Consider the following 137,879-nt stretch of genomic DNA (forward strand, 5'->3'; position numbering starts at 1 on the left):
AGAGAGAGAGAGAGAGAGAGAGAGAGAGAGATGCAGACATCAGTTTTCCTCATTTGCATAATGGACCTCCACCATGCCTTTCAGCATCACAGGTCTCAAAATCTAAAGATTTGCAGTCAATTAAAGCTAAACCAGCACCATGTTCATAGAAATTACAAAGTGCAGGAAAAAGTTTTATCAGCCGTATTTGAGCTAAAAAGTATGACCCTAAGTCCATTTAATCCACTTACGCTTCACCCAGCTAGATTGAGGCATCTAAATTTAGCCAATGTGAATTCTACCCAGTGTTACCAGAAACACTATAACACTCAGGGAAGCGCGCTTCCTTGAAACCTATGTCACATGGGTGCGGGTGCGGGTACGAGTGCGACACTCGTGCGGCGCAATTTCAAAAATTTTGGACACGGGAACTTGGCTATATATATGTATATATATTTTAAAAAAAGATATATATATATATATATAACAATAATAAGACTCGATCAAAGTTGTGCTCATTAAGGGATACGGCTATATATATATATATATATATATATATATATATATATATATATATATATATATATATATATATATATATATATATTAAAAAAATATATATATATATAATCATTTTTTTTTAGTTTTTTGCCCTAAAAATTGACAAAAATAAACTCGGTCAAAGTTGACAGAGTCCAAAATGTGGACGGACTCTGCCCCGGTGCGTTGACCGAGTCTGACACTTGGTTGACCGTGTCCGCCCCGTGTCCGAAGCTGCAGTCGTGTCCGCACCCGTGTCGGGGCATGTCAACGCAGGTGCGTTGACCCCCTATCCGAGTTCGTGTGACATAGCTTGAAATGTGTTTCGAAAGCGCGAAACATGTTGCTTTCGAAATGTGCATAGAAGTGGTCATTTTAAATGGGAAGCATGCTTTCCCGATTGCTTCCTACTCGCTTTTCAATATTAGCTTCTTTTTTGGTGAGGCTTCAAGCCTTTAACCATTTTTTTTTTGCCCAATATTGAGAAAACTCGATTCATACTCGCTTCCCACTTGAATCCTAGGTTGCTTCCCTTTTTGCTTCCGGTTCACTTTTGAGACGATTCCCGGTTCGCTTATGAGTCGTCTCGTGCTTCCCGCTTCCTAAAATTTTAGAAGTGCCTCACTTCTCGCTTTTGCTTCCTGAATCGCTTCCCGCTCTCGTTTTCTCGACTGGCAACTCTGATTCCACCACTTTTTATACTCCTAGCTGATCCAACCATCACCAATTTTGCCACAGTAGGGCCCCCAACATAAACCGGACTCATGTGGCTCTTAGATGTGGTTGACAATTGCTAGGCCGGCCTAGATCTGACAACTTGAGCTTGAGCTAAATTCAAAGCTTTAGGCATAATTGGCAAACTCATTACTCAGATTCAGATTGCCTGACCATTGACTCGCAAGCCAGAGGGTCATCGACTCAATAACTCGAACGAGTTAGGACTGGATTTTCTAGTGTTAAGATATGCAAAAAAATCAAACTCCATACTATATAATCACTAAATTTAGCATATAATCAATGACTAAGTGTTCAACTATACATAATTGTTAACATTTATGATTTGAAAACATATGATTCTTTATAACAAGTATCATTTTTTATGAGAATTATGCATTAAAATCACAAAATGCATGACAAGAAACATGTAAGAGGCGTGCGGATCAATGGTCCTGAATCAATGACCCAATTGAGGTCTGATCCAAATTGACTCCGGCGATTCCCAAGTCACTCGCTAGGTTTGCCAACTATGGCTTTAGCGCTGCAAATGTGGGATATTGACAGCCAATTCACATTTTCTAAATTTATGTTTGCTTAGCAGCACATCTTTTTTTTATGCTTTTTGAGACAATTCTTTTAAAAAAGATTCCATGGAGAGCAAAAGGAGATTACTGCAAGAGGAGGTGTATAGTGAATAGTGACTTATGCGTACCTAGTTCATTCCATAGATACCTGTGTGGTGCTTTCATCTTCGGTGAGGCACCTAGTTGCCTAGATAGAGGGAGGTGCCCCAACTTGCGCCACTATCTCAGCTATCACTGCTTTGTCCACTTTAGCCTTCCTTTCCATTTTGCAACTAGCATCAAGGTGTCAAGGCATTGACACTGCCAGGCATCACTAGATGAGTGTGAGTAAACTAGGATGGTATGAACCAAATCAACTTAGACCTAATCTGGCTTGGACCATATCAGGCATGACTTGAGTGATCAATCTGAGTCAAACCACCCAAACAAGCCTTCTGTTATCCTTTTCTAAGGAGAACCAAAGGCTCAAGAAAGAGTGATAGGATATATGCGCATACAAAATTGATAGCAGCTTTCAAGAATATTGTAAACGGTTAAAGCTTACCCACAGCAAGTTAGCAAATCCTTTAAAATTTGAGGTTTACAATGCTAAAATATTTGGAACTCAATTCATGCCAATGTAGGAAAATGCATGGTTTGTGCAGCAAATTCTTCATTCCCAAAAGTCCAGAATGACAATATTTCTTAAATACCAAGAAACTGAAGAAGAAAAAGGCAAAAAATGAAAGCACATCTTCAGCACAAGAAATCACTCGGGTAGGCAGTCCTTTGGAATGTGTTCTGCCAATGTTGGTTCTGCATCAATACTATCAGATCAAGACTACATCTCAGGCCAAAAAAACCCGTAAAATACAAAAAGATGTAAGTAGAAGTAGGAAAAAGAAACTCATACCTTCATACATGGCAGCAAACAGTTGGTGAGGCCTACTTTTCAAACTTAAAACCAGTTACCAAGATGATTTTTCACAGAGCAATAGTATAGTAGTGGGAGAAAACAAAGTGAGAACCCTATATTACATAAATAAGGACAAATATCAAGGATAAAGCTTAAACATCTTGAAATAACAGAAACAAGGAAGCAAAGCATCGTCTTAAGGAAGATGTAACGCTCCAAAATGACTGTAGTCAGTGTCTGAAGCCTTTTTTGTCAGTTTGTGTGCAAACTTCAATGGGGTTGGCCTACAGTACAAAGCTTTCTGCACGTTTAATCACATAAGGTTAAAATATTTTTGCCTTGTAACCAATTCACTCTTTCTTTTCTAAAATTTGTTTCCTATTCAGGTTGGAGTTGCAGCATCCGTATTTACTACATGTAATTTAGTTTCTACATGTTATTTGCTTCAACTACTATGAAAAATATGAAATCTGATTTTACCTCCCTCCCTCCCTCCACTTCATGTGGACTCGACTAGCGTATTTCTTTCTGTTCAAGAAATAACCAAAATGTATTTCCAGGCATGATGTTACAAAGAGAAAAAAAGGGAAAACACTCTACAGCTCTCATGAGGAACAGATTGGTTGCATCCATTGGGCCTTTCCAATCAATAACTAACATTGATGTTGTCAGGCATTGCATTTGGTTTGCATGTAAAAGCCTTCAGATAGAAGACAAAAGAAAAAGGGAAAAATCCATAATCTGCAGACCATCACCGACCCGTGATACAATTAAAACCACACTCTCAAACTTTCAACAGCCACCAGTCCATACATTAATTTCTGTCCTTCCAATAATCCAGGAGCAACATGGTAGTCAAGAAACTTAGGCTCCTTAAGTTACCAGCACCATTTCCTCATTCCTCATCTTGGCAGCCACCTCAGCTTCCAGTCTTTTCCATATGAATTCACGATGTTCTTCCAACTCCTTTGCATTGGCCTCTTTCTCCTCATACTGACGTTGGCATTCAAGGAATAGGTCATTATCCATCTCCAGGAACATCTTCCGAACATTCATGGTCAGACCATGAACTGCTTGATTCCAGTGAGACTGTATGTTCTTCTCTAGTGACTCAAAAATGATTGGGAAAATCACATTACGATTCTGAGCTATCAAACTGACAATATGATCATTGTTCCACAGGAAAAGGGCACGTTCAGATACCTGCACGGATGGTATCAACACAAGAGTATACAAGTTATGAAACATCTATATAAAAAATACAAGTTAATGTTCACAATATGACAGATGGTAAGCATCAGAAATCTTTTAATGGTCAATGTACATTTGCCTTTGTAATTAAAAGCTCCAACTGAACATATTCCCTTGAATACAAATTATAAATTTCAAGAGCATATCTATTGGATAAGCCTGGCATAGAAATTAGTATCATCTGGACAATTGTAAATGATGCTATCATGTCATAGATTCTCTACATTATCTGATGGCATTACAGTGCAACATGAAGTAATCAAAAGAGACAAGTTAAGCTAGAAAGTTGGCATAGTATCCTCTGAGAATTCCAGAAAATACAGAAAAGTTGAATGTTTGGTGTCACATTCCACTGACTTGGTAATTTCAGGTGCTTCATCATTGTCAACCTAGATATTCCAGGTGTCACTCCCACACAAGCTCATGCCACCAAAATGTGGACATGCCTACTCTAACCATCTTAATGCTGCTAATAGGAGACATGATGGAACTCATCAAGAAAGATCAGGGGTTCTTTAAATAAGGAAAATAAGAGAAAGAAGAAAGATAACCACCTGGCTTCGCATGGCATTGCCTACAAGGCAGAGCTCTCCTGTCCATCTTGGACACTGAAGTGCAAGTAGAGAAATCAAAGATAGATCAATGACCACAAAGTGTTATGACAACTGACCTACTTGCCATATGGATAGACCAATGGCCACAAAGTGTTATGGCAACTGACCTACTTGCCATATGGTTAATATCTTCCATACAAGTGAAGACAATCTTAATAAACTTTGAGATAGGGATGCACAAAAGCCGAGTTCGAGCAGAGCCTGGGCTGTTCGAACTCGGCATGGATCAATCACTTTGTCCAAGCTCGGCTTGAACTCGGAGCCGAGCTTGTAAGGCGTTGTCCGAACTCGACTCGGTTTCGAGCTCGAGCCGAGTTGAGCCTAAACAAGATTTATTAAAAAAAAAATTTGTGGAGGAGGGATTTGATCCCCCAACCTCCTTAATGTTAATAACCAAGGGACCTACCATTAAGCCAAAACATGTCTTTTGATTATTATTACTGAAAATTTTCTATACATAAAAATTCTCAGTGAAAAAAGAAGCAAAAGACGGGATTCGAACCCAACACATTCTTAATAAAGACTAACGCCCTACCCGTTACAGTAACAATGCAGTTCTGATTTTTTTTGCAAAGATATTATATATATGGGGTTTGCAATGAACCGAACCTTATTGAGCCTGACGAGCCTTATCAGGCTCGACAGGTTGTTCAAGCTCGGCTCGACAGGTTGTTCAAGCTCGGCTCAATAGCTCGTCCGAGCTTCATACACCGGTTCAAGCTTGGCTCATTCACGAAGCGGATGAGCCCGAGCCGAGCCCGTGACAGCTCGGTTCGGTGTGCATCCCTACTTTGAGACATCAAAATGCATCTTCCTAATTGGAACTCACTGTATAGTTGAACCAATCTATCTTAGATATTTAACATTTGCCAAGCAAAAATCATCACACTTCTGCTTGCAAAGAGACGCTAGAATCATGTTACCTGGGCCATATCTCAACCATCTTTACAATATTATACAAACATCTATTTTTATGATACATTAAAAATAAAAACAACTATTTTTGAAATAAAAAGAGCATCAACTTAATACAATCAATTGAAGACATGAAATTTCTCTTTTTTCTTTTGTTCTATTATGCAGTCACAGTCATCCAAATGTTACAATTCCATGAAAAAATAGGGAACAAAATACATGAAAATTATAATACGTAAATGCAGAAACAAACGCCATCAACTATAAAACCAGAATATAAATAATAGACATACCTGGAAATGTGAACTATTCAAGCAGCGGCCTATTTGTCTAAAGAGTGGGACCATACAACGTTGGAATTCTGCTGACTGTGTTGCCTCAAGAACTTCCTCCAACTCGTTCAGGAAAAGGACCTCCTTCTGACAGTTAGTAACAGGCCAATACTTTAACAGTCCTCTTATCACTACGTCTGCAAGCTTATAATCTTTCTCGACGAATTGGGTTATGCAATAAGAAAGTTGTTGATGATACACTGAAACAGATTTAGGCTTGTGAAGCGGGATAAGAGCACGAACAAGGAACAGCTTATGTTCCTCTTTCATTGGCAATGCAAACCCATTTATTATGCTTCCCAAAATCTCCAAGAGCTCACCGATGCCACTGTGTCTCTCTGTCTCGAGTATAAATCTATAAAAGATATTGTTGATTGCTTTCCTTATGAAGGGGCGGTGGACCATGAACTTTCCATATATGCGGTGAAGAATGGTTTTCAAATAGTCCCTTTCACGCAGATCCTCCGAATCAAACAAGTCAAGCAATTTCAAAACGAAAGAGTGGTCAATATACCTCTTAGCGATCTTAGTATCAGTATCTGAAGAAACAACATATCGTAAAAGAAGCTCATAAACAATCTGTAAATGTGGCCATGCTGGTTCAAGAAAGGATTCCTCATCCTCAGGATCTGCACCCTCTGACCCAGTGTTCTCATAAGAAGTAGGAGGCAAGCAGCGGAAGATGTTGACAGAAACCATCCTTATCAGCTCTTCTTGCATGGGTTCTGTGAGCTTCCCTGAACCAGATTGAATGAAATCGACGAGCTCAAGCAATGTCTGCCTTTTAGTCTCCTTCTCTCTAGCGAATTTGAGACTATCCGAGAAGTCAAAAACTATAGAACAAATCTGAAGCTTTCTAGTGAACAGGCTCTGCCGTTCAGAGACGGAAACATCTCTGAAGAGTGGAAGCAATTCGATGGCTCCTGCAGTGGAAGGCGTGGTGGCCAGAGATCTATCTGCAACCGGTTGCGGAACGCCATTGTTTCTAATCACATTGTTATTCACAGTGACATTAGATGTCGAAATACTGGTTGGATTGGAAACAGAAGCTGAATTAACAAGGCCGGACGAAGAATTCGCAGACAGATGAAACACCGCCGGCTCGTTTACATCAGATTTGGAAGACCTGCGGCTTCCCCGCTTGCCAATGATCTTGGTGAACATCCCGATCGAGCCCTAGAAAGGGCTAAAAGGTGTCAATTTTAGCTTCGATGGAAGCTGCAATGGATCGATCACGAAATTCAAATAAAACCCATCAAATCTGATTAAATCTAGGGCTCATGAATCGATCTCGGAAGGCCCGAACAATTGCTGGACGCACGTTCTTGCGAGCCCTAATATAGAAAACCAAAAAAAAAAAAAACACAAACCCACAGAAATTCTAATCAATCCGAATCCGCGAACAAGAACACAATTCATGATAAAATCAATGACAGTCGGCAGAAAAACAACGAAATGGAAACCAAATCACCCAGATTCCGAAACCCCAAAGCACAAAAGATGCCCCCGAAAGGAGGCAAGGAACCCCCAAAACAACCAGAATCGTGATTCAATGAGAACAGAATTACGAACCAAACAAAACCCACAAATTTAAGCAGATTATGAGTCCATCCGACCGCCACCCACAAGCCCTAACGGGTGCAAAATCGAGAACCAGAAAACCCTAGAGAGAGAAAAAAGGGGAAAGAGACCCTAATTTTTACGCACAAATTAGGGTAAAGACGTCAAAAGCGCCCACCAACAAGCCTGATCCTGGTGGATCTATCAGGGAAAACAGAGGAAGAGGAGAAAGAAGGACAAAATTACGGTTTTCAAATCGGCTCATGGCCGATTTGATGCAAGGCTGGAACCACCTGGCGGTAATTCCAGAAACTCGGATTTGGATATTGGCAATTATTGAGAAATCCTCACATTTGTAGGTTTGATGCGTGTAGTAAATCTTTTTACAGGAGGGAACTGTAAAAATCAAATTTCGAAAACTTTTGTGGCGTCTGTGGATTATATGTACAAAAGAGAGAGAGAGAGAGAGAGAGGGCACTGAAACCGAGAAGTGCAAGCACAGAGACACGCACTTTTTAAATGCAAATTTTTTTTGTATACCTTTTTTCATCGGAAAGTAATAAATAATAAGGTTTTTTGCAAAATAGCCCCCGCATTTTTAGATATTTTCAAATCAGTCTCCACCTTATGAGATTTTACAAATTGTTCCCATATTTTTATTAACCCTTGCAAATTAGTCCACGACGTTAACATCCGTTATTAGGGGCGGCCCCATGAGCCAAGCCGATCCGGCCCGTCTTGGGTCGGGTTTGGGCCAAGGTTTTAGGCCAAGACTCGTTAGGTACCGTACCAAAACCTGTCTCTGGGATAGGCTTGGGGTGGCCCTAGACCTACTGAGCCCGGCAAGATGGACATGAGTTATTTATTAACTTTTTAATAATATAATTTTTTTAAAAAAATAATTATTGTATAGTAACTTGATAATTATTACTGTTTAGCACTTTTATGAAAACTAAAAAGAATAATTAATTAAGTATACTTGTTAATTATTACTATTTACAAATCGATTTGGGTCAGATCTGGACAAACTCATCCCACTTCATATTGATCCGTTGAGCCAATGGGCCGAGTCATGGGCTGCTATTCAAACTCGATCCCGTTAATAATCGAACCAAAACTCGACCCGTTAGTAAACAGGTGGGTCCGATGCCCCCCTCTATCCGTTATACTATCTGACGGTAACTGTTAAAGCAGACAAATTGACTGTTCTACCCTTTTTAAAGGACTATTTTGCAAACCAGAAAGACCGAACGTGCTCGCCTCTTCTCGATCACCGTGAGCTTCGTTCTATTAAAAAAAAGTTGGCACTGTTTGGAGAGGGGCTTTGACTCTAAAACTATTATTTTAGAACATAAATAAGATGACAATCGGTTGATTTATGGGTAGCATATATATCCATGCAAAAAGTTTTTTTTTTATTTGACAGAGAAAGCTGGGTTAGGCAGACCCCTACCAGTTATGCAACTATTGAGATTCGAACTTGCAACATCCCAACTAGGGGTGTCAACGGTTTTATCCAGACCCAACCCAAACCAAAACACTATAGGTTCAGGTATGGTGATAAATAAAAAGACCTGGGTTCAGACCCAAAGGTCCGATTAATACATGGACCCGGGTATAGTTTGTAAAATTTTCTATCAAACTCGATCTTGACCCAAGTACTGATTAAGACCAATAATTTTTCAATGTAAAAATAATAAAATTATTATTTTACCTGGTATAATCCGATTCTAGTTCATGTAGTTGTTATCGTTCGAGCATGGTTTCTCTTATGGTAAGTTCGATTAGACTCGAGTTCAAACCTGATACCATACTCGAAAATCGGAGCCAAGTCTGGTTTTACCTGGGTCCTAACCAAACCAGACCTATTGACAGACACCCCTCATCCGTTCCTGACAGACAAGCTGAGCCCCCCATGTTATCCATGTAACAAGTTCATTTTTACTAACCTGTGGTCATAAATTCTCACCATGTGAACTTTTGTTGCTAAAATTCAGGAAGAAATTTCACTAATGAAGATTTGAATATGTTGTGATAGATTTCATCCATCTAGACTTGATTATCACTTATATATTCTATGCGGGCATGAAAAAATGAGAGATGGGTGTTTGCCTCTTGGCACAAAGGTGACAGCAACAGTATCAGTCAGCTTATGTATACCATAGAGCAGCTCTCTCCTGCAAACAATCCATATTTTCCATTCTCTTTTTATGATGGTATAAGAAAGGCAGAACAAGAAGAGATCAAGCCCTCTCATTTTCATTCCCTTTTTCTTCTTCGCTACTATCATTTTTTTTTTGAATTGGGAAGGGGAGAGGGAGAGGGATATGACAAATTACAGCAAAAAAGTTCTCATTACAGCAGAAAAGTTCTCACTTAATCTCCAAATTGAAGGCGTTGATCATAACTAAGCTCTTTAGAGGCCATGAAAAAAATCCAACGGTTTACTGGGTTGAGTGCATAATAGACATTTAACCACGGTACACGTTTAATCTTGTTAGTTTTGACACGACCATTTTGCACTAAAAATGGAAAAGGCTGAACCAATTTACAAATGGCTGAAAAAGGCAGGGATTATTTTGCAAAAACCCTAAATAGTATATAGAGATAATTTAGGAATGCAAACTGTTTATCTAGTGGTGTCAATGGGCCTGTCCCGTTTGGTTCGGACCCAGGTGAGACCAAACTCAGATCTGACTTGAAATGCTGATACCGGGTTTGGAGCTGAGTTCAATCGAATCTATGATAAGAGAAACCATACCTGAATCCTATAAAGATTACATGAACTAGACTCGAACCATAGTCAGTAAAATAGTAATTTTTATCCTTTTTTACATTGAAAATTTATGAATCTTAGTCAGAACTCGAGTCGAGCCTAGGTCTGGTATGAAATTTCACAAACCATACCTGGCTTCGTTTATTAATTGGACCCTTTCGGTTTAACCCGGATTCTAATCAGACCTCTTTGTTAATTATCACCAAACCCTGATCCTATAGGGTTTGGTACGGGTCTAGCCGATCTGAGTCAAACCCAACCCATTGATACCCCTAACCATATCTGACTACTTGGACGTTGGCTAAAAGGATTCAAATTCAGATTCAGATGGTAAAAAAACTCACACCCCTCAGCTTTTAAATGGATCAAGATATCTGTCAAATTTGAATACTTGTCAGATTTGATAATAAAAAATCAAGTCCATATCCGCATCCAATCATAATTGGATATGGTTTTGGCTTATGCATCTAAAAGAAATCGAATCCGGCTGGATATCGGATAAAATCCAATTCATTGACACTGCCCTCTCTCCCGTTTTCTTCAAAGTTTAGGGTGCTCTTTGAGTGGTTTAGATTAGTTTAGTGAGAGGGTTGGTTTTTGGGGTTTAAGTTTTATATTATGCTTGCTAGGTTGGCCAATGTGGATCTTAAACCCTTCTGTAGCATTCCTTGGTTAACTCATTACCTTGATTCACCTTGTTAAACGTATTCTCTTATTAAAAGGTATATATTTAATACAGCTGATTGTAGATACAGTCTAGTTGGAATCTCACCAAGCAAGTTATTTTGTCTGAATATAACCTCATAGATGTGTTCAACGTGATCAATTTAATGAGAATCGACCCCTGAATCATGTTTTTGGGACGAAATAACATGATTTTTTTAGTAAAAAAAATAGTGCATTTACAACTATAGATTTTTGGCATTGCCAGAAAAATCTGTACACAGGTTGGAATCCCACAACTCAAAAACTGGTTCCTACTAAAAACAGCATTTAGATCACATCTACGGGGTCGATTGGACAAAAGAGACAAAAATAAAAGAAATGCATTATCTTCATCATGTCCAATGTGCTTTTTTATAGATTCCAAACATAATTAACAGCGGCCTTCTAATTGTGCTTAAACGGGAAGCTTTTATAGAATACAAAGGGGAAGTTGGTAGGAAGCTACATGGAAGCAGGTAGAAAAGTAATATAAGATAGTAAATAAAACATACACTTTTACTTCAAAGCTTTTTTTATTTTCTTACTAAAATACCTATTATATACAAAGAAATTATAATAAACACGTTTTTTAAAAGAAATGTAGGTTTCATTCAAGGATATTTAACTTCATACTGAGAAAAATAAAATTTCCACTCCAAAGACAAATTTTCCACAATGTTGGACACATAAGTGAAGTGTGTGGCTTTACACTTCTAAAGGATGCTTCTCGAGAAGAAAGTTATGTGATTTTCAAAAGCTTTTTTAATAATTATATCTAGATCACAACAAATGATAGATTCATGGAAGGTGGTGTCGTGTTATCAAGTTATGATAGCCATAGTTTTATATTCTCTCAAAGAAAAAAAATAGCTATATTTTTATAATGCATTTTTTTTATTGAACAGTCTTCATAAAAGCAATATCTAGCCCAAGAGCTTAACTAGATTTCTTGAAACTTACACACTTAATCATAGCCAGTAGGCTGCAAGATCCATCTCCTGTGGGCCATGCTGCAATATAATCTATGGTTTGATGTTCTAATGTGGTATTGTAGTTCAGAACCACAATAGATTTATATGTATGCATGCATGTATACTATTGTGTACCGAACTACCAAAACTTATGGTGGACACGCTTGATTCACACATGTAGATCTAATCTCCAAAATTTAAAAACTATCTTTGGATAATGCTTAGCATGATCTGTTTGCCATTATCATGCACATTAAAGTTGACTTCAAAGTGATGTTTTAGACCGTTTTCAAACCATCCTCACCTTTATAAATTGTGACATGCATTGATTTTTCACTGTCTTGAAAATTGAATTTTAAATGCATTTATAGAATAAGATTCAACATTTGGTGGCTAGATCTATGAAAGTTGGGACCGTATACACTTGATTTACGTAGATTTATGCTCCAAATGAAAAATCTAACATTTGGATCATGCTTAACATGTTCTATTTACTATTTTTATGTATTAAAGTTGACAGAAAAATAATGTTTTTACCATTTCTAGACCATCCTTATTTTCATGAATTGGGAGCCATTGATTTCCACTGTCTCAAAATTAGGATATTGTGATGTATTAGACATGATAAAACCTTTTATGATAGTAAATAAACTATAATGAACACATTTGTATGGTTAGATCTACCGTTTCATGGCTAGATCATTGCAAACAAAAGTGTGTACCATAGTAAGGTATCATGGTGTATAAACACCACATATATATATATTAAAAATTGATAGTATGATTAATTTGACACGTTTCTAAAAATGCCCAGCAAATTTTGAAGTTCGCTTGATGTCCAATTTCACAAGTTCCTAACTTTTCTAGGACCTTATTACCCTTTGCATGTGTGAACCTCATGAATTTCGCATCTCAAATACACAAATTTTCTCGTAAATATGCAAAATAACCTCTATTCTTGGATCTATATATCAGCCATCCAACATCAAAAACCTACATTTTTATAGCCATTGAAAAGTTGAGACCGGAACTCAAACTTTCATGTTTTGAGTCTAAACCGAAAACCCTTCTAGGGTTATCATTTCTAAGATGCAAAGGCAAAATAAAAATTTGTTCTCCAAACTATTATAGCCGAATAGTCTATGTTCTAAAAATCATTTCTCTTCAACCATTCATCTTATCGATGTGATCTTGATGGCGTTGAAAAGTTAACATCTTGATCTTCCTCTATTATTTTTTTTGTTTTCCCAGATTCTTGGCGTAGGGGCTAGAAAATACCATAAAATCACTAATATAGGCACAATTGTGCCTATTCGTCTCTTATTTTAAGAATGTTCTCAAGGTTGTATCCCAGTGCTCGTTCATCATTTTTCAATAAATAAAATATTATTAAAAATTATTTTTATCTAGAATCTCTATTTTTTGTGTTTTTTCCATATTCCTTCGTTTTCTAGGTCAAAAATTAGTGGCAAGATGAAGTGTCATCAATGAAGTATCATCGATGTGTGTTTAGCCAAAAATAGTTGCCAAAAATTTTGTTAGGAGTGGAAGAGAAAGAGTTTTGCGGACCACAAGAAACTCGAGATATGTGAAAATAGTCCTGGGTTGCATATAAAAGGTTTTAAGAAACAAAATATCACATTTAGTGTTGCAATTTTTTTACTATAGTACCACAATTTTTACAAGTAGTGTTATAATTTTCATACAATAGTACCACAATTTTATCATTCGAAAAAAAAATTGCATCACCGCATGTGAAACTTCATGAATTTCGCAAACATTTCAAGAATTCTGCAACCAACATGAAACTCTTAACGAAATTCGCAAGTAGTGTCACAATTTTTGTACTATAGTACCATAGTCTTTGCATCTAAAAAGGAATTTTGCATCACCATATGCAAAACTTCATAAATTTTGCAAACCTTTCAGGAATTTTGCAAACTTTTCAAGAATTTTGCAACTAACATTGTGAAACTCTTGACAAAATTCACAAGTAGTGTCATGATTTTAGTACTATAGATGTGAAAAAAATTTTAGATGCAAAAATAATGGTACTATAGTATAAAAATCAAGACACTACCTGTGAATTTCGTCAAGAGTTTTGCGTTAGTTGCAAAATTTCTGAAAATTGTAACACTACTTGAAAAAATTATGACACTAAATGCGATGTTTTGTTTCTTAAAACCGTTTTTGCACAACCCGGGGATATTTTTGTATAACCTAGGGTTTCTTGCGATCCCCAACTAGTGGGCCTCAAACCTCTTTCTCGACAAAATTTTCAACGACTATTTTTGTTGAAACACACATCTATGACACTTTATCTTGTCAATGAGTTTTGACATAGAAAATAAAGGAATTCAAAAAAACACAAAAAAGAACAAAGATTATATATACAAATATCTTTTCAATGATATTTTGTTCACTGAAAAATAATGAGCAAGCGTTGAGGTACAACCCTAAGAACATTCCTAAAATTAGAGATGAACAAGCATTGATGCGCCTATCTCGGTGATTTTATGCTATTTTTTGGCTACCTGCACTGAGAATCTGAGTGAACAAGCATTGTTGTGCTTATCTTGTAGAAAATAATAAAGGAAGATTAAGACGTTAACTTTTCAACACCATCAAGATCACATAGATTTGATGAATGGTTCGGGAGAAATGCTTTTTGGAACATAAACTATTTGACTGCAATAGTCTATAGAACATTTGTTTGTTCTAGTTTTGGATCTTAGAAACAAGAACCCTAGAGGGGTTTTCGATTCTAACTCAAAATAGAAAAGTTTGATACTTGTGACTTATAGCTTTTCAACATCTATGAAAATATGGGTTTTTGATGTCGTATGGCTGAGATATAGATCTGAGAGCAGAAGTTGTTCTGTAGATTTATGAAAAAAACATGTATTTGGGATGCAAAATTCATGAGGTTCGTACATGCAAATGGTAAAAAGGTCTTTAAAAGGTAAAAAACCTACGAAATTAGTCATCAAACAGATTTTTGGCAAATTATGAAGTTTTTTGAGAAACACATTATTTTTGTTATACAGTGCGATCATTTTTTGTATATATATAAGCGGAATGTTTGCTACTTTTACATGTAAGGAACTCTCTACGGAAAATTTATAATAGTTTTTTTTACACATCTAGCCCTTCATATAAGATTTACATAATATGTTTAATAGAAATTGACCTTTGGATTATGTTGTTTTGTGGTATATCTTAGATTTTATGATGGTTGAAAAATCAATAGCCTACAACGCACCAAATTTTTAAACACAAAAAACATATTTTTATGTCAAAAACTACAATCCAAAGGTTGAATCTTACTATTTTGACCATGCAAAGAACATCCATGAAGTCAAATTTGGTTAAAACAACATCCTGATGTGAGTTCTAATCAAGGGGTTCCTTACCCATGGGGGGTAACAAATGTTTCTTTTTTTTTTCGAAAGGCAAGCTGGGGTTAGGCAGATCCCCACCAGTTACTATTCAACGTACCACTGGGTTTTGAACCTACAACATCCCACCACAAGGAGACTTGCACTGACAACTCCTACCAACCACGTGGAGCAAATGCTTATACACATCAAGGTCCTCGTGTCTCATAACTGATAAGTACCATTAGCTTTAACTAAGTGTAGCTCTATGCCTTCTATGTGAAAATTGAAGGTGATCTTTTATTGTAGTAATTTGAATGACAATAATCTTCATCATAGAAATTTAAATAACATCTAGCTTTTTGGGGTAGATGACAAAGCTAGATACAAGTTGTTGGACTTTATAATATATGCTTATAATTTTGGATATATGTGAAGTTATTATGGTTAATTTTGAATGTTGGTAATGCAGGATTGTTGAATGCGTGAAAGCAACAAAAGTGATAAATACTATAAATTTTGATTTAGTTCGTGCAATCGAACAGTCAATTAATGATAGCCGTTATTACGTCGATGGTGAAAAATTGGATGATATCGATTATGATAACTATATCATGTTGATGAAAGATGAGGAAGATAATAATGACATGGGACAAATGGCATTTGAGAAGTCAAACCCTTGGCATGTTGTATAGCCTATATGAACATTTATTGAACAGTGTATCTGTTTTATATTTACTATATTAATGAGACGTGGTTTGAATAGATTCTCATGTGATGGATTTTCCTAAAATAAAGATTAATTGAAAATTATTGAAATAGATACATCTTGTTTGTACGATGACTTGCATAACGAATAACTTAATGATGGAGAACAATTCTAGTGACTAACAATATGCTCAAACGATTGAGAAATTGCTAACAAGTCAGAAGTTGCATGTACACAAGACATAAGTGGGTTCATCATGGCCGATAAGCATGGGAGCATGATCCAATTTAAAAGCATTGAATATGACAATTTAACCACCATAGATGCCAGAATATGATATAAGATTTAATATTCAATGGTTATCTAATCATTAAGTCGAAAGCTTTCATAATGATATTAATTAATTGGCATGAGATATACGACAAAATAAAATCATTATAACACCATGCTCTAAAATGTTTAGTTAAAAACAACTATGTTGAGGTTGTACTATGCATGGGTAAACTAAGCATACACGTGTGTGTTGGCGACTTAAACAATCGACAACACCAAGATGTTGAATTAGGTGAGCATGTGGCTTACCCGATTATATGCCTAATCTATTAGCTGCGTAAAATATTTGGCCAATAAAACTTAAAACAACTATTTAAAAGTGAAACTAATTGAACATGCTTAAATTAAATAAAGATGAAGAAAGAAAAAAGAGAGAAGCACATGAAAAGAACCAAGTTACTTTTACCTCAAAGCCACCATCAAGATTGAATCGGGTTCAAGGTTTTGTGTTTACTCTTAGTTTAGGAACAAACCGAATGGGGTGGACCTTTGGGCTTGCCTTTTAGCTCAATTGTACTAGGCTACCTAGAATAATTTTCCTATGCTTCTCCCAAGGGTGAGACTTCTATGTATAGTGTTGGGTACTTATTCTTCCATTAAGACAGGAGTCCTAGTTGGCCTTATCTCCAACCACACTTTCCTAAACCAAGCCAAACACTCATTAATTAATTTTAATTAATAAATTAGGACTCTTCTAAAATAAGGTTGTAGAGATTTTAAGGTATTAAAATAATATCCAATGATTTTGGTTTTTACAAGCACGTCTTCAAAAACTTAATTTATTAAAACTTGTTTGGCAAATCATGATTTTAACTCAATAAACTTAATTATTATTATATATTAACATAACTCATATTGAAAGGCATATTAAAGGTTTGGCTTGCATGGTGTACTCATGCTAGATACCATAACGGGTATTGAAAAAACCCTGCTTGCCTAGTATATGGACATGTGAACCAATAATTGATACATTAATTGTCCAAGATCAAAATTTGCTTAGCCAATTCCAACTTAAAGGTCACCAACAACAAGTGTGGTTGTTAACCATCATTTCTCCAAAGGGATGCTTGCCCTTCGCATACTGAAAATATATAATTGACATAAAGAGACAACGTGGATCTCCTGTAAGCATGTGTGTTGCATGCTCCATGATTTTTTGCCAGGTCCTTAGGTGATTTTTTCATACTAGCACCGTGATTAGGTCCATCTCCTGAAGCCTCTTCCTCAAAAGACCTTACTACAGAAAAACAAAAAAAGGCACACTGTATCACTCTAACTCACTCAAGATTTACCCCTAACCTGATATGTGAGACATCAAGGCAGTGCATCTAAAAGTCCTAAGGTTGGGGTTTTCTCATATCAAATTAACATACTTTATATTTAATTTTCAGATGAGCTCATCCTGCAAATAAACTGTTAGCAACATAATATAATCTTGTGCAAGCCACAATTGCATGCAATAATACAAAATTGTTCATGAACAAAACATAAATTTATTCATTTAAATATCTATGAATTTTATTAAAAAAATTGTGTAAGGTCATTCAAAAATTCAACCGTGATATATTGTCTCCCAACCATATTTTCATGTTGCATAGGGGGTTATTGATCCAGTTGTGAAGAATACATTGAATGTTTGAATGTTTTGAAGGCATCCAAGCAGTAGTTAAAAGGGTTGTCTTTGTATCATATGTTGCTGCCATTAATGAGCCCAAGCCCCCCCAAAGAATAATTTCTAAGATAAAAGTTGATGGTCAGACATTAAGCATTGCTGGTTGATTGAGGTAACAAATATGATACACCTAAATACTCTGCATCTTCACCTACATTGATGATGTCAGATGTGATGCATTTTTTTTTGCCTCTAGACAATCTAAACAAGCTACACGTGTGTGCTCTGGAGCAAAAATCTGATAACCATTTTGCACCACTAAATTCCTACAAACGAAAACTCTTTTTTGGTCCCATTACCCAGAACCATCCAGGTATTCAGCGTATGCTCATTTGATTAATGGATCTGAATAGACTTCAGTTCTGAATTAGATTTAGATGTATGCTATCTGGATCCAAATCAGATAATTTGAATTGAATCCGGTTTGAACCTGGTTAAAGCTCTCAACCATTTTCATCCCTAATAAATATGGGCAACAAATGGTGACTGATGCATCAAAGCCATAAAGAATTTTGGGTTTAAGTACAAAAAAAATATTAGCTGAGTAAAAAGATTGCAACTTTTGACTAAATGGAGACTCATGGTTAAGCTACCTGTAGTTGATCGTTGGGTGTATTTGCTTAAGAGCAAGTTTGAAAGCAAAAAAAAAAAATCTTATAGAAAAAGAAAATTTTGCTTACGAAAAGTTTTGATATGATAATTTTTTTAAATAAAACAATTTCACTTGTTTATGTAGCATGAGAAAAATAAAATAAAATATCTTAAAAAAATGAGTGAGAGGAGGGAATGGTGGTGGAGCTTGTTGAGTTACCACCCCGAGCACTGCACCACTGCTCTCTTCCACGTGTTGTCAACCCACCCGAAAGATGCTGCTAAGGCATTCCTCTCCACACCTCCACTGCATCCTCTCCTCGCTCTTATTGTGCTCTCCCCTCCTTCCCCTCCCTCGCTTCCCTCCCCGATCGGACAAAGCCTTCTCTTCACTTCTCTGTCGATCATTCTTCAACCCTGTTGTCGACAAGAAATCGGCATCCCTGACCAAGCTCGTAATGGCTAGGATCGAATCACCAAAGAACAATGGGAACATGCAGTGGAGGAGCTTCGTCGTGAAGCTCCCAGACGTCCCCATTGAGCTCTTCAAAGATTTGGTCATCGATGCTATTGATGGTGACCTTCATGGTCTGGATCCATTGTTAAGTATGGATTTGGCGGCCGATGAGGAGAACACATTGTTCGTTGGAGGAAGGTCGTGATCCCGGTGCCCCGCTCATCAGCCTTGAATTCCACCATCACGCTGGCTGATGAGAGAGAGAGAGAGAGAGAGAGAGAGAGAGAGAGACCCAAATGCAATTTTTTTGGTAGGAAACATTTCTTCATTCAATCCATGTGGAGAAATGTTTCTTATCAAAAATTATACTTTTTAAGAAATTCTCTCAAAGAAAAAATCTCTTTCGATAAGCACTATACAAAAAATAATACATTTTTTCTTTTTACCTTCACTTTTTCAAAGGGCACGTTTGAAAGTGAAAGATGTAGGAAAAGTGATATCAGATGAAAATTTTGTACAGTTTTTTTGACCCTTCTAAACGAGAGAAACTTTTTTTCTGAGAGAGTTTTTCTAAAGGCATGCTTGAAAGTGAGAAAGATGTAAGAAAAGTGATACAAAGTGAAAAACCCATAGAGTTTTTCTGACCCTTCCAAACAAGAGAAAATTTATCTCTGAGCGAGTTTTTCTAAAAAATACACTTTTGATAAGAAGCATTCATCGAGTGAGGGATGGAGGAATGTTTACAAAAAAAATTTGTGGGTCCTCTCTCTCTCTTGGTAGAAGTGGAGGGTTTTATTCATCTCCTCTATTTGATACCCTCCCATCTAATACCTCACCATCACCATCACCACCCACCATCTCCTTCTCTGCTTGAGACCCTCTCACCTACCATCTCACCATTACCACCACCATTCATCTTTAATAATTTGGGGCACCACCAACCTCCGTTGAAATATGAAGAAGAGAAGTTATTGAGTCACCACTATTGACCCATATTCTTATAGTGAACCTTTACCACTAATTTTGCAAATAGCTTTTTTTTGCATATATTGCATGCTCTTGCATGAAGTTATTTACAAATATCCAGATATCGCAAATATTGTACTTAAATATTTGTGAAACTATAACAAATATGCAATATTTCTTCTTTTTTATAAATCTCTTTAATCATATTTGTTGGCATATACGTTATGAAATCTCGTAAAGTATATTTGCAAAAATTCTACTGATCGACAAAAATCGGATAGTTTTGCAAAATTGTTTCTCTATATATAGACAAGTCAATATGATTAATATAGAACTAAATATAGTTGATTTGCATGAAATCAAATAACTTGAAGTTTAACAATTATAAAGTTGCATTCAATACATGAGCTTCATTACAAAGTTATCGTCAAAGTTTAATTTGATTCATTCAATTACAAATGTAAGTTTAACTTGATCTATTACAAAGGTGCATAATTGTTCACAACTCAACTAGTTGGATAGACTCTTTTGAGACCTCTCTAACAGATGTCTTTGCATTTTCATTGTCTTTCGCACTCTTTAGAGTCTTTTCCTTCATGTGTTTAATGAACTTTATTATACTATTCCTTATATCAATGACATCTTGCTTAAAATAACCTTTTATTAGCAAACAACTTATTATAGTGAACATATCAAACTAGTGAACAACTGACATATAAACACATACATGTGTGAGGGTCGATCTTCAGTTTATGCCAAAGCACTGCATATACTGTATGACAAATATACCATAATCATATATGTAAAATAAAGAAATATCAAGTAAAAAACATGTACGTATACAAAATGAGTTAACAAACAAATGCAAAGTAATTACTAGTTCTCTTGTTGAGAAATATCTTTTATCATTTGCACCATCCAATCTTTGTAACAGTCGAACCCAAATTGCACTAAAAAAAGAACCTGCAACACATGCACGAAAAGGAGATAACAAACATACACAAAAAATAAGTACATTATTGAGTAAGTTATGTTATCGTAGTATTTGTTTGAGGTTTTTATTTTCTAAATATGTGTTTGGCGTGAAATTATACAACATAAAGTCCTTTTTCTTCAAGTTCATTTTCTAAAGAACCCAGTTCTCATTGCCCCAATTAAAAGAAATTAAGAGTCACGACATAAATCTAGTGTAACGTCATTGTGCACGTGAAAATTTATTTGTAAGTATGCAAAGTTGTGTAAAAAATACCTTGTCAGCATAAAAAAATAATATGATAAGTCGTTGCTCCCTAAGCAATTAGTCACCCCCATCTAGCTTCCCTTTAATTGCAACCATTTGATGTGAATATACAAGGTTTACCAATTAGTTTTTATTAATTGGCACTAAAGCAATATAAACATTTCTTTTATAGCTCACAGAGAAATATGGGATAAGATAAAAGGTCTTCGACAAGTTATCTATTTCCTTGTCTACGTTGTGAGTCACTTTCAGTCTTTCTACAAATTTTGTTAGATGCTACGTAGTAAATTCAGTGTGATAACAAAATTACAAGCAAACTAATAATATAACGTAAAAAACTAATACTTATATCATTTGCCAAGAGAGTTTCTTTGTCAAACTCATACTTTTTTAGCTCTGGAATATTCTCTTTTATAGTTTTCCTTTCTCATTAACCTGTTCTTAATAATAAAATAAATTATATATGATTAATATCAAACATACACACATGATTCAGGATATTTGCTTATACCTCATGTACAACTGATTGTTCCTTGCTCTTCGAAATTCAGGGCCCTTTGAATCTCTTTCTTTTGTAAGAACGTGTACGACTATACATCTTGAACTACCTAGATATACAGATAAAGAAGTAATTAATTAAAAAACACTTGATATACACATAAAAAAAGTAATTAATTAAAAGCTATTGGATATATACACAAATAAGCAATTCATTAAACACTGGATATATATAGATATTGTTATTCGTGGTGCCACTCGTTGTGGTCAACCTCATCAGATACATTGTACTTATATGACACAACATCCTTGTATTTTATTTTTTGTCTATTAATATTAGGTTGCTCTGCTTTGTGAATCGCTTTTGGTGGATAGACAATCATAACAGTACGTTGAGCAATATGTGAGACATTATTTGTCATAAGAAAGAATAAATTTTGATTATATGCAGCTCGATATGATTCAACTTTGAATCACTTATCACAGTAATCCTCTAGTAGGTTGCTCTTATACAAAATGTGTGTGATTGCATGTTCGTAAGGAATTCCACTAACCTGTCACTCTTCATAAGAGCACAAATGCCTCTGAAGATCAACATTATAATCGTGAGATTAGTCGCAGGCTTCATACCATTGTCAACAGCAATGCACTACTTGCACATATATTTGTTGTATCTTTTTCTCAGTTTCTCTAGCTTTTCTTTTACCTTCGTCACCATAACACCTGTCATATGCTACCTCACAATCTTTTTTTCTCAAATAGTTTCATCAGCATGAGACCTAGCTTTTCAATAACTAGAATTAGGAGCTTGTCACGTATGGTGAGAATCCATAAATGGAAGCTCTCTGCTATATTAGATGTGAAGCAGTCATATTTTTTTGCTTGAAAGTGACAGTTAACCTAATATTTTTTATCTGTGATAATATAATTGTATGTGTCTGTGCTTTGGTCCTTAACTTTGTCAAGAAAATAATTGCATTGTTGTTTTATGGTTGCTCAAGTTGCACTTTACCAAAGTGCACTGAGTGGTGAACCAAATTTCTTTGAAAAGTTTTTCGTCGAATGCTTCATATAAAATCCAACATGACATATAGGTCATGTGCAGGAGACAACATACTTTAAACCTAGATGTCTATCTAAGATAATTGCTAATATTTTTCTCTCTCTAAACTTATCGAAGTGTATGAATTCGTGCTTTAATACCTCTAAAAACCATGCCCATGAATTTTTGGACTCGTTATCAACAATTGCAAATGTTATTAGAAACATCTTACCACAAGAATCAATACTATGAGCCGACAACAATATACTCACGTATCTTTTTTTAGGAATGTGCTATCTACTATAAGAACTGGAAGGCATCCTTTTATACAACCCATTGATGCTTGGCCAGAATGACAAGAACAATGTACTTAAATCGATCTTTTCGATCAATCTTAATATACCCTAGTGATTCTCGGTTAACATTTATTAGATGATGTAAATAGGCCGAAAGCATCTTGAAGGACTGTTCGAATGAACCATATAATGCAGCCTTAGTGTATTTTCATTTACTCCATGCTTGTTTATAAGTAACCTCCACACCTTCCTTACGATTGATGTCATTCATGATTTCTCTTAGAATTATCTTTAGGTTATCGTGAATGAGTTTGTGAACAATACTTGAAATCTACTTGAAAGATACTTTCTCCACTACAAGGTTATCCAATGATTCACCATATGTATCTTCGCTATCATACCTCTTCACTTGAAAGAAACCTGCTATGAGTATCTTTATGCAATAGATCTTCTAAGGCAATCGACTGTCATATGATCATTCTTCCTTATGCATACGACAATGACTCTGTTATTGTAATTCTTTAAGAAATTTGTTTTATAGTTATTCATGATCATATGATCTTTTAAAAACTCATGGTAGTGTTGAAGATCAGTAAACATTTTGCCCAAAGCAATTTCTTGATCATTTGGGTGTATTGATCACCATTGGAATTTTTCACAATCATTAAGTCTTTCATTATTTTATTGCTCATACAGATCTGATGCCTCTGCTTTAATGATTTTCAATTGCTCTTCATTGTATAATAACCCATTAAACGAGAACCAAAGGGTTCACATTCTTCAATGCCATTGGTGCATCACTTTCATTGCTATCACCTCCCCTCATATGTCCAATGTCATCAATGTCTTCGTCATCTCCTACTTACATGGTATACTCATCATCATCGATATCATCTGATTATGCACTATCAATATGATCAAAGCTATCACTAATTGATTGTTCGATTGCACCAACTGCAACAAAATTTATTTTATATATCTCTTCATTTGCTTTCATGCATGCATCATTCTTGCATTTTCAATATTCAAGATTAACTATCAAAATATTATATTTATTATCACACCTATATATTAACCATAAATCATATCGAAATTATAATTTGTACCTAGCATTGTTGTTTGCCCGAGAAGGTTGCATGTCATTTAAAATATTATGATAAAGATCACTGACACTTTTTTCCCCACATGGTTTCATATCTTTTACAGAGATCGGTTGATCATGTATAACATCAATATTGTCCATTGTTTGAGACAGTTAGATAATCAACAAAGGACTCATATCGATAAATGCACATTATCCATGGGATTCACCTCATTCTATTGATCGACTACTCCTTATTACTTCTAAGTAAACATCAACACTAAATAACATTGATTCTAGATCATCATCCTCAACATTTATACATATTTTTTTGTTGTTTAAGTTTGAAAAATAACTATACGGAAGGCTCAATAAGTCTGCGGCATATTCAGTTTTGCAAGATATCAAAGTCGCAAATGCCTTAAAGGTAATATTTTTAGACACTACTACAGATTTCTAATTAGTGTAATCAGACCTAAGGTATTATACTTTAGCTCTTTTAGACGCCAACATTGACTTACTACAACAATCACGATAGTATACTTTAACCCTTTTAATGCTTGTGCACAGTGAACCCTAGCCCCATTTCACCAACACAAGAACAACAAATATTAACTAAAGAACAAGCAAACAATAATAAATCATCTATAACAATATATATTTCTATAAAAGAACTATAAATATAGTAAACCCTAAGCAGAAGTTGATCACAAGGATGATACCGCAATACCCTCAGAAATATGTTTAGAGATACATAGGTATATATTGTATGGAACTCACCTTTTGAACCTGTAGATAGGGGAAGTCGATCACAAGGATAATACTGCAACATCCTTGAAAATACACATGGGGATATGTAGGTATATATTGTATGAAACTCACTTTTTGAACTTGTAGATAGAGAAGTCGATTACAAGGATGATACCAAAACCTCCTCACAATGCATGAATTGTTATAAGGATTCCAAAGAGAAGTTCTTTGCAGACTAAAACGAGAAAAAGAAACCCTTAAACAAAATGAGTATATATATATATATATATATATGATTCGATAAAATCACAACTATTAAGAAAAATTGCATGTAATAAAAATTTAGCAAATATATAAGTAACATATTTGCGATTTTGTTGGTTTTCTTTAAGTAAAGTTTCACACATAAATTTATGAGATTTTCGAAAGTATATGTGAAACAATAGGATATTTGCGAGAGGTGTTTCACAAATATTTTTATGCAAATTTTTTATTATATTTAAAACAGTCAAATATTTGCGATTTTGGTCTTTTTAGTTTCACTGAAAATTCACAAATAAATTTATGTGATGTTCGCAAGGTCTAAATTCGCATAAAAAATATATGATTATGTGTTTAAAGAGTTGGACCTAGTTAATAGAACATACAATTTTAATGCAAAAAAGCCTCAATTCACAGTTGAGAAGGGTAAAAGGATCCTAACGATGTCGAATATTTATGATTTTGGACATTGAGAGAATATAAGAAATTGTATAGTTTTTAGAGAATCAGATCAAATAACCCGTGATGTACAGTAATTTTCCGTTATATTTTTATCCACTTTCTTTGTAACAATGTTTTTGAAGGTTTCAAAACATTCAAAGTATGGGATTTCTCATCAATGGAAATAACCATGAAAATCTAAAAATAATCCACAACGAGAAGTAAAAATTGAAGACGAACCTCAACAGGGGCTCAGCTTGTCTGGTAGGAACAGCTAGTGCATGTCACCTGAATTGTGTTGGATGTTGCAAGTTCAAATCCCAATGGTATCGTTGTATGACTGGCAGGGGTCTGCCTAACCCCAACTTGCCTTTAAAAAAAAAATTTGAAGACGTTTCCAACAAATCAGTATGCACGGCCTCGACTTTATGCTTTCAAAAGGTTTCCAATAGCACAAGTTGAGCAAAAATCGGGTGATTCAGCTGCTTCACCAACACATGGCATGAGTTCGAAAAAATTTTGATAGTTAGGACACGAGAACATTTTTTTTTTGTTTAAAATTAATCAAAAGTACTTTTTATATTCAAATATTATTAAAAATCATAACAAAATCAATAAATTGTTCTACGTGACATAAAGTGTCCAGTCGTGTCATTAGGGACACGCTGCCAAAATGGCATGTCTCTATGACACAGTGCTTCACAACCCACTTGGAAAAAATGATGCCTTAAGAAAGACAATAATGTGATTTACATTCTAAGGGCGCAACTTTCTCAAGTGGTTGATTTTCACAACTTGCAAATGATGCTCGAAGTCATAATTGCGAAGGTATGGTTCTATATTTCATCCTTGCAATTTTTTTTTTACCTACAAGTTTGTTGACTGATTTAGTGGTATAGCAACTGATTGGCTTTATATCAGGTCGCTTGGAGGCACGTTAGATGTGTTACTTTTAAACCGATAAGATTAGATCTTTAACGTTGTGGGATGCATGCAACATAGCTCTCATAATACAATTGAACTTTCACCTACTTGCAAAGGTGGGTCTACGCCCTTCATTGGGTGAGACCGACCAATTCGACATAGACCACTGACTCAACTGAGTTAGACTTAGACTAGGTCCAAGAGAGATGCCAACAATCAAGAATAAATAGCCTTAGTTGGTTGAAATAGCTGGGTAGAACCAAAGTTCGATTTCAGGACCTTTAGGTGGTATAAATTGCATAAAAACCATTTAAGCCGAGCGTATAAAAACAGGTGTTGAATGCAAACTATTTGGAGTCTATACGTTTCTTTTTTCCAGAACCAGACCTGTGTTTACAATAGTGTCCTAGACTTCAGACCTATGCAATCGGCACGCATCAATTAGCTTCAAGCCCAACTGGGTCTAAGGGGTTTTCAATACACTCGATTCAGTTGCACCAACGAATGTTGTCAGAATTCGTATCGGAATCGGAATCGATTTTCAAATCAATTAACGGAATCGGCCGATTCGAAACAATCTGAGTTGGGCAATTTTTACAGATGACACGTATCATTAATTTTGGATGGTGCTATTGATGACCACGTTAGCCGTTGAACTCCCCCAAGAAAAATAAGAGATGGGAAGAGCAGCAGAGCGCACAGGGGGAGAGGGCTGAAGGGCGTGTATTGTGTGTTGCTGGTGTGGATGGAGCCGGAGGAGAGTCAGAAGAAGGTGGTGTGTGTGACGGGTGCGGGTGGTTACTTGGCCCGGTGGCTCCTCAAGGCCCTTCTCTCTAAGGGATACACCGTCCACGGAACCGTCAGAGAACCAGGTTGGTAGTTGGTATCCCCCTTCTTCCCTTCCCGGGCCTCCCTCTCTTTCTTTTTCTACAGGGAAGAGAGAGAGATACATGATTTTTTAGTTATTTTGATTGCCCATATGTGTTTTTATTGTTTCTCACTCTTCAAGTAAGAGATGTTCTTTAGTTATTCTTGTAAGGTCGCGTGGCCTACTCATGTATAAGTGCAGAAGAGAAATTTGTATTCTCTGAGTTTACAGAGAATTACTGCACAGAGTTTACGAGGGGTTGGAAGGACTAACTGTCCCTGCCGAATTCACACTTTCATCCTCTGTATATATATTGTTTTTCAGGAAACAAATTTGTGAAAAAGGGTTTTTCAGGGAATAAACAGCGATCAGAATAGTTGTTTGTGAAAACCGAAAAAAAATCTTTTACGGTATATATTATATATATACAGAGAGAAAAAAAAAGAGGAAACACTCTTTTGAGAAAAAGGGGAACAATGAGGAAGAAGGCCGGGGGCCCATCTCGCTGTCTCAGGGAAGGGAAGTTTGGCGACAACAACCGACGACAGTCCGGCCTAAATCGTCCAATATTACCCTCCTCTTCGTGAAACAAAACAAAAGGAAACATACCAGGCAAGAAATTGCCTTTAGGAGAAGAAGGGAAAAGAGAAACAGAGGGTTTTTTCAGTTCTCTGTTCTTGCTCACCTCACCTGCCATCCGTGGTCGCTACTGGTGACGTCGGTGGTAGTTGTTGGTGATGTCGGGGTGGCCGGTTTCACACATCTAGTCTTGCTTTATACATTGCCGTTGCACTATAACGTATGTGTTATCTAATATATATATATATATATATATATATATATATATATATATATATATATATATATATATATATATATATATATATATATATATAACCTCACAAGGTACGCTGCTCTTTTTAAAAAACTCGTGCATGTCTACCAAAACTTTAAAGAAAATGGATTTCATGCGAGAATCCAGTTTTCAATTATGCATGGCTTTGAAAAGCACATTCAAACACTTGAAGGATGCCTAATTGCTACTAAGTTTTTCCCAAACCGGCACAATAGAAAGAAATGTTTACAAACTTTTGTAGGATATCCGATATGACTCGGATATCCTCAATTGGGAGCATGGGAAGGTGAAAATTGCTAAGGTTGGGGTTTCTTTTGAGAAACCCATACCTCTTTTATCGTAAGCAGTATCACGAGAAATGCGCAACATGTTGATATTACGATAATTGGATGAAAGATTCGTGGTGATCTCATAACGTGCAAATTGCACAATGATATAAAAGTGATAATCACACAAATGGTAATAATCGCCTTCATATGCAAGATGCTCGAATTGGTTCAATGAACCAGAGCATGTAGAATGGGTCGTTAGTTAAAATAGAACCTGACACACTCATTCGCCTTATTGGTTCTATCAAAGGAGAGGATGAGATGGTACAAAAACTCCGATGAAAAGGTTGTTAACAACTACGCTCCTCGAGTAGTAATTGACTCGGTGTCCCTAGTCATCGAAGTTAGGGGACGAGATTATCAAATATTATCCTAGGTGATAGACCCCATGGACTTCTGCAGAAGTTGGATGCATGCTTTGCCACGAATACCTTTGGGGAATCCTCTCTCGGTCATCGACCGTCCCCTTAGGAGCAGATTCAACTAGTTACTTGAGGTATCAAAATACAAAGAATAATAAACCCCCGAGCAAATTTCAGTTGTTTATACGTTTCTCTTGTGCGTACCCTTAGGACAGCTAATATTGAAACAAAGTTATATTGTTCATTTTACTTATGTTAATTTGCATATCATGTATGAAATAAAGCATATGTTAGTTTTGTTCTAAATTGTTATACTTATGCACCTACTAGTTTTTTATAAATCTGACCCATCTCATGGGTACATGTGATGATTAGGTCTGAGCGACAGGCGATGACGCGATTGTAAGATGGCATTAAGATCCCACTATTTCTTATAGCATTCCGCATCCTGGATATACCCCTTTAGTTTAAATTTTGTATAAGGGTTTCCTCGAGAAATTCTAATTTGTATAAACTTGAAATTATCTTTTAATGCATATGGTTTTAAATGTTGTTACGAAGATGTAAATCTATTGTGAAACGGAAGGTTCGCATTAATGCACTCAAGGTTTGCTGACTTGTTATTTCAAAAATAATTTTTCGCTGATCCGCTAAATCAAATGCTCTGAAAAATAAGGATTTTCAGTCTCCTTCAAGTTCTTTTAAAATTTTACAAGTTTGAAATTTTGGGGCGCTACACTCACGGTTTTCCAAAACCGCCATCAAGGATTCTCACATTGTGAAAGTTATCTCTTTTATCTTTTTATCAAAAGGAAATCAACATGCAAAGCATAACACAAGACCTTGGCCCGTTACACAATTTAACAGTGCAATTAATTTAGAAAGTCAACAATTTCAGGGTGAATTTTGCAATGCATATAAACAACTTTTAGAGCAACACATGCTCATGACACATACGGCCTATAGTGGTTCACTTTTGATCGCTGATACATCTTATGCAAAAACCACAGTGAACATGTAACCACACAATCATTCAGCATGTCCACAAATGTGCATTCATACAAACACAATAGGAATGTACATGTAAAACAAATTACATATGCAAACATGCACATGATCATATAATTACAGAATTTACGTGTTCATATCATGCATATTTATGCCAACATAATATTAAATTTCATAAGCATATGTAAACAATCACATTCTTGCCAAATTTGGGCATGCTCAGGATACAAAACCGGACTACCGATCCCGAAGCTATGTTGCCCCACACATGGAACACCATTAAGACTATTGGCAATCAGTTGGGCTTAAACAAAACAATCACGACCCAGTTGATGACCATATGCAGTCTCAGTTATTTTCTGCACATAACAGTGATCTATGTGATAACTCTTTACAACATTAAAACATGTATTTTTGGTAACATTTTGTAACACATGAACAGTCACGTAGAAGCATGCATAATCAGTCACATAACATGTATTTTAGTAACATTTCATAAAGCATGACAATCCTGTAAAAGCATGTATACTTTGCAATGAAAATAGCGGAAGCACCAATAATCCAAAGATCTTTTTAAAAGAGTCAAACAAAAAGCCAAAAACACAAGCACGTAAAGTGCACAAATAACCCACTAAGGGGTGAAGTGCCTAAAAGGCAAAAAGTATTATTGAAGAGAGAGACAAAGTGGGCTAAAAAGCCTTACAACACAAGAGGGAGAGCCCTCTTTTTATAGAGGAAAAAAGTAGGAGAGAGAGGGACCACTTGGGGCTCTCTTCTAGTCGTTGGGAGCCCCAATGGGCATATTAATAATCGTTGGGGCCATAACGACTAGATGGTGGGGCCCCTAGTGGTCCAAATTACAAGGTTTAAAAATAAAAAGAAAAAGAAAAAAGATAAAAAATAAATAAATAAATAAACCTAAAAATAAAAAGTACAAAAATAATTACAAAAATACCCCTATTAGGTATTTGAATGTACAATAAGAAAATAAAGAGTATATATATATACACATTTTAACATGCCTCCTCAAACTTTATGGGGATAAGACCGAAAGTTTGCCAAGAAGAAACATAAAACGCGGAGTTGGAAGCGCTTTGGTGAACAAGTCAGCCAACTGATATTCTGAAGTAACATATGGTAGTGTGATGGTTTCTCTGAGAAATTCGTCTTGAACATAGTGGCAATCCATTTCAATATGCTTGATACGCTCGTGGAATGTGTGATTGCTTGTGATGTAAATCGCGCTCTTGTTATCACAACACATCTTGGTGGAAGAAGAAATGAGGATGCTCATGTCACAGAGGAGACTTCTAAGCCACACAATTTCCATAATTGTCATCGCCATGGCCCGATATTTAGCTCCAGTGGATGATAGAGAAACTTTTTGTTGCTTCTTATATCTTCACGAAATGAGGGATTCACCTAAAAAAATGCAAAAACCAGTAGTTGAGATTTGATCATTTGGATTTTTCCCCCAATCAGCATCAGTATAAGCAGTTAATTCAAGAGATAAAGAAGAGGATAAGAAAAGCCCTTTGGAGATTGTGTTCTTGATATATCGCAGAATTCGCATCACGACCGCCTTATGAACTATAGTAGGAGTATGCTGAAATTGACTTGCAGCATGAACCACAATATCCGGACGGGTGATGGATAAGTAAGTAAGGGATCCAATCAATTGCCGATAGGGGGTAGGATCTTCAAGACGAACACCATCCTCAAGTCCTAACTTTGCATTTATAACTTTAGGAGTTTCAACTTTCTTTTCATCTGAAACTCCTGATTTGGTACAGATGTTTGCTGCTAATTTCATTTAAGGTAGAATGTATCCTCGAGGAGAATACGCCACTTCAATACCTAAAAAATATCTCAAAAACCCCAAGTCAGATGTATCAAAAGTTATCTTTAACTTAACATCATTTACTCCATTTTTGTCACTTTCAGTGATGATCATATCATCAACATATAGAAGTAGAATAACAATGGAGTCATTTGTTTTCTTAACAAAAAGAGAGTGTCAGTATAAAAAGAAATAAAACCCAAATTGATTAATACATTACTAAGCTTGTCATACCAAGCTTTGGGAGCTTGCTTAAGGCCATATAATGCCTTTTTTAATTTCAAAATTTTACCATTTAAATTCATGCTAGGAGGTAGTTCCATGTAAACTTCTTCACCCAGATCTTCATTTAAAAAGCATTCTTGACATCAAGTTGAAAAAATGGGCCATTTTTCAATAGAGGCTATTGCAATAAGGGCCCGAACACTAGTCATTCGAGCAACATGGGTAAAAGTCTCATCATAATCCACCCCATATTCTTTGGCATATCCTTTGGCTACTAATCGAGCCTTAAATCTTTCTAGAGAACCATCACTTTTAGTTTTTACTTTGAAAACCCATCTACATCGAATGGGTTTCTTGCCATTAGGGGGATTAATGATTTCACAAGTTTGTGCTTTATTAAGTGCATTAAGTTTAACTTCTATTGCTTCATTCCAATGGGCATATTGTTTGACATCATTATAATGGGATGGTTCATGGAAAGAATGAAGAGCTAACAAACAAGCTCAAAAATTTGGAGAAAAGGAATCATAAGATACAAATCTATTAGGTATTTTAGAAATACGACTTGATCTCCTTTTAGTGGATTCTTCTAATGATTCATTTTGAGAGAATTTTTCAAGAGCACAAGGAAGATTATTTTCATTTTTTCTAGTATAAACTTGTGTATGACTTGTTATATTTTCATTTAGGTTTTCATGTAGATCATGTTGCTCATCATTTTGAGGTTCAATATGATCCTCAATGGCAGCTACAGGAGGTTCAAGAGTTTCAACATGATTGTCTATGTATTTTTTTTGAGGTAACAAGTCAAACAAAGAAGAATAATCAACATTTTCATTTAGGTTATGCGAAAAACCATTTTCTTCTTCTACAAAAGTGACATCTTTTGAGATATAAAGTTTGTTATTTAATAGGTCAAAATAGTGGTAACATTTTTGTTTTTTGCCATATCCTAAGAAAATACATTCAATTGCCCTTGAAGAAAGTTTATCGTTTTTGTGAGTTAGAACAAAACACTTACATCAAAAAACTCTTAGTCTTTTATAGTCGGGAGACATATTGTAAAGTTTTTCAAATAGAGAAGGATTTTTCAAAGAAGACGAGGGTGTTCTATTAATTAAATATGTTGAAGTCATAACAACTTCGGCCCAAAAGGATTTTGGAATTTTTTTTAAACTAATAGAGTTCTTGTTGTCTCTATTATGTATCTATGCTTTCTTTCCGCAAGACCATTTTGTTGCGGAGTGTTTGAACAAGAACGTTGATGAAAAATTCTATTTTCTTTCAAATATCTTTGAAAATCATTGGACATGTATTCTCCTCCCTAGTCAGATCTAAGAATGGACAAGTTTCCTAAAAAGTGATTTTTAACCATTGCATGAAATTCTTTAAAAAAAGAGAAAACCTCAGATTTATGGTTTAAGAAATAAATCGAGTAAAATCGTCAACAAAGACAACGTAATATGAGAAACCTCCTTTAGATACAACATGAGAGGGACCCCATACATCAGAATGAACAAGTTCGAATGGCCGTGTGGGAACATAATTTCTTTGAGAAAATGGAATAGCTTTAGATTTTCCAAAAATGCAATCTTTACAAGTCATGTGTTTGTCTTTACAAGTATTGTCCAAAAAAGGAAAAAGAGACATCTTTAAAAAGTTCGGATGACCAAGTCTCTTATGCCAAACTTTAATACTTTTGACATTTACAAAATTATAAAATGACTTGGATGGAAGAGTAAAAAAAATCCATAAAATAAAGATCACCCCTCCTATGGCCTTGCCCAATCAACTTTCCTGACTGGAGATCCTGCATGGTGCAATCTTTATGTGACAATGAGACTTGACAACCATGATCGGTAATTTGAGAGACCGAAAAAAGATTTAAGTTAGCTTTTGGAACAACTCTTTTGAGAAGATTTTAAGTTAAGTGTTCTAATACTTTCAATTTTTAAAGATGTTTCATCGGTCGTTGAAACATACGAAGATATAGGGTCGGAGAAAACATTCGAAAGAGAAATTTTATGAGATGTCATATGAAAAGAAGCACCAGAGTCTAGTATCCACATACCTGGAGGTGATGATAAATAGGCTATGATGGCTCCAGAAGTTGATGTTGAAGAAGTCTTGAGAAGATGTTGGAGGACTTCAGAAATTTGCCAAAGAGTTTCTTTGATATCTCCTCCATTGAAAATTTCTTCTTCCTTCTTTGGAGTGTTTTCTCCAACCGCAGTCACCTTTCCTTTAAGCTTTGGACAAACCGGCTTAATATGTCCTGGTTCATTACAATAACGATAAATCACTCCCTTTCTATACCCATTATTTTTTGAAAAATGGGGCGGTCTATATGCTTTTACATTGGTTCCCGGCCTAGTAACGGCCAAAATTTCATCATTCTTAAGGCTTATGCCAAGACGAGTTTTCTCTTGCATACTTCGGCAAGATCATCTTCAATAGGTAAGGCTTTACTTCCATGAAGAAGAGATGCCCCGACTTGTTCAAATTCGGATCTAAGCCCATGAAGAAAATAAATGAAATGCTCTTTTTCAATTTTTTCTCTTCTAAGCTTATGGAGCTACCCATTTGGGCTCAAGAAGAGCGGGTTCATCCCAAAGAGGGGTTAAAACACTAAAATAATCACAGACACTCATGTCCGCTTGTCTAGTAGATCTAATATTTTCTTGCAAAAAAAATTGTCTAGCTAAATCTTTTTTTGTATACATACCCTTAAGGAAGAACCATGCTTCTTTGGCTCTCCTAAATTTAGCAATGTTGGCACAATTTTTAATATCAACATTGTTCATGAACCATGCCAAAATTTTGGCATGGTTACTTTCCCAATCTTCTACCTTGGATGGGTGCTCATTAATGGCTTTGATAGAAAATGAAGAGCCCCAAAGATCTTTCAAGAATATTGAAAATTCAATGGCTCTGATACCATGTAATGAAAATAGCGGAAGCACCAATAATCCAAAGATCTCTTTTAAAGAGTCAAACAAAAAACCAAGAACATAAGCACCTAAAGTGCACAAATAACCCACTAAGGGGTGAAGTGCCTAAAAGGCAAAAAGTATTATTGAAGAGAAAGACAAAGTGGGCTGAAAAGCTTACAACACAAGAGGGAGAGCCCTCTTTTTGTAGAGGAAAAAAGTAGGAGAGAGAGGGACCACTTGGGGCTCCCTTCTAGTCGTTGGGAGCCCCAACGACTAGATGGTGGGGCCCCTAGTGGTCCAAATTACAAGGTTTAAAAATAAAAAAGGAAAAAAGATAAAAAGAAAAATAAAAAATAAAAAAAAACTAAAAATAAAAAAGTCTAGAATAATTACAAAAATACCCCTATCGGGTATTTGAATATACAATAAGAAAATAAAGAGTATATATGTATATATATACATATATGTATATATATATATATACTTATATATACGCATGTATATATATAAGTATATGTATATATATTTATATATACACATTTTAACATACTTAGTCACATAACATGTATTTTAGTAACATTCTATAAAGCATAACAGTCCTGTAAAAGTGTGCAGAACAATCACATAAATATGTATGTTATCGACACTCTATAAAGCATGAACTAGTCGTATATAATATGCTTCTGGTAACACTTTATAAGCATAAGCAATCATTTTTAACATACTTTTTCGGTGACACTATAAACATGAACAATTATATGCAATATGTGTTTCAGTGACACTTGATAAACATGAACAGTTATATGAATATGCATTTCAACGACACTTAATAAACATGAACAGTTATATGCAATATGCATTTCAGTTACACTTAATAAACATGAACAGTTATATACAATATGCATTTCAGTTACCCCTAATGAAGCATAACAGTCACGTATAAACAATCCTATGAACAGTTATGTAAACAGCCCGAAAACCAGTCACATAACAGTCCGATGAATGGTCATATAACGGTCCAATAAACAGTTATATGACAGTTCGGAAAACAGTCACATAACAGTCCAATAAACAGTCATATAACATAATGTATTTCGTTATATATATATATATATATATTTTGAGAAGTTGCCCAGCTGACAACAGTTGGCTGGGCTAAAGATGAGACACCGGGTCGAGACTGCATAGTCATTACACATGAGCAGGCCTAGCTAATTAGAATCAGTGCATGATAACATCAAAAACTGCATGTATAAAAATTCTGATCATGCTTATTTTAATTAAAATCAGTGAAATATAAAGCATCAAACACAACATGTGCATTAAATCTACGCATGCCTACTTGATTAGATTCGAAGCATGATGAATATCAAAACTGCATATACATCTTAGAAATGAAAATCAGAATCTCATATATATATATATATATAGTACCCTGCCCATAGACATAGCTTGGGTCAAATCTGGCCCCAACCATAGCTGCGATCTGGGCACATATATATGTATTCACATGTGTATGTGTATGCACATGAGCAGTCCATTTATAAAAAAAAAGAATTACAGCCATGAGTATGGGAAGTGGACTGTTTAAAGCAAAATTTGAAAGCAGTTTTAAAACCAGCAGATCTGGATCAGATATGCGCATACCTCTATGTCGGCAGATCTGTCCATGTATGTATCCGGACAGATGTCCATCGGTACTGCCGGATAGATCTGTCCAGATCTGTCTACATGTACTGTTGGACAGGTCTGTCCAGACTTGTCCACCTGTACATATGGCAGATCCGAACTTTAAGAACATGTATATTGTATTCTTTGTCCTCTTTCGATGCATGTGAAAAGCATAGGAGAAGCGTGGGGGAATCGAGGTTCTCATCAAGGTTCATAAGCAAGGAGTCATGCTTCTGGAGCGTGTTTCCAGGAAGCAAGGTCCCCACCTATCTAAGAAGCTTCTAGTAACTCTGGGTTAAACTGTTCGTGTAATACTCGTGAGTTTAAAAAAAAATATTTTGGATCCAATCGGGTTCGGGTTCTTACCCCCCCCCCCTCGCGTGTTCTATTTAAACCCCCCTCAGGGGGTTTTCCTTTTTAAAACATTGAGACCCCCGACGGGATCCCCTCTCTGCGTAAGGCGCAACCCGAAACCCCACAACTCTCCTATGCTCACCTAAGCCTCCCTCCCGACCCTCACCAGAGAACCCCGAACCCTGACCCTCCCTGCACCTCACCGGAGCATCACCGAAGGCATTGGTCTCTCTCTTCCCCTCATCTATCTCCCTCTTGCCTCTTTTCCCCCCGTCTCCTCCCTCTCGCTGGAGCACATAGGTCTCCCCCCCTCATGTACGCTACCTCCCATTCTCTCTCTCTCTCTCATTTTTGTTGCTGGCAGGAGGGCCTGCCCCTCTCTATCCCTTTTCTATTGTTGGCCTTCCTGCCCCCCTTTCCTCCCCCGTTTCTTCCTTTCTCTCACATTCCGGTTGCCTGTAGAAGGGCGCCGCCCTCCTACCCATCTTTCTCTCAGTGGTGGCAGCACCGCCTGGTGTTGCCGCCCTGCCTGAAGCACGCCTATGCTCTGCATTCGTTAGCTTGGGGTAACATCATAGGATTTTGATCCTATTGTGTTGGCCTTCAGGATCAGAGTAGGGGTTGGGTCGACCAGTCCACCTCTGGGTATGCACTGATTGTCTCGTCCCTTCTACCGACAATGCGTTCCTGGCCTTAACTAGCCGGGTCGTGCCTCTGGTACTGTTACTTTGAAGAAATTAGTGTGCTCAAAGCAAGTCTGCGCTACGCCCCTCTTCCTCGGATTCCCTGAAGGTAGCAGCAGCTGAACGACTGCTACTCCCTTTCTTTTCGCTCCCCTCTCAGCTGAGCTGAGCCCCTGTTAGCCCCACCTTCCTGTCGCAAGATTGGGACCAGGACGGGCTTGGCCTGTAATATCATGTATTTTTACACTAAGTTAAATTTTGGATTTTTGAAAATTTGGCTAAGTGTTATAGAAACATTGGTAAGATACTCGATATTAGGTGGTGTCAATTGAATCTGGGTTCGGCCCAGGTCTCATTGACAAGACCTAAACGAGCCAAACATGATATGATAAAAACTTCTATTTTTGACCTTTAAAATCAAGCAAAATTCGAGTTAAATTCAAGCAAAATTCAAAGAAAAATTCAAATTATGTATCATTAGATGCACCTCAAAATTTTGAATTCAATGATATTTTATTTTTCTGAATTCGGGCTACGGCTGGGCCGAAAATCATTTTTTTTTTCAAAAAAGGCCCGCCACAATGAGACCAGGTCTTGATTGCATCGGACTGGATCTGATCCGTATGGTCCAAGTTAATATGGATCTGGACTCAGTCCAAGACCTATATTAATTAGGATCTAGTTCAGTTTAAGATCCATATGGATATTGGGTCTGGATGTAGATCTTGGATCTTGATCCAGATCCAATATTAAGGTCCAACAAAATTAAAACTTTAAATTCAATATACAAGTTTAATTTAAGGAAATTTGAAGTTAAAAAGACTCCTAGAGGGGTAAGACACCCTCTGAAACTTTCTGGACATTTATTAATTATTAAATAATTAATTATTAAAAATTAATTAATTTCGAAATTCATTTGGATATGGTAGTTACCAAAAAAGTAGGATCTCTAGAAGAGCGCAATTGGTTGAGTAAAAAAAAGGGTAAGTAATTAAAAGAGGTAGGAAGTAGAAACGTCAACAAAATTTTTGAAAAGAATAGGAAAGAGGTTAGAGATATAATCCCATGTGAGGGAGGATTCTATCTCCCAACCCAAATGGGGAACCCTAGAGGGGCGTCACCCTCTAGAGGATTCCCTCTACAAAAACCTCAAATAAAAATATAGGAAAGAAAAAAAGAGGAAGGAGAAAGAGAGAGAGAGAAAGGAAATCGTGGGAGAGGAGAAAGGAAAAAAAAGAGAAGAAGAAGAAGGAAAGGACCTTCTTCCTCTCCGATCATCCGACGCATCTCCGGTTTTTCTTTTCCGTCTCTCAACAAAGGTACAGATTCTTTTAATGATTTGAATGGGAGAAACGACTTAAGTCGAACTCATGTGATGTTTTGGTGGAAAAGAAAGAGAGAAACCTGATTTTTTTATGAGTATATATTTATATACTTGTAGAAATTCATGGCTTCGAATATATATATATATATATATATATATAATGGCTTAACATATGTATATATATATATAGAGAGAGAGGTGCCGATTTGCACACATGATGGTTGATTTTTCCTATGCACTGTATATGTAGAAGTTTGGGTTTTCATATACCGATTTGATATGTGTGACAATATTTTTTTTCCTCCATGTGCTTTCTCTAAATTCATAGTCATCATTTTTAGATTTTGTTAAGAAAATGTACCGTGGTGTATGTTGTTTGCTGATGATATTGTTTTGATTGATGAGTCTAGAGCTGGGGTTAATGCTAAGTTAGAATTATGGAGACAGACATTGGAAGCTAGAGGTTTTAAGTTGAGTAAGAGTAAGACTGAATATATGAAATGTCGGTTTAGTAAGCAACGAAGTAGTGATGGGAGTGTAGTGAAGCTTGGTGAGCAAGATATACCGGTGAATGATTATTTCAAATATTTGGGATCCATCATTCAAAAGTATGGAGAAATTGATGGAGATGTAAATCATAGGATAAAGGTTGGGTGGATGAAATGGAAAAGTGCTACTGGAGTGCTGTGCGATCGTAGAATGCCATTGCGGTTGAAGGGAAAGTTTTATAGGACGACTATTAGACCCGCTTTACTATATGGTACGGAATGTTGGGCTGCCAAGAGACATCATATTCAAAAAATGAGTGTAGCTGAGATGCGGATGCTTAGATGGATGTGTGGAAATACAATAAAAGATAAGATTCGGAACGAAGAGATACGTAAGAAGGTAGGTGTTGCACCCATTGAAAATAAGATGCGAGAGAATCGTTTACGGTGGTTTGGACATATTCGGCGAAGGCCTAATGATGCTCCAGTTAGAAGGTTGGAGAAATGGGAAAATATATTAGTTAAAAGAGGTCGGGGTAGGCCTAGGAAGACTTGGATGGAGATGATAGGAAAGGATATGAATGCTTTGAACCTCACCGAGGACATGGCGTTGGATAGAAATGATTGGAGGAAAAGGATTCATGTGGAAGACCCAAAATGAATTTCTTTTTTGGTTCATATCGCTGACCCCAATTGTTTTGGGATGAAGGCGTAGTTGTTGTTTTTTTTTTGTTAAAAATTTAATTCTTACACTACAAAATCATGAAATTTAATATTGTGTTTCATTTTGATTCCCATTTAATTCTTATATATATATATATATTATTCCTCCATTCCCTCTTCTTATACATTTTAAAATGCATCGCCTCTTGCTTCCGCTTCCCGTATTGTTTCCCGCTTCCGTTTCCTAACCAAGCTGGTACAATAAAATAAATGATATTGAGCTGAGATTTTAGTCTCTCACAAGTTCAACTTGTCACTTGATCCTATTAGTAGGATATATAACATAAGTTCTATTCTAATAATTTTGCATGTAGGGAAGATTTTGTTTATTTGAGTTTGTTATTGGATCAGATTTAGTTGTTCAATATTCATATAAATCCCATTTCTGTGAGAGTTTTGTAACCGTTTTTTAATTGTATGATCTGCCTAAAACATAAGGTGTTAAGGCATCATTTGCCTTACATAAGACCTATCTTTTATATGAATTCTTTCTTATAAAGTACACCAGCTCTTGCAGATGACAAAAAAAATGAACAGTTGAAAAACTTGGACAACTCCTCTGGGAGACTGAAGCTCTTCAAGGCAGACCTACTAGACTACAATGAATTGTATTCTGCTATTGTTGGATGTGATGGAGTATTCCATGTTGCTAGTCCAGTTCCATCAGGTGTCGTGCCTGACCCCGAGGTGAGGATCTTCAAGATCTAGTTTGTATATTATATGTTACAATCTAGACTACTATGTGCTGACAGGTTCATGTTTGCATTCATCTCATCTCATAGCAAGTTTCTTTGGGTTAACAAGTGTTGGTTGCATATATGGAGTGAAATTCTTTCTGATTAAAATAGATTGTGATTGCCATGTCAAAAGTCTGAAGTGGGGAAAAGTCACTTTTTCTGTCCATAGTCACAGCTCTTGTTCTCGGGATATTTTCAAAAATTGAGTTTTTCCCGAAAAAATCTCAGAATATATATATATATATATATATATATATATATATATATATATATATATATATATAAAGAGAATGGGGATTATGCTGCCCCTTTTTCGTTTGGTTGGGACCCTCCAAAATTACTTTTAGGTGTTATATGCTAGATCTGAACCGTTAAATTTGTTTAGCAGTGCTTAGTTATTGAGAAGCAAACTTTGTTTTGATTTGATTTGATGTAAAAATGTGAATATTTTATCATCAAATTTTAGTACAATATCAACTATTGATTTTTTTTGCCTCTTTAAAACACATTTGAGCATAAAGATGCTTAATCAAAAACATGTTTTCTATTGAATAAACAATGATAAACACATATACAATTCAGATCTAGCATAAAACACTTAAAACTATGATTTTGAGGATCCTAAAGTGACCTAACGAATAAAAAGGGGGGCAGCACAATTCCCATTCATATATATATATATATATATATATATATATTGTAATGCCCCCAAAATCCTGGCTTGTAACTTTTTAGGAAAATTTTTGAAAGTTTTGCAATAATTCCTTTTTAAGAGTTTAAACTAGCATTTTAGCGAAAAATGGTGTTTGAAATAACAAGTCAACGGACCTTGGGCGCATTACAGGCGAACAATTCTTTATACAATGGATTTGTATCTCCGTATTATAATTGAAACTATATAGATTCAAAACGAGGTTTTTAATAATTTAGAGTTTATACAAAAGAGGAATTTCCAAAGAAAATCCTTATGCAAAATTACAAAACGTCCTCAGGAGCGGAACGTCAGGGAAAGAGTGGGATCTTGATATTATCACATCATCGCGTCATCGTTTGCCATGTCGACCTAATCATCACATGTACCCCATGAAATGGGTCAGACGGATAAAAATCTAGTAGGTGCATAGATATCAAAATTCAGAGCAAAACTAACATATACATTGTTACTTTCGTGATGTGCAATTCATAATAAGTAAAATGAGCATGATAACCTTGTTTCGATATTAACTGTCCTGAGGGTACACACAGGAGGAACGTAAAAACAACTGAAACTGTCCGAGGGTTTGTTATTCTATGTATTTTGATACCCTGGACAACTAGCTGAGTTTGTTTCTAATGGTACGGCTAGTGACCGAGATAGAATTTCCCAGAGGCATTCGTGACAAGGGATGCATCAAAAGTTCATGGGATCTACCACCTAGGATAATTTTTTGTAGTCTTGTCCCTTAACTCCGATGACCGGGGACATAGAGTCAATTGCTACTCGAGGTGCGTAGTTGTTAATGACCTGTCTATCAGAGTTTTTGTACCATCACATCTTCTCTCTTGACGGAACCAAAGAGACGAATGGGTATGTCAGGTTCTATTTTAACTGACGACCCATTTTACATGCTCTAGCCTTTCAAACCAATTCGAGCATCTTGCTTGTGAAGGCGATTATCACCATTTATGTGATTTTCTTTTCACCATTGTGCATTTGCACGTTACAAGGTTGCTATAAACCTCTTATCCAATCATCGTAGTACTAACTGTTAAAATGTATCTCCAAAAACCTTGTTGTAAGTATAAATATATATACTTATATACTTAGAGATACATATACATATAATATATTATATGTATATGTATCTCTACATATATAAATATATATATTTATACATATTTTATTTTCTTACCCAAAAAGGGTATTCTTGTAATTTCCTATCTTGCACATATTCCATTTGGGAATATGTTGTAATTTATTTTTGTATTTTGTATTTCTTTTATTTATTTATTTTTTTTCATAAAAGTGCATTGGGGGTCCCCCAATAGAGTCGTTGGGGGACCCCCAACGGTCACAAATGTGACCGTTGGGGGCTCCCCAACGACTCCTTTGGGAGCCCCCCCTTTGCACCTCTTTGCTTTTGTATAAATAGGGGTGTTCCCCCTTGTAATTCTTGAAGCTTGAGAGTCTCAAGCATTTGCTCCTTTTTTATGAAATACATGCATTATTGCATGTTTGCTACTTTTACGCTTTTTGCGTATTTTGTTCAAGTGTTGTGAGAGTGTCTTCGTGCAATTCTTTTATAAAGTATTTATGCTTGTATGCGTATTGTCTCTTTATAGACATTTTCACATGGTATCAGAGCTTGGTTGGTGATAGAGGATTGTGGGATTCTCTTCTTTTCAAGTGCCTCGAAAAGCGTGCCTTCGGATCTTTGGAGGTTGAAGTGGTGGATATTGCTTCTCAAATATTTTAGAAGAATCTTGCGCAAGCTAGCATTTGAAATATTGTGTTGGTATGCCATTTCTCCCTTTCTCTTTACTTCATAATGGGCGAAAAAGAGTCTCATTTTACTCTTGGCTTCAAATTAAATGGGTCCAACTATCATGTTTGGGCCAAAAACATGAAGGCTCACATAAAAGGGAAGGGGCTATGGGGTTATGTGCAAGGCACAATTCCCGAACCGGAACCCAAAATAACTGTGGTAAACGGAAGTGAAATCAAGATTCTTGAAGGAGAAGAAAGGGTTAAAGCTCTTGAAGAGTATTCTAAGAAGCACGATGAATGAGAAATGAAGAATTTCAAGATTCTTTCTTGGTTCTTTTCATCCGTTGAAACTAAGATTAATCCCAACATTATTAAGTTCAAAAAGGCATTGGAAGTTTGGCATTATCTTGAGAAAATGTATACATCGAGGGATCTATCTCATAAGTATTATCTTCAAAAGAAGACTCTCTCTCTTACTCAAGGTGAAATGACTATTAGGGAATATTTTGCCGATCTTTCCTCCATTTGGGATGAGCTTGCCATGCTTGAACCAAAATGGAGTGGAGAGGCAATTGAACTCCGTCACAAGCAACTTGAAGAAGATTGGTTCTTTATTTTTTTGAATGGGCTAAGGCCCGAATTTGAGCAAATAAGGTCTTCTCTTCTATCCTCATTTGCTCCTCCCTCTCTTGAAGATGTACTCACCAAATTAAGTGGTGAGGAGACTCGTATGAGTTTATGTAAACAAGGATCAAGTGTTCTTGTGGTTCCTTGTAATCATGAAGAAAACAATGAGGTCAATGCCGTATCAAGACCCGGGAACAATGTAAAAACCTATCGTCCCCCTCATTTTAAACCACAAAATCAAGGTGAAAATGGTGGGCAAAGAGGAAAAAGGGACTATAGCAAAATTATTTGTCATTTTTGTAAAGAACCCGGACATATGAAACCCATATGTCCCAAATGGAAAAAGCTTTTCGCAATGGCTACCACCGGTGTACCACAAAAGGAGGAGGCATCATCAAGTGGGTCACTCTCTATAAATCAAATAGTGAAAGCCCTTCAACCTCTCCTCAAGGGAGCTACCTCCGGTGCCGCCGTGTCTACTTTTCCAAGTAAAGTCTCTTGGCTTTTGGACTCCGGTGCATCTTTTCATATGTCCCCGAACATGTTTTCACTTTCCGATTACTCAAAAAATGTTTCTCCCTCTTTTGTTTCCACTGCGGATGAAACCTCTCTTGAAATTAAAGGAATAGGTAATTTTAAAATTCAAGATTTTTTTATTCAAAAAATTAGATTTATACCTAAACTAAACTTAAACCTTCTCTCCGTTTCTCAACTCTCGGACCATGGTTGCGATATTAAATTCTCTTGTGATAAATGTTTAATACAGGATCGCCGGTCCGGGAAATTGATTGGGGAAGGCTTTAGAAAAGGAGACTTATACTGTATGGAATCTCTTCTGTAATGTGGCCCAAAATAAAGATATAAATGTGTGGCACAAAAGACTTGGTCATCCTAATATCACCAAATTGTCTTATTTACATTTTGCAAAAGACCTATGTAAAAGTTCATTTTCTTGTAATGATTGTATTCTCGGAAAAATGCAAAGTTTACCTTTTGAGCAAAGAACTATGTTCTCTTCTAAAACTTTCGAAATTGTTCATTCGGATATTTGGGGACCCGCACCTGTTGCTTCAAAAGGAGGCTTTTCTTATTGTCATTTTTGTGGATGATTTTTCCAGATATTCGTGGATCTATTTTCTTAAGTTCAAACATGAATTTTTTTCGTGTTTTAAAACCTTCCATTCAATGATCAAGAATCACTTCAACAGTAATATAAAGATATTTAGAAGTGATTCTGGAGGGGAATATCTCTCTAATCAATTTAAAGTATATCTTGAGGATCATGAAATTGTCCACCAAAGGTCTTGTCCTAAAACTCCTCAACAGAATGGGTTGGCCGAAAGAAAACATAGGCACATCATTGAGACCACTAGGACCCTTCTTATTTCCCAAAACATTCCTAAAAACTTTTGGGCAGAAGCAACTCTTGCTTCTGTTTATCTGATAAATCGCTTACCATCTACGATATTAGGAAAAATATCCCCTTTTGAGATTTTATATAAGTTTGAACCTGATTATAGTAGGTTACGAGTTTTTTGGTGTAAGTGTTTTATACTTACGGATAAGAATGACAAACTCTCTCCCAAGGCTATCCCTTGCGCCTTTCTTGGATATTCCGAAACTCAAAAAGGGTTTCGTTGTTATGATCTTCGAGATGATAAGTTGTCTCTAAAAATGTAACTTTTTTAGAAAATGAAAGTGGCTTTGAAAAAAATGTTTCTCAACAAGAAAATTTTGATTATTCCTTCCTATTTGACTTATTGTCTAGTAATGATGATATATCTACTGATGATGATGTATCATCAAACCATGATGAGGAAAATGATGGTGACGTTGGTGAACATAACTCACTTAATGAACAAGAAAGTAGAATTTCAAGTGATCCAATAACCTACTCTCGTAGAAACCAAGACACCTTTAGAAGTGCTATTGACCAATATAGTGAGCTTGTTCCTACTCTCGATCACCGAAGATCTGAAAGGAATAGGAGACCTCCAACTCGTTTTGTTTTTTTTTATTCTTTCTCACCCCGATATAGGGCTTTTCTTAGTGTCATTCACTCTTATTTTGAACCAAGGAATTTTGAAGAAGCTAAAAAATGTACAGAATGGCAAGAAGTTATGCAAAATGAACTTAATGCCCTTAAAAAGGCTGAAACTTGGGATTTCCAAACTCTACCCATAGGAAAGAAAACTATAGGTTGTCGATGGGTTTTTAAGGTTAAAACTAAGAGCGACAGATCTCTGGAAAGGTATAAAGCTCGCTTAGTTGCAAAAGGGTATGTGGAAGAGTATGAAATTGATTATGAAGAAACTTTTGCTCCTGTAGCCCGAATCGTTACAGTTAGATGTCTTATTACTATTGCATCTATTAAAAATTGGAACATTTTTCAAATGGATGTGAAAAATGTTTTTTTAAATGGTGATCTTAACGAAGAAGTGTATATGGATGCTCCACCAGGCATGAAGATTCCTAAAGATAAAGTTCTTCGTCTTCGAAAGACCCTCTATGGTTTGAAACAGGCCCCCAAAGCCTGGTATGACAGGTTTACCAATGTAATGCTGGAAAATGGTTTTTCCTCATGTTATACTGACACTGCTCTATTTACTAGAAAATCTAATGCAGGGATTGTGATACTATTACTCTATGTTGATGACATGTTAATTACAAGTGATGATGTTCAAGGAGTCAAAGGGTATTAAGTCCGTCTTGACTTCAAAATTTGAGATGTCAGACTTGGGTTTTCTGACATATTTTCTTGGAATTGAGGTTGCCTATTCGCAACGTGGTTATTTTCTATCCCAGTCTAAACTTGCTTGTGAGATTATTGACAGATCAGAAATTTCTGATGACAAAGTATGCGACACTCCTGAAGTTGTGGGAGCAAAAATGAAGATTGACGACAGTGTCCCTCTAACCGATCCTACTCCTTACAGGCAGTTGGTAGGTTCTTTAATGTACCTTAGCATTACTCGACCTGATCTGTCACATGCTATACACATCGCCAGTCAGTTTCAGCACGCTCCTACAACCGTTGATATGAGTGTTGTCCTTCGCATCATCAGATATTTAAAGGGAACAATGAATAAGGGAGTATTTCTATCTTCTTCTTCTGAATTAAAATTACTTGCTTATACTGACTCAGATTGGGGAGGTGACCCTAGTAACCGTCACTCCACCACAGGCTTTTGTGTTTTCTTAGGTGAGTCTTTGATCTCATGGCGATGCAAAAAGCAACAAAAGGTCTCTCTGTCATCCACTGAAGCCGAATATAGAGCCATGACATCTTATCACCATGGAAATTGTATGGATTCGACGCCTTTTGGAAGATATGAGAGTGTTTATCAGAGAACCAACAAAGCTATGCTGTGACAATAAAAGTGCAATTTATATTGCCAAGAATCACACCTTTCACGAGCGAACAAAGCATATAGAGATGGACTGCCATTATGTCAGAGAAGAATATTTGAAGAAGGTCATTGATCTATCATACGTGACGTCTGAGTATCAACTTGCAGACTTCTTCACAAAAGCACTATGTTCGCCCAGATTTCATTTCCTTCTTGACAAACTTGCGGTTATCGCACCGTAAGTTTGAGGGGGGGTGTTAAAATGTATCTCCAAAAACCTTGTTGTAAGTATAAATATATATACTTATATACTTAGAGATACATATACATATAATATATAATATGTATATGTATCTCTACATATATAAATATATATATTTATACATATTTTATTTTCTTACCCGAAAAGGGTATTCTTGTAATTTCCTATCTTGCGCATATTCCATTTGGGAATATGTTGTAATTTATTTTTGTATTTCTTTTATTTTTTATTTTTTTGTTTTTCATAAAAGTGCATTGGGGGTCCCCCAATAGAGTCGTTGGGGGGTGCCCAACGGTCACAAATGTGACCGTTGGGGGCTCCCCAATGACTCCTTTGGGAGCCCCCCTTTGCCTACGCAATGTATGTTTGCTACTTTTACGTTTTTTGCGTATTTTGTTCAAGTGTTGTGAGAGTGTCTTCGTGCACTTCTTTTATAAAGTATTTATGCTTGTATGCGTATTGTCTCTTCATAGACATTTTCACACTAACATGCCGTGTATGTCTGATAGTACCGTTATGATTAGAGGGGTATCAAATTCTCATAAAAAAAACCAACATTATTTAGAAATCTCAGAGTCCCGTGCTTTAGGCCGGGGATATCCGAGTCATTTTGGATATCGAAACAAAAGACCTTACATATCACTTAGGGCTACGTAGTCGAAGCCCTTTCGCTAGGCAGGGTTGAGGGAAAGACTTGGTTGAGAATATGCAAACGCTAAATATTCGTTTTTGCTTTTCGAAACAACTAACATTACATGTTTTGGAATCTCGCATGTGAAATCCCTTTTCTTTAAAGACTTGGTGAGTATGTGCAAATCTGTGTCTTTAAATACAAGCGTAATGCAAAGTTAGACAGGTGTACGCAGAACTGTGTACCTTACAAAGTTATATATATATAATACATGTATATCAAAGCATAAGCACGTGCACATTGCAATGTGACGGCAATATAAATGACATAAAGCCAGACTCGATGTGCGAAACAACACATCGAGCTAAATAAATTGTGTAAGTGATACACGATATACGAAACTGTACAGCAGCTAAGTAAATTGCGTAGGCAATAGCCTGTACACATAACAACGCAACGGCAAAGTAAATGACATGAAGCCAGACTCGATGTGCGAAACTACACATTGAGCTAAATAAACTGCATAAGCGATGCACGATGTACGAAACCGTATATCAGCTAAATAAATTGTGTAAGCAATGCATGATGTACGAAACTGTACATCGGCTAAGTAAATTGCATAAGCAGTGCATGATGTACGAAACCATACATCAGCTAAGTAAATTGTGTAAGTAGTAGCATGTGCACGTAACAGCGCGGCGACAAAGTACAACAACAACAACAACAAACAACAACAACTACGCCTTCATCCCAAAACAATTGGGGTCAGCGATATGAACCAAAAAAGAAATTCATTTTGGGTCTTCCACATGAATCCTTTTCTTCCAATCATTTCTATCCAACGCCATGTCCTCGGTGAGGTTCAAAGCATTCATATCCTTTCCTATCATCTCCATCCAAGTCTTCCTAGGCCTACCCCGACCTCTTTTAACTAATATATTTTCCCATTTCTCCAACCTTCTAACTGGAGCATCATTAGGCCTTCGCTGAATATGTCCAAACCACCGTAAACGATTCTCTCGCATCTTATTTTCAATGGGTGCAACACCTACCTTCTTACGTATCTCTTCGTTCCGAATCTTATCTTTTATTGTATTTCCACACATCCATCTAAGCATCCGCATCTCAGCTACACTCATTTTTTGAATATGATGTCTCTTGGCAGCCCAACATTCCGTACCATATAGTAAAGCGGGTCTAATAGTCGTCCTATAAAACTTTCCCTTCAACCGCAATGGCATTCTACGATCGCACAGCACTCCAGTAGCACTTTTCCATTTCATCCACCCAACCTTTATCCTATGATTTACATCTCCATCAATTTCTCCGTACTTTTGAATGATGGATCCCAAATATTTGAAATAATCATTCACCGGTATATCTTGCTCACCAAGCTTCACTACACTCCCATCACTACTTCGTTGCTTACTAAACCGACATTCCATATATTCAGTCTTACTCTTACTCAACTTAAAACCTCTAGCTTCCAATGTCTGTCTCCATAATTCTAACTTAGCATTAACCCTAGCTCTAGACTCATCAATCAAAACAATATCATCAGCAAACAACATACACCACGGTACATTTTCTTGAATTGATCTCGTAAGCTCATCCATCACTATCGCAAATAGGAAAGGGCTTAAAGCAGATCCTTGATGTAACCCAACCGTTATCGGAAAATTGGTTGACACCCCTCCACAAGTGCGGACATTGGTTACTACTCCTTCATACATATCTTTAATTATACTAATGTACTTGAGAGAAACACCTTTCTTCATCATTGTCCACCAGAGAACGTCCCTAGGTACTCTATCGTATGCCTTCTCTAAATCAATAAAAACCATATGCAAATCTTTGTTCCTCTCTCTATATCTTTCAATAAGTTGTCTAAGAAGATGTATAGCTTCCATAGTTGATCTTCCAGGCATAAAACCAAATTGATTCTCCGATATCATGACAACCTTCCTCAACCTAGACTCAATCACCCTCTCCCAAAGTTTCATAGTATGACTCATGAGTTTTATACCACGGTAGTTTGTGCAATCTTGTATATCACCCTTATTCTTATATAAAGGCACCAAAGTACTCTTCCTCCACTCATTAGGCATCTTTTTTGTTCGCCAAATCAAGTTAAAAAGATTTGTCAACCATTCTAAACCTTTCTCTCCCAAGCATTTCCAAGCCTCGATAGGTATACCATCTGGGCCAACTGCCCTTCTTGATTTCATTTTCTTCAAAGCCTCTGCAATTTCTTTCTTTTGAATCTTGCGCATGAAGTCACGATTTATCTCATGAAAAGGAATGGAGAAGTCTCCAAGATCTTGAGCATGACTATCATTAAATAGCTTATCAAAATAATCTTTCCATCTCTCCTTAATCTCCTCATCTTTGACTAAAACCCTTTGCGTTTCATCTTTGATACATCTAACCATACCCAAATCCTTCGATTTCCTATCTCTCATCTTTGCAAGCCTATAAATATCCTTCTCGCCTTCTTTGGTATCCAACTTGTCATAAACCTCCTTATATACCTTAGCCCTCGCGTTTCGAACAACTTTTTTAGCTTCCTTCTTTGCTATCATATACTTCTCCAAATTCTCATTATCACGACTCTTACTTAGATTTCTATAACACTCTCTTTTAACCTTAATAGCTAATTTGACATCCTCATTCCACCATGATGTATCCTTACCTAGTGGTGCACCGCCTTTAGACTCACCCAATACCTCCTTAGCTACCTTTCTCATACCACCCGCTATCTTATTCCACATTGATTCTGAATCCTCCTCGAGACACCAATCAACTTCCTTAACTACCTGCTCTACAAACATTCCTTGTTTAGCTCCTTTCAGTGCCCACCACTTAATTCTAGGATCTATCCTATGTCTATCCCTTTTGCGGCATTGTCTAATTCTAAGATCTAAAATTAAGACTCTATGTTGTGTAGCTACACTTTCTCCTGGTATAACCTTACAATCGATGCAACAACCCCTATCTCTCTTTCTAAGTAGGAAAAAATCTATCTGACTCGTATTAACCCCACTTTTAAATGTTACTAGGTGAGACTCCCTCTTCCTAAACCAGGTGTTTGCTAAGATCATATAATAGGACAAACAAAAATCTAAAATCCTTTCTCCACTTTCATTTCTTTCTCCTATACCATAGCCTCCATGGATATTCTCAAATCCATCCCTACTAATGCCTACATGTTCATTAAGGTCACCGCCGATGAAAAGTTTTTCTCCATAAGATGTCTCTTGTACTACTCCATCTAAATCTTCCCAAAATTGATGCTTAATGGAATCATCTAAACCTACTTGAGGTGCATAAACACTAATAATATTAATAATATCCGTACCTAATACTAATTTAATAAGTAAAATTCTATCACCCTTCCTACGGACCTCAACTACATTATCTATAAACTGACGACTCATAACAATCCCTACTCCATTCCTATTCCTATTTATTCCTGTATACCAAATCTTATATCCCCAAGGTTCTATCACTTTAGCTTTCTCACCTACCCATTTGGTCTCTTGAAGACATAAAATATCAATCTTTCTCCTACACATAACATCTACTAACTCTACCAACTTACCAGTTAAAGACCCTATGTTCCAAGTGGCTAACCTAATTTTATGGTCTTGGACTAACTTCTTTACCCCCACCCGTCCAACAAAGTGAGGGAACCCTTGCCTATTTGACACCACACCCGGGCGTCGGTGTGACGCGTCGCTTCTGGGCGACGACCTAGCAACCCTTGCACATTTATCACTGCCTCCGGGCCTAGAGAGTACAACGCGTCGCTCAGTAGGGAATGCCCCAACGAAATTCTCATATTGGTTCATTTTCATAGGATATGACAAAGTTTTTATGCTGGCTGTCACAGGCCTACCGCAACCCTCCTCCTTTATCCGGGCTTGGGACCGGCAGTGTATAACTACACAGGCGGAGTTAGCGCGGCGACAAAGTAAATGACATAAATTTCAAATGGACAAGAATATGCAAAACTGTGTCGTTGAGTTAAAAGTATATATATATATATATATATATATATATACGTATAAGTTAGAAGTATTTTATCATTTGTCCTCGTATCCAACTTTTTCCTAACTCCTAGATGGTTGGACTCACTGATGATTCTGAGCATAGGTTTTCTAGGGCTTGTGCCTTGGTGCGCATGTTGCGTCCGTTGCACCAATATGGTGCGCTAGAAGATATTTTATCATGCTACGAAAGAAATGATGCAACATTTTAATTTAACGAAGAAAGCCATGTTTGTGTCGTAGGGGTCGAACCCGAACCTAGTGAGCCGACTGGACCGAGTCGGGCTCGGTTCAAGAGACGTGTAGTAAAGCCCGACTGAGTCAGGCTTAACTTGCTTAATGAGCCATCTCGGTTTAAAAGCGGAGACCGAGCTTAGCTCGGCGGGCTATGCGACCAACGGGAGGGGTGGGCTCGGTGATCAGGCCGAGCCTGGCCTGGTCCCCATGCTGCGACAGGAAAGGGGCTGACGGGACTGCATTCCCAGACAACCTGACTCGTTGATAGCGCCTCGCTCGACTGAGCATGGTGCGACCAGGGGGGGGGGTAATGGAAGGAAAGGGGAAAAGGGGGACCGAGTGTTGCCCAAGCCTGGTGCGGGAATTTTAACTTGATTCCCTTACGAGGGTCACGTGATCCACGCTATCCAACAGGCTTCCCCTATCGACTATCCCATCTGCAAGTATCGCCCTTTCGAGTTTCGCATCGGTGTGCGAAAGAGGGAGACGGGGGGTGGGGGTCTGTCTGACCCCTGCTGTCTTTCCAGAAACAGGAGGCAGGCGCAAGAGGCTTTTGCCCTTCATTTTATTCGAGGAGCAAGAGGGAGAGGCATTAAGCCCTCCGAAAAACAAAACGACAGTAGCTAGAGGTTGTTGCCGGTCTCCCTAAGAGGAGGAAAGAGAGGGTGCTCTTTACCCTCTCTCCTGGTTGGGTTGCCGACCAGAGGGAACAACAGGGGCATTACGGCTTCAACGGCCCCACTTGGTTGGTATGAAAAAGAAGAGGGGGGAGAAAAAAGAGGCGACACCCGAGTGGTGCCACTACCTCTGATAAAAGGAACAGTGGCACCCGAGTGGTGTTGATGCTTCTGACAGGGCGACAGCACTGAACGGTGCCACCACGGTGTTGCACCATTGAGAGAAAGAGGGGCAGGAGGGCGGCGCCCTCCTGCCAGCAACAGAGAGAGAGAGAGAGAGAGAGAGAGAGAGAGAGAGAGAGAGAGAGAGAGAGTCGGGTTCGCCGACATGAGGAGGGGCCCCGACGAGAGGGCAAAGAAGACTAGGAGGCTGGGGGAGAGGGATCCCGACAGGGATCGGGGTTTAACAGAGAGAAGGGAGACGGGAGATGGGAGGGTGGCCGACGAGTCGGGAGACTCAGGCGGGGGATCGGGGTCTCAGGGAAGAGTGGGGCAGGCTCGAGGGGTGGGGGTTTGCGTTAAAAAGACCCCCTCCCCGAGGTATAAATAGCATAGGGGGGGGGTAGATGTGTGGACCCAGATCTGGGTTGGATCCGGTCGGATCCAACCTGGATTCGAAAAAATATTTTTTTTTTGAAAAGTGTGAGTCTTACATCCTTTCCCTCTTAAAAGAATTTTGTCCTCGAAATATCTTTGCTTATTTCTCAAAAAATTCCTAAAAGATTTTGGGCCGAGGCAACTCTTGCATCCGTTTATCTTATAAATCGTCTTCCCTAAAAAAATTTAAATAAAAGTTCACCTTTTGAAATTATATATAAAAAAGGACCTGACTACAATAGGTTAAGAGTTTTTGGATGCAAATGTTTTGTTCTTGCCGACAAAAATGATAAACTTGCACCAAAGGCTATTTTTTGTGCATTTCTTGGATATTCCGAAACACAAAAAGGTTTTAGATGTTACGATGTTAAAAATGATAAACTATATGTTTCTAGAAATGTAACATTTTTAGAAAACATTAGTGGTTTTGAAGAATATAAACCTCATGGAGAATATGAATTATTACCTTTTGTTTGAATTGTTATCTAGAAATCTATGTCACATGGGTGCGGGTGCGGGTGCGGGTGCGAGGGTGCGGCAAAAATATAAAAAAATTATATATATATATATATATATATATATATATATATATATATATATAATGTCCAAAAGTTGGACATAAATGCCCCTGGGTGCTTTGACTGCACCCAGGGTCAGGTTGACCGCATTGGGTGCGGGTGCGGCACCTAGTTGGCGAGTCCCTGTGACATAGATAGAAATGATGATATTTCTAGTGATGATGAAATGATATATGATGCTCCTAGTAATGATGAAAATATACAAGAGTAATAATTCTCATCTTCAAATTGTTGAATAACCTATTGAAATGGGAACATCCAATGAACCTATTACCTATACTCATAGAGATAGAAACACCTTTAGATGTGCAATTGAGAAGTATAGTGAATCTAGTGAACCTACCTCCACAAATAACCTAAATTCTCATAGGACCGAAAGCGTTAGAGGAATTTCTTCTAGATTTATATCCTACGAATCTTTTTCACCTAAACATAGAGCATGCCTTACTGTCATTCACTCATGTGGAACCTAAAATTTTTGAAGAAGCCAAGAAAATTGTTGAATGGAGGGATGCAATGGATAACAAACTTAGAGCTTTTAGAAAAGCCAAAACTTGGGAATTTCTAGATCTACCTAGAGGTAAAAAGGCAATAGGATTTAGGTGGGTTTTTAAGGTCAAGATTAAGAGTGATGGGTCTCTTGAAAGATATAAAGCCTGTCTCGTTGCCAAAGGGTATAGTCAAGAATACAAAATAGATTACGATGAAACTTTCGCTCTCGTTGCGCGTATGGTCACTGTTAGGTATCTTATTACTATTGCCTTAATTAAAAAATAGAACATTTATCAAATGGACGTTAAAAATGCATTTTTAAATAGAGACCTAAATGAAAAAGTCTATATAGATGTTCCTCCAAGAATGGATGTTTCTAAAGGTAAAGTTCTTCGTCTGCGAAAAGATCTCTATGGTTTGAAACAAGCTCCCAAGGCTTGGTATGATCGGTTTAATAATTTAATGATAGAAAATGGTTTTACTTCATGTTATACTAACACTGCCTTGTTTGTCAAGAAATTTAATGCAGGAATTGTAATTTTATTGTTATATGTTGATGATATGCTAATTACAGGTGACGATACTAAAGGGATTAAGAGTATCAAGTCCACATTAAAAGAAAGAGTTGAAATGTCAGACTTAGGTTTTCTGACATATTTTTTAGGCATAGAAGTTGTGTACTCTCACAGGGGATATTTTTTGTCTCAAACTAAACTTACTTTTGAGAATTAACAGGTCATGAATTACAGATGATAAAATTTATGAAACTCCTGAAGTAGTAGGAACAAAGTTGAAAATTGATGATGGGGTTCCTCTAGAAGATCTCACTCCTTGCAGACAACTTATTGGATCTTTGATGGATCTTAGCATCACTAGACCTGATATCTCTCATGTTGTGCATGTTGCAAGTCAATTTCAGCATGCTCCTACATCAGTTCATATGAGTGTCATTCTTCGAATTATCTGATATATAAAGGGTCCATAAACAAGGGAGTATTTTTATCCTCGTCCTCTGAATTAAATTTAATTGCTTATACTGACACTGATTTAGGAGGTAATCTAAATAATCATCACTCCACTACTTGTTTTTGTGTGTTCTTAGGTAAATCATTAATTTCTTGGAGATGCAAGAAGCAACAAAATATGTCTCTGTCATCTACTGAAGCTGAATACCGAGCCATGACAACTACAACCATGGAGATTGTCTGGATTCGGCGGCTGCTAGAAGATATGGGGTTCATGTTCAAGGACCTGTGAAGTTATGTTGTGATAATAAGAATACAATATATAGTGCCAAGAATCATACTTTTCATGAGTGCACGAAACATATCGAGATGGACTGTCACTATGTTAGGGAAGAATATCTGAAGAACGTCATAGATCTACCTTATGTAACATCGAAATATCAACTGGCTGACTTTTTTATTAAGGTGCTCTATTCTCCTATATTCAATTTTTTTCTTGGCAAACTTTCGATCATTACACTGTAAGTTTGAGGGAGGATGTTAAATTGTAATTCATATATATCTATATATATAGAAATACATATACATATATATCTCTTATATATATATTACTTGTAATACCCACTAGGGGTAAAATAGTCTTTTCACTATTTCACAGATATTCATTTGTTAATATATTTTTTATTTTTTATTTTCCCTTTTTAATTTTGTCTTTTAGGCATTGAGGGGCCCACCATATAGACGTTGGGCCCCTCCAACGGTTATAAATATGACCATTGGAGGGGCTCCAACGCCTATATGGGAGCCCCTCCTTGGGTCCTCTCACTTGTATAAATATGGGGTTATCCCAGGGTTACCGGAAGCGCCTAGCTAAAAGGGGAAGCGCGCTTCCCCGAGACGCGCTTCGGAAGCGCGAAACGCGGCGCTTCCGAAATGCACAGGGAAGCGCACATAAAAAAGAAGAAGCGCGTCCCCCTTTAAAGGGAAGCGCGTCCCCCTTTAAAGGGGGACACACTTCTCTTTATAGGGGGACGCGTCCCCCTTTAAAGGGGGACGCGTCCCTCTTTAAAAAGGGACGCGTTTCCTTTTAAAGGAAAACGCGTCCCCCTTTAAAGGGAATCGCGTCCCCCTTTAAAGGAAATCGCGTCCCCCTTTAAAGGGGGACGCCTTTACGAAATACCAAATTTACCCTTTTTTAAAACGAAATTGACACGTGAAAAACAATAAAAAAAAATCTGAATAAGGGTAAAATAGACATTTTACAAAAAATCATGAAAACTTAAGGGCGAAGGCAGGGTTTTTCTTTTTCACCCGACTCCTCTCTCTCTCTCTCATTTTCGGCCACCGGCGACCGGCGACCTCCGGCGACCTCCGACGATCTGCGACCTCCAACGATCGGCGACCTCCGACGATCTGCTACCTACGCCGATCTGCTACCTCCGACGATCGGCGACCTCTGACGATCGGCGACCTCCTCCTTTGTTGACATCCGAAGACCTCGATCGAGCAATGTCTCTGTTCAGGTATGTTCCTCTCTTCCACTGACGTCCGGCGACCTCCTCCATTGCTTAGCAAGGTTGTAAATGCGCAGGCTCAACGCCTCGCTTCGCCTCTGAGGCTCACAACACGGCACCCACATGAATCCTAGCTACGCCACTGCACTGAATCAATGAGGCCAAGCACCTCGCTTCGCCTCTGAGGCGTACGCCTCAGGTAATGAGGCGCACGCCTCTCACAACACTGCCCCCGAACTTCGGGGGCAGCGTCCCCGATTTTTTTTTTGACATAAAATAAAAAATGGCTACAATTATTAATAAAAATCTATTTCATATGGACAAATCGAACTATTTGCTGCAGTCAGGGCTGGTTAGGACTGGGCTGGGCTACAAAAATGAATAAAAATATATTTCATATGGAATCAGGGTTGGGCTAGCCGGCTAGGACTGGGCTTTTAAAAAAAATAAATAAATAACTGTTACGGTAGCCTCCCGAAACATTTATTTATTTATTTATTTTTAAAAGCCCAGTCCTAGCCAAGCCCTGATTCCATATGAAATAGATTTTTATCCATTTTTGTAGCCCAGTACCCAGCTCTGACTGCAGCAAATAGTTCAATTTGTCCATATGAAATAGAATTTTATTAATAATTGTAGCCATTTTTTATTTTATGTCAAAAAAAAATTGGCTGATTCACAAATTTTGCTATATTCATTGAGTCTTGGACTCTTGGCTGATTCATGTACTGATTCGTTAAATTTGATTTGATGGGCATATTCTGATAAAAATAAATAGAACTAGTCTGCAGTTCTTTTTAGATTGGATTTATCAAGCTTCTACCTATTTGTGATTTCCTGGGTTAAATTAAATCTGTGGTGTTTCAAGTTTCAACTGTCATGTTTGTTTGAGATTTAGTTTGATTAAACTTGAATTTTAAGGCTTGATGCTTTCCTCTGTATTCATTACGGGTGTTAATGCTATTAGAAAAAGGAAATCTGATTGGTTTCATAGTTCTGAAATTTAGATTGTGACTGCGAAGCTGTGTGATACATATTGTCTGGATTATTTTAAGAAATGAGCATGATTAGTTTATGTGCGCTGACACTGAAGTTGTTTAGTAAACCCCATGGTATTTTACGGGAATTCGATTGCAAGGGGCGTTCATGGTTCACTTTGAGTCTTTTTTTTTCCTTTTGTTTTCGCATTCCACTCTCCATCTTTTGCTGTTAATAATAGTTTTTTTAAAGTGTTCTAAAATGATTCCTATACTTTTATGATGCAGGTATATTTTCCTGTTCTTTGCTTCATTAATGACCATCACAAGCTATGATCACGATAATTATGATGACGATGATGATTCTTTTTACAATTTGGAGCATGAATCGTCTAGTGGTGTTGGGAAGGATAATGCAAGAAAGGGCAAGATTCGATATGAGTTTGAGAACAGAAATGAAAATTGTTTTGATGAGGAAGATGAAGAAGAATATGACTACTATTCTGAAGATGACCAAGATGATGAACCACCTAGCATGCATAAAACAACAGTGCTATGGCGCCATGTATTGAAACAAAAGAAGAGTGGGCAAGGAAAGCAAGGTGGAACCCAAGTTTTTATGTGCAGGCACTGCAAAAATATTTATCATGGGTCATATACTCGAGTTTTTGCACATCTCATGGGATCTCCAAAGGGACAAAGTGTTGGGATTGTCTTTTGCCCTGTAGTTGCAAAAAATGCAGAATTGGCAAAAAAAATTAAGAGGCAAGTTCGTCGAGTGGAGGTTTCATCAAGTACATTTGAGTTGAGGAGATCAAGAATTGATACTCCGAAGAAGCCTATTAGTATGACTACATCATCTAGTGGAAGCCGAAAAACAGTTGATATTCGTGATACCTTTAAAAAGGTAGAAAGAGATGATGTAGATCACAAAATTATCAGATTTTTGTGTGCAAATGGCATACCTTTCAATGTGCTTCGATCACCATATTGGGAAGAGATGATATCTGCAGTTAGTAAAGTGCCTGGATATAAACCCCCATCATATGAAAAAGCGCGAACAACGTTGCTTGACAGTGAGAAAGAGTGTGTTCACAGGGAGTTAAATGAATTTCGAGAAAAGTTTGAGGAGTTTGGAGTTTCCATTGTCTCAGACGGTTGGACAAATATCAAGAACAAACACTTGATAAATATACTTGCCTCAAACTGTTTTGGCTCGATGTTCTTATATGCAAGCGATTTTTCTAATGTGCAACAGTCAGCTGCAAACATTGCCGAGTTTTTGAAGACGGGATTTAAACTTGTGGGGCCTTCTAATGTAGTGCAAGTGATTACAGACAATGCATCAAATTGCAAGTTAGCAGGTGAAGAATTAAAACAAACGTACAAATATATTTTTTGGTCACCTTGTGTTGTGCACACACTTAATTTGATCTTCAAGGATTTGGCACATGAGTTTCATTGGTTGGGAGAAACATATTTGCAGAGTAAAGAAATTGTGAAGTATATCACAAATCATTCAAAAGCACTAGCAATCTTTAGAAGTAATGAAAAATTAGAATTAATAAAGATTGCAAAAACAAGGTTTGCTTCACATTATACTACTTTGAAACGCTTGCTTGATGTGAGGGAGAGCTTAAGGCTCACAGTAATTTCAGATAGATGGAGCGATTGGAAGCAATCATGTACGAATGACACTATGAAAAAAAGGGCTGTTACAACAGAAACAACTGTTCTTGATGAAGAATATTGGGATTCTGTACGTTTAGCATTATTGATTACAAAACCCATCTATAAGATGATTAAATTTTGTGATCAGGAAGGCCCTATAATTGGTGAAGTGTATGAAGGCATGGACAACATGTTGGGAGAAATCAAAGACAATCTAAAAGGACAACCAGATTTATATGAAAAGATTCATAAGATTGTCTCAAATAGATGGGATAGAATGAATGTGCCTCTCCATAGTCTAGCCCACATGCTTACTCCAAAATATTACGAGTCGGAGTATCTCAAAGTCCCAGCAGCAGGAGGGGTCAAACGAGTTTCTCCTAGTAAAAATTTTATTCTATCAATTTAATAAAGTTTAATGATTTAATTATTTTATTATTTCATTTGCATTTTCTTGTTATAGTTACTAAACATTTTTTTTTGCAGAAAAGGATAATGATATCTTAGATGGTGCAATGCTCGCGCTTGAAGTCATATCTTCTGGAAATGAAGAGCTATCTACACTTTATAGGTCACAACTTATGACTTTTGTATCAAGAAGTGGAAGATTTAGCCGAAATGCAGCAAGAATAAATGCACTGAATCCTACAATGTCGGTGCTTAATTGGTGGCGTTTTTATGGTGGTGATACACCTGAGTTGAGAGCATTAGCCATTAAAATTTTATCTCAACCTATTAGCACATCTTCTGCAGAAAGAGTGTGGAGCACCTATAGTTACATTCACAATGTTAAAAGAAATAGACTCAATGAAGATCGTGCTGATACCTTAGTGTATATTCATTCTAATCTTCGATTGATTGACAGGTATAATTAAACTGTGTTGTACTTTTGTTTTGGTATTTTTTTTTCTCCTTTTCTATCATTGATTGTTTATTAGCATTCATATTTTATATTCTTGTTATAAAAGGTGCAACAATCGCTACAAAGAAGGGCCTAGTCAAAAATGGGATATCAATCCAGAACTTCCTATTGTAGAAGAAAATACGTTGAGATTAGAGGATATGCGATGGAGAGATTTGGATGATAGTGCACAACAATCAAGCACTATTTCCAAATCCAAACATAAAGATGCACAGCCAAGAGCTCCATTACCTCCAATAATCATACGTACAAATGAAGTTGAAGAGGATACAAATCAATCCATCAGAGCTAGTAGAACTGCAGATATACAAGAGCGACCATCAGTTCCTCATGGTCGGATTGATAATTTCTTTAGCCGGAGACCTAGGCAAGGTATGTTGATATTGTGTTTTTTATATTTTAAATTATGGTTTTTGAACATTTTAACTTTTTAACGTATTCATTATAGGAAATGAAGGAAGGAGCAAAAGACATGGTCGTGGAGGACAAGATGCACGTGATGATGCAGAAAGTTCGCGATCTATTGCTGACTTGAAGGGGAAGAGAAAGATGACAGATTAATGAACTCTTGAATTATTATTTTTTTTTTATGATGTAGTTGGAGTAGTCCAACTTAAAAACTTTTATGTTACTTTTTTGTCATGTTCTTATAATATTTTTTTGGTATACTTTTATTTTGAATCTTGCATAATGAAGTGAAGTAGTGGATTATGTTAATTTTAAGGTTAGACTTAGAGTTTAGAACTTTGTAGCTTATAATTTACAATTTAGAAATTTATAGCTTCTTAGGTCGCTTCCGGTTCGCTTCCTATGTCGCTTCCGAGACGCTTCCCGGTTCGCTCCTAAGTGGTCCCACGCTTCCCGCTTCCTAAATTTTTGAAAGTGCCTCGCTTTTCGCTTCCGCTTCCCGTATCGCTTCCCGCTCCCGCTTCCTCGACTGGCAACTCTGGGTTATCCCCCTTGTAAATTTATCCTTTTTATAAAGGCTCTCTCACTCATTCAATAAATTTGTTCTTTACTTTTCATGCCTTGTGCATTTATACTCTTTTATGAGTCTTCATTTTGTGGCTTTGTGCACATATTGCTTATTGAGAATCTAGTGCCTTTGTCCACATAGTTTTATTCTTTAAGATATTTTCAAAATTCCTAGGGCACCCTGGACAGAGGAAGTTGTGTCTTCAAGTCTCTATGCTGCCGACACCCTTTTGTCACAACCTTCTTTAAGGTGACAAGTTTCAACGGCATGCCCTAACTCTCCACAGTAATAACACTCCTCCTGGGCGTCTAGGGGGACTTCAACTTCTTGTATGCCAAATGCAACCTGATGATTGATCAATACTTGGGACAGAATCTGGCCGCCTTCCCTAAAGTGCACCACAACCTAAGTAGTGGCTAACAGTGCTTGGTAAGCGAAAGAAGCACCAATCCCCAAGCATCTGTAAAAGTGGGTGGGGGCGGTCTGTTTTCCCAGTACTCTGACCAGGTCATCGGTTGCCTGTTTCTTTCCATGACAGAACCCCTACCCCTCACTGAGTGGCCATGCGTCCTATGCGTACTACTTCCACGGCCATTTCCGGCACTAGCAGGAGGGTTCATGTCTTTAATGTAGTCTTTAAGCGAAAACTTAAAAAAGGATACCAAAATTTACCTTTAGTCTAATCCATGCAATTAAATCATAAGCAGAAAAGATTTTTACTTACAGCACGATGCAGATGCTTGATGATCAAGAATCACTGTTTCCCTAGGCTCTGATACTAAGATGTAATGCCCCAAAATTTTGAACTTGTAAAATTTTATAAGAACTTGAAAGAGACTGAAAATCCGTATTTTTCAGAGTTTTTGATTTAGCGGATCAATGAAAAATAAATTTTGAAATGACAAGTCGACAAACCTTGGGTACATTACTGTGAACCTTCCGTTTCACAACGGATTTGCATCTTTGTAACAACATTTAAAACCATATACATTAAAAGAAGGTTTTGATAATTTCAAGTTTATACAAAAGTGAAATTTCCTGAGGAAACCTTTATACAAAATTTAAACCAAAGGGGTGTATCCAAGATGCGGAATGCCAAAAGAAATAGTGGGATCTTGCAATTACGCCATCGTATGTCGCTCCGACCTAATCATCAACTGTACCCACAAGATGAGTCAGTTTCATGAAAAACTGGTAGGTGCACAAGTACAACAATTTAGAACAAAACTAACACATGCTTTATTTCATGCATGATATGCAATTTAACATAAGTAAAGTGAACAAGATAACTTTGTTTCAATATTAACTGTCTTGAGGGTACTGTAACGAAGTATGCGAAAAGATAAAGAATGCTAAAAAGCATTCACAATGTCCCACAATGGACTAATACACAAAAGGAACAATAGCCAAGTCCACTATGGGACAATACATACATAAGCTTTAAGGAAAGCACAAGCTAAAATATAAAAACTCTTTATTGAGAGAGAGAGAGAGCACTAAGGCTTGAAGGAATACAAGGGGATACACCCCTATTTATACAAATGAAATGGCATAAAAAAGGAGGCCAAAAGGGGGCTCCCAAAGAGTCGTTGGGAGCCCCCAACAGTCACATTTATGACAGTTGGGGGGCCCAACGACTCTATTATGGGCCCCTTTAAGTGGCTTGAAAAAATACAAATAAAAGGAAAAAAATAAACTAAAAGAAAGTAAAAAAAAAATAAAAAAAATTAATTGTTTACTAAAACAATTATGAAAAGACTATAATACTCCTATCGGGTATTATAGTATAATATATATATATATATATATATATTAATACATATATTTTAACACCCCCCCCCTCAAACTTTACGGGGAGATGACCGAAAGTTTGCCAAGGAAAAACATCGAGCGTGGAGCAGAAAGTGCTTTAGTGAAGAAATCCGCTAACTGATATTCTGATGTGACATATGGCAATGTAACAATTCCACGTAGATACTCATCACGAACATAGTAACTGTCCATCTCTATATGTTTGGTCTGCTCGTGGAAGGTGTGATTGCTGGCACTTTTGTTGTCACAGCAAAACTTTGAAGCCCCATAAATATCAACTCTCATATCTTTGAGAAGACTTTGAAGCCAAATAAGTTCCATTGTAGTAGTTGCCATAACCCGGTATTCAGCTTCAGTAGAGGATAGTGAAACTTTTTGTTGCTTCTTGCATCTCTGAGCAATTAAGGAATCTCATAAAAAAACACATAAACCAGTAGTTGAGATTTTATCATTAGGGTTACCTCTCCAATCTGCATCAGTATAAGCAAGTAAATTTAATGAAGAAGATGATGATAGGAATAGCCCTTTAGTTATGGTGTTTTTGATGCATCGGATGACCCGGAGTACAACACCCATATGCACAGTTGTAGGAGCATGCTGGAATTGACTAGCAGAGTGAACAACATGAGCGATGTCAGGCCTGGTGATCTTTAGATATGTGAAAGATCCAATTAGTTGTCTATAAGGTGTGAGATCTTCTAGAAGAACCCCATCCTCCAACCTTAATTTGGCATTTATTACTTCTGTAGTCTCCACCTTTTTATCATCTGAAATGCCAGATTTAATACATATATTTGCAACAAGCTTCATCTGTGATAGAATATATCCTCGGGGAGAATATGTAACTTCAATACCAAGGAAATATCTAAGAAAACGTAAATCAGACATGTCAAAGCTATCCTTTAGCATATTTTTAACATTAACAATATTATCTTGATCATTTTCTGTGATAATCATGTCATCAACATAAAGTAATAGGATAACAATCTTAGTACCTACACTTTTCACAAAAAGAGCAGTGTCAGTATAACAGGAACAAAATCCCAATTTAATCATGATATCACTAAATCGCTCATACCAAGCCTTTGGGGCTTGCTTAAGACCATATAAAGCTTTTAAAAGTTTAAGAGTTTGACCTTGTCCAATGGTAACTCTGGGTGGCGGATCCATATATACTTCTTTATTGAGATTTTTATTAAGAAATGCATTTTTCACATCGAGTTTATATATAGGCCATTTTTTATTGATGCGACAGTTATTAAGGTTCTAACACTTGTCATTCTAGCTACAGGAGCGAATGTTTCCTCGTAGTCAATCCCATATTCTTGCGAATATCCCTTAGCTACTAATCTGGCCTTATATCTTTTTAAGGATCCATCGCTTTTGGTTTTAACCTTATAGACCCATCGACATCCAATAGGTTTTTTATGTGAAGGTAGTTTGACTATTTCCCAAGTATTGGCCTTTTGTAAGGCATTTGGTTCTACTTTCATAGCTTCAACCCAATGTGATATAGTTTTGGCTTGATTATAGTGAGTGGGTTCATAATATGAATGTAGTGTTATTATACAAGCCCGATAGTTAGGTGTTAGAGACTCATACGACACAAACCTATTGGGTGGAATTTATTCTCTAGAAGATCTCCTAACAAGGGGTTCCTCTAAAGATTCAATAAGTTGAGAAAATTTCTCCAAGGCACTAATAGGCCTTTCTTGGTCTCTTCAAGTATAAACATTAATATTGTCATTACTGATATATGGTGATATATCAATATTAGATACATCACAAGTATCCTCTATATTTTTCGGATGATTCATAGAATCATCACATATATCATCTATAAGATCATTTAAAAATATGTAGTCAACTTCATTTTGTTTTCCTAGGTTTTCAAATCTATTCTCTTCTTCCAAAAAGGTTACATCTTTTGAAACATATAGTTTGTTATTTTTTGGAATCAAAACATTTATAGCCTTTTTTTATTTTCTTCATAGCCCAAAAAGACACATTCAATCGCCTCTAGAGATAGCTTATCTCTCTTATGTAAGAAGACAAAGCATTTACAACCAAAGATGCGAAGGCGATTGTAGTCGGGTGAAAAATTGGAAAGTTTTTCATATGGAGAAACATTCTTTAGTTTAGAAGAGGGCATTCTATTCATTAAATATGTTGAGGTCAAGATGGCTTCGGCCCAAAAAAAATTCGAATAATTTTAGAGACAAGCAACGTTTTAGCGGTTTCGATAATATGCCTATGTTTTCTTTCCGCTAGTCCATTTTGTTGTTTAGTTCTAGGGCAAAAGTTTTTGTGACAAATCCTATTTTATTTTAAATATTTTTGAAATTTCGTAGATAAATATTCTCCACCGGAATCAGATCTAAGAATGGATATATTACTTTGAAAATTGATTTTGTATTTTCATATGAAACTCTTTAAAGAAGGAAAGCACTTCGGATTTATGACTAAGAAAATAAATCCAAACATATCTAGTGAAGTCATCAATGAAAGTGACATAGTAAGAGTAACCACCTTTAGACATGACCGAAGATGGACCCCAAACATCCAAGTGCACCAATTCAAAAGGTCTTGTAGAAAGAAATATTCTAATTGGAAATGGAATAGACTTCATTTTCTCAAAAATGCAATCTTTGCAATTAATGTCTTTTTCCTTACAAAATTTGGTTCCAAATGAAAAAAAATACATTTTAGAATAACTTAGATGTCCAAGTCTTTTATGCCAAGTTTCAATGTTTTTATCTTGGACATAAGTACAAAAAGAGTTTGTAAGAAGGTTTAGATATTCCATATAATAGAGGTCTCCCTTCCTATGGCCTTGCCCAATCCACTTCCCGGACTGGAGATCCTGCACAAAACAACCATTAAATGAGAAAGATATTTCACATCCATGGTCGGCAATTTAGGAAAATGAAAAAAGATTCAAATTAAGCTTTGGAACAACTCTCACTTTATGAACAAAGATATTTTGAGAATTTTGAGAGTTAAGTGTTCCAATACTAGTGATTTTTAAAAAAGTCTCATCGGCCGTAGAAATACATGAACTTTTTGAATTGGTGCATACATCGGTTAAAGCATTTTTATGAGGGGTCATATAAAAGGATGCTCCGGAGTCTAGGATCCAAGAATACGTACCGGGTGATAATGTAGACGCTGTAAGAAAATGAAACCCATAACCAAAATAACTCTCAACAAATACTCACAAAGAGAGCTCAAACATAAGAACATACACAATACCCGAAAAAGGGTATACAAAAATGAATCTCATTAACTTGGGAGAAAATCCCATACAACCTAATACTCTACAAGAGGAATAGTACCCCATATTTATAGAGAAGAAAGAGGAGCCATCAAGGGAGTTGTTGGACTCCCAACAGCTCTATTTAGAGTCGTTGGGAGTCCAACGACTCTCTTGAAATTTGCTTTTTGACTTTAGTCAAAAAGCACCTTTTTGACTAGTCAAAAAGGAAATAGCTATATCAGTCAAAAAAGTAAAAACTAGACCTAATTTCTAGTTAAGTTCTAACTAAGACTAACTAAAGCTAACTAAGAAAAAAGAAAAGAAAAGATCACATGCATATGAGATTACATATGAGATATGCATATGAGATTACATATTTTAACAGACACAATGGCCGCACCCGATGTGGAGGAAGTGGCTTTGAGAATTTGTTATAGAGCCATAGATATTTGACCAAGTGTTTCTTTGAGGTCCCCACTCTTGCCTTCATCTTCTTTGTTGGTGGTAGATTCTTCAAGAGAAGCCACCTTAGGCTTGAATGTTCCATTTAGCTTTGGGCAAGTGAGTTTGATGTGACCTGGCTCATAACAATGATGACATACAATCATCTTTCTTCCTCCATTATAGTTTTCTTGTTTTCTAAAATGGGGTGGTTTATAGGTTTTGACATTGTTGCCGGGTTTGGATACGGCAAGCACTTCATCAATGTTTTTACTCATGCCAAACCTACTTTTCTCTTGTGTGATTTCGGTTATGGCATCTTTAATAGGAGGGAAAATAGATCTATGGAGAAGTGGTGACCTCACTTGCTCAAATTCGGGACGTAGTCCAAACAAAAATTGGAACAATCAGTCTTGTTCCATTTGTTTTTGTCTTAGTTCGACATCCTTCATAGCCACCCATTTTGGCTCTAAAAGAGCCAACTCATCCCATAATGGGTTTAATGCACTATAATAATTTTGTATACTTGAATCACCTTGTTTGGTGGTTCTAATTTTTTCTTGCAAAAAATATGCTCTTGCTAAGTCTTTTTGGGTATACATACCCTTCATAAAGAACCAAGCCTCATTGGCTCGACAAAATTTAGCTATATTTGCACATACCTTGAGTTCGACATTGTTCATGAACCAAGCAAGGATCTTGGCGTGATTGCTTTCCCAATCTTCAACTTTCTTTTGGTGGTCTTCAATGGCTTTGAGATGAGCATCTCCCTCAAGAGCCATTTCTTGACCACCTTTAATCTTGGTGAGCTCTAATCGAGGTTCTGGAATGAAACCCATTACATAGCCCCAAAGTTTTTTACCTTTAAGGTTGTTCTCCATTGCCGACGCCCACATCATGTAGTTCTTTTCATTGAGCTTGAAGGATAGGTCGATTTTGGATTCCATGACGCCACCAAAGTGTTATGAAGAATAAGGACAATGAATGTAAAGATGAATATCATACCTTTTTATGAACCGAATGACTCTGATACCATGTAACGAAGTATACGAAAAGATAAAGAATGCTAAAAAGCATTCACAATGTCCCACAATGGACTAATACACAAAAGGAACAATAGCCAAGTCCACTGTGGGACAATACATACATAAGCTTTAAGGAAAGCACAAGCTAAAATATAAAAACTCTTTATTGAGAGAAAGAGAGAGCACTAAGGCTTGAGGGAATACAAGGGGATACATCCCTATTTATACAAATGAAATGGCATAAAAAAGGAGGCCAAAAGGGGGCTCCCAAAGAGTCGTTGGGAGCCCCCAACGGTCACATTTGTGACCGTTGGGGGGCCCAACGACTCTATTGTGGGCCCCCTTAAGTGGCTTGAAAAAATATAAATAAAAGGAAAAAAATAAAGTAAAAAATAAATAAAAAAGAAAAACAATTGTTTACTAAAACAATTGTGAAAAGACTAGAATACCCCTATCGAGTATTATAGTATTATATATATATGTAGATAAATATATATATGTATTAATACATATATTTTAGCAGGTACACACAAGAGAAACGTAGAAACAACTGAGATTTGCCTGGGAGTTTATTATTCTTTGTATTTTGATACCACGGGTAACTAGTTGAGTCTGCTCTTAAGGGGACGGTCGGTGACCGAGAGAGGATTCCCCAAAGACATTCGTGGGAAATGATGCATCTTACTTCTGCAGAAGTCTATGGGGTCTATCACCTAGGATAATATTTGATAGTTCCATCCCCTAACTCCAATGACCGGTGTCACCGAGTTAATTGCTACTCGAGTAGCGTAGTTGTTAACAACCTATTAATCTGAGTTTTTGTACCATCCCATTCTCTCACTTGACAGAACGAAGGAGGCAATTGGGTGCGTCAGGTTCTATTTTAACTGACGACCCATTCTACATACTCTGGTTCGTTGAACCAGTTCGAGTATTTTGCTTGTGAAAGTGATTATCACCATTTGTTTGATTACCACTTTTATATCGTTGTACAATTTGCACGTTTGTGAGATCACCACGAATCTCTCATCTAATTATCGTAGTACCAACATGTTGCGCATGTCTTGTGATACTGCTTACGATAAAAAGGGGTATGGGTTTCTCAAAAGAAACCCTGACCTAAACAATTTTCACTTTCCCATGCCCTCGATCGGGGATATCCGGGTCATATCGGGTATCATACAAAGTTTGTAAATACTTCTTCCTACTGCTCCGATGTGGGAAAAGCTTAGTTGCAATGAGGCAACCTTCAAGTGCTCGATTTTGCTTTTTAAAACATGCATATTTGAATACTGGACTCTTGCAAGAAATCCCTTTTTCTTTAAAGCTTTGGTGGACATGCGTGAATTCACGTCTTTTAAAAAGAGTAAGCATGATACAGTGCAGGGAAGAGTACGCAAACTGCGTACCTTACGAGGTTGTATATATGTATGTATAATACATATATTACATAACGCAAGCATATGCACATTGTTAAAATATATGTAACTATACATATATATATATATATATATATATATATATATAATACCCGATAGGGGTATTATCATCTTTTCACATAGTTGTTTTAGCAAACAACTATTTTCTTTTCTTTTCATTTTTTATTTATTTTTTATTTTTTTCTTCTTTTATTTCTTCTCAAAATCCAACCCAATAGGGCCCCCACATAGAGTCATTGGGGCCCCCAACGGTCACATTTGTGACCGTTGGGGTCTCCCAACAACTCTATGGGAGCCCCTTTTTGGCTCTCCTTTTGAGACCCCTTTTGGGGTGTATAAATAGGGGTGAACCCCTTTGTATTCTTCATGCTTGAGAGCTCTCTCTTTCAATAAAGAGTATTCTTTTTTAGTTTGTGCCTTTCTCAAGGCTTGTTTATGTTGTCCCGTAGTGGACTTGGCTATTATCTCTCTTATGTATTAGACCATTGTTGGTCATTGTGAATGCTTTTAGCATTCTTTATTTTTCCGCATACTTCATTACATGGTATCAAAGCCATTTGGTCGTCATTTTATTGAAAAACTTGTCTTGAATAATTTCATTCCTAAGTCCAGCCTGAGTTCAGAATCAAGTGATATAAGGTGTCCTAGTTGTCATTTATGTAAGAGTCGTGTTTTGCCTTTCAATTATATTAATAAGAGAGCTTCAAGGCCCTTTGAGGTCATATGTTCTTATGTTTGGGATCCTACCCCAATTGCTTTTGTTTTTGGTAGTAGATATTATCTTATTCTCATTGATAGCTATTCACGCTATACTTGGATATTTTTCATGAAACATAAATAAGAAGTTTTTGGGTTGTTTCAAAAATTTCATGCTTTTGTCAAAAGTCATTTCTCCACCAACATTCTCAATTTCCAATGTGATGGAGGAGGAGAATTCTCTTCTAGTGACTTTGTTAATTTCCCTCAACATAATGGAATAAAGAGAAGAGTGTCTTGCCCACATACACCTCAACAAAACGGGATTGCTGAGAGGAAGCATCGACATATTGTTGAGAGTGCAATGAGCATGATGCATGGTAGTAATCTCCCTATCACCCTATGGACGGAAGATTTTCACTCAACCGTTCATGTGATAAATCAACTTCCCATGATCATTTTAGAAAACAGGTCACCATATTTCTCTTTGTTCGGTATACATCCCAATTATCATGAATTACGTGCTTTTGGATCTATTTGTTATGTTCATATTGACAACTCATTGAGACATAAGTTTTACGACAAAGCCTTGAAGTGTAGGTTTGTGGGATATGCTGAAGACTACAAGGGTTATAGGTGCTATGATCTACTGAACAAACGAGTCAAAATATCGAGGAATGTCATTTTTTATGAGATGAGCTTTGATAACCAGTCTGCTAACCCAAGTCCCAATGTTGAGGTTTACTATCCATGGTTAAATTCAGAACCCTTCTCCAATAGTAGCGATGTTTGCCCTACTGATTGCATTCAGAAAAAGACATGCGAGGAATCAACATATGCACATCAACCAGAGGAGGTTACTACTCAAAATTTGAAATCAGGGAGGTATAAGGGTGTTGTCTACACCCGGCGAGAGAAGGAACCTCCATCTTTTTCTTGCACAGACATTGGTTCTCCTACCTCTGTTCCACAGACATTGGATGTTAGAAGATCTACTCGGACCCGACATCCACTTGAAAGGTGGGTCAGTTATAAGAATTTTTCTTTGGATTTTCAACTGTTCCTAACGTTCGTAAATAAAGAGGATGAGCCTCTCACTTTTTATCAAGCTGCAAAATCTAGAAAATGGGTTGAAGCGATGAATGAGGAAATGGAAGCCTTATATGAATGTGGTATATGGGAAGTTGTGCCTAGACCACTAAATAAAAATGTGGTTGGGTCTAAGTGGGTGTACAAGATAAAATATAAACCAGATGGGAGCATCAAAAGGTATAAAGCTAGACTTGTAGCCAAAGTATTTACACAAGAACAAGGACAGGACTTTGATGAAACCTTCAGCCTTGTTGTTAAGATAGGGACTATTCATATTGTATTGAGTCTAGCCGTTGAACATGGATGGTCATTAAGCCAACTAGATGTCAAAAATGCCTTTTTGCATGGGGATCTAAAAGAAGAAGTTTATATGGAACAACCCACTGGATATGCAGAAGAAGATGTCAATCAGTATGTATGCAAGTTGAAAAGAGCACTCTATAGATTGAAGCAGGCCTCTCAGTCTTGGTTCGAGAGTTTTTCGCTGGAGATACAGAAGCATGGTTTCTCTCGATCTCTTTTAGATCACTCATTATTCATTTACAAGGAACGAGATGTCACCACTCTTCTATTGATATACGTAGATGATATCATTGTCACAGGAAACTGTACAGATCATATTGAGGAAGTAAAGAAGTCATTAAATCAGAGATTCAAAATGAAAGATTTGGGAGATTTGCGCTATTTTCTTGGAGTTAAAGTTGATAAAATGTATGATACACTTACTCTTACTCAACACAAGTACATGATGGATATTCTTAGTAAGGTAGGCATGAAGGATTGTAAGCCATTGGCAACTCCAAGCATCATCCATCAGAAACTGAGTTCTAAAGAAGGGGATTTATATGGAGATCCCACTAGGTATTGTAGCATAGTTGGCATGTTGTAATACTTGACTTTTACTAGACCTGACATAGTGTATTCAGTTAATCAGGTGTCTCAATTTATGCATCAACCTCATATATCACACATGGAGGCAGTTAAGCGGATACTACAGTATCTAAAGGGGACAATTGGTGTATAGGAAAAGCGAATCAAATCAAGGTGCACATGAAATTACTATTTATGCTGATGCTGATTGAATGGGTGATCCAAATGAGCGATGATCAGTGTCTGGTTATTGTGGTTTTATTGGATCGAACATGATCACTTGGAGTAGTAGAAAGCAAAAGGCCATTGCTAGGTCAAGTACAGAGGCTGAATACAGGTCAATGGCTGCTGCTATCGCTGAGGCTACATGGATAAGACATCTCCTAGCGGAGATGGGAGAACCAATTGCATAATCACTATTGTTGTGTGACAATCAAAGTGCTATTAACATGTCTTTTAACCCCATTTATCATAGCCAAGCAAAGCACATTGAGATAGGCCAACACTTTGTCAGGATAAAGGTTGAAGAAAAAGAGATTGAACCTGCTTTTGTGCGAACTGAAGAGCAAGTTGCGGATATATTCACCAAAGGGCTGACAAAGGACAAATTATGGATGTTGAAAGGCAAGTTGTTCATGGTTCAGGACCATGTACAACTTGAGGGAAGTTGAAAAGAAGTCGCTATTGGATCTTGGATCCAAGTCGGGTTTGGGCAGTACCAGACCTGGCTTGTATACTGGACCCGATTTTAGTAATGTTGTATTTCTCCTATTCATTAGAGGGTATTTTCGTACCCTAAAATTGTATTAGTCATGTACTTATAACCTAATGCTATGGAAAACACGCTGAGTTGTTCAGACGTGAAACTGCAACCCCTTCTCTTTCATATTACTCTTCTTCCTTGCGCAGGTGAGCGTGGAGGCCATCACGTTTTAACAGAAGCGTGATATTCATTTTCATATTCTTTGTCTTTATCCTTTACTTTTTTTGGTGACATCATGGAATCCAAAATCGACCTATCCTTCAAGCTCAACGGAAAGAACCACATGATGTGGGCATCGGCAATGGAGAACAATCTCAAATGTAAGAAACTTTGGAGTTATGTTATGGGTTCTATTCTGGAACCCCAATTGGAGCTCACTAAGATGGAAGGCGGTCATGAAAAAGCTCTTGAGGGAGATGCTCGCCTCAAAGCCATTGAAGACCACCAAAAGAAAGTTAAAGATTGGGAGAGAAACCACGCCAAAATCTTTGCTTGGTTTATGAATAATGTCGAACTCAAGGTATGTGCTAATATAGCTAAATTTTGCCGAGCCAATGAGGCTTGGTTCTTTATGAAGGGTATGTATACCCAAAAAGACCTTGTAAGAACATATTTTTTGTAAGAAAAAATTAGAACCACCAAACAAGGTGATTCAAGTATACAAGATTACTATAGTGCTTTAAATCCATTATGGGATGAGTTGGCTCTTTTAGAGCCAAAATGGGTAGCTATGGAAGATATTGAACTAAGGCAAAAACAAATGGAACAAGTTTGATTGTTCCAATTTTTGTTTGGGCTATGTCCCAAATTTGAGCAAGTAAGGTCATCACTCCTCCATAGATCTTTTTTTCCACCAATTGAAGACGCTATTGCCGAAATCACACAAGAGGAAACTAGGCTTGGCATGAGTAAGAACATTGATGAAGTGCTTGTTGTATCCAAACCCGATAATAATGTTAAAACCTATAAACCACCTCATTTTGGAAAACATGGAAACAATGGTGGAGGAAGAAAAATGATTATATGTCATTATTGTTATGAGCTGGGTCACATTAAACCCACTTACCAAAACTAAATGGAACATTCAAGTCTAAGGTGGCGTCCCTTGAAGAATCCTCTACCACCAAAGAAGATGAGGGCAAGAGTGGCGACCTCAAAGAAACACTTGGTCAAATATCTATGGCTCTACAACAAATTCTCAAAGCTACTTCCTCCACATCGGGTGCGGCCATTGCGTCTACATCATCACCCGGTACGTATTCTTGGATTTTAGACTCCGAAGCATACTTTCATATGACCCCACATGAAAATGCATTAACCGATGTGTGTACCAATTCAAAAAGTTCATGTGTTTCTACGGCCGATGGAACTTTTTTAGAAATCACAAGTATTGAAACACTTAATTCTAAAAATTCTCAAAACCTTTTTGTTCCAAAAGTGAGAGTTGTTCTAAAGTTAAATTTGAATCTCTTTTCGGTTTCTCAAATTGCCGACCATGAATGTGAAATATTTTTCTCATCTAATGGTTGCTTTGTGCAGGATCTCCAATCCGGGAAGCGGATTGGGCAAGGACATAGGAAGGGGGACCTCTATTATATGGATCATCTAAACCTTCCTACAAGCTCTTTTTGTACTTATGTCCAAGACAAAAGCATGGAAACTTGACATAAAAGACTTGGACATCCAAGTTATTCAAAAATGTATATTTTTTCATTTGAAAATAAATTTTGTAAAGAAAATGATATTAATTGCAAAGATTGCATTTTTGGAAAAATGAAGTTTATTCTATTTTCAACTAGAACATTTCTTTCCACAAGGCCTTTTGAATTGGTGCACTCGGATGTTTGGGGTCTATCTCCGGTCATGTCTAAAGGTGGTTACTTATACTATGTCACTTTTATTGATGACTTTACTCGTTATGTTTGGATTTATTTTTTCAATCATAAATCAGAAGTATTTTCTTTTTTTAAAGACTTTCATATGAAAATACAAAATCAATTTCAAAGTAATATAGACATTCTTAGATCTGATACCGGTGGAGAATATTTGTCTAACGAATTTCAAAATTATTTAAAACAAAATGGAATTTTTCATCAAAGATTATGCCCTAGAACTCGGCAACAAAATGAACTAGCAGAAAGAAAACATTGACATATTATAGAAACCGCTAGAACATTTCTTATTTCTAAAAATATTTAAAAAAAAAAATTTGCCGAAGTCGTCTTAAATTTAATATACTTAATCAATCGAATGCCTTCTTCTAAATTAAAGAATGTTTCTCCTTATGAAAAACTTTTTAAATTTCCCCCCGACTTCAATCGCCTTCGCATCTTTGGTTGTAAATGCTTTGTTCTCTCACATAAGGGAGATAAGTTGTCTCCAAAGGCAATTGAATGTGTTTTTCTAGGTTATGGGGAAAATAAAAAAGGTTATAGGTGTTTTGATTTTAAGAATAACAAACTATATGTTTCAAAAGATGTGACTTTTTTGAAAGATGAAAATGGATTTGAAAAACTAGATAAACCAAATGAAATTGACATGTTCTTATATGATCTTATAGATGATATATGTGATGATTCTATGAATCATCTTGACAGTATAGACGATACTTGTGAAGTATCCAATATTGAAATATCACTACATAATGGTAATATTGATAATGAAAATATTCATGTTTATACTCGAAGAGAACAAGAAAGGCCTATTAGTGCCTTAGAGAATTTTTTTCAACTTACCGAATTCGTGGAAGAAACCCCTCTTAGGCGATCTTCTAGATAATCCATTCCACCCAATAGGTTTGTGTCATATGAGTCTCTTGCACCCAATTATCGGGCATGCCTAATAGCCTTACATTAATACTATAAACCCACTCATTATAATCAAGCCAAAACTCTACCTCACTGGATTGAAGCAATGAAGATAGAATTAGATGCTCTGAAAAAGGCTAATACTTGGGAAATAGTCAAGCTTCCCTCACATAAAAAAATCTATTGGATGTAGTTGGGTCTTTAAGGTTAAAACCAAAAGCGATGGATCCTTAGAAAGATATAAAGCCAGGTTAGTAGCTAAGGGTTATTCGCAAGAATATAGTGTTGAGAGTATTAGGCATGTGCCTTTTATACTCTCAACATATAAAATTGACTACGAGGAAACCTTTGCCCTTATAGCTAGAATGACAAGTGTTAGAACCTTAATAGTTGTCACATCAACCAAAAAATGACCTATATATCAACTCGATGTGAAAAATGCATTCCTAAATGAAAATCTAAATGAAGTATACATAGATCCGCCACCCAGAGTTAATATTGGACAAGGTCAAACTCTTAAACTTTTAAAAGCCTTATATGGTCTTAAACAAGCCCCCAAGGCTTGGTCTGATCGTTTTAGTGATATCATGATTAAATTAGGATTTCGTTCATGTTATACTGACACTGTTATGTTTGTCAAAAGTGCAGGTAATAGTATTGTTATCTTATTGCTTTATGTTGATGACATGATTATCACAGGAAATGATCAAATTAGTATTCTTAATGTTAAAAATATGTTAAAAGAATGTTTTGACATGTTTGATTTAGGTTTCCTTAGATATTTTCTCGGCATTGAAGTTGCATATTCTCCCCAAGGATATATATTGTCACAGGTTAAGCTTGCTGCAGATATATGTACTAAATCTAGAATTTCAGATGATAAAAAGGTGAAGACTCCAGAAGTAATTAATGCAAAATTAAGGTTGGAGGATGGGGTTCTTCTAGAAGATCCTACACCCTACAGACAACTCATTGGATCTCTCACATATCTGACTATCACCAGACCTGACATCGCTCATGCTGTTCACTCTGCTAGCCAATTTCAGCATGCTCTTACAACTGTGCACATGAGTGTCGTGCTCTGGGTTGTTCGATACAGCAAAAACACCATAACTAAAGGGTTATTTTTATCCTCATCTTTTTTTTTGGATTTACTTGCTTATACTAATGCAGATTGGGGAGGTAATCCTATTGATAGAATCTCAACTACTGGCTTCTGTGTCTTTTTAGGAGATTTCTTAATTGCTTGGAGATGCATGAAGCAACAAAAAGTCTCGCTATTCTCTACTGAAGCAGAATATCAGGCTATGGCAACTACTACAATGAAACTTGTTTGGCTTCGAAGCCTTCTTAAAAATATGGGTGTTGACATTACAGGGGCTTCAAAACTATGTTGTGACATCAAAAGTGCCATTTACATTGCTAGTAATCACACCTTTCATGAGTACACCAAACATATAGAGATGGACTGTCATTATGTTCGTGATGAGTACCTACAAGGAACAATTACTATGCCATATGTCACATCAGAGTATCAGTTAGCAGATTTTTTCACTAAAGCTCTTCTTGTTCCCTGCTTCATGTTTCTTCTTGGCAAACTTTCGGTCATCTCCCCGTAAAGTTTGAGGGGTGTGTTAAAATATATATATATATATATAATACCCGATAGGGGTATTATCGTATTTTCACATAGTTGTTTTAGCAAACAACTATTTTCTTTTCTTTTTATTTTTTATTTTATTTTTATTTTTTATTTTCTTTTTCTTTTTTTCTTCTTTTATTTCTTCTCAAAATCCAACCCAAAAGTGGCCCCACATAGAGTTGTTGGGGCCCCCAACGGTCACATTTGTGACCGTTGGGGGCTTCCAACGACTCTATGGGAGCCCCCTTTTGGCTCTCCGTTTGAGACCCCTTTTGGGGTGTATAAATAAGGGTGAACCCCTTTGTATTCTTCATGCTTGAGAGCTCTCTCTTTCAATAAAGAGTATTCTTTTTCAGTTTGTGCCTTTCTCAAGGCTTGTTTATGTTGTCCCATAGTGGACTTGGCTATTATCTCTCTTTTTTAGTTTGGTCGTGAATGCTTTTAGCATTCTTTATTTTTTTGCATACTTCATTGCACACGTTGCAGCGCGACGACAATGTATAAAGCAAAGCTCGATGTGCGAAACCACACATTCAGCTAAATAAATGCGTAAGTAGTGCATGAGGTACGAAACCGTACCTCGACTAAATAAATGCATAAGCAGTGCATAAGGTATGAAACCATACCTCAGCTAAATAAATGCATAAGCAGTGCACGAGGTATGAAACCGTACCTTAGCTAAATAAATGCGTAAGCAATGCACAAGGTACAAAATCATACCTCGGCTAAATAAATGCGTAAGCAGTAGCCTGTGCACGTGATAGCCCAGCGGCGAAGTAAATGACACAAAGCAAGACTCGGTGTACGAAATCACATATCGAGTTAAATAAATTACATAAGCAGTGCACGAGGTATGAAACCGTACCTCGGCTAAATAAATGTGTAAGCATTAACCTGTGCACATTACAATGTGACAACAAAGTAAATAACATAAAGAAAAAGAACAAGGATCGCAAAATTTCATCCTTGAGTTAAAAGCATATATATATAATATTTATACATGTTTTAGGATTGTCCTTTCATTATCTTGTGTGCAACTTTTCCCTACCTCGGAGAATGTCGGCTTCATTGATGATTCTAGGTGTAATTGATAAGTGGATCGTGCCTCGGTGCGCACGTAGAGTTTGTTGCACCGATGGGGTGCGCTAAAGTATTCGTCATACTGGAAATAAGAACAAGGAAATTTCTCTTTTGAAATCACGCGTTTGCGCCATTTTCATGTTGCAGGAGCCGAACCCGACCCTGGTTCAGGCTGCCTGGCTGAGCCAGGTCTCAAATCATGGTGAGTCGAGCTGGGATCCAGGGTTAGTCTGGATCGACTGAGCCCAACTAGCTGCAAGCGGGGAAGCGTCGAGTTGGGCTCGGTAAGGACCGAGCTGAACTCGGTCAAGTGGGCCGGTTAGGCCCCAACCGAGTCGGGCTCGGTTTCGATCGAAACACGAGAAAAAGAGGAAGGGGGTGGGTTTGCTGCCAGGCCTAGCCTGGTCCCATCCCTGGACAGGACTGATCTTTGGCTCGGTCCCCTTGAGACTGCGGACTGGGCTGGGCTTGGTTTGGCTATCGAGCTCGGCCCAGTTATTGAATGGGACCGAGCCTAGGCTCGGTCCTCTGAGACAGAGGACCGGGCCGGGTTCGGTTTAGACCGAGTCCATCTATAGGAGGCTGGGGCGTCGCCCCTGCCTGTTGACCGAAAGAAAAGGAGGAGGTAGGGGGTGGCGCCCCTGCCTGCTGGCCAAAAAAGGAGACAGGGGTGTCGCCCTTGCCTGCTGGCCGGAAAACAAGAGGGAAGGCAGAGGGTGGCACCCATGCCTTCAAGCCGAAAAAGGAAGAGGCGGGGGGGACGCCCCTGCCCTCTGGTTGAAGAAAAAAAGGAAAATGCACCTGTTGGCCCGAAACAATGAAAGGCAGAGGGTGACGCCCTTGCCCTCTGTCCGGAAACAGAAACAGGCAAGGGGATGTCGCCCCCCGCCTATTGGCCGGAAAACACAGGACGACGGTAGGAGGGGCAACACCCTCCTGCCAGTGAAACCAGCGAGTGAGAGTGAGAGAGAGGTTACCTGGGAGCGAGGGTGACGAAAGGGGATCCCGACAAAGGTCGGCCTTCGACTGAGGGGCAGACGTGTAGGGGAGGAGAGGGAAGACATAGAGAGAGGGAAGACGCAGGGAGGGGGAAGAGAGAGATCAGAGAGAGAGAGAGAGAAAGAGCGGGGGGGGGGGAGATTTCCCTTTTTGCGAAAAGGGGGAACCCCCTGCGTGTTTAAATAGAACACAGGGGGTGTCGGGTTTGGATCTGGATCCGGTTCAGATCCAACCTGGATCAAAAATTAAAATTATTTTTTGACTCAGTTTTACAAAGTAAATGACATAAAGCCAGACTCGATGCGTGAAAGCGGGGGGGGGGGGGGGGAACCCCCCTACGTGTTTAAATAGAACACAGGGGGTGTCGGGTTTGGATCTGAATCCGGTTCAGATCCAACTTGGATAAAAAATTAAAGTTATTTTTTTAAATCAGTTTTACAAAGTAAATGACATAAAGTCAGACTCGATGCGTGAAACCACACATCGAGCTAAATAAACTGCGTAAGCGATGCACGATGTACAAAACCATATATCGGCTAAATAAATTGCGTAAGTAGTGCACGATATACGAAATCATACATCAGCTAAGTAAATTGTGTAAGCAGTAGCCTGTGCACGTAACAACGTGACGACAAAGTAAATGACATGAATTTTAAATGGAAAAGAATACTCAAAAATGTGTCATTGAGTTAAAAGCATATATATATATATATATATATATGTTTACGTATAACTTGGAAGTATTCTGTCATTTGTCCTCGTATGCAACTTTTCCCTACCTCGAAGATGGTCGGACTCGCTGACGATTCCGAGCGTAGGTTTTCAAGGGCTCGTGCCTTGGTGCATGTGTTGTGTCCGTTGCGCCGATATGGTGCGTTAAAAGATATTTTATCGTGCTGTGAAAGAAACAATGCAACCATTTTAATTTAACAAAGAAAGCCATGTTTATGTCGTAGGGCTCGAACTCGAACCCGAACCCAATTCGAGCCAATCGGACCAAGCCAGACTCGGTACAAGAGGTGGGTAGTAAAGCTCGACTGAGCCAGACTCAACTTGCTAATTGAGCCGGTTCGGTCTGAAAGCGGAGCCCGAGCTGAGCTCGGTTCTAGCCGAGCTCAGCTCGGTAGGCTATGCGACCAACTGGAGGGGGTCGGCTCGGCGGTCAGGCCTGGTTCTCATGCTGCGACAGGAAAGGGGCTAACAGGGATGCATTCCTAGACAACCTGACTCATTGACAGTGCCTCGCGGTGCGACAGGGGCTGGCCCTATCGAGTCCCAGCTCGGCTGAGCATGGTGCGACAAGGAGGGTAAAGGGGGAAAGAGTGTTGCCCAAGCCCGGTGTAGGAATTTTAACCCGATTCCGTTACGAGGGTCGCGTGATCCAAGTTATCCAATGGGCTTCCCCTGCCTCTTAGGTTCGACTAACCCATGTGCAAGTGCTGCCCTTTTGAGGTTTGCGTCGGTGTGCGAAAGCGGGAGACGACGGGCCTGACCTCAGCTGTCTTTCCAGAAAAAGGAGGTAGGCGCACCTGCCCTTCATTTTGTCCTAGGGGAAAGAGGGAGAGGCATGAAGCCCTCCCTTTGGTTTCCCGTCTTGGAAAAACAAAATGACAGCAGCCAGAGGCTGCTACCGGTCTCCCTGAGAGGAGGAAGGAGAGTGTGCTTTGCACTCTCTCTCCTGGTTGGATTGTGGACCAGAGGGAACATCATGGGGGTTGCGGCTTTAACGGCCCCACTTGGTTGGTAGGAAGAAGAGAAGACGGAAGGGTGCTCGACTGTTAAAACATATGTAATAATACATCTATATGTATATATATTTATATATATATATAGATGTATTCACCATAATACCCGATAGGGGTATTATGGTCTTTTCACAAGTACCCGATAGGGGTACTTGTTTATTTCTTTTTATTTTTCTGTTTTTTATTTTTATTTTTTTTATTTTTATTTTTTTTATTTTTTAGAATCTTTGTTTGAGATACTAAAGGGGCCCCACAATGGAGTCACTGGGGCCCCCAACGGTCACAATTGTGACCGTTGGGGGCTCCCAACGACTCTATTGGGAGCCCCCTTTAGTCTCCCTTTGCTTATAAATAGGGGGAACCCCCTTGTATCTTGGCATTGCTTTTAGAGAGCTCCTCTCCAATAAAAGGAGTATTTATTTTGTGTGTAGCCTTGTTGTAAGGCCCTTCATATATCCCTTGGTGGATTTCCTCTCTTATGCTTGTTTCTTTTGTCCGGTGTTGGACATAGTGAATGCATTTGCATTCTTGAATTCTTCCGCATACTTCATTACATCGGCACCCTCCCTGCTAGCAAGCCAGAGCCACCAACAGTGGTGGCTCTGGTCTATCGGCGACAAACAGAAAAGAGGGGGGAAAAAAGAGGCGGCACCTGAGTGGTGCCGCCACCTCTGATAAAAGGAACAATGGCTCCCAAGTGGTGTCGCTGCTTCCAACTGGGCGGCAACACTGAACAATGCCTCCACGGTGATGCACCACTGAGAAAAAGAGGGACAGGAGGGCGGCGCCCTCCTGCCAGCAACTGACGAGAGAGAGAGAGAGAGAGAGAGAGAGAGAGAGAGAGAGAGAGAGAGAGAGAGAGAGAGAGAGAGAGAGAGTCGGGTTCACCGGCATGAGGAGGGGCCCTGGCTAGAGGGGGAAGAAGACAAGGAGGGAGGGTGGGAGGGATCCCAGCGGGGATCAGGGTTCAACAGAGAGAAGGGAGTCGGGAGGGTGGCCGGCGTGTCAGGAGACTCAGGCAGGGGTCAGGGTTCTGATGGAAGAGCGGGGCAAGCTCGGGGGTGGGGGTTTGTGTTAAAAAGAAAACCCCCCTTGGTGGTTTTAAATAGCATAGGAGGGGGGGGGGTAACTGTGTGGACCCGGATCCGGTTGGATCCAACCTGGATCCAAAACAACAAAATTTATTTATTTATTTATTATTATTTTTTTGGAAAGTGTGAGTCTTATATATATAGTAATTCGTTCCTTAGGCCCCTTTTTTCGTTAGGTCTCGTTGGGCCCCTTCAAAAATCGTAGTTTCAAGTATTTGTTTCTCATGTCTAACACCGTCGATGTGATCCATAGGTTTTGTTTAGTGGGAACCGACTTTTGGGTCATCAGAATCTGACCTGTATACAGGTTTTTCCGGTGATCCAAAATCAATGGCTATGAAGGTACCAGTTTTTCCTGGCTCATAAAAAACTGTTTTTTCGTCAAAAAACATGATCCAAGAGTCGATTCCCACTAAATCGAGCATGCTAAACACATCCAACGGTTTAGATCTGTCATAAAACACTTAAAACCTATGGAGCAGAACATGGCAGAGCAAGAAATGGGGCCTAATATGTTCAGTTCTCATATATATATTAGAGGGAGAGATATTTGCGATGGAGCGAAATCATGTATGTAATAGATGAAGGGAGTTTAATGGTTATTGAACTGCATGATACACCTTCGTTGTTTTTCAAAGGACTTGATATAGTCCAATATTGAAGAGAATGGCAGAAGGCGGCCCTCCTGCATCTTATAAAATGAGGTGAAGGCCTCCTTACCAACTTGGAGCCTAACATGGCTTTTACCAAGACAGGCAGTACAATAATTAATGCTTCCTGTCGTGCAGTCTTTATTGATGCTGCTTTTTATTTTTTTATTTTTTTAAAAGAGGATTCGTGCCATAAAAAGGATGGCTGTAATTTTTGTCTTTTTCAATATTTTGTGATAAAATCATGAGATATTGAGTTTAAGCGAGAATTTTAATTTCTTATAAAAAAAATGTTAGTATTTCGTTGAATGTTTATATTGCATTTTTTTCACGAGATATTCAAAATTTCAGCGATATTTGTTACTATGTTCCTGTCCAGGGAAGTGGCTAAAAACTTGCTTTTGTAACTTCTTATGTCCATGAAGGCATGCTTTTACGTTTCATCCTCACTTCACATGCAAATTGATAAATTTATGTGTTTTCTGTAACTGTTGTCAGCAAGTTTCACCTCAACTTTTATTGACAGTCATATTATTTGCCAACCATATTTTAATGTTGCAGAAGGAGCTTATTGATCCTGCTGTAAAGGGTACACTAAATGTTCTAAAAGCATCTTCAGAAGTAGGGGTGAAAAGAGTCATCTTTGTATCATCTACTGCTGCCGTTGTAATGAGTTCAAGCTCACCAGAGAATGATTTATATGATGAAAACTTTTGGTCTGACATGGATCACTGCAAGATGACCAATGTAACAAATCGATTACCTAAACACCCTGGATCTTCATTTACATTGATGATCTCACATGTGATGCATTATCATTTTTCTCTAGTCAATCTACACAATTAACATGCTTGTATTACTGAAGCAAAAATATGTTGACACAATGTGCACCATTAGATTCCCATATAAGGTCTTAATTAGTTCACTGTTTAAGATAGTAAATGTTGTTTTTTGATAAAATTTGATGTGCAGGCTCTGTAATGTTTGTAGCCAATCCCATGTAGTTGGATAAAACTTGAAGATGATGTTAATATCAAAGTTGATGGAATGAATCATACTCTGATCTGTCTCCTAGTTCTGTTGAAAATTTTTCATGCATATATATTCTGCACTGACATTACAAAAACATTCTTTTGTGTTTTCAAGGAACATGTCAGTTGTCTTCATGATTAAACCCTCATGAATATGGGGCACTGCTTTATCAATACAAACCATTCACACAGTCAATATGTCCCTGTGCGCTTTCTTTCCTTAGACAAAGTGAACAAAAAATATAAAAGCAACTAAAAAGTGTTATAAAGTGTGTGAATAAGGAGAGAATCTGCACCAAACCAGCCAAGGGTGGTCCAGGCAAAGAGTTCCAAGTTCAGTCTCTCTGAGATTTACTTGTAATAGCTTCGTCGGTGGCTTGAGCTGTAATAATGTTTTGGAGGATTATGCATCCAGTGGTATAGTCCACAAAGATCATGTGTTTAATAGTGTTTTATAGGCTTTTTTATTTTAATGCTTCCATAAGTTGAAAAATCAATAAATGCAGGATTGCAGGCCACGCCACTTTGATGTGATTATATGATGCTAAGTCTTTAGAAACATTGTTGAATTGATTTAAGTGAAGGCCTCAAACATATCCAGAAGTCCTCTTGTAGCATGTCTAACTCATAAATTAAAGCAGACATCTAGAAGTAAATATGAAACAGGTTAAAATGCAATATGTATATGACTAGTGATTAATTACACATTTAAAAAAGCGGGAGAAGGCAGTTCACAATTATGAGAAAAGTTCAAGTTTGGCACTATAGAAACAATTAACCTATTCATGGCTACGCATGCATGATTGTAGAGTCTATATGTTTTATTGATAATGTTATGGAGACGGTTAAGTTGTATGTGTATCTATCTATCTATCTATATATATATGCTTTGTATGTATTCACACATATATATAATAGGTAAATACTCATTAGGGGTATTTTGGTCATTTTAATACTTGTAATAGGTTCTGCCCATTAGGAGCACATTAATACTTTGACTTTATTTTGTTCTTTTTGTCTGTTTCTGTTTTTATAAGGACTATTTGGTTAAATACCAAATAGAGTTATTGGGTTCTTTTAGACTAATCAACATAGAGTTGACTAGTCAATAGAGCTATTGGAATAGTCCAACAACTCTATTTATAGGGAAAAAGACAAGGATCGCAAAACTGCATAATTGAGTTAAAAGCGTGTATATATATATATATATATATATATATATATATATATATATATATATATATATATATATACATGTTTTAGGATTTTCCTTCCATTGTCTTGTGTACAACTTTCTCCTACCTAGGAGATTGTCAGCTTTGCTGATGATTCCGAGTGTAAGTTATAAATGGCTTGTGCCTCGCTGCGCGTGTAGAGCATGTTGTGCTGATGGGGTGCGCTAAAGTATTCGTCGTACTGCGAAAATAAGAACAAGGGAATTCCTCTTAAAATCATGTGTTGGTGTCATGTTTGTGTCGCAGGGGCCAAACTCGACCCTAGTTCGAGCCGACCCAGTCTCAACCACCAAAAAGACCGAACTCGGGGTCTCCAGCCAATCTGGGCTTGGCGAAATCGAGCCGGGCTTGGTAAGAGCTAAGGGCCTAACTGGGTTAGAGGGAGCAGGGAGGGGCGACACCCCTCATCTGCTGAAAAAAAAGAGGAAGCTGGGAGGGGCAACGCCCCTCCTCTGCTAAAGAAGAGGAAACAGGGAGACGTCATCCCTCCTCTGCTGAAGAAGAGGAAGCAGGGAGGGGTGTCACCCCTCTACTAAAAAGAGGAAGCAGGGAGGGATGGCGCGCCTCTGCTAAAAATAGAGGAAGCTGGGAGGGGTGGTGCCCCTCCTAGACTGAAGAAGAGGAATCAGGGTGTTGCAGCGCCCCTCCTCTACTGAAAAATAGTAAAGAGAGAGAGAGAGAGCAGATATGGGGGGAGACGTACTTGGGAGAGGGGGGGGGGGGTCGACTGCTCCCGGTGAAGGGGGCTCTGGTGAAGGGGGAGGGAGAGAGTGAGAGAGGGCGAGAGACGGGAGAGATGAGAGGGAAATCAGAGAGAGAGAGAGTCGGGGTTTCCTTTTAGCGTGTAAAAGAGAAACCCCCTTGTTGTGTTTAAATAGAAAAACACAGGGGTGCAGGTTGGTTCTGAATCCGGTCGGATCCAACCTAGATTCGATAAATTTTTTTATTTTCGGGTTTTATATCCTACCGTCCTTAAATTAATTTCGTCTGCGGAATTTTACAAAAGTTATAACTTCAAGTACAAGTCAGGGTATTTTTCCCTAATGTCGGTTTCAGGTTCTTAGGCGCATTCCTCGATTCCATGATGCTGCCAACGAACCTTGACGAGAGAGATAGTCTTCGATCTTAGCACTTGGTCTCGCCTATCCACGATCTCCACATTTCTTTCTTCAAAGGTTAAGTCTCCCTGAATATCTATGTCATCATAATGAATGATGTGCGATGGGTCATGATCGTATCTCCTTAGCATAGACATGTGGAAGACGTTGTACATTTATGCGTACTGAGGAGGTAGCGCCACACTGTTTGCTGCATCACCGATCCGGTCCAAGATCTCGAATGGTCCGATATATCTGGGACTTAACTTTCCCTTTTTCCTGAATCAAAAAACACTTTTGGTCAGGGATACCTTGACAAAGACCTTATCCCCAATCAAAAAAGCTAGTTCTCGACGTCGCTGATCGGCGTAACTCTTTTGTTGACTTTGCGCAGTTCATAGTTGTTCCCATATCAATCAGACTTGTTGAGTATAGTGCTGTAGCACAATTGGTGAATCCAACTTTCGCTCGCCAACTTCATCCTCGTAGACAGGCGATCGACAAGGCCTCCCATACAATGCTTCATACGGGGCCATCCTGATGCTAACATGGTAGCTATTATTATACTCAAATTCTGCAAGGATGGTATGAGAATCTCATTCTCCCTTCCAGTTTATCATGCATGCCCGGAGCATGTCTTCTAGAGTCTGAATTATACGTTCAGATTGTTCATGGGTTTGGGGGTGAAAGGTTGTATTGAATTTTAACTTCGTGCCCAATACTAACTAAAGTTGTCCCCAAAACCTCGAAGTTAACCTCGGGTCGCGATCGAAAATAATCGAGATTGGAACTTCATGCAACCTTACAATTTCCCTAACATAAAGGTCTGTCAGGCTATCCAGTGATTGGTTGATGCGAATCGGCAGGAAATAAGCAGACTTCATGAGTCTATCGACGATCACCCAAATCGCATCATGTTGCCTTCGAGTTCTTGGTAGACTTACAAAAAATTTCATAGTGATTTCTTCCCACTTCCATTGTGGGATCTCCAGTTGCTGCATAACTCCACCTGGCCGTTGGTGTTAGATTTTGATCTGCTGGAAGGTCAAACATTTCGAGACGTATAAGGACATAACTCGCTTCATACCGTTTCACCAATACCTTTGTTGCAGGTCCTTGGACATTTTTGTGCCTTCCGAATGAATGGTGTACCTGGATTTGTGAGCCTCAACTAGAATTTCATCTCTCAACTTAGGGTCATCGGGAACCCATAGGCGATCCTTCAGCCATATGCTTCCTTCCTCCTTAAGACAGAAAGCAGTATTGTAAAACCCCAAAATTTTAAAAAAAAAATTGGATATAGGTTGGATCCGACCGGATCCAACCCGAATTCATATCCAAACCCCACACCACCCCCCGTGTTTCTATTTAAACATGCAAGGGGTGGGTTTCCCTTTTACGCAAAAGGGAAAACCCTCCCCCCTGCTCTCTCTCTCTCTCTCTCTCCCTGACGCCTCCCCTGCAAAACCCCCAACCCCCAATGCACTCTCCCCTTGACTCCCTGTCTTCCCTCTTTTCCCCCCCCTAAGCTTTTTCCCCCTCGTAGGAGCTTCCAAACCCGTTGGAGCCACGCGACCCCTCAGGTGCGTGTTCTCTCTCTCTCTCTCTCTCTCTCTCTCTCTCTCTCTCTCTCTCTCTCTCTCTCTCTCTCTCTCTCTCTCGCAGGTTTAGCCGGCAGGAGGACGTTGCCCCTCCTGACGTCGCCTATCATTTTCCGGCCAACAGGCAGGGGGCAACACCCCCCCTACCTGTTTCTTTTTGGGTCAGAGAGTAGGGGCGTTGCCCTTGCCTTCCCGTGTTTTTTAGCCAACAGTTGGGGGCCGATGCCCCCTACCTTTTTCTTTTCTGGCCAACAAGCAGGGCCACTGCCCCCTGCCTTCTCCCCTTTTTTGGCCAGCAGGTAGGGGCGACGCTCCTGCCTCCTCCCTTTTCGGCCATCTGGCAGGGGCGACACCCCTACCTCCCCCCTTTTTGGCGTGCAGGCAGGGGCGCCACCCCTGCCTCCTCTGTTTCCGGTCACCAGGCAGGGGTGACACCCCTGCCTCCTATAGTTGGGCTTGGTCTGAACCGAGCCCAGCCCGTGTAAGTTGAGGAGGACCGAGCCTAGGCTCGGTCCCATTCTGTGACTCGGTCGGGCTCGACAGTCAGACCGAGCCTAGCCCGATCCATGGTCTCTAGGGGACTAAGCCCCAACCCGGTCCCATCCTGGGATGGGGCCAGTCTCGACCTGGCAGCTGAGCCCACCCCCCCTTCCCCTATTTTTCTTTTTCCTATTTTGGTCAGAACCGAGCCTGGCTCGGTTGGGGGTCCAACTGAGTCCGGCTCGGTTGGGGTCTAACCAGCCCACTCAACCGAGCCCAACTTGGCCCCTCCCCGCTTGCAACCAGTCGGGCTCAGCTGAGCCCGGATAACCCTGGGTCCCGGTGCGGCTCGCCCCGATTCGAGACCCGGCTCAGCCAGGCAGCCCGAACCAGGGTCAGGTTCGGCCCTTGTGACACAAACATGACACCAACGCGTGATTTTAAAAAAGAATGTCCTTATTTTTGAAGTACGATGAATACTTTAGCATACCCCATCGGCGCAACGGACTTAGCACACGCACCAAGGCATAAGCCTTTAAAGACCTATGCTCAGAATCGTTAACAAGTTTGACAATCTTCGAGGTAGGAGAAAGTTGCATACGAGGACAATAGTAGGACAATCTTCGAGGTAGGCGAAATCAAGCCGGGCTCAGTAAGAGCTAAGGGCCTAACTGGGTTAGAGGGTGCAGGGAAGGGTGATGCCCCTCCTCTACTGAAAAAAAAGAAGCAGGGAGGGGCGGCACCCCTCCTCTGTTGAAGAAGAGGAAGCAGGGTGGGGCGGCGCCCCTCCTCTGCTGAAGAAGAGGAAGCAGAGAGGGGCGACACCCCTCCTCTGCTGAAAAAAGAGGAAGTAGGGAGGGGCGGCACCCCTCCTCTGCTAAAAAGAAGAAGCAGGGAGGGGCAGCGACCCTCCTCTACTCAAAAGAGTAAGCAAGGAGGGGTGGCGCCCCTCCTTTGCTAAAAAAAGAAAGCAGGGAGGGGTGACGCCCCTTCTCTGCTGAAAAAGGTTAAAGAGAGAGAGAGCAGAGAGGGGGGAGACGTACCTAAGGGGGGCGGGCGGCTGCTCCCATCAAAGGGGGCTCCGGTGAAGGGAGAGAGAGAGCATCTTCTAGAGATGAAGTGAAAGAAGATAAAAGAGTATCTTATTTGCTCAAACTCAGGTCTAAGCCCGTTTAAGAAATTGAAAAAACGATCTTCTTCTAATTGTTTGTGTCGTAGCTCAATAGCTTCTCCACTTCACTTTGGTTCAAGGAGAGCGAGTTCATCCCAAATAGATGATAATTCGGCAAAATATTCTCTAATAGTTATTTCTCCTTGTTGAAGAGTTAAAGCTCTGCTTTGAAGATAGTATTTGTGAGACAAATCTCTTGAGGTATACATCCTCTCAAGATATTCCAAAACTTGAGATGCTTGTTTGAATTTTAAAATATTGGCTTTAATCCGATTCTCAACCATAGAAAAAATTTATGAAAGAATTTTATAATTTTTCATTTCTTATTCTTCATGTTTCTTATTGTATTATTCAAAAGCCTTCACTCTTTTCTCTCCTTCAAGAACTTTTATTTCTCTTTTTCAACTATGGTAATTTTAGGCTCGGGTTTCGGAATCGTACCTTTGATAGCCCCAAAGCCCTTTTCCCTTGATATGAGCTTCCATATTTTCGGCCCAAACATGATAGTTTGAGCCGTTGAGTTTGAATCCGAGAGAAGTGTGAATCCTTTTCCGCCATGGAGAAGCGTTTTAGAGAGAAAAGTGAATCTTCACAATCAAGCACGCACCACAACGGGTTTTTCTTTAGCTATACTTGTAGCACGCCAAAGAGGAAGGAGTTTGCAAGGATTTTCCACACCAAAATAAAAAAATGAGTAGGCACATTTTTCGAGGCAACAACCACAATAACTGCTGCACACACTCACTTCTTAGAAACCTTGCTCTGATACCATGTAAAAATATCTTCAAGAATTTCAAGTCCAAGGATGAGTTGATTAACCCACTATATTAACAACAAAAAATATGTGCACAAAGACACAAAATAACACTTACAAAAAGAGCACAAATGCACAAAGGCATAAAAAAGAATGTATTATTGAGAGAGAGAGCTTTACAAAAAAGCATTTTTGTACAAGGAGATTCATCCCCTATTTATAAGCTAAAGGGGGGTCCAATGGCTGGTCAACCCAGTTAAACCTCAAAAAGAAAGAAAAAGAAAAAGAAAAAAATACAAAAGGTAACCTATATATATATATATATATATATATATATATATATATATATATATATAAACATACTATCATATACAAAGTATATGAAAAGTATATGTACACATTATATATATAGTTAAATGTGTATGTATCTACCTAAAGTCTATAATAATTTTAACAGATACGACACAATACAAGCAACCTTAGCTGAAAATATGACCCGGCCTCTGGTGCTACAAAGCATACTCATTCAGGACTGACACTCCCAATCTGATCTAAAACTTCTTTTGCTCACTCGTAACAAAGCCTGTCCAGGTAGTACAAGTCCCCTCTCCTATGGCCAATCTCAATCTTCTTCCCTGACAACTGATCCGACACCATACAACCAAAAAGAGAAAAGGTAACATTATAATTAAACTTGGTAATTTGATCAACAAAGATAAGATTCATAGCAAGGGATGCGTCGTGATAAACTTGAGAAAGATTAATCTTACTACCAAATTAAAAGTCAAAAGAAATTGAACCGATTTTTAAGATGAATATAGAAGAACTATCTGTAGTAGGGATCCAAAACCTCCAATTTGGTCACAATCAGCAAAATCCCCAAATCTGGACCCTATTAGGTGTGATTTCCAAAAAATCTTTAAAAAATCTCAAAAATTTCAAAACTTCAACAAATGACCTGATTCTTGATTCGGTCAACTCTTAAAATCAAGACCAAGAACCACCACACGGTAGAATCCATGAACACACTAACCTTGATTTCTTAAGAGTAATCACCCACAAGAAAAGAGCCCAATGGCTTTGATACCATATAATAAAATGGTATATAAGAGTGAAATAGACACAATACTACTAGGGCAAACGCACACAAGCCACACAAGGGCAATAGATGTAAGACCTGGGAATTTTTTAGAAAAAAAATCAGACCCGGTTCGGATCCGGATCTGGATCCGACCCTGGTACCCGATAATGCACCCCTCGGTGCTTATTTAAGCAGCGAAGGGGGTAGGGTTTTCTCATTCGAGAAAACCCCTTTCAACGCCCATGCTCTCTCTCTCTCTTCTTGTCCGACCTCCGTCCTCTGCAGCTCGTCGGAACCCCTGTCGGCGACCCCACTCCGCGTCCGGCCACCTACCGCAACCGACGACCATCGCTGCTGCCGCTTTCCCCCCTTCCCTCGCCTGCTCTCTTCCCTTTGCGGTCCTCGCCTCACCAGAGGCCACCTGACGCCGGCGGCAAACCAACCCCCCCCCCCCCCATTCCTCCTTTCTTCTCCCTCTGTTTGCGGCAGAGGGGAGGTCACCGCTGCCCTCCCCCTCGCTCGCTCTGGGTTGGTCTCGCGAGCCCCTCCCTGCTCCCCCTTTTCGCATGGGAGGGGCCGAGCCCCTCCCTGCTGCCCTACTTTCGCATGGGAGGTGTAAGTTTTCCTTCTTGCTCCTGTATTGAGAAAGAGAAGAGAGAGAGAGAGGGAGAGATCGATTGCGGCTGTCACGATTTCGGCTGTCACGATTTCTGTAAAAGAAATCGTGACCTAAATGTGTATTTAAGTTTACATTACACTATAGGTCCGGGTCTGGTATTTCCAGACCCGATAACAAAATACATGATCTTTACATGGACGGTGACATGGATCGGGTCGGATCCTGCACCTTTTTCACCCCCCCTCAAGTTGATCATGGTTTTGGACCATGAACAACTTGCTTTTAAGCATCCAAAAGCGATCCTTGGTTAACCCTTTGGTAAATATGTCTGCAACCTGTCTTTCAGTACTGACAAACTCAGGCTCAATCTCTTTTTCTTCAACCTTCTGTCTCACAAAGTGTTGGTCGATCTCAATGTGCTTGGCACGACTGTGATGTACTGGATTGAATGACATATTGATAGCACTTTGATTGTCACAGAGCAAGGTAGTGTGGGAGATCTTTTATCCTACTTCAGTTAGAAGATGCCTGATCCATGTGACGTCGGCAGTGGCAGCAGCCATGGATCTATATTCAGCCTCAGTGCTTGATCTAGCGATAGCTTTTTGTTTTCTACTGCTCCAAGAGACTAAATTTCTTCCAATGAAGGCACAATATCCTTATGTAGATCTTCTTTCGTCGGGATCTCCTGCCCAGTCTGCATCACAATATACAGTAATTTCGTGCTCGTTTTGGCCATAGGACTGTGGTAAATATATCAATCCATCCCCAATAGTCTCTTTCAGATATCTAAGGATCCTCTTGACCGCTTCCATATGTCCAGTGCGTGGCGCATGCATAAATTGAGACACTTGATTGACTGAATAAACAATATCAGGTCTAGTGAATGTGAGGTATTGTAACATTCCTATTATGCTGCGATACCTGGTGGGGTCATCACACAGATCTCCATCATGAGCGCTAAGTTTTTGATGAAGTACACTCAGAGTTCCTAGAGGTTTGCAGTCTTTCATGCCTGCCTTGTTGAGAACATCTACGGTGTACTTGTGTTGAGTGAGTGTCAATCCATGAGCCTGGTTATCAACTTCTACACCTAGGAAATAACGTAGAATTCCAAGATCTTTCATTTTGAACCTTTGACCTAATAAGTCTTTTATTTCTTGGATGTGGTCCGCAGAGTTTCCTGTGATGATAATATCATCGACATAAATTAATAATAGAGTGGTCACAGACTGGCTTTTAAATATAAATAATGAGTGGTCCAGCATAGAACGTGAAAATCCATGTTTCTGAATCTCTGATGAGAAGCTATCAAACCAAGAGCGAGATGCTTGCTTCAGGCCGTAAATGGCTCTTTTTAGCCTGCATACATGGGTTTTACAATTTTGTTCTTGATATCCAGGAGGTTGTTCCATGTATACCTCCTCCTTCAAATCCCCATGTAAGAATGCATTTTTTACATCAAGCTGACTCAACTTCCATCCATGTTCAACAGTCAGGGAAATGATAATTCGAATCGTTCCCATTCTTACAACCGGACTAAAAGTCTCATCATAGTCTTGCCCTGCTTCTTGAGTGAATCCTTTTGCTACAAGCCTTGCTTTATATCGTTCAATGGTTCCATCTGGCTTGTACTTGATTTTGTAGACCCATTTGCATCCGATAACATTTTTGTCAGGTGGTCTGGGAACAACTTCCCATGTTCCACATTCATGCAAGGCTTGCATTTCATCATTCATGGCTTCTACCCATTTCATAGAAGCTGCTGCCTGATAATACATGATGGGCTCTTCGTCCTTATTGATGGCAGTTAAAAACAGTTGAAAATCCAAGGAGAAGTTGTTATAACTAACCCACCTGTCAATAGGATGTCGTATGCGGTTTGATTTTCTGACTGCAAGGGTATGAGAAGGAGTAGGATTAGTGACTGAGACATGATCTGTCGGTCTCTGTCTGGAATAGACAATGCCTTTGTATCTGCCTAGTACTTCCTCTGCATTTTGTGACCCCGACGTCCCAGTGTTCTCAAATACCTCTTCTTCTTGTTGCACGCAATCTGAGGAACATGTTTCATTGGAGCCAGCAAAAAGTTCTGAGCTTAGCCAAGGATAGTAAATTTCAGTTGACATATTCGTTGTGTCAGCTCCGTGATCAAAATTTTGTTCATCAAAGACAACATTTCTTGAGGTTCTGATACGTTTGTTGGTGGGATCATAACACCTATATCCTTTGTAGTCATCTGCATATCCCACAAATCTGCACTTTTGGGCCTTATCTTGAAACTTGTTTCTCAGGGACTGATCAATATGCACATAGCAAACACATCCAAAAACACGCAGATCATAATAACTAGGATAAGTTCCAAAAAGACAGTGATAAGGAGACTTATTTTCCAGAATAACCATAGGCAGTCTATTTATCACATGCACGGTAGAATGGAAAGCTTTTGTCCATAGATTGATGAGAAGATTGCTGTCATGAAGCATACTCATGGCACTTTCAACGATATGCCTGTGTTTTCGTTCAACAATTCCATTTTGTTGAGGGGTATGAGGACAGGACACCCTTCTTCCTATTCCGTTATTTTGAAGAAAAGAGATAAAATCACAGGATGAGAATTCTCCACCTCCATCACATTGGAAAAATTGAATGGACTCAGAAAATTGATTTTTGACAAGGGAAAGAAAATTTTGAAACAAAGAGAAGACTTCCGACTTATTTTTTATGAAATATATCCAAGTGTATCGAGTATAGCTATCAACAAAGATTATATAGTATTTGCTCCCAGATCGAGAGGCAACTGGGACGGGTCCCCATACATCAGAACATATTATCTCAAAAGGTTTTGAAGCTCTCTTATTAATGGAATGAAAAGGCAATACATGACTTGCAGGAAAGACAACTGAAACATTTGTGACTGTTCTCATCCCTATTTAGACTTTCTTTTGGAATGAGATTATTAGATACAAGTTTTTCAATGAAATGACCCCCACAATGTCCTAATCGACTATGCCATAAGAATGACTTATTACATTCAGAAATACTAAAAACATTAGCAGAAGAGGATGAACACGACTTTAATGAAGGCTTTGAATTCAGGTGGACAGGACGAACAGCATGACAAGGAGCTTCTTCAAAGACATAGATATTGCCTCGTCTCTTTCCTTCAGCGAATGTTTCCCTCGTGCGTAGGTCCTTGACCTGCACAGAGAAGGGAGTGAACTCAACTGAAGCATTATTATCATCAATAAGTTTGGAAACAGAGACAATATTTTTCTTAATGTCAGGAGCATGAAGAACGTCAGAAAGAGTAAGAGTGGAATGTGACATGGGAATGACAGTTTTTCCAACATGAGAAACAGGATGGTGGGATCCATCTCCAGTGACAATCTTACTTTTTTCAAAATAAGGAATGAGATTAGAAATCTTACCTACATCACCTGTTACATGAGTCGCTGCCCCTGAGTCGACAAACCAGGTGCCTTCATCACTCTGCTTCAATTTCAACTCTGACAAGGCAGATATCAGTAGATCTTTAATCTCTCCACTACTTGAGAACTTCTTTTTGTTTTCTGTATGTGGACCCTTTCCTTTATTCTCTGGATTATGCCAACAATTCGCCTTGATATGCCCCTTTTTGTTACAAAGGAAGCAGGTAGGAATGGATCTTGACCCCTGCGCATGAGCTAACATATTTGGAGTGGGAAGCAGACCACGCCCTCCGTGTCCACTTCGCCCTTGTCCTCCTCGTCTTCGTCCTCTATCATAAGACACCCATGTGGTAAAAACTTCCTGAGAATTTGTGTGAACGTGAGATTCCTCAGAGAACCCTTTCAGAGTCATCTCATACTGAATTAATTTTGCTCGCAACTCATCAAAGGTAGGAAGGGCAGGGAGACACAATAGGGACGTGACGATCATGTTGTAGTCGGATCCCAATCCACTCATAGTCTGTTGTACCATATCGTTGTCACTCACCGCGCATCCTATAACTGCAAGTTGGTCTGTGATAGTCTTCATCTTGTTTAGATATTCCATGATGGTCATAGAATCTTTTCTCAACATCTGAAATTCCCTCTTGAGAAAAACTATTCTCGCCTGCGAAACTTGTGAATATGTTTGAACCAATTTTTCCCAAAGTTGCGGAGCAGTACAGTTGTCGGGAATTGCAACAAGGACCTCTTGGGACAAGGTGGAAGTGATGTATGCAACCACTGACTGATCTTTCCTTTCCCAGTTGAGGTACTCAACATTCTTGACATACACAATTGAACTTACTCCTTTGTCGTCTTTTTCTTCTCTCGTAACAAATTCGAGTGGGGCGGGAGTGGTTCCATCAAGGTGACCTAAGAGACCTTGACTCCTTATAAAAGGAATGATTTGTCTCTTCCAAATCAAGAAGTTTGAGGTAGTTAACTTTTCAGAAACGAGTTGAGTGAGAAAACTTGAAGAAAGATTGGATGAAGAGGAATGAAGATCCATGAAAAAGAAGTTTTAACAAGAAGAGGAACCCCTTTTGTTTGTTTTTTGTTTTTTTGAAGTATTCATAGAGTGCTCAGTCTGCAGTCAGAGAGGTTTTTTGATCGTCTTCCTTTTTTTTTTTCCGGCTGAGTAACTCAAAGATTGACGACCAGAAGCTGTCAGAGGAAGGACTGAGTTTTTAATGTGAATCCCACTCGTAACAGTCAGAACAAATATGATACGAGAAAAGACAGATGAGAACAAAGAAATGAACAGATTTTCTGTCGCACAGCAGGCTGGACAGAAAAAAAATTTTTGTCAGATTTTAGAATCCTAGATTATGTCTCACGTCTGCCCAAAATGAAGAAGGGATACGCAGGAAAAGATATTTGAATAAAGAAAGAAGATTCACGTGAAGAAGATTCACGTGAAACAGAAACAAAAACAGGAGATTCTAAAAAAGATTTGAATAAAAAAGGAGATTCACGTGTCCCAGATTACATGTCGCACGTCTGCCCAAAATAAAGAAGGGATACGCAAGAAGGGAGATTTGAATAAAGAAAGGAGATTCTCGTGAAGAAGATTCACGTGAAATTCATGACCTTTTTGATGTACAGTGTTCACGTGAACCAAGATTCACGTGAATCCTGCGTGAACAGTTTAGGGATTCACGTGAGACGTGAATCCACTAAAGGAAGAAAAGAAAAGGCTGAGAAAACAGAAAGGGGAAAACGAGAGGGAGGGATTGGGAATGGAGGTAGAGAAAAAAAAATCTGAAGGAAAGAAACAAAGAATGGACGAAACCTCAAACCTTGATTTGCCGCACCTTCGAAATCCTCTTCAACCCTTAGCTAGATCTATGCTCTGATACCATGTAAGTTTTCCTTCTTGCTCCTGTATTGAGAAAGAGAAGAGAGAGAGAGAGAGGGAGAGATCGATTGTGGCTGTCACGATTTCTGTAAAAGAAATTGTGACCTAAATGTGTATTTAAGTTTACATTACACTATGGGTCCGAGTCTGGTATATCCAGACCTGATAACAAAATACATGATCTTTACATGGACGGTGACAGGAGGGGCCGATCCCCTCCCTGTTTTTCCATTTTCGTAGGGGAGGGGTCGAGCCCCTCCCTGCCTCTCTGTGTCTTCTGTTTGTAGGGGAGGGGCCGAGCCCCTCCCTACTTTCCTCTGTATGCAGGGGAGGGGTCGAGCCTCTCCATCCTCCCTCTTTATGCAGAGGGGTCGGGCCCCTCCCTGCCTGCCTCTGCGTCTCCTGGAAGGTAGGGGCAGATCCCTGCCTCCCTCCTCCTCCTCTCTTGGCGGGCTGGGGTCGAGCTCATTGCCTAGCCCACCTCTCGGCCCTGTGCTTTGCGAACTAGGGTTGGGCTCGGCCTGACAGCCGAGCCCACCCCTCAGCCTTGTTGTCTTCAAACGAAGGATGGGCTCGGCTTGATGTTGCCCCACCCTTTTTCTTGTTTCCTTTCGAACAATTGTATATGTACTCACGCTTTTGCTTTTCGTAGCTTGCGCAACGGAGCCCGCTCGCGCCCCGTGGCACAAAACATGTCACATACACTCGAAGACGTGCACAACGCCGCGACTCCTCAAGGTAGGGGAAAGTTGTGCAAAGGACAATGGATGAACTAAAATAAAGCAATTAAAATTTAATTTAAAATGGAAAAGAAAGGACAAAGGACAATATATATGTATACATATATCTATATACGTATGGCTTTAACTTAAGGACGCGATTTTGCAATCGTTGTCCTTTTTACTTTCCTATTTTTATTGCTTTCTGTTGTTGCCGCGCTTGATGTGCATAGGCTTTTATTTTCACATTTACTTTCTTTATTGCTTTCTGTCTTTACTGTTCCTGTCTTTACTTTGCTGTCGCACTTTATGTGCACAATTTTTTCCTTTCGCAGTTTCCTTTTGTTCTTTACTGCTTTCTTGTTTTTCTTTTTTATTTTGTCGCCGCGCTAGAGTGCACAGGCTTGTATTTGCTTTTACTATTTCGTACTTGCTTTGTTGTCATGCTTGATGTGCACAGGCTGTTGCTTTCGCATTTCTGCTCTTGTTTTTCCTTATCACCGCACTTAGAGTGTAGAGTTACATTTTTGGGTACTTGTTACTCCTTAAATGCAAGTCTCACATGGCGTGCAAGAGTGCGTACCATTTTTGCTCTTTTCGAAAAAGATGTGAATATTTACGTACAGGTGCTACAGTCTTGAGAGGAGGTTTCCTTGCATGGATTTCGGCTTCTCGGGTATGCAGTCTTGCAAGGCAAAGCTAGAGAGTGTTGTGGATTGCAGCTTAGCAACTAGCGTTCTCTATATCGGTACACTTGGGAGAAGCATTTTAGATTCATAGAGATTCTAAATCATGCATGTTGTTTCCTGTTTCGCAAGTCTAAGCATATTAATATTTGAAGTTCTTTCAGCATGTACTTGTGAAACTCTGTGTTGGGTTATCCTTTGCAAAACTCATGCCCCTATCTTCGTAGTTGTACCTTTAGACAAGTACGGTTTGTGTTGTACTACGGTGAGTAGGATGAGAGGTCGATGGCAACCTCGAAATGTGCAATGAGCATCATATTGAAATCACATAAAATGATGATGATTCGCCTTTACAGGCAAGATGCTCGAGTGGGTCTGAAAGACCAGAGCATATAGAATGGGGTGTTAGTTAAGTAACTCCTGACGCGCTCATTTGCCTATTGTTTCCATCAAGGGAGAGGATGGATCAGTACAAAAACTTCGATGGACAGATTGTTAATAATCACCCCTCTGACAAATGACTCGGTGTCCACAGTAATCGGGGTTAGGGAACGGGACTACCAAAAATTATTGTAGGTGGTAGATCCCATGGACTTCTGCAGAAGTAGAATGCATCTGTGGCCACGAATACCTTTGGAGAATCCTCTCTTGGTTACTGATTGTTCCCTTAAGAGCGGACTCAGCTAGTAATTCGGGGTATCATAAAATACATAGTATAATAAACCTCTAGATCAGTTTCGACTGTTTCTACGTTTTGCGTTTGTGCGTACCCACATGCCAACTAATATCGAAACAAAGAATATCTTGTTCACAATATCTGCTTGAATGTGCATTTTTGAGATTGATGAACTACTTATTATATATACTTATATCCTGTGATAGTTAATTGTTTTAGTTAGCTGTTCTCCGCTTGTGGAATCAATTATCCATGTTAGAAATAGATTATTTCTTGTGTAATTAACTGATCATGCTAGTGTAGCTTAATTATTGCTTTAAACTGCTTATTGTGCTAACATAATATGTCCTGCTTTAATTTTGATTCCATATTGTCTTGCTTGTGTACCTACCAGTTTTTCGTAAAACTGACCTATTTTATGAGCGCAGTTGACGAGTAGGTTTTTCAGACAACCAATGGCGGGATGCGAGATGGCCTGAGACCTCACTCCTCTGCTCGCAGTTTTGTGTCTGGGACACCTGTTTTAGTTGGAGTTTTGTATAAGGGGAAACCCTAACTTTTGTACAACTGATAGTTTTCATAATGAATATTTGTCTCGCTATTTGTCTCGTTAAATATGTTTGGGTAAATGATGGATTTTTATGCTAACGTGCTCAAAGTTGTTAACTTGTTTTGCTTTTTAAAAAAATCGTTTCTGCCGATAAAAACTCTAAAAAATGAAAGGTTTTCTAAGTATTTTCAAAAGTTTACAAGTTTGAAATTTTGAGGCGTTACAATGGAAGCACTCACAAAGCCACTAAGGGCACCCAGAGATCACACACAACACTTAAAAAATAATAATTTTATTAATTTCCAAAATGCACAAAAATTGCATAGCTTATAAGAGGGAGATCCCTTTTTAAATATTCAAGAGAGAGCCAAGACTAGTTGTTAGACTAGTCCTAACGGCTAGTCAAAGCTGGTCAAACCCAACTGAAAATATAAAAAATAAATTATGTAAAAAGGATTTTTTTATATTTATAAAAATCTACAAATACATATGCGTGTGTGTGTATTTACAATCACCATCATGCTGATGAAGTGTGCTGATCTTCAACTGCACAAATTATTTGTATTAATTCTCTTCCAATCAGAATTCTTTACTATGTCGATTACCTTTCATATTTTTCCATTTTGAAACCCGGGAAACTACTTTCAAACCCCGTGATGTAGGAACTTAATTTCATCTTCATCATTTTTTATGCTAGAACTGGTATTGCCTTTCGAAGACTATGGCAGAAAAGCATGCCTGGGAGTATGCAAAGGAGAGTGGCCTGGACATCGTAACACTTTGCCCAACTATAAACCTGGGACCAATGCTGCAACCAACTGCGAATGCCAGCTGTTTGTTTTTGCTCAGGCTATTGAATGGTATCTTCTCATACCAAAACCTGTTTCATTTTTTGGAGTTTTGGTTTGTTTCATGCTGTATTGAATGGCATAGATACCTTGTAGAGATGTATATTGTATCTTGCTATTATTTAAAGGTGCTTTCAATTTCCACATTTTCTGTTTAATCTTGTTCAGTTATATTTGATATTTTAATTAACAGGAGAGAAAGAGACCATCGAAAATTTCGTTCATGGAATTGTGGATGTCCGGGATGTATCGAAGGCTTTAGTACTGGTATATGAAAATTCAGAGGCTTCTGGACGCTACATATGCAATGGATATAATGTTAGAATGCGTGATTTGGTGGAAATCCTAAAGCGCATGTACCCTGATTACAATTATCCTAAGCAGTAAGTCTTCTCATGTGCGTAATTTAGAGCTTCAATAACTAATCATCATGGGTATGATCAGTTAACAGTTTTTCTGGCTGAGAAAATGTCACCATTGAATTGTTGTCTGTTTTGACATATGACAGTGAAAGTTTCATTGCTTGGCCATGGGTACAGTTGTTAATCTCTTATGCTGATTATAAAACTAATTGAGTTTAACATGAATATGAGCATTGGTCTCTTTTAAGTACCTCTTTTAAGTACGGGACTATGCTTCTCAGGCTTCAACTGAGTTAATTGATAATAGTGTGTGGTTCATCATGTGTGCGTTTGTAATGTGCATGTATATTTTAGGATTGTCATAAAATAGTCATGTATTGGTTCAATGTGTGGTTCATTTCGGCTTGTTTATAAGGGTTCATCCTGATTTTAATTTGGTTAACCCTGTCATCTGTAGAGGAACAAAGAATGAAAATAAGGATTTTGTTTCACCAACTCGGATGTAATTCTATAGATCAACTATTTTCTCTACAATTCTTTTTTTTTTATCTTTTGATTCGTTGGCAATACTCTTTTCTCCATGCGCTCAAGCGTGTGACCACCATGTGCTTGAAATGATTGCACTATGAGCCTACACATTTGTAGTTAGTTCATACTGTTGAAGAGGGTTCATCTGCTGTTGGTTTTGGCAGTGTGTTATATTGACCAACTGTTGTGATGGTTGTTGCAGAATTATTGATGTGGCACACGAAAAACATGTCTCTTCGAACAAATTGCGGAGTCTGGGTTGGAGTTTCAGGCCTTTAGAGGAAACACTTACTGATACTGTTCGATGTTTTGGTGAGCGTGGTCTTCTTGAGTGAATCTCTCTCATTTTCTCTCCCTCCACATGCCAAACTTACAGGCATGCTATTGCTATTGGATGCATCCTTTCTCTCAGAGATTGAAACTAGGGGCTGTATGTACTTTTTGCAATCGTTCCCAAATTTCTTGTCATTGTTGGGCATTTGGTTATTAAATAATGATCCATGTGAAGCTGGATATATTGATCTTAATGTTTGACGATTACTTAATTGGTATGCTCATTGTATTTCTTTTGCTTTGATGTTCTCTGTTAGCTTGTGTCTGGAAAATAGCGCACATCTTGCAGCATCCAAATAGAAAAAGCCATGGCTTCAGTTTTTTTTTTTTGAGAGAGAGAAAAAAGCAATGGCTTCAGTTGAACTGTGGCTTTTGGTTGTCTCCACAATGCTATGTTTCTGACTGCTGCAACATCTGAGTAATGTCAGAGTAGGATGAAATCACAAGTTTTTTCTTAGCGCCCAGATTGCTGCAACATAATAATAACAATAACGGTAATAACAACGAAACAGTAGTAAATGGCAGTGATAGGAGCCTCATCCAAAAATAATAATAGTGATAACGATGGTGATGATTATTTACTATTGTTATTATATTACCTCTTCAAATCTGGGATAACAACCGTGTTAAAAGAAAACTATCATTTGTAATCTCATAGCTTATCTCATATGTAATACATCCCTCACATGTAATCTTTTTTTAGTTTAGTTAGAGTCCAACGATTCCCTCTTCCCTCTCATTCTCTTGTATTATAAATAGGGGATTCTCCCCTCTTATTTTGTATTCTTGAGTTTGGTTTTCTTCCACTTGAATCAAAGTGTTTTTTATTTCTATTTGCTTTGCACTCTTTTTGAGTTTGGTGTATGAACCCTAGTGGTTCTTGTAAGTATGCTATTTGTGAACCTTCGTGGTTCTTTTGTGAGATTGGTTGTGAGCATCATTTGATGATTCAATTGTGGACTTCATTTCCTTACATGGTATCAAAGCCATTGGAGTGATCAAGCTAAGGTTTTTTGGTGCATTGAGAAGTGTGGCATTCCCAATTTCTTTTTTGAAAAAAAGAGGTAAAGTTCTTTACAAGTGGTGATCGTGTGAAAGCTTAGGAGATTGAAGGAATTCTTGTGCACATCATCCATGGTAGAGTAACGTTGCCTTTGGTCCTCTATTTTTTCATATTCTTCTTTACTCTTCTCCTAGTCATTTCTTTTCTCAATACTTGTAAAATGGATGACAACGATAATGTTACCATTAAGCCCATCAAACTAAATAACTCAAACTATGTTACATGGGCTTCTATCATGAAGCATCTTATATGGGGAAAGGGTTTGTGGGGATTAGTGGATGAGACCGATTTGGAACCTACACTAATCCTCACAAAGATAGAAGGAGAAATAAAAAATTTTCTTACGAAAGTGGAAAAAATTAAAGCTATTGCGACTTACGAAAAAAAATGAAAAGAATGGAGAATGTGACATGCCAAGATTATGTATTGACTCATATCTAGCGTGGACATCAAGAAATGCTCAAGCCTTGCAAAATTTGAGCATGCCAATGATGCTTAGGATTATCGTAAGAGAATGTATTCTCTTAAAGATATTGCACATGTGTGCAACTTATAAATCAAAGTTAGAAATATGGTTCAAGGAGACAAAAATATTAGATAATACTATAATGGTTTATCTGAGTTATAGAAAGAGTTGACAATTCTTGAACCGAATTGGCATTGCCCACAAGATATAGAACTCCGTCAAAACTAAATAAATGCGAAGTACTTTTTTCAATTTATTAACAGATTAAGATCGAAGTTCGAATCTACTAAGTCCATTCTTATTCATCGAGGGAAGGTGCCTTCAATAGAAGACACCATAGAAGAGCTAAGTATGGAAGAAAATAGACTCAAGAGTAGAATCACCAAGTGTGATGATGACTCGGTTTTTGTCGTATTCAGACCAGGAAATCATGTTCGAACATGCAAACCCCCAAACTACGGAAGGATAAATGATGAAAGGCAAGAAAATGAATCTGAGAAAAGAAAATTTATTTGTTATTATTGCCGTGAACCAGGACATGTGAAAACTCATTATCCAAAATTGAAGACCTTATGAGAAAAAGGTTGCCTCTCTCGGACCTCCATAAGAATCAAATGAATCTTCTATTGAAAGTATGTCTTTAGCTCAATTGGTAGAGGCACTTTAACCACTACTCAAGGGAGCATCTTCATCAACTGGAGCCACAGTCTCTTCCGTTAGCACTTCTGATCCAGGTAAATCTCCTTGGCTTCTTGATTCAGGTGCCTCCTTTCACATGACACCAAATATAAACATATTATCTGAATGTCATAACTCAAATGAGTCAAATGTTTTTATCGTTGATGGGACATCAATTGAAATCAAAGGAATAGGGAATTTTGAAAATAATTTCAAAGACCCAAAAGGTTTTTACATTCCAAAAATTAGACATATTCCTAAATTAAACCTCAATCTCTTATCTGTTTCTCAATTATCTGACCATGGATATAACGTTTTCTTCTTCTCTCGTGGTTGTCGAGTGCAGGATCACCAGTCAGAGAAGTTGATTAGGGAAGGCCATAGAGAAGGAGGCCTATATTACATAGATTTTTTGGAAATTTTCAAGAATGATTTATGTTGTAATGTTCAAAAAATAGACTTTGATCTATGGCATAAGAGACTTGGCCATCCTAGTATATCCAAGATTCAGTTTTTTCCAAAGATGAAACATTTTTGTAATTTTGAGACCTTTAAATGTGAAGAATGCATTCTTGAAAAAATAAAGAAATTACCCTTTCAAGAAGGAAATTTTGTCTCTTCTCAACCACTTGAGTTAGTTCAATCGAATGTATGGGGCCCTGCACCTGTCATATCCGAAGGAGGTTTTACATATTATGTCATCTTCGTAGATGACTTTATAAGGCATACTTGGATTTATTTTCTCAAACATAAGTCTGAGGTTTTCTTATACTTTCAAATATTTCACAACTTAGTTAAAAATTAGTTTAAAGATGATATTTCTATTTTTCGTACTGATTCAGGGAGAGAGTACTTATCAAAAGAATTTAAAGATTATTTGAATTTATATGGAATTACACATCAAAGGTCATGTCCCTATACTCCACAACAAAATGGTTTAGCAGAAAGAAAGTATAGACATGTTATAGAAACAACAATAACTCTACTCATTACTCACAAAGTATCAAAAAAAATTTGGGCAGAAACTACTCTAACTGCAGTATATCTCATTAATCGAATGTCATCATCTTTGCTAAACAATATATCTCGTATTGAAAAACTTTTCAAATAAATTCCAGATTATTCAGGATTAAGGGTATTTGGGTGTAAATGTTTTGTTTTCTCTAACAAAAATGACATCTCTCTCATGCTATTCTGTGAGCGTTTCTTGGCTATGCAAACCATAAAAAAGGTTATAGAGGTTTTGATCTCAAAACTAGAAAGTTATGTGTTAAGGAATGTATCTTTTCTTGAAAAAGAAAGTTTTTTTGAAGTCAAGAACTCTAGAAAAATAAATGAGTACTTTTTCCTATTGGACTTAGTTCCAAAGATCAGTGAAGGCGATATTGATCTAGAAGATCAAAATGACATAGTAAGTACAGAATCATCTCATGATAATCAAGGTTGTATTCAATACTCCAGATGGGGCAACTCTGAACAACCTTGTGCTCTAGAAAAATATACTAAAGCACAAGATCAAATAGTAACCAGGAGATCATCTAGGGTGTCAAAGGTTCCCAGAAAATTTGTATTCTATGAGTCTTTCTCACCAAAACATCAAGCTTACATCGCTTTAATACACTCCTACACAGAACCTTCTAATTATGATACAACAAAAGAACACCCTGAATGGGTCGAATCTATGACAATAGAGTTAAATACATTAGAAAAGGCAAATACATGGTCTATTCAAGATATTCTGCCAGGTAAAAAGCTCATAGGATGTCGATGGGTATACAAAGTTAAGACCAAGAGTGATGGTACTATTGAGAGGTTTAAAGTCTGACTAGTTGCCAAAGGCTATTCTCAAGAATATGGAATAGACTATGGAGAAATCTTTGCACCAGTCGTCAGAATGATCACAGTTAGGATCTTAATTGCTCTTGCCTCTGTAAAGAAATGGCATATATACTAGATGGATGTAAAGAATGCTTTTCTCAATGGAAGCCTAGTTGAGAAAGTATATATGAAACCACCTCCTGGCATTGAGATCCCTCAAGGAAAAACTCTTCATTTACATAAAGCTTTGTATGGCCTTAAGCAAGCCCCAAAGGCGTGGTATGACAAATTCAATCAAGTTATGCTTGATTTTGGTTTTCAATCTTGTCTTACTGACACAACTTTATTTGTTAAGAATTCTGATGTAGGTATTATTATTCTTCTCTTCTATGTGAATGACATGATCATCACAAGAAGTGATAAATAGGGAGTTAACAATATCAAAAAATTTCTCAAAACATATTTTGAAATGAGTGATTCGGGATTCTTAAAAATTTTCCTTGGTATAGAAGTTGCTTATTCCTCTAGAGGTTATTTGTTAACTCAGTCTAAATTTGCCTTGGATATTATTGACAGGTCTGGTATCTTTGATGAAAAATAGGTTGACACTCCTGAAGTGGTGAACATCAAAATAAAGATTGATGAGGGAGAGCCACTGGAAAATCCTACACCTTACAGACAACTTATCGAGGCGATGTCTTATCTCTCTATTACCAGACCCGACATTGCGCATGTTGTCCACACCGCAAGTAAATTCCAGCATGCGCCTACTATTGTTCATATGGAAGCTATTTTATGCATTATTAAATACATTAAAACTTTCATCTTTAGAAGAGTTTTTTTATCTGCTTCTTCCTTGTTAGAATTAACTGCTTATACTGATGCAGATTGGGGAGGTGATCCTAATGATCGACACTCAACTACTGGTTTTTGTGTGTTTATAGGTGAATCTTTGATTTTATGGAGGTGCAAGAAGCAATAAAAGGTCTTTCTTTCATCAACAGAAGTCGAGTACAGAGTCATGGCTACAACCACCATGGAAGTAGTTTGGCTAAGGCGATTGCTTCAAGACATGGGAGTTATGTGTACAGGAGCATCACGGTTGTGCTGCGACAACAAAAGTTCTATTTACATTGCCAGCAACCGAACATTCCATGAACGAACTAAGCATATCGAGATGGATTGTCACTACATACAAGAGGAATTCTTACATGGCACCATTGATCTTTCATACGTCTCCTCAGAATATCAACTGGTAGATTTCTTTACCAAACCTCTCGCGGCTCCTCAATTTCACTTTCTCTTGGACAAACTTTCGGTTATTCAACTGTAAGTTTGAGAGGGAGTGTTAAAAGAAAACTATCATTTGTAATCTCATAGCTTATCTCATATGTAATATATCCCTCATATGTAATCTTTTTTTAGTTTAGTTACATAGTCTAGTTAGGGTTAAGATAGTTATTTTTTTTGTTTCTTTTTAGACTTTTTTTAGCCTTTGTGCTTTTTGACCAAAGTCAAAAAACATAAATTGCCAAAGTCAAAAAGCACAAAGAAGAGTGAGCCGTTGGACTCCCAACATCTCTTAATAGAGTCGTTGGGAGCCCAACGACTCCCTCTTCCCTCTCATTCTCTTGTATTATAAATAGGGGATTCTCCCCTCTTATTTTGTATTCTTGAGTGTGGTTTTCTCCCACTTAAATCAAAGTCTTTTTTATTTTCATTTGCTTTGCACTCTTTTTGAGTTTGGTGTATGAACCCTAGTGGTTCATGTGACTGTATGCTATTTGTGAACCTTCGTGGTTCTTTTGTGAGATTGGTTGTGAGCATCACTTGAAGATTCAATTGTGGAGTTCATTTCCTTATAAGTTGCACATATTATACCGCATAAGCTGACCAATCTTATCCCTTTTTGTTTTTTGATAAGCAAGCAAGCGAGCTGGGGGATAACCTGTGTCTGATTCAAACCCGAGACCCCTCAGTTATCATAGTATGACCTAACCATGTTGTTATCTTAATCTTATTCTTTGTTTAATGAACAAAGAAATAGCTATTTCGTAGTTACTACCTCATAGAAATTTGCAGATACGATGACGAATGAGGAACAAAATGCCCTGATTTTATAAATTTTTGATATTCTACTTCCTTTTGTCTTTGAGCAAATCTATTCTCTGAACTTGTGTTGTTGCGGTACATCGCAGTTTGGTCTGGATGTTCTCTCCTGAGACCATGTGCTTTTGGTGTGTCACTCTTTCATCTTGGTTATTCCTATCCTAAAAACCTTGATTTCATGGAATAATTGAACTTATGTATACCTTAATCACATTTTAGTCTGTATTGACGTAGCATCCTATATCATACGATATTCATGCTTGTTGGTCAACACAGCATCCACGCATGATAATCTTATCTTATTTGGAAACCAACTGCACAATACACGCTATCTCCTATCCGAGTTTATCGCATGGGCCAGCTTCATTTGCACGCTATCTCCTATCCGAGTTTATCGCATGGGCCTGCTTCATTTGCGCTCTTTGCATACCTTTTGTTATTAACATTTGTTATATCATTTCATGTTGTATTTTTTACTCTTAACTGTTACTGTGTATCTCCACTTATTGTAACCTCTTATATATTTGTCGTATTCATCAATGAAGATTGTTTTTGAGTCTTCTGAGCAACATCACGTTTCACATGGTATCAGAGCGGCCAAGATCCATTTGATCTCGGTATTCTGTTGCTAAATAAGACTATCATCTGCTATCTTCATTAAGATGTAACATCTATTTTCTGCCATGGTCAATCAAATTCTAGCATCACATCCTGAATCATGTACTGATGCTATGTCACCATACTTGTTGCATCATTCTGATAACCCTGGAACAATGTTCGTCTCTTCTGTTCTTACGGGCGACAATTATTCGACTTGGCGGTGTGCTATGAGGATGGCTCTTAGTGCTAGACACAAATTCATGTTCGTTGATAGCTCCCTCGCTAAGCTGAGGAGTTTATCACCCGATTTTTCGTCTTGGTGTCGGTGCAATGACATGGTCCTATCTTGGCTTCTTAATGCCCTTTCCAAAGACATCGCCAACAATGTCATTTATGTTGACATGACTCGAGATGTTTGGATGGATCTAGAAGAATGTTTCTCTCAAGAAAACGCCACTCGAATTTTCCAATCTTCAGTCAAATGCCTTCGTAGTGATCATGGCATTGAATTTACATCTCGTTGTTTCCAACATTTTCTTCATTAAAATGACATTGATCATCAAAAGTCTTGTGTCGGGACTCCCCAACAAAATGGGCGGGTTGAACGTAAGCATCGACACCTCTTAGAAGTGGCCCGAGTCTTATGCTTTCAATCCAATCTTTCAACTTCTTTTTGGGGTGAATGCATTCTTACTTCTGTCTACTTGATCAACCGTCTCCCTTCACCACTATTGAACAACAAAACACCCTATGAATTACTCTTTAGTCATAAACCCCAATATCATCATTTACGGGTGTTTGGATGTCTTTGTTTTGCAAAAAATATCGATGCCCACCAAAATAAATTTTCCTCTCGCACCAGGAGTTGTTTGTTTGTTGGATATCCCGTTGACCAAAAAGGATATCAACTCTTTGACCTTGAAACAAAGCAATTATTCATTAGTCGCGATGTCATTTTCTATGAAAAGGTCTTCTCTTTCCAAGATCACGTTGAGGACGTCGATACCCACGTCATTATGCTACTCTCATTTCCTGACAATGATGATTCGGATCTCCCTCATCGTACCTACTGACCTGGCTAACTACCCTGTAGCTACTACAACTCCATGTCATGATCTGAATCCGGCAGATCAACAACCCATGCGGTGATCACAACGTGTTCGCTCTGCACCGTCCTACCTCAAAGATTATGTATGCTCGGCTCTCACACCAGAATCACATAGTCTGCCCCGCACCTCGCAAACCAATTCTTTCAAGTGTCGATATCCCATTGATATTTTTCAACCCTTTCATTCTCCATCCGATCTTGCTTTCATTTCATCTCTTCTTTCCGATGAAGAACCTAGACATTTTGGCAAGGCAGTTAAACATTCGCATTGGCGCGAGGCTATGTCAAATGAAATCCGGGCTCTGGAAAAAAATCATACTTGGTCTCTTGTCACCTTACCTCCCAACACACACCCCATTGGTTATTGTTGGGTGTATAAAGTTAAACACCGAGCATATGGTTCTATTGAACGTTATAAAGCACAACTTGTTGCAAAAGGCTACATGCAAATCGAAGGCTTTGATTATCATGACACATTTGCACCGGTCGCAAAACTTACTACTATTCGATGTTTACTTTCCTTGGCAACTATGAGTGGATGGTTGGATGTTAGTAATGCATTCTTACACTGTGATTTACATAAAGAAATCTACAAGCGACTTCCTCTTGGCTTTTGTGTCAAAGGCGAAGATCATGTTTGTCGCCTCCATAAATCTATTTATGGACTGAAGCAATCCTCACGCAATTGGTTTGTGAAGCTTACCTCCACTCTTAAGGATGCTCACTTCACTCAATCTCGGGTTGACTACACTTTGTTCATGCGATAGACCTTCAATAGTTCCATCCTTATTCTCATCTATGTTGATGATATCATCATCGTTGGGGACAATGATTTGATGATTTTCCAAATCAAGGACTATCTACATACATGGTTTCATCTTAAGGATTTAGGTGAACTTAAATTTTTTCTCGGCATCGAAGTTACATGCACTCCCTTTGGACTTTTCTTCAGTCAGTGCAAATATCTCCTAGATATTTTGTCTGATGTCGGTCTACTTGGGGCAAAGCCTCTCGAACTCCCTATGGATCATAAGTGTCAACTCACACCTGATGATGGAGATCCATCCTACTCTATATCATCGCTTAGTTGGGCGACTTCTTTATTTGACCGTGACACAACTAGATATTGTATATCCAGTCCAACTCTTAAGCCAATTTATGCAAACCCCACAGACAACACATTAAGCCACCACCTTTAGGATTCTTCGATATTTAAAGTCCTCCCTCGCAAAAGGGCTTCTCATGCAGTCCCACAATGATCTACAATTATCTGCTTCCTGTGACTCGGATTGGGTCACTTGCCCTACAACACGTTCAGTTACTGGCTATCTTGTCTTCCTCGGTCGGAATCCCATCTCATGGCGGTCTAAAAAGCAGAACACAATCTCTAGATCTTCTGCTGAGTCAGAATACCGCGCCATGGCTACCGCTACGTGTGAGCTGGTTTAGTTACGAGTGTTACTTCAAGACCTTGGTTTTTCACACACACCCCATGCAGCTTCACTGTGACAATCAATTTGCCTTGCACATAGCTGTGAATCTTGTTTTTCACAAACGCACTAAATACATTGAAGTGGATTGCCATTTTATTCGTGAAAAGATACCTAATGGATTAATCTCTACACATCATGTTCCTACCAAACATCAACTTGCAGATGTGTTTACTAAGCCTCTTGGGAAAGACCGTTTTTATGAACTCATTTCTAAGTTGGGCGTCATCCAGTTGCCGATTCCAACTTGAGGGGGAATATTGACGTAGCATCCGATATCATATGATATTTATGCTCGTTGGTCAACACAACATCCATGCATGATAATCTTATCTCAGCTGGAAACCAACTGCACGATACATGCTATCTCCTATCTGAGTTTATCGCATGGGCCAGTTTCATTTGCGCTCTTTGAGCACCTTTTGCTATTAACATTTGTTATATTGTTCCATGTTGTATTTTTTTCTCAACTGTTACCGTGTATCTCCACTTATTGTAACCTCTTATATATTTGCTGTATTCATCAATGAAGATTGTTTTTGAGTCTTCTGAGCAGCATCACGTTTGACAGTCTTCAACAAGTTTTCTTGGTTTTAATGGTTTTGTGCTTGTGAATTAAATGTAGCCTCATAAATCTAGTGTCTTGAAAAGCAGCAAAAAATTGGTCCTTAATTGTTTTGGGGTATCACTGGGTGCATAAAATGGAGATCTTCTAAACACAAAAGATCTGGATAAGTTACTAGTGTAGTTCATGGAAAGTGGAAATACGATTCCGTTGCAGGATCCCACTCAGAGCAGAAACGAAAATTCTTGGTGATAACGAGATAAAATGCTGCGTAATAAGTGGATCTAGTTAGGCATGTACCTAATGTGAACCGCCCTCCCATTTAGCTGCAAAACCTCGAGTATTAGGCTCCTTGCCCACTCGGAAGCTTTGCCTTTTGGCCATATCACAGCGGCGCTCACGCAGATTTTTTTGTTTTTTTTCTGGATAATTCAAGGAAAAAACTCTCATCACTGACTGCATATTGGCTGGCCTCAGGTTGGTAAAACCCGTGAGGTCCTCTTGCCCACCGGAGAGTACACTCAGCTTTGACCTTGCGGCAAGAAACACCACCTGTGGGTTTCTAACTTGTCACGTCCCATCAAATTGATGACAGGTTCTCACACAGAGAATTGATCATGGGATCTCATGAGTGTAAGACAACTATATATATGTCACCTAGCCATGTGAGTGGGCTCGTGGTGGACTTCTTGACCTTTGAGCTTAATCGCATCTCTTTTGTAAGTGATGTGAACCTGCTTTTCTAGGAAGACCATTAAATGTGGGAACTTAATTGCATCCAATTTCAAATATCAGACTGTCCAATTCATGGAGCTCATTTGTGGTCCTTGGAGGATAATGAGAGCCATATATGCATCACATAAATTTCATGACATTTAGCAGAGATCCAGATCCACTTTGGGATGCTTTGATGCGGGACCTGCTTTGAATTTCCAAACTTTTGTTGGTATTTGATTGGTAGGCTTGCTGGGGGATGATAGAAATCTGGCATTGACTTCAAAGTCATCGGGTCCGGTTAAGGTTGATCCAGATTTGTCTACAAAGGATGCTGATCTGACGCAATTGCAGCCCAACATGGAATCATTAGAACATAACCCTTGGATTTAGAATGTCTGGTTTATGATTTTCCTCCACTTATTGAGGGGGATGTTTGGATGCATCTACTTATCTAGAAATTGTGTTCAGATATTGCATTGATAAGATGGATGTTTGAATGCACCCACTTAAACCACATTAGTAATGTATGGATTGAAATTGCAATATGGACTGCAGTTGCAAGCTTCCAATCCATCCCCCTTTTCAACAACCCAAAGTATCCTCTTGGGAACTTAGCCCAGCAGCAGGGTTTGCTCGTGTGGTTATACTCTCTAGGATCACCTTAGAGAACAAAGACCTCTTTGAAACTTGTCAATTAGACTTAATTTGGAGTTGGAGTTGGATTTTTCTTTAGCTTTGGATTTGGATAAGGCTCAGTACGGTTTGGTTCAATTTGTTCTTTCACTACCATTTGTTTTACTGTTTTGGGCGGTTTCGACTATGCCTAACCGTTCATTATGTTGATCGAGTGTTTTTTACAGATGTTATCTGTGTGAGCTAGCCAGACAAACGGCTAGCCCATTAAATCTTAAATGTCATCATGGACATTTTGACTGACTGTCTGGGTCTAGCTAGGGTGCGTGGACTGTTAGACTAGTCACTTGGGTCCAGCATGAGCGCATGCTAGCTGCTTCGACCAATTTGACCACGTTCTACATATATCCTGATTCACCCTAATTATTACAGGCACTCATTTTTGTGTTACTTTCTTCTTTTTTGAAAGGCAAGCTGGGGTTAGTAGACAGACCCTAACCAGTAATACAACTATACCATTGGGTTTTGAACCTGCAACGTCCCAACACAAGGTAGCGTCTCCTACCAGACCCCCCCCCCCACCACCACCACCACCACCACCACGTTGGTGTTACTTTCTTCTTTTACCCTACGGCAAGTTGCTCAAGGGGACTGGGTCCTTGTGCTGAGGAAACTGATTCATTCATCTGAGATAGTTTGTATTCTAGAAGCGAGGTTGCTGTTAATCCTAAGAGCAGATCAAGTGATCTATACATCTTCACAGTCCATTGCTTCATCCCACAAGGACCTCATAGTTCTTGTGAGCATTGTGGATGCTGAGGATGCCAACTCACTTTTCCATAAGTTTTGGCATATTACTTATCAGATCTCCTTAAATAGTCCCTTAATACAAATGTCTTTTTTTTTTTTTGAGAATAGCCCCGGAATACACGTCACAAAAATGTTACCTTCCAAATTAATTTTTGTGGCAATAATAGCAATGAGACATCTGGATATGGTTATGTCTCACTATCATAATTGAAGGATCTTGAGTTCAAATTCCGCGGCCTGCCTTAAAAAAAATATATCATAAAGGAGTGTCGGTGACTCGGTGTCCAATAAGAAAGAAAAAAAAAAGACCATAATTTGAAAGAAAAGGAGTGTCGGTGTCCAATAAGAAGGGAAGGCATTCACTCATCATATCTGCATATTCTATCATTATTTTCTTTTCAATGAATTGTTTTGTAATAATTAATAGTCATCATCACCATAATAATAATAATAATACATTAGCAGTATTTATTTTTGGTCAAGATACGGCGTCTTATATCCTCGTGAATGAACACTCCATCTGCATTTTGTGGTCTAGGAAAATAACAGTCAATTGCTTGCTCATCTTTCAAAATAATACTAATTAGTCATACGCGTTTCTGTTGAGTATTAATGCTGCTCACCGAATGCTTACTTAGGTGTATACTAGTACAAAATTAGCCTGCCTTTCTTTGGCAATACTAACGATGGTGACCTAAGCTCAATTATTGCTGTGGTGTCATGCATGCAGTTCATAGTATCTCAATGACATTGAATTCATATCGAGCATCACCTCATGCACCTTCCACATGGAGTCAACTGTTCAGACAGCATATGCGACAGGTTTGTCCCCACAGATATGATTTACTCAACCCCTCCACATCACTTCTCATATATATATATATGCTCAATCAATACTTGCCTAAGAGGAACACAATCATACTGACCGTCCATCACACAAAAAACTGCAAAAAAATGCCAAAATGCGCAAAAAAAGCCTTTAACAATGCTTTTGAACCTTTAGCGCACTCAAAACCGCAGCTAAAGGTTAGCTGGGGACGCACCAATATTTCTTTTATTGTTTTCAGCAGCGGTTACTAGCACGCTATAGGTCAAATTTGTGAGATTTTACCATTTTTCAGTGTTTCTTGTGAAAAAAAATGCTAAGTGTCCATCATGTGTGCGATGGACGCTCAACAAGATTGAGTTTTTCATCGAGTTCGTAATGATCGAGCAACTACCACTCACTGTATATTCATCAAACGCTATTTGCGTATGATGATATCGGACAAAATGTGCATTGTTGATCGCAAACACGATCAATAGCCCACGTTATATTTTGTGCTTCAGAGCCTTTAGCGCGGTCTTGGACTCTGCAAAAAATGAAAAAAAATATGTGAGCTCATTGAGCGTGCATCTGATATCATCATATACAAATAGCATATAATATATATATATATATATATATATATATATATGTGGATTAATATTGGCTACTAATGAAAGTACAAAACTAATGAGTAGAAATCACTTGTTTATTAAAAAAAAATTAATTTTTTGTAGATCAAATGTTATGGATGTAATCTACATGATTTGTTTAGTAGAAAACTTGTTTTGAATCATGTGATTATGACAAGTAATTAGGTTTTTAAAAGGGTCCAAAAATCAATGGTGTAAAATGTGCCAAAATTTCATAACTCAAAAGATCACATTTTTAAATCAGAAAAGCAAGATCCAAGACTTTATCCTTAGCAAACAAAGTGTGTTGAACACATCTATGTGGTTAGATTGAGTCGATGCAACTTACCCCTATGATTTGTAGCTCATTGGTTTCGGGCATTCACTAGTAGCCAATATATATATATATAGAGAGAGAGAGAGAGAGTGAGAGTGAGAGAGTAGGTGGTTTTGTACCAATGGTAGACGCTTGTTTGCATGAATCTAGCCATCAAATATTAGATATATTCATAAAGATGTTTTTAACATGGTTTTATTTAGTATGTTAGGAGGTTTTTGCATGTCTAATGTACCATAAGATTTTATTTTTGAGATAATGAAAATTCATGGTTTATCAAATCATGAAAATAAGGATGGTTTAAAGATGCACTAAAACATAGTAAATTAATCATAAAACATGTTTCAAAAGTTACCTTTTTCATAACAGGATTGTGTAAATCAAGTGTACAAAAAGAAGTTATGATGGTTCAGTACCCATGAAAGAAAAGAGTATATATAGACGCAACCTGTTTGATGATATCAGACGGTTTTCTGTTGCTGATTGTGCAAGGTCAGCAGTGGAAAAAAACGTCATTTTTTTTTATAAAACGACCTTTAGCGGTGGTCGTGACTGCTGGTAAAAGTTACAAAATAAAAAAGAAGTTATACCTGAAGGCGCTGGGCGCGTTTCCGACGATACGGTATATATATGCTGTTTCCAAGAATACAAAATCACGGGGAACAATTTATAAGAAACCCCGTGACCACATTGTTTATACATGTGAATGTTTCTTGTCCTTTACCTCAACCTACAAATTGTAACCATTAAACCAATAAGTGTTACAATGTACAATTACAAAACTACCCTTTATGCGAGATCCCTTGGGTTTTCTGGTGTTGGTCTTGGGCAGTGCCACCGGCGGTTTCTGCGGGCTCGTCGCAGATCGAGTCGACCATCTCAACATTGTTGGCCTGTCTGAACTTGGCATATATGTCACCTTTGTAGAACTTCTTAGTCCTCATAACCAAAATCAGAGAGACCAAGAAGCCAAGGAAGGTAGCCGCTGCAAGTATGATGAAGGATAGCCTGTAGCACTGTACCCCAATGCAGGTTAGCTCCCCAATCCTGGGCAACCCTCCCCTGTGCTTTAGGGCCTCTTTGTCATAAAGGTACCCTGCTACCCTCACGTTCAAAATGTAGGTCCCTACCGGTGATGCTACTGCCGCAAAGTTAAATAAGGTAGAGTAGTATTTGAGACCAAAGATTTCAGAAATGATGGCAAACAACAGAGGCCATTGTGCCCCAAAACATAGGCCAATTAATATGGAGGCAACGTATAGAGCCCCTGGAATTCCAAAGGCAATGAGGAGGTGTCCTACACAAGAGAGTAGCAGGACACCACTTAGCATTAGGGGGCGCGGGAACTTGTACTTTGCTAGGAAAATTTCCGACGCGAAGCCGGCGAGCACCCTGCCACCAAAGTTCCAAATGCTGATTAACGAGACGAATGTCCCGATACTCTGCTTCGGGTACCCGAGCGACTGGCCGATCTGACCCAAGTTGTCAATAGCTGTTAAGGTACCCCCTATGCCGCATATGGTTGCAAAGAAGAGAACTAGCATGTCAATGCTAACTAGTGCTTGTAGGATGGTGTAGTCCTCCCCTCTATCAGGTGACCTCAACATGTTCTTGAGGCAAGCAATTGCTCCAGTGGATGTTGGTGCACTATTTGATGCCGGTGGAGGTGGCGGTGTAGGCGGCGACAGCGCCGGCCTCGGCTTGGCTTCTTGTTGTTTTTCTGCTGCTTCTTTAGGTTGGTTGGTTATGTAAGAAGGAATTGCGGACTGTCTGATTTTAGAGACCTCTTGGTGTACAATAATCCCAAGTGGGAGCAGCAGCAGCAAGACAATGACAACAGCACCACTTTTGTAAGCAGCAGCCGTGTAGTGGACCTTTTGCTGAATGATGATGACAAACATGAGGTAGGCCGCCATGGCAAGTGCGATGTAGAGGATTGAGTAGAATGCTTTCAGCTCATCCTTTTGGCCTTCTGCCTATCCAAAAGAAAAGAAAAGAAAAGGGAACACCAGATCATTTAGTAAGATTGATTGAAATTATTCTCGTTCAACCATGCTTAATTATTTATTTTAAATGCAAAATTTACTATTTAATTGGATTTTTTTCTTCACTTTTGGGTTTTGGGGATTGATTATGGATTTGCTTTTTCTTTTGGAAATTGATAGGGGTATAACAATGAATTTTGTGAGATGGTCACCAAGCACACTTTAACTTTTAAATTTCAGTAGAAAATCTAGTTGAAAGGGAATCCTTTCCTTCATAACTCGGATGGTAGGGAGAAACACATATGAGATGAGAGAAGGGAGCCAAGCAATGAGAAGGATGAGGCCATCAGGGTTTTGCCCATAAATTGCATAGTACAGCTGGGTGAAGATGGCTCCACTTAACCCGGTGAAGCCCTTGAGCAAGCCAAGCACGATCCCGCGACTCTCCGGAAAGTTCTTAACACAAGTGACAAGCGACCCTGTGTTGGCAAACGTCTGCGAATTGGCTCCTATGCATATGTAGAGGCACATCTGCCACAGCTTGGGCTGAGCGATGCGCTTGGTGACGGCGAGCCATATCATGAAGTAGCCACCAAAGTTGAGGGTAGCTCCCAAGGCCAGCACAAACCATGGAGGAGTGACCTCACTGATAAGCCCGGAGATCACGCCAACGTTCGCGCCCAGGTCCTTGAAGAAGCTGATGGTGTTGAGTGTCTGCTGGTCATAGCCGAGCGCCGACTTGATGCTTGGTGAGTAGATGCCAAACATGTAAGTGGCACCAGCTGCAGACATCATCAGGCATGAAGCAAAGATCATGAACCATCGCCCGCTGACCACTTGTATCGCCAAGTTAACTGATTTCATGGCGGAATTCGCCATGGCAACAACGCTTTCTCTATCTCTATCTATCTCAACATTCTCTGCAAATCACTCCTTTGGGGGGATTATATAAGAATAAGGGAGTGGTGGAAAAGACCAAAGGATGCTCTTGACTCTGACTTGAGAGTTTGTGGGCTGGTAGAGGAAAGAAAAAGAGAGGGATGAGTTTGGCAAAAAGGGATCTTATCTTAGGACATGTGAGAGGATCTCATGTTGATCCTAACCGTCCAATTTTGATGCATCCAGTGAAGATGTGGACTAATCCTAGCCGTTGGTTAGACAGCTAGGATAGAATAACGAATATGGTGAGGTCCCGTCCTCGAATTTGGCCCATAAGAAAAAGAGAAAAGCAAAGATTAGAAATAGAAATCTAAGGTATAATAGGAATTGCCCATTTGTGAGCCCCTTTTGTCTCCTTGCTTTTATTTTATGTGATGTAACCAACAGGTCAAGAGGTTGTGAATTGTAGTGTTTGGAATTGGATAACTAATGGGCAACGTTTTGTTTGGTCCTATCAGAAGCGTCCATTATCAATAATAGGGCCACTTCTTTGGGGATCAGTGGCATGGTGATTGATTCTTCTAAATGATGCAGGCACTTCGGGTTTTCGTTGGGTCAGGTCCAATGTTGTTTGAACTTTGAACGTTCACTAAATTACTTTGAGCATTGAAGGATTCTGGATCTTTTATGGACCTTTGGCTGCAATGTTATTAAAATGGGTTCACTAGGTTAAGGGGTTTCTCATGAAAGTTATAAAATTGGTCCAGATAGAACCAATTTTTAAATTGGGTCACTCTTTGAAAGTCCCGTTAGCACAGCTGTTAGCTAGGAAAATGGTTAGCAGCAACCATCTTTTTCCTCTCTCTCTCTCTCTCTATATATATATATTACATTATATAGTTACTGGAATATGAGAACTGGCGTGAACCGTAATTTTCAAAGATTTTTTATTTTTTTCTCTTGAATCTAACTGTAGATCTACTTGGTTATATATATATATATATATATATATATATATATATATATATAGTATTTCTACACAGTTTACAAAAAAAGTAATTACCATAATGAGCTTCTTAGTGAGTGGTATATTTTCACAGGATTGACAGCTTGCTAGGTCAGATTTCCCAATATAATCTGACACTCTCTCAATTGTTACGCCTTGTGAAACTTCTTTCCCAATATTTATATCATGATTGGACCCTCTTTAGATACATTTGATGGAATCTTCTCAATAAAAAAGCTGCCCCTTGTAAATTTTAAAATTGTTACTAGCTAGAACTATGTAGACTGTGGGAACGGCAGATCAGGTAAAATCACATTGCACACTTTAGCTTGCCCCTGCACATGATATGACATGTTTGAAAGTGAGAAAGATATAAGGAAAGTGATACAAGGTGGGAAAAACATTACGGTTTTTCTGACCCTTTCAAACGAGAGAGACTTTTTCTTTGAGAGAATTTTTCTAAAAAGTATATTTTTTTTATAGAAAACATTTCTTAGAAGAGAAGTGAAAAAATATTTCATACTAAGAGAAAATGGTGATTTACACTCTCCACCACCCATGTCATCCTATCTCGATCACCACCACCACAACCACCCACCATCCATCTCACTACCACCACTCACCACATCCATCAAACCACCATCACCCATCTTACAAAAAATCATTCTGGAGAAGATCTATCACCACCATCATCTCAACGATGATTTTACACCACCACCATCCACCATCCACCATCACCCACCTCTCAAAAAACCATGTTCGGAAAGCTCCACCACCACCCCCTCTCTCTCTTTCTTATTTTTTAAGATTTTCAAATTTATTTTCTTCAGCTACCCAAAGAAGCCAAGATTTTTCATTTTGAAAAAATTATCATATCAAAACTTCTCACGGGCAAAATTTTCTTTTCTTATGATATTTTTTCTTATTTTCAAACATGCCCAAAGTGTGCAATGTGATTGCACCTGATTCACCCTTGACAGTGGGGCCCAAGGTGGCACTTGTGTGGTCCAATAGAGGTCTGACCAACGTTCGCGCCCAGGTCCTTGAAGAAGCTGATGGTGTTGAGTGTCTGCTGGTCATAGCCGAGCGCCGACTTGATGCTTGGTGAGTAGATGCCAAACATGTAAGTGGCACCAGCTGCAGACATCATCAGGCATGAAGCAAAGATCATGAACCATCGCGCCATTAAAATGAGGAAAAATGAGGAATCTATGTTTTTTATGCAAGAATTTCCTCATCTTTGAAAATGAGGAAAAATGAGGAATCTATGTTTTTTTATGCAAGAATTTCCTCATCTTTGAAAATGAGGAAAAATGAGGAAATACTTTACATGACAATCTCTCTCTCTCTCTCTCTCTCTCTCTCTCTCTCTCTCTCTCTCTCTCTCTCTCTCTCTCGGTTCAATTTTCATGTCACACAGAAAAAAGAAAATGTTCATATAAGATAATTTTTTCTTTTGACATGCGATATTTTCTCGCTTTCAAACGCGGCCTTAAAGTAGGACAACTTTTCAAAACATCATTCCGTGGATTTACAATAAAACCATTATTTTTTTTGTTATCTTATTCATTGTTTCTAAAATAATATAAGATGAAAAAAACCTCAAATGATGTTTATTGGAATATTCTTATTCACTGTTTCAACAAAACATAAAACTTGTAACGAGGCATCGCATATTAGAAGTCTAACATTAGGTCTTTTTGCTTTGTGCCTAATAAAGCTAAATGTGACAGAAATATGGGCTCGTGTGGTATTTGAACCATATTTACAAATATCACATACTTTGGAACTATTGCAAAATTTTCACGATATTTTCATGGGACAAGTTTTATATAAAAATCACCTATTCTGCAAATATATATCGCATTTTAACGCAATATGGGTGCAATAAATATGTCTGGTTTTTATAGTTATATTTATATTATAATTTAGCATATATTATATCTATATTTTACATATTTATATATACCAATATTTTCTTGAGAAATTCTCGCTTTTTCAAATCAGTATAAAGCAGTGTCATTCTACCTGTCCAATTACAACACTAGAGACCCCACTAAATGTGAGGCAACCTAGTTCCAAGTATATGTCACAATGTGTGGCATGTGATAACGTACAAAGTTCGAACTGCCAAAGTCCGTGGCCCCGTTTGACTCTTCTTCACTTAATGTGAACAAAGAAAAGCTCAACACGGACTTTGGCCGTGCCTCAAATTTGAGATGTAAAAGTGATTTATGGCCGACACAAAAAGTTGGTGTTTAGGATGTTTTTCTGTTTGTACCTTTAACCTTTGGCCCCAACTGTGTCCTTAGTGGTGTTCACTTTGTCAATGTATTTTTAAAATGATATTTTGATAAAAAGTATTTATGAAAGTTGGTCATCAAACTTTAAAAATCTAACTCTCACAGGTAGTGATATGAGAACCGGGATCGAACTCGAAGAACGGGTTGATAAAACTTCGTATTCTATAAATGTTAATTATTTATTACCTTAAAAAAATTGAATTAACTAAAAATATAAAAATAAAATGTAATTAAGAATTATTACAAACCCAAGAACTAAATTGAAATTAATTACAAACCCTTAATGTGGCAAAAAAAAACTTAATTAACTAGAAAAAGAAAAATGCTAAAAAAAATAAAAATGAAGTTTTTTCGCTTTTTGCCTCTTCACTTTAGATTCAAATTCACTCCATTTCAATATTGTGGAATCAGCAAATAGCGCCTCTCTGCAAAAACAATCAATAAAAATGCAAAAATATGAATATCTATACTAATTTGAATTAACACGTGAAATTATAATTCTGTCACTGCTTATTACAAAATTTCTTACCATAACAGGTTTCTATAATTTGACCAAATTAAATATTAATTTGATTCAAATTATTCTCAAAATTTTCAGATATGTTCTCAACATGTAAACAAAGATATTCCAATTTAAAGAATGGTAAAATTAAATATAAAACTCAATTTATTAACAAATAAACAACAATTTCAAAACTCTGGAAATTGTTGTCAAATTTTTTAACAGCTTTCGGTATGTAACAAATTCAGTATAGTAAAACAAATTAAAAATGAACAAAAATTTCACAGTAGAAATTAAATTCATTCAAAAATCTAATCCATTTTACGGATTTGGATTTGAAGTCCGAAAACTCTAGATATATCAAAAACAAAAAGTAGAAAAATATAGAAAATAAAAATTACAAAAAACGAAGTTACCATAATATACTGTCGAAAAAAGCTCAGAACGGCCAATGAAATGAAATCCAATTCTGATGAATTTTCGCAAAGAGTAAGTACACTCAAACACAAATCAGATCCAATTTATGAATCGTAATTTGGATTATGAAAACTCTATTTATAATCAAAACAAATGGCTATACAAAATCATCAAAAAACAAATTTTCACAATTTCGATTTTCACACTTTGATCTATTGAATTAGATCAAAGGATGAAAAATTTAAGATTCATGGACTAAGATTTAATTCCTAAATGATCTAATTGCAGAATTAAAAACAGAAATTAAAATACAATTGAAAAGAAATAACTACTCTAATGAACAAGAGATAATCGACCTATCGAATTGCACAAGAAGCAATTCCATTGATTGATCTATCTCTTTTAAGATGAAAATTGGTTCAAAAGTAATGCTACAAAACTAATTAAACTATTGACATGCTTAGAATTATAGAATGATCAAATTAAACTAAGAATAAGAACAAATCAAAGGATGAACTCACACAATTCCTTGCTTGAAATAAAGAGAGGAATAAAGAGAATCCACCAAATTTCTTGCAAAATTTAATGAATCCGACGAGTGAAGGTAAAGAAGAATGGTCTTCAACGAGTTGCATATGTCCATATCTCTTCCAAAGTAGCTTTCAATCAGATCTCCTTTGCTGAAAAAAGAAAAGAAAGAAGAAGAAGAAGAAGAAAGAGGATAAGGGAATGAAGAGGAAAAGGAGCAAGACAGAGAGCTAGTTGAAATTGACTAGAAGGGATAAAGAGGAGGAAGAGTGGCTGTCACGAAAGGGGTTGAAGACCCCTTTCACACCCCCAAAATGATTATTTATAGTCTAAAAAAAACTAGGTTAATAAATTACTAATTAATTATCTAAAGTCTTCTTATTTTCAAAAAGCAACCTAGCTAACTGAAAATTACAAAAGGGGTTGGCATCAATTCCAAGGGGTTTCTAGAATTTTTATGAAATGGATTTGGAGATTTGCATTTGTTGAACACATTAGCATTGGATCCAAGATCCAATTGATGTATTTTAGACTGGATCAAGGTTCGAATTGCCTTGGGATTCGCTCTGAAATCATAAAACGGTCATAACATCCTGGTTTTAACTTTGAATCGCACGAAATTTGAACCATGACTTCTTTAACCTTGAAACATCATAAGCATGAAATGTAAATTAATGAAAGATACTTAAATGCATGATTTATATATTAAGAATGAATATATTATCGTGCATTATCACTTAGCACATGGGTGTGTCCGTAGCTTTCAGAGGTGGGCCACTTAAGGCAGGGTTGTCGTAGAGCCCTACCCGAGGTTTTCCTTGGCTTCGTCAAGAGTTTCTCGTCATAAAAATAAAAACCTTTGGCCAACTGTGGGGTTCCACATGTAAGTTCAGGAATTTTTGGAAAAATGGGAAAACTTTTAATTTTTTAATCAATAAAAATTAAATTTTGATATTATAATATATAAAAATGTATTTCTTTCAAAATATTATTAAAAATATTTAAATTTTATTTAAAACTTTTAAAGCAATATCCAGACAGTAACATGTCAATGCATGCTCTGAGTAGATACACACTCATTTGATGGCCACCCATCTCACCATTGAGATGGAGACACCGCCCATTTGGAGAAAAGGCCAAGATGGGTGGTTGTGTGGACGATGCATGATGCAGCGTTGCTGCTTATTATATGAACTCTTTCAAATTTTCAGCTCTTTTTATGTCTCCATTGTTAGATTCCCCCGTTGACTAGGTCAAACAGGACCTAATCCATTCAACCCATTAATGGATATATGATTCCAGCCTAACCCATTTTGACCTCAAGTGGGTTTAGTACACTTGAAATATTTTTTTTTTAACGGCAAGCTGGGTTTAGTCAGACGAAAGCAGATCAGGTCATGCAGCTGAACATGAGCTTTTTTTCTCATGCCAACATCGTGGTTGTCCGTTTTGTATTTTGAAAAGTTAAAAAGTTAATGGAACAGTTATATGCTACGTGGCATTCATCCAAAATGCAATCAGACGACCACGATGTTGGCACGAGCAAAAAGCTCATGTTTAGCATGACCTGAATTGCTTCCTAGTCAGACACTTGCCAATTATTATTCAACTTGCCACCCACCACAAGGAGACTTGCACTGACAAATCCTACCAACGAGACGGAGCCCCGTTGGTAGTACACTTAAAATACATGCATAGTTAGGATATGATAGTCAGATTTTGTCCATTTGGATGTGGTTTGGATGCTTTTAACTGAATCAGTGTTCAACATAAGACCTGGATGTATTTGTCCGTAATCGATCAAAAATGGCTTGGATTAATAACTTGGGTGCTTGATCGAACCAAATTGAGGTCCACATTGGTCTGGTTTTCAATACAAATATGCATTCTACTAGGAGGGTGTTGATGGATTTAATTTCCCATTATTTATTTATTTTTGTTTTTTTAACCTGCCTTTACAAATGGATCTACATAGTTTGTTGAGTAGGATTCAACTTTTGAATAATCTCATTATGACATATAATTTTTTTTGAAAGGCAAACGGGGGTTAGACGGACCCTATCATGTATCATTAATTTAAGAATATAACTCTAATACAGAGTTTATGTATCTCCCTTGAGAGGGAATCTATAGAGGGGTGGTCCTTTCATGATTTTTGGATTCCGCTTAGCTAGTTTAGTTAGAGATCTCGCTATATAATTAGTTTTAAACTGAAGTTTATGTACAACAATTCTATCACAACTATACAAAAAAATCATTATTTCATAAGGGATGTTCTAGGACAACTGCTTCAAAAGTGATCACTTGGAGGGTAAGAAAATGTTCCCAGGTATCCTACACTTTGGTCCCCCTCCGAATTCTGTTTAAAGAAAATGATTGTATTATACAACAAAGTTGATGCATTTTTTAAAATGCCCCACAATTTACCAAATTCATTGAATGGACAATTTTGCAGGTTTCCAATTTTTTTAGGATGCTTTTACCTCTCGCAGCTGCAAATTTTTTATTTTTTCAAATCACGATGCTAAAAGTTAATGGACTTGCAAAACTCGTTAACAAAATCATAATTGATATTACGATATTCTAAAATTTATTGCGAAATTCATTTTCCTTGCAAAATTCTCAAGGAGTATCACATGAACTATTGCAAAATTACTAAAAACTTGTAAAAGTTCTATATTGTGAAGTTCTCAAGGAGTATCACAGTGGTATTGTGAAATTCTTTTTTCTTGTGAAATTTCTATCTATATAAATGATGCTTCATTTCTTAAACTTTTATTTTCATGTAGATGCCCTATTTTTGCAACCTTAGAGATTTTTTGGTCCACAATCGGTGGTCTCCAATCCTTCGAACGATATTTGGGCGACATTCCAGCTTTGCAAAAATCCATCATCGACAGCAATTCATCGACGGTGCAAAACCCATAAAGCATGGGCAACACTTCCTCGACAATGAGTTTTTCTTGTAAAAGTATGAGTGACACTTTATCGACGGTGAGTTTTTTCAGTAAAAACATCGGTGGTGAGAAGATCGACAACACTTGATCGATGATGAGTTTTTTTTATAAAAGCATCAATGATACTTCATCGACAATAATTTTTTTTGATAACAACATCAACAGTAAAATCTTATGGTATGAGTAGGATAGAAAACCAAAAGTCTGTGAGTTGTTTATGAGTGCAAAAGTTAATCAGTTTTGTTCTCATCATAGATAATATGAATGATGATGATGTAGAATCGATGGGGGGGCTTCACTCTAATAAACTATTAAAGCCCCTAAGATGTGTTAGATGATAATGTTGCTTTCTCTCCATGCAATGTATGCACGACTTTGTTTTATAAAAGAATGAAATGAATACAATATATGAGCGACCACATTTTGTTAAAGAATTAAATGAATGCAAAATGTATGAGTAACTTCATTTTGTGAAAGAATAAAATAAATGCAATGTACAAGCGATTTCATTTTGTGAAAGAATGAAATGAATGCAATGTATGAGTGTCTTCATTCTGTGAAAAAATGGAATGAATGCAAAATGTTTGAGTGACTTTATTTTGTAAAAGAATAAAATGAATGCAAAATGTATGAGTGACTTCATTTTGTGAAAGAATGAAATGAATGCAAATTGTATGAGTGACTTCATTTTATGAAAGAATGGAATAAATGCAAAATGTATGAGTGCTTTTATTTTGTGAAAGAATGAAATGAAAAAGGAATTTTTCAAGAAAAAACAATTTCATAATACCATTGTAATACTCCTTGGAAATTTTGCAATATAGGACTTTCGCAAGTTTTTAGCAACTTTGCAATTTCATGTGATACTCTTTAAGAATTTCGTAAGGTAAAGAATTTTCACAACACTTAAAGAACTTTTGTAACGTGACTTATGATACTCTTCATGAGTTGACCATGGGCTAAATTAATTAAATAATTATAGTTAGCATATTAAAAACACCACACAGATACAAATCACCTATGTTTGGGATCATGGTCTTTATTAAATCATAAACTGTATGTTTGAATAAAGAGTGCCATGCCACCATGCCATATTTCCCTTACATGTTTTAATATGGCCTTCAATTTTAAACTTTATTACTTAGAACATCTCTACTTTAAGATTATCCCTTGAACAACTAAGAGTAGGGTTTTTAAATGGCTAACCTACATGGATTTGGTGATCAAAGGGCTAGGCTTGTGTTTGGGTCGTTAAATATTTTAAATGATTCTGATTGAACTAAAAAATACATGACGACGTGGAAGCAAGGAAAATTTTCATGAAAAAAGAAAATTTTGTCTATGAAAAGTTTTGTTATGATAATTTTTCTAAATGAAAATTTTTCACTTGTTTGTGTAGCATGAGAAAAAGGAAATGAAAAATGTGAGAAAATTGAGAGGGGGGTGGAATAACTATGACGCAAAGACTATGTCAATGAGTTGGATATTATCTACATACAACTCAAATTAGTTTTCGTTTATGACTTTTTCATGATAAAGGAAAACTCTCATCAAGAACCAGGTCACTCAATGGGCTTACCTCACTCTGAGGTAAAACTCTAGATTGAGGACATGACCACTCAGCCTTACATGTCTCAACCATGATAAAGCAACAACAACCCCGATGCGCTTTCGGGATTCGATCTTGGGACTTTAGCTTGACACAAGACCCTACTGACCACATGGGAAAAGACCACGGTGTAAAGCATAAAACATAGAAAATTGCTACATGCACAATGATCTTCTATGTTTTGCATGGCCTGAGTATTTTGTAAAATACCTGGTCTCAATCACATGATCTGCTCCATAACATATTTTCTAAAATCATGTGTACGTACAACTGACCTAGAATCTTATAGTGCAAATTGTTTTGCCTCTATCATAACATGTAGATGAGTTCAGCAAGATCAAATTTGTTAGTGATCGATCCTAGGATCGCATGTTTTTGGCAAAAAATAAGGTTATCGATGACATCCCTGTTGGAATTTCCGCACAATCTGAATGGTGACAATGGTGTTGACATGAATCGAATTGGCTTGGAGGCACATACTATAACACTCTCTTAAAGCGATAGTTTCTCCTACGAGTAGAAACCCGGTGCAATAGGGTTAGTTGCACCTTTACTTCTAGGACACAACGAACCTTGCACCTCTCATGCTATTCTCGACTACCTTTCACACTAAGGTAATCGACTACCACAACATGATTACCTTGAGCAGCCCCATAGAAAAAAAAACACCTTTTGATACAAGAGTGAAAAGAAGAAGAAGGGAGTCTACAACAGCCAAGCCATATCAGGTCTCTATCTGTTGACTAACGAGCCTTCTAGGGTATATATAGACCTGGGTTGGACAACTGATCAACATGTCCTTAGAGGACCATTGACCACAACATTTAGCATGCCCTATAATGGCTCTTACAACCATGCATGCAACTTACTAATGGCTTTTAAACCCCTGCATGCAGCCACTAATGGCTATTAAACTCTTATATGCACCCACTAATGTCTAGAATGTTGGGCTAGCCGTTAAGGCTAGGTGGCACTTTCAATATTGGTCTAGAATGACCCTTGACTGGTTGGTTAACCTTTCAAAGCATTTTGGTGTTAAATTTCTTTTAAGAATGTATTAAATTTCTTTTAAAGATGTTTTATGAGGTCTAAATTTGTCCAAAAAGAAGTGATAAAAAGATTGGTCAAAACCAAGACCAAGACTAGACCAGACCAAACTGAGCTGGGTTGGGTTGAATCTAAGTCTAAGTCCAAAGTTTAAAGTTTAATTGACAAGCCCTTTGAGGGCTTTGCCCTATAAGTCAATTCTACACATTTTTAAAAAAGTTCAATATTTCATAAAATGAACTTTTCCTCCAAAACCCATTTACCAAGAAAATAGTCAAAGAGAAGGTTATATAGCCAAAGAGCTTGGTTCTAAAGGCAATTAACACTACAACAAAGCAGTAGATTAGCGACGACCACATTCTGTCGCTAATCCGTCGCTAACATGGTTAGCGACGGATTAGCGACAACGAGGCGACAGTATGCTTACGTCGCGAATATTTCGACGCTAACTGGCGACGGAATTATTCCGTCGCCAGGTCCGTCGCTAATTGCGACGGAATAACGAGCGCTATATTCCATCGCCAATCCGCCGGTACTAAACGGCGACCACGGCTTGGCGACGGATTTAATTCCGTCGCTATGCCGTCGCTAGATTAATATGAATAGCGACGGAATCATCCGTCGCTAATCCGTCGCAAACACGAAAAAAAATAAAAAAAAAATTATTTAAAAATTAATTACCGAGAACTGTACAATTTCTATTTCCTGTACAATTTATATTTCCTGTAAATAAAAAACAAACCACACAAAAAAATTCATATAACAAGTATCTACAATAATTAATCGTTCCACCTTAAAATTAAGAAGTTTAATTATTTACAATTCAACAATTACATTTAGGAAAAATAAAAAAAATAGAACTTCTTCAACACAGTCCTCTAATCATCGCCAAGATTTTGTGCGTCTTCTTGTTCATTGTCTTTATCTGTCCCTTCAGCTCCACTACCCTGATTATCGCTAGCAGCCTACATAAGAAAAGAACAGTCAGTATTGATAAACAAAATATAATGAAATAAATTACACACTATATGTGATTCTATCATGTGCTCATGTGTGATCTAAGGCAATAAAAAAACTCTATATGTGATTCTATCATGCTCATATGTGTGCTAAGGCAGTCAAAAAATTGAATATGTGATTATAGCATGTTCATATGTGTTCTAAGGCATCTAAAAAAACTGTATATGTGATTCTACCATGCTCAGATGTGCTTTAAGGCAGGCAAAAAACTATATATGTGATTCGATCATGCTCGTATGTGTGCTAAGGCAGTAAAAAAATTGAATATGTGAATATAGCATGCTCATATGTGCTCTAAGGCAGGCAAAGCCAAAAATTTTATATGTGATTCTATCATAAATGATATATAACATGTTCATATGTGTTCTAAGGCAGTTAAAAAACTGTATATGTTATTATAGCATGCTCATATGTGTGCTAAGGCAGTCAAAAAACTGAATATGTGATTATAATATGCTCATATGTGTTCTTAGGCAGTCAAAAAACTGAATATGTGATTATAGCATGCTCATATGTGTTCTAATGCAGTCAAAAAAACTTTATATGTGATTCTATCATGCTTATATGTGCTCTAAGGCAGACAAAAAGTTATATATATATATATATGATTCTATCATGCTCATATGTGTGCTAAGGCAGTCAAAAAATTGAATATGTGATTATAGCATGTTCATATGTGTTCTAAGGCATATAAAAAAACTCTATATGTGATTCTACCATGCTCAGATGTGCTTTAAGGCAGGCAAAAAACTATATATGTGATTCGATTATGCTCGTATGTGTGCTAAGGCAGTAAAAAAATTGAATATGTGAATATAGCATGCTCATATGTGCTCTAAGGCAGGCAAAATAACTTTATATGTGATTCTATCATGCTCATATGTGTGCTAAGGCAGTAAAAAAATTGAATATGTGATTATAGCATGTTCATATGTGTTCTAAGGCATCTAGAAAAACTCTATATGTGATTCTACCATGCTCAGATGTGCTTTAAGACAGTCAAAAAAACTATATATGTGATTATACCTGAGAGGGACCTGGAATCGAAGATCCCCTATCCTGAACAGCGGCCTTGATCTCATTTCGGAGAAAGGGGGCGACGGTGTATTGGAAGTAGTTATTCAGTGATTCATTAATGATCTCGCGTACATCATCACCGGAAAGAATAGTCGGCTGCTTGGAGCTTATGTCGGCGCAAGAAGTCGGTGAGCCGTAACTGGAAGAACCAATAACTGGTGAAATGTTCATATTACTCCCAAACCCGAACACGCGACCTTTTTTGGGTTCACCTGTTGCAGTCACCCATGCTGTAGGATCAAATGATGGATGCTGAGTAGCGTCTTCGCCATATCGCTCTACCATCTGTTGCTCATATGCCTCCTACAAAATAATGTTTAAAGTATTCATTAATAATTAATGATAACATTATGATAACTTGCATATATATTGCAATGATTATTAATAGAATTAATACATACCATTGTCGTTCTCGTCTTCTCTGATACGAAGACTCCCGTGGTCTTCCGTTTATGTGTTTCTACAAACACATCCTTATATGGTACACTGCCTCCTTTTTCTGCTTCCTGCGAAGTTAAATGACAAAAGATTTAGTACACAAGTTTGCAACAATACTTATAAAATTAATATTATATATTGATGAGTTACCATTTTCTTTAGGTGGCTCCCAAATGTCTTAGATCCACGTGTGTGTAGATGGGCTTCGGGCATCTTCGATCGATTTTGTGAAGCCTTCGCAGAGCGATTTTTAAATGCATCTCCCGCCCACTTATCGCACATTTCATCCCAGTAATCTCTCCTGATAGTAATAGGACCATGGCTCTTCCACAGTAATGGATCATCTACTACGCCAGATGCTTTTTTTGTTGCAGTCTTCATAGTGTGCAGCATGTCTGCAAATCGATTGGCAGCCACCTTCTGCCACACCTTCCTTGCATCATTTTCTTCCACCGTAGTTGCAAAGCGATTCGAAGCCTACAAATATTTTCAGAAAGTTAGTAGACATTGCTTAAATAAATTAAATATGAAACACATTAACTATGAGGAACAACTGTATACCATGAATGAGGACCGCAATCTGTCTAACACCTCCTTTGGGTACTCTTTCCATTGAGCAACTGGTCCTGGTAGATGTTGAAGAAGTGAATTCCTAATCTCCCGTACTACTTCTTGTGGCTCAAACCTCGTGCTGCACATGAATTGTTACACAGTAAATATCAATATAAAATATTTAAAAGATATGCAATAATTGAAAACAAAATACTTACGGTCGATTATCGATATACACTATTCGAATGAGTCTTCTTGTGCCAGCCTGAGAAGACCCTGTTTCCTGTGTTGGCTGTTGACTTGTGTGATCAACTAGTGTAGGTGGGTCGTGTACAGGCGCAACATCATCTGTAAAAAAATACATTAGAAATTCTCAGAATGTGCATTTGAACTAATCAAGCATCTAATTAGTTATATGATATACCTATCATAGGAGCCCGTGAAGATGAAGGTTGAGCCTGGCTACTACTGGATGAGCGACCACTATAACCTCCACGAACCATATTCTAACAAATAACATATGTCATACAATGCATTCAAATAATTCACATCAAGTATTACAATGCATTCAAGTCATTCACATCAAGCAATGCATTCAAATAATTCAAATCATTGACATCAAGTATTGCACTAATTCAAATCATTCGTTAATTGCATAAATTATAATACATTCAGATAATTGAAATCATTCACATCAAGTATTACAATGCATTCGAGTCATTCACATCAAGCATTGCAATGCATTCAAATAATTCAAATGATTGACATCAAGTATTGCACTAATTCAAATAATTCATTAATTGCATTAATTATAATACATTCAGATAATTGAAATCATTCACATCAAGTATTACAATGCAATCAAGTCATTCACATCAAGCATTGCAATGCATTCAAATAATTCAAATCATTGGCATCAAGTATTGCACTAATTCAAATCATTCGTTAATTGCATAAATTATAATACATTCAGATAATTGAAATCATTCACATCAAGTATTACAATGCATTTGAATCATTCCTATCAAGTATTACAATACATTCAAATAAAATTTATGATCATTCACACCAAGTATTGCAATACAACTCACATCAAATATTACAATGCATTTAAATAGAGGTTTGTAGTATAAGATTTTGCTCACTAGCTTGAGAATTCTTCCTCGTCACTAGTTTGACTTTCTTCTTCTTCTTCTTCTTCTTCTTCTTCATTGTTTGCCCATCCACTTGGTACATCATTTGGATCACATTCCTCTATGAATGTTTCATCGGCCAATGGAGATATGACATGCATATCATGCGCAACATCGTGACCATAAGCGAAGTCACAGACATCATCTGATTGATAGTAATCACTGTCTTCAGCTAACTCATCTTCCTGTAACTGATCATACTCGGGGTATAGTTTGGATTTCACCTTGCAAACTGCCCACCATTCATTTTTATCTGACTTTTTTATACTCGGATATGAAGTATAATAAACTTGTTGAGCTTGCGAGGCTAATATGAATGGTTCATATGTTCCAAACCTGGATTTATGATTCACCTCCACAATGCCTGAAGCTTTGTCGAGTCTTGTTGCAGTTGGATCAAACCAATGACACTTGAATATCGTAACCCTGTTATTCATGCCTAAGTAAGTCAACTCCATTATTTCCTCTATAACACCGTAGTAATCATGTTCATTTTCACCGTAGTTGCTACCCTTGACACACACGCCACTATTTATTGTTGATTTGTTTATACCGTAGTCTTTTGTATGGAATCGATAACCATTTACGATATACCCGTTGTAGCATTGCACAACTTTGGTCGGACCATTTTCTAAATCACATATTCCTTGATCTTTAACATCACCATTGTGAACCTACGCACAAACATAAACAATGATTGTGATCACGATCAATTAAGTAACTTAGTGTTGTTTATAAGTACACAATTTATGTTAGCTTCTTTACCAACTGTTTCAACCACTCCACAAACTTAGTTTCACGTTCTTTTTGTACTTCTGCATCAGTGAGATGTGAAACTTCATTTTGCAACTCCAGATCAAATCGTCTGCAAACCACAAATACTTATATTACCGAGTCATGTATCCACATATAGAACATAAAAGGATTTATAATTGAGTTGCATATACATATACTTACTCGATGTATGGGTCGATCGCTGAGCAATTAAAAAGAATATAGATGTGTGTTGCATCTTGCTCTCGATCTGTCAATAGCCTTGATCGGCAACTACCAAATGCATGCCCAAGTGGTTGAAATATCGACAGCTTGTCAGCTACAGTTACTTGTTCTCCATCATCGTTACGGGGCGGGCATGTGTAACGTGTTGGAATATGAGGTTCGAAGTACATAGATGAGAAATTTGAAATCTCTTCTAAAGTGTACGCCTCACAAATAGAGCCTTCTACTCTTGCTTTATTACGAACCTTTTTTTTAGGTCGAACATGCATCTGACAAGAATATATATTTCAAATTTTAAATATCTGTCATTAAAGAGACAAATATAAAAAAACATATACCTTTCAAATGGGTACATCCATCGATATTGCACAGGGCCACCAACCCTTAGTTCATATGGCAGATGTATGATCAAATGTTCCATAACATCGAAAAATGCTGGCGGAAATATCTTTTCTAACAGACAAACAGTGGTGATGACAGAGTCCTCAAGATTCTTTACATCTGATACAACGACCTCCGATGCGCACAATGTTCTGAAAAATCCGCTCAACTGAGACAATACCCCCCATATAGGTTTGTCTAACATATCATGGAATGCTAGGGGTATCAATCGTTGCATAAAGATATGACAATCATGGCTCTTCAACCCATATAACTGTCCATCGTCAATCTTCACAGCCCGAGCAATGTTAGAGACATATCCATCTGGAAATCTCAGTTGTCTCAACCATTGACATACATGTTTTATTTGATCAGGTCCGAGCACGTACTTCGCCTTTGGTTTCAGTACTTTGCCATTATACTCTTTGAGTTCCAATTCTGGTCTTTTACATATTAATTTTAAATCCATACGGGCCTTCGGATTATCCTTCGTTTTTCCTTTAATATTCATTACTGTATTAAACACATTATCAAACACATTTTTCTCTACATGCATCACATCCAAATTATGGCGTATCAATAGGGTCGGCCAATACGGTAGTTCCCAAAAAATAGATTTTTTCATCCAATTGTGATCCTTCCCAAATCCACGGAAGGGTGTAGGACTGCGGGCATCTGTTAATACATCTGGAAAGTATCACAATCTTCTTAGAATGTCTATGCCAGACAATCTTGAGGATGGACCTTCCGTTTCAGTTGTGCCTGCTGTAAATGCATTCTTTTGACGTCGGAACGGATGATCGCTGGGTAGAAATCGACGATGGCAATCAAACCAGCAAGGCTTCCTTCCATGCCTCAATCTAAAAGCTTTGGAATCCTCCATGCAGTACGGACAAGCCAACCTTCCATGTGTGCTCCAACCAGATAACATACCATATGCAGGGAAGTCACTGATTGTCCATAGAACAACGGCCTTCATGTTGAAATTTTGTTTTTTGTGGGCATCATACGTGGTAACACCGTCATCCCACAGTACTTTTAATTCATCAATCAATGGCCTTAGATATACATCAAGATTTTGGCCAGGTGAGGTCGGACCAGGGATCAACAGAGACAAGAAAAGATTTGGACGTTTCATACACAAGCTTGGTGGAAGGTTGTATGGAGTTACAAATACTGGCCAGCATGAGTATGAAGTTGATCTACCCCCAAATGGATTAAATCCATCTGTACATAGACCGAGTCTAACATTTCGCACTTCCATTGCGAAGTTCTGATGAGTACGATCAAAGTGCTTCCAAGCTTCAGCGTCAACAGGATGCGTGATCTTGTTTTCATCGTGTTGAACTTTATTTGCATGCCATCTCATGTGTTTAGCTGTCTTTGAAGACATATACAATCGCTGCAATCTAGGAGTGATAGGAAAGTAGCGGAGCGACTTGTATGAAACTTCCTTTGATCTCGTGCTACCATTGCCTCTTGTCTTTGTCTTGAACCGAGGATGCCCACATGACGGGCATGATATGTCGTTTTCCTGCTCCTTGAAATACAACATGCAGTGATTTGGACAAGCATCAATCTTTTTGTAACCCATACCTAGAGCGTTGACCATAACTTTCGCACGATAGAAATTTTGTGGCAATTTCTCATCTTTAGGCAACATACTCTTCACAATCATGCACAAACGGTCAAAACATGATTGACTCAAATTATACTCGGACTTCAAATTCATTAGTTGAAGAACTGCAGACAAGATAGTGTGACTCTCACAACCGTTCCAAAGTGGCTCATCAGCATCTCTAAGTAAATCATAAAATCTACTAGCTGCATCGTTTGGTGATTCTTCATCTACGACAATTCTTACATCACTAGAACTCATAGCAGAACCCAGTTCTGTTCCTGCAGCATCAAATATCAAATTCGTATATGGATTATCGTGCACCACATTCACCCGTGCATCAAAATCGTTTCTAAATTCTTCTCCATGAAACGTCCAGTTCTGATAATCACTCACAAAACCCTTCCTGTATATGTGATGTCTAACGCCATGAGGTTCTACAAATCGATTATTCTTACAAATCTTGCAGGGACACCTAATCTGACCTGTGGGATCTACCGTACTGACACTTGCCGTTGCAAATTCAATAAAACTGTCGACACCATCCATATATTCATGCGATAACTCATTGTCCACTATCCTACGGTACATCCATTCACGGTTTGCAGTCATTCTGTCGTATGATGTTACGAATAGTATCCTAACCAGTTAAAAGAGAACCATCAGAATGCTATGATGAAGAAAATATCAGATTTATCATGCAATATATGATGTCATACAATCACAAGAATTATGATGCATGCATTGATAACTTAATATTTTCATGTGCAAACTATTCATGACACGATACATTCATTTGAAGCATGCTTTCAGTATACAATTTCACATGAAAGACATAATCAAATTGAAAGTAACTACATGTAAGCATGGATACAATCACATCAAACATTGCAATACATCGAAATAATTCATATTAAACAAATGTCAAACATGTACCTGCAGCAAACACACTTCAATATCCCACTAACTACTACCATGCATAGCATGGACTCCGTACTCCAAAAATAAGAACACTTCCATATTCATACATTAAAATCATGCTCAGCATGATCTCCGAACTCCAACAAAGCAGTCCTAGATATCAACAACTAAGTGAGTGTGTGAACAATAAAGTGTTACATTCAATAAATTAAATAACATGTGATGCGCTTGCCTCA

At 37.9% G+C, this 137,879-nt stretch overlaps 4 protein-coding genes across 6 annotated transcripts; 1 reads left to right on the plus strand and 3 right to left on the minus strand.

Moving 5' to 3' along the window:
- Positions 1 to 3,236: 3,236 nt before the first annotated feature.
- On the minus strand, positions 3,237 to 7,872 carry LOC149831594 (serine/threonine protein phosphatase 2A 57 kDa regulatory subunit B' beta isoform-like). Of its 2 annotated transcripts, XM_090014008.1 has the most exons (3): positions 7,400 to 7,581; positions 5,789 to 7,161; positions 3,237 to 3,918 (listed from the first exon to the last, which is right to left on the minus strand). In XM_090014008.1, exons 2-3 carry the CDS (start codon positions 6,989 to 6,991, stop codon positions 3,589 to 3,591), a joined length of 1,533 nt encoding a protein of 510 aa, XP_089870134.1. In that variant the 5' UTR covers positions 6,992 to 7,161; positions 7,400 to 7,581; the 3' UTR covers positions 3,237 to 3,588. The 2 variants fall into 2 exon arrangements, with proteins under 2 accessions (XP_089870134.1, XP_089870133.1); XM_090014007.1 differs by having other exon boundaries at positions 5,789 to 7,872.
- Positions 7,873 to 27,161: 19,289 nt separating this feature from the next.
- Positions 27,162 to 102,624, plus strand: LOC149831595 (cinnamoyl-CoA reductase 1-like). Of its 2 annotated transcripts, none has more exons than XM_090014013.1 (6): positions 27,162 to 27,349; positions 40,650 to 40,828; positions 83,840 to 84,025; positions 101,007 to 101,169; positions 101,351 to 101,540; positions 102,250 to 102,624. In XM_090014013.1, exons 1-6 carry the CDS (start codon positions 27,223 to 27,225, stop codon positions 102,380 to 102,382), a joined length of 978 nt encoding a protein of 325 aa, XP_089870139.1. In that variant the 5' UTR covers positions 27,162 to 27,222; the 3' UTR covers positions 102,383 to 102,624. The 2 variants fall into 2 exon arrangements, with proteins under 2 accessions (XP_089870139.1, XP_089870140.1); XM_090014014.1 differs by having other exon boundaries at positions 27,163 to 27,349; positions 40,659 to 40,828.
- Positions 102,625 to 116,662: 14,038 nt separating this feature from the next.
- Positions 116,663 to 118,127, minus strand: LOC149831596 (protein NUCLEAR FUSION DEFECTIVE 4-like). The gene has a single exon (XM_090014010.1). The coding sequence runs from the start codon at positions 118,125 to 118,127 to the stop codon at positions 116,994 to 116,996; it is 1,134 nt and encodes a 377-aa protein (XP_089870136.1). The 3' UTR covers positions 116,663 to 116,993.
- LOC149831597 (protein NUCLEAR FUSION DEFECTIVE 4-like) lies at positions 116,799 to 119,075 on the minus strand. Its single transcript, XM_090014011.1, has one exon. The coding sequence runs from the start codon at positions 119,073 to 119,075 to the stop codon at positions 118,419 to 118,421; it is 657 nt and encodes a 218-aa protein (XP_089870137.1). The 3' UTR covers positions 116,799 to 118,418.
- Between the last annotated feature and the right edge of the window lie 18,804 nt (positions 119,076 to 137,879).

This window comes from Nuphar pumila, chromosome 7, assembly GCF_984573655.1.
Source record: "Nuphar pumila chromosome 7, dmNupPumi1.hap1.1, whole genome shotgun sequence".
Lineage (NCBI taxonomy): Eukaryota > Viridiplantae > Streptophyta > Magnoliopsida > Nymphaeales > Nymphaeaceae > Nuphar > Nuphar pumila.

Bases quoted from the DNA above. Each gene is read 5' to 3' on its own strand.
- LOC149831595 (XM_090014013.1), top strand. From the start codon at position 27,223: ATGGAGCCGGAGGAGAGTCAGAAGAAGGTGGTGTGTGTGACGGGTGCG. The intron at 27,350-40,649 runs GTTGGTAGTTGG...AAAGTACACCAG, and splicing joins CGGAACCGTCAGAGAACCAG to CTCTTGCAGATGACAAAAAA. The intron at 40,829-83,839 runs GTGAGGATCTTC...TTAATGTTGCAG, and splicing joins GTGTCGTGCCTGACCCCGAG to AAGGAGCTTATTGATCCTGC.
- LOC149831597 (XM_090014011.1), bottom strand. From the start codon at position 119,075: ATGGCGAATTCCGCCATGAAATCAGTTAACTTGGCGATACAAGTGGTC.
- LOC149831594 (XM_090014007.1), bottom strand. From the start codon at position 6,991: ATGTTCACCAAGATCATTGGCAAGCGGGGAAGCCGCAGGTCTTCCAAA. The intron at 3,919-5,788 runs GTATGTCTATTA...CCATCCGTGCAG, and splicing joins TGAATAGTTCACATTTCCAG to GTATCTGAACGTGCCCTTTT.
- LOC149831596 (XM_090014010.1), bottom strand. From the start codon at position 118,127: ATGGCGGCCTACCTCATGTTTGTCATCATCATTCAGCAAAAGGTCCAC.